The sequence below is a fragment of the Zootoca vivipara genome, chromosome 9, assembly GCF_965207765.1.
Source record: "Zootoca vivipara chromosome 9, rZooViv2.hap1.1, whole genome shotgun sequence".
NCBI lineage: Eukaryota > Metazoa > Chordata > Lepidosauria > Squamata > Lacertidae > Zootoca > Zootoca vivipara.
This window is the reverse complement of record NC_142592.1, coordinates 28,757,679-28,901,857: the sequence shown is the minus strand read 5'-3', so window position 1 is coordinate 28,901,857 and position 144,179 is coordinate 28,757,679. Positions and strand designations below refer to the sequence as shown.

The 144,179-nt window shown below is 42.3% G+C and overlaps 3 protein-coding genes across 4 annotated transcripts in view; all 3 read right to left on the bottom strand.

Annotated features, from left to right (window-relative positions):
* Nucleotides 1-44,266: 44,266 nt before the first annotated feature.
* On the bottom strand, nucleotides 44,267-109,539 carry TPH2 (tryptophan hydroxylase 2). The gene is made up of 11 exons (XM_088651945.1): nucleotides 109,292-109,539; nucleotides 100,750-100,902; nucleotides 98,408-98,591; nucleotides 98,203-98,303; nucleotides 93,938-94,005; nucleotides 87,072-87,268; nucleotides 82,459-82,594; nucleotides 76,432-76,558; nucleotides 48,313-48,408; nucleotides 44,863-44,996; nucleotides 44,267-44,757 (listed from the first exon to the last, which is right to left on the bottom strand). Exons 1-11 carry the CDS (start codon nucleotides 109,394-109,396, stop codon nucleotides 44,583-44,585), a joined length of 1,476 nt encoding a protein of 491 aa, XP_088508071.1. The 5' UTR covers nucleotides 109,397-109,539; the 3' UTR covers nucleotides 44,267-44,582.
* A 3,943-nt stretch (nucleotides 109,540-113,482) lies between these two features.
* Nucleotides 113,483-139,087, bottom strand: TBC1D15 (TBC1 domain family member 15). 2 transcript variants are annotated; one of them, XM_035127045.3, is made up of 17 exons: nucleotides 139,030-139,087; nucleotides 133,883-133,981; nucleotides 133,616-133,690; nucleotides 131,723-131,861; nucleotides 130,400-130,610; nucleotides 128,304-128,397; nucleotides 127,721-127,918; nucleotides 127,505-127,633; nucleotides 125,073-125,176; nucleotides 124,872-124,966; nucleotides 121,500-121,616; nucleotides 120,900-121,000; nucleotides 120,177-120,276; nucleotides 118,276-118,373; nucleotides 116,134-116,250; nucleotides 115,255-115,341; nucleotides 113,483-114,869 (listed from the first exon to the last, which is right to left on the bottom strand). In XM_035127045.3, the coding sequence occupies exons 1-17, from the start codon at nucleotides 139,051-139,053 to the stop codon at nucleotides 114,666-114,668; spliced, it is 1,992 nt and encodes a 663-aa protein (XP_034982936.2). In that variant the 5' UTR covers nucleotides 139,054-139,087; the 3' UTR covers nucleotides 113,483-114,665. The 2 variants fall into 2 exon arrangements, with proteins under 2 accessions (XP_034982936.2, XP_088508070.1); XM_088651944.1 differs by lacking the exon at nucleotides 139,030-139,087 and adding an exon at nucleotides 137,495-137,589.
* Nucleotides 139,088-143,667: 4,580 nt separating this feature from the next.
* RAB21 (RAB21, member RAS oncogene family) overlaps nucleotides 143,668-144,179 on the bottom strand; it is a 13,283-nt gene continuing 12,771 nt past the window's right edge. Inside the window, exon 7 of the mRNA XM_035128392.3 lies at nucleotides 143,668-144,179. This exon is cut by the window's right edge and continues 1,336 nt beyond it. The gene's annotated coding sequence lies outside the window, so the exon portion shown is untranslated.

The following is a 144,179-nucleotide window of genomic DNA, read 5'->3' as shown; positions in this document are numbered from 1 at the left end:
ATACTGTGGGGTGTGTGTGTGTGTAAAGGAAGCAGATTTCATTACTGAGGTGGCTGGGGTGCAGGTTTTGTCCCATATGCTAAAAATTGAAAACAAAAATAATGGCATGTTTCACAATCATGCTTCTGTCCAAAATATATTTTTGATAAATTAGCTATTGATTTTGTTATATAAACTTTCAAGTAAGCGAGCGCAGGATTGCAGTCTCCTCCCTGTTTCCAGTTTGCGATGGAGTTATAATTTGTGCATGAAAGATGTGCTTCTTTCAAAGTAACCACAGGGGTCCAACAACTGGGGTGAGCTAATGATCTAATGTCCTCCCACCCATCTGGTGCCCCCTTTGAAAAGGGATTTGATCTGGAACCAGCACATAGTTGCCAACGGGAACATCCCTTGAGATGCAAATAGCAGCTTCAGGGAGGTCTCAAGGCTGCTGAGGCTTGTCCCCAGCTGCTATTTGGATAATTAAAAACAAAACAGAACCCTGCGCACATTCATTGCATTCACAATAATTGTTGCATCCAGTTTGACTGAGCCAAGCAAGCCTGGCATCAGTATGAAGTATCCCCTAGCAGGGCCCATTGCTGTGCTAATGTCTACCATGGGTTCCCCAAAGTGGGTGGCCATGTGCAAGCTGACATCTTCATTTCCCACAATGCCTCGGGTGTAGCATTGCTCCTGGCATTGTGAGAAATTTAAACTGTAGCTCAGCCATAGTTGCCCAGCTCGGATCACCATGTTTGATCCCCCCACCAGGACCCAGTATTCTAACATACCCTCCAACATTTCTCTGATGAAAATAGGGACATCCAGTGCTATTTTTCTAGAAAAAGAAGTGCCAGAACTCACCATGAACACCTCCCTTGTTGTCTTATAATGGTGCCCACCTGAGAGGTGCTAGAACTGAGCTCTGGCTGGGGGGAAATGCCCTGGGGATGTCCTATTCCATTTCTCCAATGAAAATAGGGACATCCTAAGGAAAAGCAGGGCAATCCAGGATCAAATCTGTAAATCTGGGACTGTCCTTGGAAAATAAGGATACTTGGAGGATAACCATTTGACACTTTGCCAAGGACGCACTCAAACCAACAGCTGGACCTGGCACCAACAATTACTAATGAAATTACTACTCAAAGTAGTGGTCTTATGCCACCACTACCTCTATCTTGCACAGAAGCCAGGCATGCCTTGATCTTGCTCCTGCATCTTGCACCACAAAAATACAAGCCACAGAAAAGGCATTTACTTCTTTGCCACCCCCAGCTCCCAGAATATACAGAGCCCATTGAATGAAAAAGTTCGAGCGTAGAGTGGCTAAGGCAAACTTATCAAAGCGAAGACGCAGAGGTTTCAATTAATGGCACTTGGCATCGTATGAATTGCTCAATTTCACAAACACATATTAGAAATCGTCTTCAAAAGAACTACCCAAGATTTCATTTATATAGTTGTGTAATTATAGCCCTCAGACTTATCTCCCCAAACCTTCTTTATTTTCCCCTTCACAAAAGAAGGTTATATAGCTTTTATTTTCTGCCGTGCGGCTGAGTTCATATCTACGAAGCTTATTTTGACATAATAAGAACCAGGGCAGGCTCAGTAAACAGTATAAAGAACATCGTTTTCCACTTTGACTTTTTTCCTTTTCTTCATTTGGTCAGAGTGAAATTACAGGCTGATATAAATATATTGATTTAGACGGCAGCAGATTATATAACTTCTATCTTTCTCACCAGACACAATAGCCTCCTGCTGTCTCCTGCAAATGTAAATCTTAAAACATCCCTTTTTATTAAAAGAAAATAATCTTGCTTTCAAAGCAAGCAGACCACAAGAGCCTAAATTAATCTGTGCAAAAAGAATATGCTCCAAGTGTTTAGTTATTTTCCCCCTATGATTGTGGACAATTTGCAGCATACATTAAAGCATGTATATATTTATTACAGTGTTATAATTGAAGTTCCATGATGTGATATACCAGTATAAGAGACCTGAAAGGTTTTGGTTTTTTTTTATAAAATATGATATGTTCTGATGTGGAATATTACAGAAGGAACTGAACTGAGGTGTATAGATGCTTATGGGTCTCAGTTTCCATACACTACATAAAATTGCCAGAGTATATTTACAAGAGAGAATGAAAGTATGTCTCAAAGGGGTTTCTCAACCATATTTTCTCAACTAATGAACAATATTGCAGATTTGTTGTAGGCTGAGTCGTTCCATGTTTGATACATCTTGAAGAATCGTAAATACAAGCTACCCATTTTAAAAATGATAAATGTCCCCTTCCAAATTCCAATCATATCTGTTCTTAGTTACAGCAATTTCCACTTTAAAATAAAAAGAAGCAGTAGCGAGGTTTAGACACACATCATTTTTAAGACTCAGAAATAAAAGACTTGGAGAAAAGCCAGACACTTGAATTGTGGAGTTACCCATTCCCAGAATATCTTTTACAGTTATCACCTTTCACTTGTCACCAAGATCTATTAGGTCTCTCTGATACTTTTACCATTGAAAAACAATTTTATTATCAGTATTTATCCAGCATTTTAATGCTTCTATCATCTTTTTCCAAGGTATTACTTAATGTGTTCTTTTGCATAAATCCAAATCATTACTAACACAGCATTGAACTATTTCTTTCTAATATCTGTTTCTTCCACTGCTGCATCAAAGTTATGGAGGCACACAAAGTCTCCCTTTACTACAGCTAGCTCTATTCACACACCACAGGCCCAGACTGAGGGGGACAAGAGATGGAAGGAACCCTGGGCAGCAAGGAAGAGGGGTGGCAAACTGTATCTGACTCTGACAACAATGGCTGCTTACCCAGTCCTGGAGTGGGTGGTGGTTGTGGCATGCTGTGGTAGGCCCCAATCCAGGGGAGCAATGGTAGGCGGAGGGGACCAGCTGTTGAGGGATTCACCTGGCCAGCTGCTTTGGTTGGTGAGTTTTTGCGGCTGGCCAGATTTTGAATTTGGGCCAATCCCCTAGTAGGCATGACCATTACTATAGCTAGATCTTGGGCATGCAAACATAGAAGTGCATAACACGCCTGTTTCCAATTTTGTAATGGATTACATGTGTGGTTTCTCGCTGAATAAATACCTAGCTTCATAATGCGATAATGGTATGTCTACTGTGAGAGCATGGTTGGGTCTATGAGTGGAACATAGGACTAGAGCCAGTCCATTTCCCACTTTACTCTTCTTGCCTGCAATCCAACATCACATGCATTTTGAGTAACCATGTTATTGTAGACAGCATTCTTCAAAATGTGAGGGCTCTCTACAGCCTTTCATCTCTAAGATCCCATACACCTAAATTAAGAAACGTCAACTCCCAGGTGAGGGTGCTGTCGGTTCTCTTCTAGGGTGAACAAGGAGTTTCTTATGAGGATTTCAACTGCTGTCACTTAGTGAGCTTTAAACAAATGCCTTTTCATTTTGGAAGAAGATTCTTTTTCCTTGACTGACCTCTCCCAGCGTCTTTTAGGGGCCAAGATCTGCCAAATTTTAAATGTCTGCTCCAAGAATTTCAAACCAAGTTCCCTGAAGCCAGAAGAAGTATCCACAATACAAATTAATATTATTTAGGAGGCTTTCGAAAGATCGGGAGATGGAATGTTTTTGAACCAACTCAAGTCACCTCAAAAGGTGAACAGAAAGTAAAAGTAAGAAACAAAACAAAAAAACCTCATGAAAACAGCAAGTTGGGTTCTGACAGGATTTTTAAAAAAAGCTTTCTTCTTGTTCTTGCTTTCCGAAATCATTTCAGTGTATCTCATGAGAGTCACCATAAATCATTTTGACATACATTATATGCAATTCAGAGATCATCATCGGTTTTTTATGATTTAGAAAGCTGACACATGCAACATGAAGACCTGTGCACAATGTGATTTTTTGTTCACCAGTATCGCAGGGGGAAAAATGGATAAGGAAAAAACTTTCAAAAATGATTCCAGAAGGATAAAACACAAAATGTGATAAAACTATGCACAGAGACGTGGTTTGCCACTGGGTGTCATGAAGCGCCAAACATGTCTCATAAGAGATTAGCTACAATCACAATTAATCATTTTCTGAGGCGTAGGTTCTACGTCTGTGTTGGCTTGTGTCGCTGCGTGTTGTGGGGGAGATAGTAACAATTAGCTTAGGAAAGCAGGCCACTCTACCTGCTATATTCTGTCTACACCTTCAATTTTCATCAAGTGCTGTCAATGCGTTCACAGAATGTAATTAAAGTATGAAAATAGATGGCCAAGATGCCTAGTTTATAAACTTCATTGGTTATGCCTACTGACTCCCTTTTGGTGCTGATTTAAATGTTCTGTTATTAAATTGATTAACTAATTAGATGTTGCTGCAGCCATGTCAGATGGCATTTCACATCAATTTTCTACCAGTGACCAGGAACTTTCCCTTACTCTCTTGTACTTTAATTTTGATGGCACATGTTTTCCATTGGAATTAAGTGTGTGCCAACATTACCACAGGTTTTTAAAAAATGCCATGACAATAGAAACATTCAAAGTGTAACAACTGGGCATATCTAATCAAGTCAGGATTGGCAGGACAGTCACAAGTCCTGTAATGCCCTTTATTCCAGGCACCAAAGTTCAGGGGTTTAATTTTTAATTTTTAAAGTCGATCTACGCCATAACCCTCTGAAGTAGGCTAGTTGAGAGCTGGCACTTCAAACACCCAAAGTTAGGAAACCACACAGACCTAAGAGTGTGTTTTCTTATCTATCCGCTGTTTCCAGGAACTCTTCTCGTTGTGAGACTTTTGTGGTTCAGCTGAAAATTTGTCTGAACCCTGCATGAGAACCTAGAGGCTGAGAGGGGGGGTGTCAGAAAGAAAATGAATTGAGATAGATAAATGATAGATAGATAGATTAGTAATTTTGTATTAATGTAACATTTTGATATGTAACTGTATTTTTTAATATTTTGTTTAACTTGTCTGTTGTTTCAGGGGGTTTTTATACTATTTTATACTATTTTTAGTATATTAAGCAGTAGAGAAATTAAATAATCAATCAAAATAATTGATACATTTATGTATTTCTTTTCCACCCTGGAGCTCAAGATTGTGTATGTTTTCCTCTAGTGAGGTAAGCTAGGCTGAGTTAATACCATATATATATATGTAACATAAGCAGCAGTGCTTGCCAACAGAGAGCTGCAGGCAGCGAGCTGGTGTGGCAGAGAGAGAGGTGAGGGGACCCCCCCCCCCATTACATACAGTGCACCAAGCCCAGGAAACCCTTTTGGCATCCCTTCTCTGCACTGTTTTTGAGTGAGACATGATTCAGGATGAAGAAATCTCAGCCTTTAAAAGATTTATTTATATTCCTTAAATAGTATTTTCAGTAATCTGATCAGTGGGTTACACAATGCTCTGCTTGCTGCAGTGCTAAGCATGCATTTCTCAGAGGATCAGACCTTGAGAATGCAGGAAATCCTAGGATCAGAGCAAAGCCATTTGACTCAAGTAGTAATTTTAGTCAAAGAATAAATTAAGGTCATTTCCAAAAATAAAGAAAGCACACTACATCTAGGAGAGCAAGTGATGCAAAGAATCGGGCTAAATCTAAGAATCTAAGATGCCAGCTGCTGCTAAACTCACATGTATTGCTGGAAGGCAGGAAATGAGAACATGTGACAGAGGCTCACGTAGGGGAACAAAGGTGTGTTGAGGTATATCCCTTCCAGAACAAGTTCCTATAGGCTCCTGGTTTGTGCTCATAAAGGAGAACTATCAGTGAACCATCTCTCATTCTCCATTATGAAGTCATTCTTAAAACTCTCCCTACTTCACTAGCATATTTCTACCGCTGTTTGGAGAACTGACTCAAGCAACCTCCCTTAGCTCTTTTTCAAAACAGTTAGAATGTCCTTCTAGATCTTTTTGACCTTCCACACCAGTGTTGCATAGTGGTTAGAGTGTCAGGCTAGGACCTGGGAGACCAGGGTTCAAATCCCTACTCAACCATGGAGCTCACTGGGTGGCCATTGGCCAGTCATTGCCTCTCACCCAAACCCACTTCACCAGGTTGTTGTGAGAATTAAATGAGGTGGGGGGAGAATCATGTTGAGTGTTTTGACTAACGTTAGGGGGTACAAGTGCCATTGGCTGAAAAATACTGGCTTAAACCTTTTAATGTTATGGTCCTAGTGAAGTAGATACAGGTGGTGGGAGTCACAGGATCAAAAGAACTAGAAACGTTGTTACACTTCTGTTGTTCCACTCCCCTCATATGCAGTGTTAGAAACTGGGATACAAAAGCTAGGAGCCATATGGCTCCTGGGACCTGGGTTGTGGGTGCCAAAACAGAATCTCTAGTTGCCATTTTGTGGGAGTTGGCAACAGTATTTATTTATTATTTTGATAAACATGAACTAATATGCAATTCACCTAAGAGACACATGGTTAATAACACATTTTTATCATAAATTGTTGATACATGTTTAATTTGGTGTTTGCAATAAAAAATATTGGTATCATACTTCAGTTTTCAAAACACTCTACTCTTTATTGTTAAACTCTTTAACATATTATCTGCCTTTAACATATGCTTCGAGGCTTCAAAGCACATACATTTCAGTCATACCTGAGTGTCAGCCAGGCACAAAAATGGCACCCAGACGTTTTGAGGTGCTCACAAAATGAGCCTGGTGCCCTGCTAATTTTGAACCCTGCTTATATGTTTCCAATGCACCCTGGTCTCCTTGATTTGCATCAAGATCCTTGACTATGGAGAAGGAAGGCAAAAATCAAAACCTGATTAAATATGAATTCCAGATATAATGCGAACTTCAACTTCAACCTTAGAGATTGGAGAGATCACAATATGTGTCCTCACAATTCATTCCAGACTTTCTTCCTTGTTTATTGAATATTGGGGGGGGGGCTATTGTGGTTTTAACTTTCTCTTCTTTATATTTCCATTTCTGTATTTCTCCAGAGAATTGGAATTTTAGAATCTTTTCCCATTCATTTTAATGACACAAATCCTACTTCTGATCCACAACACTGTATGTATTTTCAAACATCAGGCGCGGGTGCTTGCTGCTGTCTTTGCTCTCTTCATCTTTTAAGCTTACTTCACGCTTCTTACATTCTATTAAACCTGGATGTATTTTCAGCCAAAAGAGATTCTGATTGAGTGAAAAACAGAAATTAATTGAATTCAAAGTGTTGCCATCTCATAGCTCAGATGAGAGATGGGCATCCATAGTCCTGCTGATGTGAACTAATAGCCTAGCTGCTGCAAAGCAAAACAAAGCAGTGGAACACAGAAGAGCAGATGTCTGCAAGAGAAATTATTCCCTGGTTTGTCATTACTGAACTGTCCGGTCTCATGATGTCATTAGAGATCACAGAAGGATTGTAAAAAGGATAAGTTGCAGTCAGCACATCTGCCTTGGCAGCTTAATTTCACAGGGAGAGCAGGTGGAAAGTGCCATTGCCATTGTCTAAGACAGGCAGATTCTTGAACAAGTGGTGCTCCACATTTGATGGGAGAGCTTTTCGACAAAGCCTGCAGCACAGCTGGAGAGACACAGACTTCACTTGGTTTAAACCTGAGATGGATCTGTTCAGTGGCTTTCACCCATCCAGCAGGGGTTTCCTGATAGCTCTTGCTCAACTTATACTGTACCCCAAAGAAGCATCAAGACCTTTCCTCAACAACACATGTTGGAAAGAAGTGTGTGGAAGTGTGTTCACTACTCCCCAGAACCTCCCCAGTGCGCACTGTACACTTCGTTCCTGAGTCCCTCATACCATGCGCTCAAAAGCCACAAATTATGCTCTGAGAAACATAAGATCATTTCCTCAAGGTTAGGCACATTGATGACATTTATGAAATATGTATCAATTCCATCTAAAACTGCCAAATGAGCACAATTCCTTCCAGCCTGGTAAACAGCCATTAGCCTAGTTGTCCGTGGTAGCTAAGCATAATTTGTGGCTAAGAATGGCCCCTGGTGATTAGGCAGAGCCACTTTGTAAACTGAAAGCAAATGCCATCTTTCTTCCTTCCTGGCTACCCATGTGCTGCACAGACAGGCGGACTACAAAAGTGTTTGTGGGCTAGAAATGTTTCCAGGATTGTTTGCATTCCAGGTTTTTCCTCCTGCATTGGAGGAGGCTGGACTAGATGGTGTTTTGGGTCCCTTCCAGTTCTACAATTCTATTATTCCATTTCATGCTGAGCTATGTGTATTTGAGCTTTAAAGGGCTCAGTCTGCTCTCAGAGTTTTGCAGGAGCAAGTAGCTCTTGCAGAGCTGTCCATGGTCCTGCAACTTCCGCCTTCTCTTCTTCTCTGTGAGATCCAGCATTGGACACTCTTTGATTCTAATACATGGGTAGGCAAACAAAGGCCCGGGGGCCAGATCCAGCCAGATCGCCTTCTAAATCTGGCCCGCGGACGGTCCAGGAATCAGCGTGTTTATACATGAGTAGAATGTGCGCTTTTATTTAAAATGCATCTCTGGGTTATTTGTGGGGCATAGGAATTCGTTCAATCCCCCCCCTATATATATATATATATATATATAGAGAGAGAGAGAGAGAGAGAGAGAGAGAGAGAGAGAGAGAGAGAGAGAGAGAGAGAGAGAGAGTCTGGCCCCCCACAAGGTCTGAGGGACAGTGGACCAGCCCCCTGCTGAAAAAGTTTGCTGACCCCCTACTCTAATACCTGTCTACTAGCTTTCCACCTCCAAATAAGCACAAGCACACACACACAAGCCGCTTTTAGCACCATGGGGCAAGGGCAACAGATACATGTAACTTTTTACTTGAAGACAAAGGAGTTGCATTGGCAATGGCGAATCAGAGAAGATAATTTTTACCTCCCTCCCTCCCTCCCTCCTAATCTCCTGTTGTAGACTACAACCTGGCAGCACTCTGTGGAGTGTCTTTTATAATGGAGTATAACTTCTGTTTAACTCTTTTCCCTCATATAAAAGCAGCTTGTTTTTATTTTTCATTAGTCTAACTATTCTACCCTACTTTAAATTAAATTATCGAGAAGGAAAGTTGTTCCATCTATGCTACCTACAGAATATAGGTATAACTGAATCTTACAATGAGGCTATTTTTGTTTTTAATTATACAACTTGTCCTAGTTCATTAGCCATAAACTATTGAGGTGCAACAAAAGTAAGTGATTCATTGCTGACACATGGCATTTCCTGAGCAGTCATTAATTACCTAACTAACACTTGGACATAAATTAGTGAGGGACATCAACAAATAGAACTTTAATCAGTTCTCTTCCTCACCCCATTCATAGAAACCTTCAAAGCTTTCAGCATCTGATCCCCCTTTCAGACTCAATCTTCATCTGAGTAATAAAAGACAAAAGAACCATACTTTCAGATGTTGTGTATCAGCATAGCTCCATTGATTTTTCTGAAATTAAGCTGATACGTATACTAGGAAAAGAACTAGCTCTATAGAAATAAAGAAAAGAGACAAGCTAGGTAAGATTTGAAGTAAGGTCAACCAGCCATTTCACAATGAAAATGGAAAGTCATCATGCCCATTATTTAGCATGGCCATCAGCATTTCTGAATTGGCCCAGAATGCATCTGGTTGGGCCTAAATTCATGCCCAGAATACACATAATCTAATTACAATTATGTGATTGGTAAATATTGAAGCTTACTCCATATTTTTGTGACCCAAACATCACATTATCTGCTGAATGAGGTCACCCAACAGAAAGAAGCAAATATATTTCTGGACTTGTTCTCAGGGGTGGTTTATTTTGCTTCAGATACGTGCTGGCCATATAAAGTGTTACCTTCTTTTAGGTCTTGCATTGACTCTATGTGCAGGACAATGGGGAAACAATATCTTTTTTAAAAAGTGTCTGAACCCAAATGGGGCTTCCTAGATGCTTCCCCTGGGGACTACACCATTCATGGTTCTCCCTGTGCAGTACAAAGGATGCCAATTGATAAAGCAGCACACAAATGCCCTGAGGTGGGGTATGGGAGCACAAACTCAGATCAAACCTTATCTTTCAGAGAAACCAGATATTTAAAATGAGATTTTTGCAAAGTTGCAATGCAGCCATTTTAATGAGATCAGAGAAAGGAGAAATTTGCAAATAATCAAGGGACACAAATCCTAATCATATTTGCTTGGAATTTATCTTATTGAGTTCAACAGGAATTACTACCCAGAAATGTGCATTGCATCAAAGACTGTAAATATCCTCAGACTGACTGGCAATCAATGATCAGCTAATTTGCATGCTTATGGATCAACCAGGCGGACAAGGGTATGAAGGCTAAACAGTCCAATCATTCTGTTGATAAGATGGTGTTTCTGCGTGCTTCATTGGAGTAAAAAGGACAGTCTTGTGTCCTTTTTTCTTTTCTTGATTTAGAGAGGCGTGACATTACCAAATTGGAGAACCCCTGCCTTAGTTGCTTTTTTTTAAAAAAAATGGCCTTTTATTTCTAGGTAATTAGTTCAAATCTTGCCCAAGACATTATCATCACCGCATGAAGTGATCATCTCCATTCAGCTCTTGTGCAGCCAGCTGTTTATCATTATCACAGTGGGCATCAATTGGCAGTTGGAACACAGAAAACAAAGATTTAATGGACATGATTGCATCAGTTCCTCAGGCAAAGAGATGCATCTCAGAAACAGAACTGGAACTCATTGGTGGTGTTTGCCCCATGGCATCTATTCAGCAGTGAACTTAAGCCCTTGCTTTCATTAAAGTCAAAGGACAGATTTAAATGTGCATTGAATTAAAGGTTCACATGAGCAATTCTGAATAGCAGCTGTTCTAGATTTCTATGGTTATTTCCTAGCATCATTTAAAAAAGCAAAATGGGGAGTATATTGAGCAGAAAACCAGTGGATGTATATTTTGAACAGCAATGTGGGTTGTTGTTTTTTAATTCAAGAAACCCACATTGCTGTTCAAAATATACATTTGTTTCTATAGTACATAATGCTTTCACTTTATGCTTGCTTTTACAGCTTTAAATGTGATGTACCATGCAGTTGGCAAGGGTTTAATTCTTCAACACGAAGATCAATTTTGTGCAAAGCCATCATTGAATTTTCTGAATTAAATGAAACAAGTGTTTTCCCATCCGGCTCAGTCCAGAAGGCATCGAAGGCATCGATAAGGAAAGAGATCATTAGTTATACTGCTAAAAAGCATAAGGACTATGATCGGTTCCCTAATTACTCACAAAAAAATAAACACCACTTGAGTTTGTTGACATTATAGCAACTCCATAATTAAAGCAGAATTGAGATCGCAGTGAAAGCCAGACCTAAACTCCTTTGGGTTGTTGAAATAAATGTGGCACATACTGGAATAGATAACAGTCTATGTATCAAAAACTAAACCAAAGCCCTTCAGTTGGCATCTGCCAGGGGTTCTCACACTAAGAATGGATGGACCAAGTCTATTTCCAGGCCATGCCAGTTTTATACATGTGTGTTCCACACCATGTCTGCATTAAGCTGCATTAAAGAAAAATCTATACATACTTTGTCATACATTTCTATGGTACATTTTTTGAGATGAGAACTGTATTGCACAATTCCTTGAATTGAAAACACACACACACCCCAAACCATATCTGGTTGGGAAAGACAAAGCAATGACAGCAGCAATACTGATGCTTAGAATTCATATAGATACATTATAGAAATGCATTATGTCAGCTAGGCTGGCTCAGTGTGTGCAGCACAGATGGGCAACTCAGAGCAAGTGAGCTACATGCGGCCAGCTGTAGTTTTCCACAGTTGCCCCTGCAGCTGAATTCACCCCATACTGCAGTGGCAACTACACTCTGTTCAGCCTCCCAAAAGGGCTGTGTGGTAGGATGCAGGGAGAGCAATTTACATGGGGAGGGAGGAGCAACTAGGATGGCTCTCATGTACCTTTCTCATCATCACAACTGCACTCCCTTCAGCTGTTTGACTGTTTGTCAGTGCAAACTGTTTGTCAGGGAGGAGGCACATGAGATTCCCAGCTGTTTGGTGCTTGTTGTTGTTGTTTAGTCGTTTAGTTGTGTCCAACTCTTCGTGACCCCATGGACCAGAGTACGCCAAGCACTCCTGTCTTCCACTGCTTCCCGCAGTTTGGTCAAACTCATGTTACTAGCTTCGAGAACACTGTCCAACCACCTCATCCTCTGTCATCCCCTTCTCCTTGTGCCCTCAATCTTTCCCAACATCAGGGTCTTTTCCAGGGAGTCTTCTCTTCTCATGAGGTGGCCAAAGTCTTGGAGCCTCAGCTGCAGGATCTGTCCTTCCAGTGAGCATTCAGGGCTGATCTCCTTCAGAATGAATAGGATTGATCTTCTTGCAGTCCATGGGACTCTCAAGAGTCTCCTCCAGCACCATAATTCAAAAGCATCAATTCTTCAGTGATCAACCTTCTTTATGGTCCAGCTCTCACTTCCATACACTACCAAGAAAACCATAGCTTTAACTATATAGACCTTTGTCAGTATAGCAGGTGGTGTCTCTGCTTTTTTAAGATGCTTTCTAGGTTTGCCATTGCTTTTCTCCCAAGAAGCAGGCGTCTTTTAATTTTGTGACTGCTGTCACCATCTGCAGTGATCATGGAACCCAATAAAGTAAAACCTCTCACTGCCTCCATTTCTTCCCCTTCTATTTGCCAGGAGTTGATGGGACCAGTGACCATGATCTTAGGTTTTTTTTATGTTGAGTTTCAGACCATATTTTGCACTCTCCTCTTTCACCCTCATTAAAAGGTTCTTTAATTCCTCCTCACTTTCTGCCATCAAGGTAGTGTCAACAATGATCAACCAGGGTGGGGGTAGGCATGTGAAGGATTCACTGTGATCTCATCAGAGAGAGCCAGTGTGGTGTAGTGGTTAAGAGTGGTGGACTTGTAATCTGGTGAACCGGGTTTGATTCCCAGCTCCTCCACATGCAGCTGCTGGGTGACCTTGGGCTAGTCACACTTCTCTGAAGTCTCTCAGCCTCACTCACCTCACAAAGTGTTTGTTGTGGGGGAGGAAGGAGATTGTTAGCCACTTTGAGACTCCTTAGGGTAGTGATAAAGCGGGATATTACTAGCTCCCCACAGTCCAACTGAGTGGCATTCAGAGCTGGGTTGTGCACCCACCAGCCAGCTCCTCAATTATTCCCAGTTGGACAGTGGGGAGAGGAGATGCATGATGGGATCTCAATGTGCTGAGAGAGGGGGATAAACTTTCCTATCCTTGCATGCTGAGATGGAGTGCAGTGGGAGAGAATGATCCAGAGGTGTCTATTTCTCTCTGTTGCTAAAAGAGGGGAAGGTGCAATGGGAGCCCACCATGGACCATCTCAGACAGCTTTTCGGTCAAGAAGATTGCTCAACCCCAGTGCTGAGGTAAAAATGTAAGTCCCACTTTATTGAATCCAGTACTAAAGTCCCACAAGCGTTTCCTTACCTGTTGGGGCGTGGGGGACCAGGAACGCTGAGCCTGTCAAGAATGTTGGAAAACACCTAGAGAAATTAAACAGGTACCTTGAAATGTCATAGCTACATTTCCTTGGACCTGTTAGTACTGAGGAGTCTGTGAATCCCCCCAAGGACAGAAAATTGATCAAGATTTTAAAACTTTAGGTGATTGTTTATGCAGCGCATTAAGGTACCCTGGGCAACTTTGGGAATTAGAAGGGGCAAACACTGAGCCCTTTCTGGAGTTACTTTAGTCTATTCAGTTTCTCATTGTTAATTTTATTTTGATTTTTTTATGTTAGAATTCAAAATACACATGGAAGTTAACTTGGGGGAGCTGGAGGACAGGAAGCTGGCCTCTAAACAAATTGGCAATTTGCAGGCTCTCCTGTTTACAAAGGTTGGTATTTAGATGCTTTCGGAACTTTCCTCAAGTGGCATTTGCCTTGGATTACGCAGTATTCCCATGGATAGTTATATTATTTTCTCCTCTTTTAAAAGCACAGGCACACACAAACACAATATTTTTTTCTGTAAGAGAGCCTGCACCAAGAACAGATTTTCGATAAGCAGACTGCATATTTATTCACTGTGTCCCAAGAAGCCCGTATCTGTTTTCCCCCAGCTTATGCTTGGTGGCTAGATCTTTTATTAGCAATCATGTGATTGCACATGTACCGTAATATACAACTCTGTTTGGTCCTGTGTTCTTTGTCTTTCTGAATATTGCATTATTTTGTTTTACTCACAAGGAAAGAAACACAACTTCCCTTGCTAAATTGCCAACTTTCAGCCTGTGTTGCCAAGATAATGCTCTCTGGTAACACTAGAGGAGAAGAGAGCCCATTCTTCCTAGGCTTATGTAAAGCCTACTAACTGATCGTAAATGGTCCTTCCTTAATAGTCACTAATATAATAGCCCAATAAAGATCCCCACGCTTTCCAGTGTACATTTTCAAAAGGCTCGCAAAGGATGTGAGGAAGGGCTTGTGTGACATGAATCATCCTATGAAGTCAAAGAAAATTGGGGTCAACTTCATCTCAGGCAATAGAACTCTGAAAATGCTTGTAAACAGGATTATTAACTCAGATCTAAAAACTAATGGTGCATACAGAATGCCCTGCTGGAATGGGTGTGGTGTGAATGTTCACTGATCCTGCTCGTTATAGAAGCAACTTTCTCTGTACCAGCACTTCCTTCCATAGGAACTGCTCCTTTTAGATTACTGGTATCTCAAACTGAAAATAGGTTGGTTGCAGTTTCACGAGTGTGAGTATTCTTCCACTTGCTGGGAGATTACTCCAAGGTACTGTTTGGCCCTCTGCTTCCTTCTCTACATTCCTGCCAAGCAGGACACCTCTGGATGTACCTCCACTTCCATTCTCTTATTCCATTCCTTTTCCCATCACTTCCTCTGCTTCACAAGTGCTAATCCCAAAGGTTCATTCTTGGTATTTTTTGCCAGAATCACCCTTTCATCAGAATAGGTTTTTGCTTTGATATTTAGATATGTGCCTTTGAATGCATAGAAGTAAATAATGAATGGAAGAATGGTATAAAGAGGTGTGGGGTATAGCTATCAATGATAAAGCAACAGGTGCCATTAAAGTAAGATGGGGAACATGCAGGAGAAATGATTTTCAGGAGATATGGAAGCTATTTGTAAAATTTCATATTGTTAAAACGGAAAGGGGTCAAACCATTGCAAGATGTGTTGAAGTTTTGGGAGGCTGGATAGTTGGGAGGGTCTCGGGGGTGGGGTCCACGTTTTTATTTTGTGTGTGTGTGTGTGTAAGTGTGTAATTAACTGCCTTAATGGTTTTGTTCTGAGTAAAATAATTTTGCGTTTAGAACCCCCCGCCAAAAAAAGTAAATAATTAATTTATTTGGCTCGTATGACTGCTGTGGTTTATTTCAGCTGAGGGATAAGGAATGTGGTTCAATCAGAGAATCCAAAAAACATGTCTCCCCAATCCTACCCTATCTACAACTATGATCCAGTATATTTCCTCCCGCCCCTTTTAAATAACAGATATAAAACAATCAAAACATTCCAAAGAAACATCAAGGGGGAGGAGGAAAACATCAAGGGGGGGGAATAATAAGTGGAAAGAATATATACCCACACACCCACACCCCAAACATATAGGATTGATTACAAAAGGAGACTTGTGAAGTTAACAACAGTATATTTTCTACTGTGGGGTGTGGGTGTGGGTATTTTTAAGCAGGGTGGGAATTAGATTAAGAGATGTAAAGAGGGGAAAACTCTGTGTGGCTGTTCCTATCCAACTCAGGGTTATACAAAGCTACTTTTAAGTCCAAATTAACTGAATCTTCTGTTTTGGCCCTAGGTGTGTGACCAGTTTACTTCTCGCTTCAGCCACAAACTCTCTAGGTAAGACTTTATTCTCCCAATCCCATCTGTAAAACGGAGATGATACCTGTTTTCAATTAATGTAGTAAGGAAAAGTGTGGCTATTCCTGTGATGCTCACCTCCACCGTCCATCTGAGTTTGTTAGTTCTGGGCAGGGTGTGTGTGAGCTGAAAGCAGAATGGAAGCTGGATACACAGATACATGTTTGCTCTGTGCTGGATCCTAAACTAATGTGACTAATGGAGAAGCAAAATCTTTTCAGGTGTTAGTGGAGCTCCTCCATCTTATGCTCAAGTTGTATTTTTGTGTAAATAATATATATCCTAAAGACATCACAGTCTACACTGAGCTTCATGATAAGGAAACTAAACCTGGTTGAGCATTTGGAACCCTGGAGTTTTTCACCATTGGCAGATTGGGGTGGCGTGTAGCAGTATTATAATTTCTGGTATACCATAAAATAGGATTGGGATGATAATGTGGCTAGACACTCCATGAATATACCCTATGAGTTTAGAACTACTTTTTCCATTTTCAAAATGGGATCATGATTGTGAATGACTAAGAGACACACAACATTGCCTGCCTCTGCATTTATTTTAAACAAAGGTAAAGGAAAAGGGACCCCTGACCATTAGGTCCAGTTGCAGACGACTCTGGGGTTGCAGTGCTCATCTCACATTATTAGCCAAGGGAGCCGGCATACAGCTTCCAGGTCATGTGGCCAGCATAACTAAGCTAATTCTGGTGAACCAGAGCAGTGCACGGAAATGCCGTTTGCCTTCCCACTGGAGCGGTACCTATTTATCTACTTGCACTTTGATGTGCTTTCGAACTGCTAGGTGGGCAGGAGCAAAAGGAGCTCACCCCATCGCAGGGATTTAAAAACAAACTGTAGTCCTAATCCAGTTCTTACCAATCAGGAACTATTTTCCCTAAAACCTACAGACCAAGACATCTCATCATTTGCAATTCCAAAACATATGCCACTGTTTTCACTAGAATCAGCAGTGCCAAGTCACTCTCTGCAGCCCATGCAGGTGGGTGTTCAAGTGGAGAAAAAAACTCAGTCCAATTATGCAATGTATCCCCACTGAGGAGAGAAAGGTAAAACACGTTGAAAATAGTTAGCAGGTGAACAGAGGTAGATGCAACAAAGAAGGAACCAGCTGTTTTCTGTCAACTGCTGCTTCATTTGGATCAGGAGCTGCTTCTCGCTGCCAAGTTTAAAGAGAACGCCTAGCATGTGGGGGAGGGAGAATGGGAAGTTGCTTCCAGGGAGGGAAGAAGAAGAGGCATTGTACAGGAGATCCTTAGGACTGGGTCTTGCAGAATTTCAGGCAGGAGGGCTGAAAAACGCCTGGTATCAAATGACTGCTTCCTGTAAGTGGGGGTGGGGTGGGGGTGGTCACTCACACACCACGAAGAAAGAGGGCAAAGGAGGACTTGGATTTGCACAATATTTGCATAACTAATTTATATGTAGAGGTGCACATTTAGAAATGATTACTGCAACTTGTAGTGGAATGCCATGTGTCTCAGCATAGTGAGGAAGCCTGGGAGTTGTGCACATGCTATCCAGCTAGTGATTGTCCGCCGACTGGACCGTGACAGATTGTTGATGGGCAACATCAGGACCCTTCCTCTAGACTTGGACTGGACAGCCCTTCAAACAGAAGGATGCATGTCCCCTGTAAAGTAGGACATATGGCTACCCTAGGTTACTACCCAGACCAGTCATTAGGCCAGGCTTCCTCAACCTCGGCCCTCCAGATGTTTTTGGCCTACAACTCCCATGATCCCTAGCTAGCAGGACCAATGGTCAGGGATGATGGGAACTGTAGTCTCAAAACATCTGAAGGGCCGAGGTTGAGGAAGCCTGCATTAGGCAATAAATGCAAGTGAGGTTATGCTCCCCAGAGGGGAAGAGGTAGGCTGGATTTTATGGCCTTTGTTTTGTTTTCTCTCTTCCATAAAGAGCAGTGCCTGGGTGGTTGAGCCTGCTGACTCCTGTTGAGTCACAATAGGATTGAGGTTTGCTCCATGTGGAGGAGGACATACAACAATCTGGGGGCCCTTTTCTTAGTGCAGTAAGAAAACCTTAGTTTGAAGGGTGGACTCCATGGTTGGATGAGGCACAGTTTGGGCCCAATTGCCTAAAATTTTATATCACTGAGTTTTCCCCCAGCGTTCATAGCCCCCACCTAAACATTACACATGGCTTGCACATCTTTCCTACAGTTGTTGCAGTTGGCCCATCCACTGCCCTCCATATGGGGCTTCTACTTCTAGTGGATTCCCCAGCCCCCCAAATACCAGCTTCAGAAGGATTTTTCAGCCAAGGAATGAAGAGCTAAATTCCTCTTTCAGTACCTGTTTCTGGGCCTATTACTTATCAATAAACACACCCAGCTAATGCAATTTGCATTTTTAAAAACCTGCATGTTACATGCAATGACACATTTAATTTCATCCATATATTGTCTCTGGAAGTTGCTCAGATAACTCATGTGGTGCATATGGAGATAAGAATTCTTTAAATTTTGCTTTTTTTAAAAAAAGACTGTAATACCAGTAGAAGCCTACAGACAACCCTGATGTTTGACTTCAGGCAGCATGGCCAACGTTCAGGGATGATGGGAACTGTAGTCCAAAATCATCTGAAGGGCACAACATTGCCATCATTTACTCTAAAATATTCCTGTTGAAATACTAAACTTGAGTTGACAGAGCAAGTGGTTTCAGCATAGAATATTCTGTTTTTGTTGAATTTCACTTTAAACCACAACGAGTAACTCATGTGGCAAAAAAAAAAATCCATGTTAGTGGACAGAAATGCTATACAGTAGTTCTAGCATTTTGTAGAAATCTTGAGATAATATATATATTTCACCACCATTAAACCACTATGGTATCATAACTATTTTTAATGTTATTACATGATATACAGTATAAATCTCCTGGGTTTTTCCTCCAGCAGAGAACCACAAAAGAGCTCTGAGAAATCAACAGCTAAAATAAAGCAACATATCTTTAAAAGCGTTCCCCTCTCCCTCCCGAGTGCCAGCCACAGAATTAGTCTTTAAATAATCATTAAAATGTAATTAAGGAGGCAAAATTTTCCTTTGCACTCTACAAGATTGCCTGGGATTTTACCCTGAAGAACAGTCTAGCTTTATTCTCCATCAGAAGGACCATCTGCTTAAACATAGCAGGCAGGGCAGTGGGGAGCCGCCATTTCCCTTAATGCTTTAAAACTGGATTTTGGCTTATCCTCACTGACATTAGCAGATCTTCTCAAATAAAAGGAAGCAGCAGACTCCGCAAGGCGTCAATGACATCTAAAGATTATAGGAACAGAAAAGGCAACAATGTATGGCTGGATATTCTAAATTGTCACATATTTAGACAATTCCTACACTGTGGCTATATGTATGTATGTATCTATATATCTACATATATACCTCTCTCTCTATATATATATATATATATTCCTTTTCAGAGCAGCAAGGAATCACTTAACTTCCACCAGTAGCAAATCAAAAATCACTTGCTTGTAGTTCTATCACCTGCCAGTGCTACATATCTGACAGGCAGCTGGGCAAGTAATTCTCTGTGTGTATCATTATTACAGCCCAGACCAGACTTGGTACCCTAGGTGACAGCCCAGAAATTGAAGTTCTTGTAAGCTGAAGGCACACCTTTTCTGGTGTTTTACTTGTGGCGTCTACAGAATCTGCATGGCTTAATGGAATTTGTTAACTACGATAGCCTGACTAGAAGTACGCAGGAAATGCCATCAACGTAGACAGGATTTCAATAGGTCTGTTATCCTGGGTCTGGGCTTTGGTGCTGTTTGCAAAAACATCCGGGACTGTGTGTAGAAAGGCCATTAAAATACAGTTTGATATAGGGATATTCAAACACGTCAGCCTACTGTTGAAGGCAAAAAGATGTGCATGCCTTGCCAATGTTTCATTTCTCCTTTGTAAAAGATCTGTGAAAATACAGAGCGTGTGATGGTTTAAGATATATGTACAATACACCGGGTTTGAAACAGCGCATTGCAGTGCTGGGAGGCCATATAAGTACCGGTAGCTATTTATATATATATATATATATATATATATATATATATATATATATATATATGGTAAAGGGACCCCTGACCATTAGGTCCAGTCATGACCGACTCTGGGGTTGCGCGCTCATCTCACATTATTGGCCGAGGGAGCCGGCGTATAGCTTCCAGGTCATGTGGCCAGCATGACAAAGCCGCTTCTGGCGAACCAGAGCAACACATGGAAATGCCGTTTACCTTCCCGCTGTAGCGGTTCCTATTTATCTACTTGCATTTTGATGTGCTTTCGAACTGCTAGGTTGGCAGGAGCTGGGACCAAGCAACGGGAGCTCACCCCGTCACAGGGATTCGAACCGCCGACCTTCTGATCAGCAAGCCCTAGGCTCAGTGGTTTAACCACAGCGCCACCTGGGTCCCTTATATGGTCGCTGTAATGATTGATACCAAATTAAAAATAAATAAACGATCAAAATCTTCATTCTCCATAAGGTCAGTTTTGTGCAAAACAGCAACAGTTCTAAAAATGTACCATAAATGTAACTTCAGGAGCAACCAGTGTCATTTCCTTTGCTTCCTGATGGAAACAAAATGACTAGGTTGTTCTCAGGCAAGAAGCAAATGGAACTGGGTGTGTGTGCTGATAGACAGTACCTAGAAAAATGTCACCATGACCAAACAGGTAAAAAAGAAAAACCCCAGACAACCACCCACACAATGCACTTCACAGCTGGGTAACATGCAATTTTATATTGGATTCCTGCCCTCCTTATTGGATTAGCCACAGATCAGGGCAATCCAAATGTTTTAAGGGGTGGCTGTCACTTGGCTGAGGGTGACATCATGGGGACAAAAATACCGGCACCTTGAAATGCAAGCCGCTTCAAAACCACATTAAACACATTAAGTTTGTCTTCTGTGAAATGGGTTGTTGTTTTTGTTGTGCCCATGACAATTCCTTAGATTTCCAAATGTGCTCCAATGCCCTTGCTTTAGGCACTCTAGTTGAAAACTCTTCTAATTCCCTGAGCCTTGAATTGGATACTTTTTTCATCAAAATACAGTGGTACCTCAGGTTAAGAACTTAATTTGTTCTGAAGGTCCGTTCTTAACCTGAAACTGTTCTTAACCTGAGGTACCACTTTAGCTAATGGGGCCTCCCACTGCTGCTGCACCGCCAGAGCACAATTTCTGTTCTCATCCTGAAGCAAAGTTCTTAACCCGAGGTACTATTTCTGGGTTAGCGGAGTCTGTAACCTGAAGCATCTGTAACCTGAAATGTCTGTAAGCTGAGGTACCACGGTACCTTCGAGTCGTAATAACTGCAACCCATTTCCCTTACATACCTTTTCCCAGACCATCTTATCCCTCTTTTCCTAATCTCTCCACCCCAGTTGTGATTCTCTTCCTTTTTTTCCTCCTTTTCAAAAGATGAACTCTGTGTAGGCATCACATCCCCCAAAGCAAGCCACCTGAAATATTATTTGGCCGTTCTCACAGAGAATTTTGCAGCGACCGGTGATCATACCTTCCAACAAGAGTCATTAAAATAATGACAGGCTTGCACGGTGCATTCTGATGAACGTGGCTCCACGTTTGCTGTGGAGTCTGCCAGAGACCCCTGCAGTCAGAAGAGCAAGCTCAGTTTCTCTTCTGCTAGACATGGAGTGCTTTTTGCAGCTATAATTAATAGTCCAGTGGGATGGCAGGTCATTTTCTCCTCCTTCCCTTGAAGGGGTGTGCAACACATATATATTTAAAAACTTCACCACTAGAGTTAGTAAAATATAAAGTCTGGAAGGGCAAGTCTTTCAACCGCAAATTGCTAAATCCCGGGAAAGCAGAAACATCAATGCGCTGTTGTTTTTAACAGAGAACAGGGCATAGAAATGTCTTAGCATCATATACTGTTGATCGCTTCTTTCATGAGCAAGCAATAACTAGACACAGGACAGAAGGAGCCAGGGAAAGCCACTTACGAGCTCTCTTGCCCTGAAATTGCAACTACTAACAGCTTCCCTTTTCAATATTTCCCTAAATCCTCACCACTCTTTAACAGCTGCTGTTTATTTGACCCAAATTATTTTCTGAGCCTTATTCTTTCCTTTGAATCTCTGCCACTTTCTCCTTAACTAGTTCATGCAGCCACAAAAGAAACTCTTAAATGTGCTCTCTGGTTTGTACAAGAATTACAGACTCTTCAGCAAAGTCCTTCTCTTAATTGCTTCTTTCTATGCAATAGAGAGCATAAATTTAACTCACCCACAGGCCTTGAGTGGGGATGCATGTGAAAAATCTCCTGGCGTGAAAGAGCTCCACTTGTTGTGCCAATTTCTCTACATGCAAAAAAAAAAAAATCTAACACCCCTTCTGGGGCCAGGAAGGTAGCTGTTGCTTACTCTGTTTTTTGCTTCCTCCTTTGCTGAATAGGGCAAGTGGAAAGCAAAGTTAATTAAGTCTTTATCAGCACATTCTCTAGCCTCTACTGCAACTGCTCTTGTGGACCTTTCTTCTTTCCTCATGAGAACTTTTGAATAATTGTTCAATGAACTTTCTGCAGTGGGCCTACAGTAGAGAGTTTGCCATTCCCCATCACTATTCTCCATCCTCTGTGCTCCTTTTAACTGTCTCTAGATGAAGGCAGTTTCACTGTTCTTCAGCTGAAGGGAATGTATATGATGGAGGATCAGTGGGCAAATTTACAGGTGCAGAGAAGAAGATGCATACATTTGGCTTTGGGTGTAGGAAGGATTTCAAGTGTGAAAGGATGTCTGTCTTTGTGGGTCCATGCAGTTTTTATATTTTGCCTCTGCAAGTTGTTTGGTGTGTTTTTTTAAAAAAAATACTTTACAAAGTTGTTATTGTACTTCACCAGCTCTTAACCTATTACAGTATTTGTAAGAATGAATTCCAAATATCAATGAATTTGTCCATGGCAAGTCTGCATTTCTATGCAAGCTGTTCATATGTTGAGAGTTTGTATAAATCTTCAATCCAATCGTAGAAGGGAGCTGCATTTTTATTTTTTCCAATTCCCCAGTATCAGTCTTTTTTGCTGTGGTAAGGGCACGGAGAATCCATTCATATTGTCCTTTTGTAAGGTTCCATGTGCTGGATATATAATTCAAAAGGATATTTTGTTTTGTAAATGTAAGGTTGTTCCATACAATTCTATTGATAGTTGATAGTTTCAGTTAACTTCTGCCAAAAATCTTTCAATATAGGACAATGAAAAAACATATTTTAGAGAAGCATTATCCCTATTGCATATCCAAGAGTTAGATACCTTAGATCAGTGTTTCCCAACCTTGTGCCTCCAGCTGTTTTCAGACTACAATTCCCATCATTCCTGACCACTGGTCTTGCTAGCTAGGGATGATGGGAGTTGTAGTCCCAAAACATCTGGAGGCACAAGGTTGGGAAACACTGCCTTAGATAGCTCTTTTTAAACAAACATAATGGGGTCCAGTATATTCTAGATATTATTTTTTGTTGTATGAGTCTAAAATTAAGTTCCAGAGACACCCTTGTTATAGACACCCTTGTTTCCCACTGTGTGGTCTTCAAGTTGTTTGTGTGGCAGGAGTGGGAATGCTGTGGCCCTCCAAATGCCGTTGGACTACAACTCCCATCATCCCCGTCCACAGGCTATGCTAGCTGGAGGTGATGTGACTAGGAGCTCTTTAAATATCTTAAGGCCTCAGGCTCCCTATGTGGATACCAACAGAAAAGAATGGGTTGTTCTGTGCACCTAGAAATATGGTTCAAAGATGTTCAGGTCCCTAGCTGGTAGTTTTGCATCATCCCCATATCCTTTTATCCAGCCTTGCTTGTGATAATTTGCTTATAAAATATTTAGAGCCTAGATAAATCTTAAGCCTTCTCACAAAGTACAGAACAAACCCACAAATCACCAAGGGCTTTTTTTAAAAAAAAGCACGGCTTTATCTCATTTCCTTTTTCTTTGCACCACATGACTCTTATTTGCTTTTCGTTAACATCTTTATTTTGTTCAATTAAAAGCCCTTCAGAGTTCATTACAGCTATTCAGCTGCCTGATGCAGAGTTTAAAAGTACAAGGAGTTATTTTTAAGTGACTTTTTTTTTCATTTGCAAAGAAAATTAAAATGCTATTTCTGTAACTCGCAACACAGGCTTTATCTCACTGGAATATCAAATGCATGGTGAAGGGTTATTGCCTTGATCTTGTAAGGATGAAACTGTGGGATGGTTTCAGCAGGGTAGTTTAGGATAGCGAGTCTTATGCCCTTCTTATTTTATTGTTCTTTAGAAGTTGCAGGCATATTCCTAGAGAAAGGGGGGATTAATCACAAAGATTTATGATGGTCTTTCACTTTTATTTCTTAGTCAGATATGCCCTCTGATACAGGGCCTGAAAAAATGAGAAAAAAAATTCTACCCAGTAAACAATATAAAATTGTAACAGAGGCCAAGTTCTCACTGAGGTGATATTCCGGTACCTGGGTTGTACAATTTCAGACTGCATAAACAATTTTCCACACACAGAAATGTGCAGATTTCCCTCTTCACTGGATTATTATGTGCACATTCTCCGTGAGGATTGGTGAATATGCAGAATGGCTGGTTGTTATGCACATTACCTACTGAACTCACATTCCTCTTAACATATATTTGCCTAAAACACCATAATCTTCAGTGAGCCTCATTTTAAGCAAACAGAATCAGAGGTCTGTACTGGTACCCCTTAAGCCTCTCACTGCTTGGAAAGTGAGATGTGCATAATAATACAGTAAATTAATTAATTGTGTGGTCCCTGAATGATTCCCCCCCCCTCTATTGGTCAATGGCCCTAGATGGAGAAAAGGTTCCCCACTCCTGAACTATGCCAAAGATACCAAAGGTTTACAACTATACCCATGAATTTATGTATAAAGAAAGTCAGGTATTTATGGACTATTTTAGAATCTCTTCTGTACTAGACATGGAGTCTTATTGCTGTGTCTTTTAGATCTTAAGAAATAATCCCTTTTTGGAGCATAAAAAAAAACATTGTTTGCAAGATTCATTAATTAAGAAAAACTAAACCAATCTAGGATATGATTAAAAGCCAGAAAGGTAATTTTCCCAATAAGCTCTAACTCTAGCAATTATTCAAAGGTAATTTTGTTTTACTTTAGTTTTATCCAGAGGCTGTGAGTACATCATTGTACACATTTCCCATTGTTTGTCTACACCAGTATGCAGAGAAGGGGTGTGTATGTCTTCATATGGCTGATATTTTCAAATCTGGTTGAACTAGTTTTTGGGAAACACATCAAAATGCAGTTTTTCTCAAAAGAGGAGGGTTCGAGGAAAGGAGACAGAAATTTGTACAACCAAGCTAGGAGCACACTGACGAAGGAGATTATAGTGGCAAAACGAACCTATGATTCGGACTCAATTCTCAAAGATTTCCCAGCTACTCTTCAGAAGAATTTACAGAACATTTCTGAATATAAGAGAACATCTTCTTCTACGGAATATAAGAGAACATATTCATCTGCTCCGGAGAGTCAAAAATTGGCAAACGATCTGAATCAGTTTTATAGCAAAGTCAAGCATTATCAACTAGAGCAATTCACTTGGCACCAGAGGCACCAACAACCACCTCAACCTGTTCTGAAGTCACTACAGGGACAAAAGGCAAAAGCTCCAGGCGCAGTTGAAGTGGCTCCTCTTTGCTTGAAATAGTGTTATGCACACTCTGATCCTCACCCAGATATGTAACAGATATTTTGTATAAAGTACGTTTACATTGTAAAATTAGCCAAAACAAATTCCAAGTATGTAAGTACTTGGCAAATACAATTACTATTCTAGTCTAGTCTATGTCTATGTCCTGTGTACACAGCTTCACAAAGCAGCAGCAGGATTGCACTGGATGAAGTGTAAATGGGAGTAAGTACAGATCCCAAGAGTCTTAGGGGACATGCCTTGTATGCTTGGTAAGGGCTGTCTTAAGCGTATCTGGCGCCCTGGGGTCGTGGTACAAAGATCCCTCCGGCGCCCACCCCACCCCGTTTCGCAGCACGGCAGGCGGGCGGGCGCAGCGCGGCGCCCCCTGGTGGCCCGGTGCCCTGGCACATTGCGCCACCCAGCCTTGCCTTAAAGCCGGCCCTGTGCATGGTGGAGAGCATCAAACATAACCACCCCCCTTCCATGCAGATTTTGGTACATCATGTGTTTCTTAAACCCCCCCCCCCCCGCTGTTTTCTTTGTTTTTCTCACAAATATGGATTATGTCAGTTAAGGAACTGTCTAGCAGAGGAATAACGTAATGAACTTATATGCATTACTGGAGCCTCTGAGAGATTGTTACATCAATCTGTGATATGAGGACCAGAAAACCAATAATTGATATAAGGAATGCATGCTGCTCTGGCACAACAGACAAATAGCACAAGGCATATAAATGGCCCCTCATGCTCAATAGCTGTGCCAGAATTGAGGATTATGCCAATAGTTGTTGTTGTGTGGGAGGATGTTCCCCCCACTATCCATCCCTAATATTAAATAGTTTTCTTTGTCTTCAGCCATCAGCCATTGTCATACTTGAAGAATAGGAATCGGGAGGGATGATGCTGAAATGCCATGGCTCACTTCATGCGTTGCCTGATTGACATGGTGCATTGAAAGCCACATAGCAAGGGCCACCCTTGGGGAGCAGAAGGGCCCATCTGGATCTACGGGGAGCTCATACTATTTGGGTGCCTATTGCACTATATTGGGTGAACTGAGAATTTGTTGATTGGCTGTTTCTACCTTTTGGCCTATGTAAATGGTTGACCACTCCCCTCAAATAGAAGTTTTATATGAACCTAACCCAGTGCTGCTGTTTTCACACACCCAGCCTTGCTATTTGAGACAGTTCTATCTGGAAAAGTTACAAGGTTCCATAGTTATTATAACTAAGACATCAGGAATAGCACGTGCTCTACCAGTGAGCTATATCCCCTTCTCAACTCTAAATCTATGTTTAAACCTGCCCTTCTGCTCATAACCCATAGACTGAACAGTTGTTATTCTTCATATCTTGATATCCTTCTAAATAGTTGAACATTTCAGAAGGAAGAGAAGGGTAACTGATTTAGTCTGAATTGCCTGGCAGTGAGCAAATGCCCTTTTGAACACATGGAACGGAACACATTCTTTCTGTTGTTTCTTACATATTAAGGGCCAGTGCAATAGAGTGGCTAGAATGTTGAACTGGGAGACCCAGGTTAAAAACTCCACCTAGCCATGAAGCTGGGTGTCTTTGGGCTATTGAGTCTAACACACACCACAGGGCTGCAGTGAGAATGAGATGGGAGAGGAGCAATGGACACTTCCTTGGGCCCCTTGGAGGAGGGTGGGTTATAAATGTAGTAAATGAACTTTTCTCCATCCATTTATGTGCAACAACACAATATAGCACAACACATTTCTGCAGAATAAGTTACCAGTGCTATTGCATCAGTCTATCCAGTTAAGCAGCCCAAATAGCCCTTGTTGGCTCACGCAGGGTTGATAGCAAAGCTCCTGGTCACAATCATGTTTCTGTGATACTACGCTGGTGTAGCTGTCATTGGATTCTGTTCCTGATGCTGGCAAGGTCTTGGACCTTGAATCCCCTTAAAATGTAAGTGATCCATTTTTGTAGGCTTGAGAGTACTAACTGTAGGGCACATGAATTAGGTGGTAGGGTGGGCGGAGGAAATTAGATGATGTAATGATTGCTACCACTACAGTACTATGAAACAAAGAAACTGCTCATTCAGCAAGAATGTGAAAAGTTTGGCTATATTGTGCAGAGATCCAGTAAGCATTTGTCTAAAGCTGTTATCTCTTTCTAATTGGTTGCCGTCCTTCTGTTCTATGATGAGTGAAATGATAGGATGTGTTGGATGTAAAGATGCCACACACACACACACACACACACACACACACACACACCCATTGTCCATCTGTCCCTATGAGTGTGGAGCAGGATTTGGAGCCTTGATTTGCAGCAAGGACACAACACAACGTATCGGAGGGAAAATGTCAAAAAGTGGTGGAACAGTTCCTGCTCATAGCTAGCTACCACAAGTCTGCTACACTTCAAGGCATATGGTAGTCAATACGGGTTAGTTAAATAATGTCAACTCTGCTTTCTGCTTGATAATCCCATGAGCAATTTTTACAGAACCTTGGGCTGCAATTACCACAAGGAGATTTGAAAATCAAGCTAGCCTTGTTCAATTAAATATCTCTAAGTTAAATCTCAATAGCCTTGCCATATTTAAGAGCCCCAATGTGAGTTTAATAACTAATGAAAGGCCTGCCACTATGACAGATAGGGAGTGGGCAAGGAGGCAAGGCCTGAATCCTCTAGGGAGCCCTTAGCAGCAGTGATGGAAGCAGGTGCCAGGGTTTGGCTTGGTTTTGCCCCTGAACTCTGTCCCCTTTACCTTCTTTCACAGAACTGAATGGGAGACTCCGATAAACTATTCTGGGTTCTATTTCTTGGTTGTGCTTGAGTGTGACAAACAGACAAAACACTGCTATGTGGATATTTAGTACATCATTTATACAGTGCTTCTCCTAAATGTCCAAAGCTCTTCCCAAACATTTCAATGGTTCTTATAATAACCCTATAAAACAGGCCACCTTTTAAATCCCCTTATTACATATGGGCCTGGAATGAAGTCTGAGGGCCAAACAACCGAGAGCTAAATGCTTGAGTGTGCTCCATGCTTCCATTTTCAGTTCTTAGCTCTTACTCTGACCTAGTAGGCAAACTAGCTCATCAGCAAAAACGTATTGATGTGCATCCCACATTTCCTTCAAAATAACCAAGGTAACATTTTAGCAACACAGCGCTCCATGAAGTATAATCAACCAAGGGTTTTGTGGCACCTTGAAGACTAACCAATTTTATTATGACAAAGTCTTGTGGAATAGAGTCCAACCCATCAGAAGCATCTGCCCTGTGGTAGGTTAGACTGAGACATACCAAGGGGTTCAAATCCAGAATTCTAGCCTTGGCCTCACATTGGTAGGTAATTAAGATAACTTACACCAAAGAAGGTTCTTGGTTCCAAATGTTTGATCATAATGGGACCGATGAGTCTAAGGACTTTAGTTCCCAGCAGACTGTGACTGGGGGGGGTGGGGGGAGAGAAGATTTGCCCTTCCCCAGGGCAAGGAAGGGAGAAAAGCGGCTGTGAAAAGCAGTGGCAACAGCCCCTATCCAGGCATTCTCTACTTATTGAGCCTTTGCTTGGAGAAGCGGGCTGTGGGACCACTTTGCTGGCTTGACACCGGTAATCTGCCTGATATCCCTGATTTCTGGATATCCGATCACTGGCACAGCTATCAGGGAGACGAGGCCAACAGCATGCAGGATGACCGGGTGAGGTCAGCTTTGTGATACCACTCAACCTTTCTCTGGTCATGGGCTCATACCTGCCAAGTTCCTGCCGGAAAAATAAGGGATCGGCAGACCGGAAGTAGCGCTGCCGCCATTTTGGAACTGGGTAGAGCAGCAGCAGAAGTCACTTCTGAGCATGCTCTGCCCAGTTCCGAAATGGCCGCCGCGCCGGGAGTCGCGCTGCGGCCATTTTGGAACTGGGCAGAGCAGCATCGAAAGTCGCTTCTGAGCATGCTCCACCCAGTTCCAAAATGGCCGCCATGCCAGAAATCGCTTCTGCGCATGTCCAGAGACTCCAGACATGCGCAGAAGGAGCCTCCCCCAGCCGGTAAGTAAACCGGGGGGAAACAAAAAAATCTGTTTTTCCAGCTGGGAACGGCTGGAAAAACGGGGGTTTCCCGGGGAATACGGGAGACTTGGCAGCTATGCATGGGCTTGGTGCCTGGAGATCACCAGAACAGGGCTTTCGAGAAAAGACTGCAAGTGTTGGTGAAATGCTCCGAGAGATGGAGTAGATCATATCTGCAGACTGAAACCAAAGATCGCTCTAGGATCCTTTCATAAACTGACTGTTCTGGGAAAGCCCTGAAACCAGTAATTCTCCCCTTAGTAGCTGCCAAAAATGTCCCCCGTTGCTACAACTGGGATTATGAGAAGCCTTCCCTTGGCTACGGTAAAAGAGTCCTTGCCGGCCTGATTGCAGCAGGTGAGGTGTATTTTAGGGAGGTCACAAATGGGGCGACCACCTAGATATACCAATTTGCACGGCGTGTATCTAGAGCGTATTCCTGCTTCAGCACATAATGCAAAGGCCTGAAAGCATTTACACATTGAAATCTGAAATGAGGATTAGCCTGGGTGGCTTCCAGTTGTCAGGAAAACTGGCAATACAGAGCAAGTCACAGAAGTGGCTTTCTAAGGCAGCCGCGCTAACATACACTGTATCAGTGCCCCCTTGGGCTCACCGTTCAGTTCCCCTAAAAGCTTTGCATTGTCAATTTGCTTCTGTAATAGGGCCCCACGTACACCCCTGGCAGCTGGCCAAGTGACCTCAAACAGAAAGCACTTTGTGATTCTCATTGACAAACTAGGCAGAGGAGGGAGGGAGGCATTTCAATGCTGAACAGAAATGGAAAAACAAGTCCCCATACATGCCTACACTTCCCCTCTGGATTGATATTGCTGGGGGTCAAGGCAGGTCCTTTGCCTTTGTTGCTGCGCCAGTATTGCTGTTCTGGCTTCAATATTATCTGATGAGGTTTTACTGCGGGCTGCCGCCTAAGTTATAATATATTGTAATTTTGAAAAATAAGTTTAAAAGTAAGTTAAAGCTGTTCAAACTTTAGTTACAGAGGTGCTTAACGGGGGGGGGGGATTGCCCTGTCTACACACACATAATTTTGCCTCTAACGGCAAGGATTTATGTCTGTTTTTCTTATTCCGTGTCCAATCCATCCCTGTTTATAAAACTCGACAGATAGGCAGGTAATTGTACTATTGCACTGTAAAACAAGGCGCTGAATGTGAAACAGGGCACCGAAATTGAAACCTTGTCAGTTGGAGTGCTAGTGAATCATCATATGAAACAAATTGTTCACTTTTCCCCTTCTTCAGTCCATTAGCTCCACAGCTAGAAAGAATTGCTCCCCCAACACTTAGCATCTCCCAATATTCGTTTAGCATTTCCCTTTCTGCAAACACAGGGACATTTACATTACAGACTTAATGCACTCCTTTTGGACCAGGTTTTCATTTTTAACGGGAAGTGTGTGGGGAGGGAGAGACTGAAGTTGCTTTGTGAAATGGAGCATTATGAGTACAACAGCCTTTTCATAATATTGTGAATGCCAATTTCCACCCTCCCAACCCCCCCCCCCCAGTCTCATGCTCTACCACCTCCCTTTTTTGGTAACTGAGGAGAGGCATGGCCTAGTATGATATTTCATATACTGGAATGGCTAGAAATGTCACCCATTCAGATTCTCCTGGGCTTTAAAGGAATGACATGTGAAAAATGAAAACACACTGACCTTAGCACATAAATGGATTAAAATGTCAGCCAATAGTTTAAAAGCCATCCAGCCTGCCAGCCATGATGAGACTGTTTGTTATACACTTTGTGTTTATGAGGGCTGTTGATTTTTTTAGTGCTTTCAATTGTAAGTCTGCTGAATAAACCCATTTTGTAATGCTATATTTAATTTTAAGTGAGTATTATAAAATTACTTGCTTGGCAAATATGCTGGATACGGAAGCAGGTTTTTCAAAGAGGCCTACCGGGCATGTCGTGAAAATGCAAGGGTGTATTTTTTTCTACCAGTTTATCAATTAACTGGCACATACAGTACTTATTTGTATACATCCTAACAACAGAGGATGAATGTCACTTTGCCATCATGCCCCACTTCTCTATAGGGACATAGGAAGCAACATATACCAAGTCAGCTGCTATGTGGACAGACAGTGACTCTCTAAGATTTCAGACAGGGGCTTTCCCAACCTCAGCTGAAGATGCCAGGAAGTGAAAATGGGATTTTCTGCATGCCAAGTGTGTGTCTGCCACAGAGTATAGTCTTTGAGCTAATTCACTCATGCATGTGCATTTCTTAATACTAGTTGCATGTACTTTTAAAATGAGTGAAAAGTGAAATGAACTTGGCCCATTTATTTCAATTAGACAAACTAATAGGAATTCCAATATATGATCTCCTATATATAATAATTAATTTGCCATTGTTCCCCATGAGATAAAAATGAAAAGAAAAAACAGATTGGAATGTCATATAAAGGTTGCACAGAGGAGAGTGAGGCAGATGAGGCTGGGAGACAGTGACTGGCCCAAGGTCACCCAGTGGGGCTGAGTGGGGATTGGAATTCCTTGTTATGTATTCAGTGACCTGTGTTTGCCTGAGCTTGAGTCCGGACTAAGGATTCTGAGCCCCTGTGTTCTGATTCGATACATGATATCCAAACACAGAACATTTCAGGATTTGGGCCTCTGCCATTGGCCCTTAAACTCTGAGTTATGATTTGCAGATTGGAAGTTTAGACAGCCAATCACGTTGGGAGTGGGAGTGGCTCAGGCTTTCAGAAATATATATAAGTAGTTGCTTTGCAGTTGCTTGTCCAGTTCTGTTAGTTCAATAAAGGTTCTTGCCTCATGGGAACCCACCTACACTTCACTCCTAGTGCTTAGTCCAAAACTCTAACCATGACACCACACTGGCTCTCGACAGAACATACTTCTGATTAGACATGGGTAGGGTGGTTCTATCATTGGATAGAACCACTGGTACTTGCAGGAGGCTAGGGAAGGATCTTGCGACCATGGTCGTCCCCAACATTTGCCCTTTACTGCTGCCAGCCTCCTCTGGAGCAAGAATATGGTAGCCAGCTGCAGGTCATCAACTACCCACCACGTCTGAACTGTATTCCATCCCTGGAATGCGGCAAGACCAGTACCAGAAACATTATTGTTGGTTAACTTTTGTTTTTGCTTCATATTTATGTACTTAAGCCGAGATTGTGTGGACTCTCTTTGCAAGATTGAATTCATTCCATGCTTACTCAATGGTTGATTTTTGTTGTTTTGAATTATTTACTGATACTTACAGATATGTTCTTTGGGGACCTAACAACTCTGGCCAGAGCCTGCAGGTAAGGCATGCTATGTGGCTCTTTGAATCCATTTTCCCCATTCCTGCTTCTTTAGAGGAAGAACTTTTTTTTTTTAATGTCCCAAGAGATCGGAATAAGTTTGGCAGGTAAGTTATGGCTCAGATTAAAATCCACCCCTCGAACCAAAACCAGAATGCAAAGAGCTTTTTCAAGCAAATTTTAATTTAATTGATCAGCCTTCAAAATAAAATGCATTGCGGAATATGTGCTGCCCTTGCAAGGCTGAGATTTCCATCCTAAGCACATGTCTGATTTTGAGAAGCTTGCGCTCTCATAGTTCCATAGATAATGATCAATCAGATATAATTATCAGAAGGGAATTCATCCAAATTGATTCTCAGGAGTGCTTTCTGCTGTGCCGGCATGTCCAATGTGTTCTTAGACTTAGACACATTTCCCAATAATTGGCCTCATTAGCTATTCATTGGAATCAGGGAACATATACAAAAAGCTTTCATTAGTCTGCAAATTCTAAGGATGGGTAATGCCACTGACTCAGCAGGGTTCCAGGTCTCTGCTAATTAGCAGGAGTTAGTAGAATAAAGTGACCACAAGAGTGCCTTCAGGGAAATGAGGGACAAGCATTTCCACACATGCAGGAGAAGCAAAAATGTCCCCAGGCAATGTAGGGAGAAAGGATGAACGCACACAAATAAATAAATCCCACTTTTATAAAATAAAAAGAGCTAATTAATCTGAACCATGCTATGTAATTTGTCCAGACAAAACTGTTCAATTATAACATGGATGCTAACTAAGAAACTGTGCATGGGGCAAAAATGTATAGGACAAGTTCAAATACCTGCTGGAAATGTAAAGGAAAAGAAGGTGCGGTACCTTTTATCATATGTGGTGGACTTGTAAGGTGGTAAAAGCGTTCTGGGAGATGATATATAATGAAATGGGGGGGGGAATGTTTAAAATAACTCTTGTTTAAAAACCAGAAGCTTTTTTTTTATTAGGAATTACAGGTACCGATATCCCAGATGACCAGAAAAGACTTTTTATGTATGGAACAACAGCCGCTCAGATGCTACTAGCACAGAGATGGAAAGAAGACGAAGTCCCTACCAGAGAAGAATGGCAAACCAAGCTGATAGACTATGCCGAAATGGCAAAGCTGACTGGAAAACTCAGGAACTGTATTCCACAGATATAAGTCATTTGGTGATCGATCAGCTTTCGGAGACCACACAATCCCCTCTTCTGGGCCCTAGAACAGGGACTGCTAGTCATCCATTTAGCCTTCTCTCTCGCTCATAATGAAGAAATTCTGCAAACAGATGCACTGTATGTTATCCCAAATTATTGTCTCAAGTCACTACAAAGTCAGCCAGCAAGCATCTCCCACTTCCCTCAAAAAAAGGGAGGAACTCTCATTTTTCTGTGCTGCGTCATATTAACAAGCACCATCTTGTTTCTTCTTTTATCTTTATCAAGTCTTTCAAGTCTAAGTAAAGCTGCGCAATTCAATACTTAATAATAAATAGAAGTCCATCTGTACTTTTAAAAAAAAGGTTTCTTAATTAGGCTTGGCGTAGAAAAGCAATTGTAGGTATTAAGAAAAAAAGAATGTACCAATCACCTCCGTAATCCAAACACCATGATGAGAATCTCTTTGAAGTCCGAGCTTAAACACCAGGTTTTTTCTCAAGTCTTCTTTGGTCCAGACCATGTCTGTTTATTGTCCAAATCTAATTATTTTATCAAACAGATATTTCCGGCTTTGAGAGTGGGTTTGAGAGTGCCAGCCATGTCATGCTCTGGGACCCAGTGTCCTGCCACTTGCACCTTGATGCAAGCTGACAATCTCGGACAATCTGCGGGTCTACGAGACATTCCTCCCCCACCCTGGGGTGTGTGGCAGGGTTAATTACCCCCATATCAACCCTGAATTATCAGCACGGCTGAGGTCCGATCATATGGGAGTCAGCCATTTCTCACCACCAGAAACAGGTAGCTCAAGCAGCTCAGTATTTTAGATCTTCCTTCTCCTGAAAAATGGACACTTGACTCCTCCATGTAACAAGTGACTTGCTGCCATGTTTTGGTCTGTAAGAAATCTGAGAGTCTTTTATTGGGGAATGTGGGATTTGAACAAAGAAATCTAATTGACCTGAGGCTAGAAGCTAGCTATCGGGCTTCAACTTCAGAGTTTTCTCTGGCACTGAAGGAAATAGATTTGTGCTCCTGAAATCAGCAGACATGATTGGAAATACCAAATCTTCCAGAAGATCCTTTCAAAGCCACCCTCTGAAAGGAAGAAGGGTTTTTTGTTTGCTTGCTTGCTTTGCTGGTAGCTTTTCTTTTGCTATTTCATTTCATAACAAAGTAGATAGAGACATAAAAATGGAGTGACATTGGCAAGTAATGGAAAGTTTACTCCTACTGACTTTACTTGGCTTTTGATCTGGCTCCAAATAAAGAGAGCATGAATTACAGGAGAACAGAAAGGATCCAGCACAGCCCTTTAGTTTTTTTGCGATGGCTCCTTTAGGTACTGTTGTTTGAAATTCCTGGGAAACGTTATTTGGATAAAATTGAGAATAACTCAGGATATGGAGCTAGAGGAGCCATCTCCACATGCCTTTTCTGGAAGGGTGTCCTTGGCAATGTGTAAGTAGCCATCCTAAATGGATCTTGTGGATTTCATTAAGGTCTCCCTAGCATTTCCCCCATAGTTCACTTCACAGGCACTCAGAAAGAGAGGAGCTAAGGAGCATTGCCTGCTAATGACTTTTTCCAACAAAAGAAACAAAAATGTGGCACACCATCTCTTTGTTTGCAAATGCAATTTGGTGTGCATCCCTTTGATAATACACCGGTGTTCATTTTAGACTTCGTACGGCTGTAAACGTTGCAATCCTTTACATTCATTAAGCCCAGGACCATTTGCTATGTGCACGCAAAGTGAGTGCCTGCCTATATCTCATACCCGTAAAGCATCCATTCTGAGTTACGCAGTAAATAAATGAGTCTGAGCCAGAAACCCAATTTCCAGAGTCCAGATCACTAAAGCTAAGTGAAACACCTTAGATAAATGTAACCTATTTCCAAAGGAATGTGAATGCAATTTGATAACTGTCGATAATTCCCTCATTATGCCAAATGAGTTTGTCAACCAAGAAGACTACTGCATGGTTGATGTTAATTTGTTAATAAAAAGTCTGAGGAGATATTGCTACTAAGATAAAACTATCTGAGTCATAAAGGCATAGCACACTTTTTTAAAAAGTGTGCTTGCCACCTTTAGAACACTTAGTTTTTCTCTAAGAGCACGTGAATAGGGCTTAACATTTTGAGACAGTATGCAGAGCCTAAACATAGGTGGAAGGGTACCACTTCACTAGAGTTCAGAGATCAGATCAGAGAATCCTGGCCCAGACTGCAATCTCATTTACTATAACGGGGGGCCAGAGGGAGACGAGACAATTGTAGCCTATGTTCCAGAAAGTTTGTGTTATCTATGGTCCTGTTGTTCCAGATATTATGAGATTTGTTGGAGTCAATGGAGAACAAGCAATATTCTGAAACAATGAGCTGATGGCTCAGGCATTTTCTAGAACAGAGTGTGCTTGAATAGTAAAACTAGGACTTGTACCATGAAATTCCGGAACCGGAGGGAAAAAGGGTCTCATTTCCATGTTTTCCTTCTCCCCCTCTTCCCCCTCTCTCTCTTCCTGTCCCATGTGCAGCAGGGGCTCTCCTATGCTGCCAGAGCCCCGTCTCCTCCTTCCTCACTGGACTCTTCCCCCTCCCCGCTGACGCTACTGCTGGTGGAAGAGCTACTCCTCAGGATGGGGGGGGGCTCTCTGTACCCTTTCCCCCTCACAGAACCCATGGCATGACTGCTTGGTTCGTAACATTTGCATGGATGAATCCGCAGGGTTAACCCTGCACTTGCCTGCCATGTTTCTGTGCAATACCACTCCACAAAGCAGGGTCGTTGTTTACCCCCTGCTGAACTCCCATTGGAAGTGATCACAGCAAAGAGATAAATTACCACAATTGCAGGGGGCGGGGAGATAGAAGACGTGGGAGGAGTTAAGCACCACTTCCGCCCCCATTTTTCTCCTGCATCATAGATTCATAGAATTGTACAATTGGAAGGGACCCTGAGGATCATCAATTTCTCTCTCCCATTTCTCTCTCTCCCTCTCCTGTTATATCATTAAACATAGATTTGGCACCATACATTTGCCAAGGCAACATCTAGTTTGGCCAAAATAAGATGGCAATCTTCCATCTGGACGCATCCTACACGTATCATCCCTAAGCATTTGAATATGGAAAAGAGTAAGCAATCATCTCACAGCATCCCATAACATTTCATCAATTGTCATTGTGTTCTAATTAAATCAAACCATTGCATTAAGTATGCTTTTTTTAGGAGCAGGAATCCTTTATGCTTCCTCAATGGTCCATTTTCAGTGACAACACTACATCCTCACAGAAGACAGCTTTGTTGACTTCATCTGTCCTAAACTGTCTGTGGGATTTCAATTGCTGGTCTCTAATCCATACTAAGATTTACTTCTTAACTATTTGCAATTAAGATGTGCTACTTCTTTAGAGAAAGGCAAAACGCTGTGGACACTTTCAGAATAGTTTAGAATGAATCCTGGCTATATAATTATTAGTTCTGGCTTTTCTTTGCATAATGCCAATGTCACAGTCCCGAGGTCTCAGAACTGAGGGCAGCAGCTCAAGGACAGGCTGCCCTCTCCTCAGTGACCAGTGTGTGTGTGGAGTAGATATTCCAGCCTTCCACGCCCCATCAGCTCCTTTATCATCCCAGAAGCAGCAGCTTCTGGATTCCTCCAGACAACCCGTTTCTTGTGCACCCATCCCAATTTGCTTGCACAAGGCATACACAGAGGTTATACTATGTCCTGTCTTCATTGAGATTTTTTTCTCTGATTTGCTTGTGAGAGGATTATATGACAATGAACATTTACCCTGAATTCATCCTAATCCGTTTGTGTGGTAGTCATACATCTTCCCATTAATTAATCATTCATTAATGCCACACTTCTCCGTGCATCTCCCCATTAGTTTCCTAACTGCAAAACCCTCCAGGGTGGTGTTGATTTTTGTAAGCGGATTCGTTGCACCATCACAACAGATCACTTGCATTTAACTTTAATGGTGCAGGCCTGTGCAATTGAATCCCTGCTGCAAAATACTGAGGGTGGAATTCAACACTGTGTTAAAAAATATAGTTGCATCAGTGCAATCATTTCTACTTGCTAGATGGAACAGTTTCCCCTCTCCTCTCTCTGCATGCTGTTCTTTCTGCATGCTGTCCCACCCAAGCATATTTGGGGCAGAGATGGGTGAGAGTGCCCTCATGGAGGCAACCCCTGCCTTCCTTTCAGGACTCCCTCCAAGGCTTAAAACCTTTCAGGGAGGAGTCTGAAGGCTTATAGCCTCTCATCTACCCTACTTCACCGGCGCCCATCTATGATGATTAGTGCTCAGGCTACTCATGAGCAAGCAGCCAGCCTGCCAGCTTCTTCCTCACAACTACTTTAAAAGAAGAGGAGAAAGCATCAAGGACAGCTTGACCCTAGTTGTTTTCAGAGTGGAGGTAGGTTGATTCACAATCATTATTCTTTTGTGTTTGATTACCTGATGAAGTCAAGTAAATCCTATTATTTCTTTCATAGAGGTTTTGAGAGCCACTGAAGTAAATCTCGATAACCTGCAATTTCCTGGTGAAGAGCTACAAGAGAGTTGTTAGGTGCTCTTTAAGTGTGGCGCAGAACAAAATTCACAAAACCTCTGGCTGAGGCTCACTTGCTCCTTTTCAGTGGCTGCTCTTGGTGTGAGGACTAAAACAGTCCTGCCCGTCACCCCAGTCTCCAAGCGATATGAGATTCCAGGGGTTCCAGGCCATGTTTCCTTTTGGAATGAGGCACAGCAGAGACAGTGGTGTCTTTATGATATATGGCTCACTTAAAGGTAAAGGGAACCCTGACCATTAGGTCCAGTCGTGACTGACTCTGGGGTTGCGGCGCTCATCTCGCGTTATTGGCCGAGGGAGCCGGCGTACAGCTTCCAGGTCATGTGGCCAGCATGACAAAGCTGCTTCTGGCGAACCAGAGCAGCGCACGGAAACGCCGTTTACCTTCCCGCTGTAGCGGTACCGATTTATCTACTTGCACTTTGACGTGCTTTCAAACTGCTAGGTCGGCAGGAGCTGGGACCGAGCAACGGGAGCTCACCCCTTCGCGGGGATTTGAACCGCCGACCTTCTGATTGGCAAGCCCTAGGCTCTGTGGTTTAACCCACAGCACCATCCATGCCCCTGGCTTGCCGATGGCTTACTTACACATATATAAAACCTGAGCCTACGATGGAGGGGTTCACAAACATCAACACTCCCAAAGCATCTTATTTTTCCCCATAGTCACAGCCTTGGATTCAAACAGACATCATTGTTCTGTCTCTCTGCCTTCTTCCAGCTTGTTGGTTTGCATCTGGCCTGCATCACTGCAACTCTCTCCTCCAAATTCTAGCTTTGTTTGTCCACCTCACACCAAGCCCCTTAATTCCCCATCACCTCACCGTAAGCTAGTTTGGCTATTCCAGCCTTACACTGAGTCAGGCAACTGTTCCATCTAGCTCAGTATTGCCTATGTCAGCCATGCTGCCCTCCAGATGCTTTTGAGTACAACTCCCACCATCCCTGAATGTCTCAAACCCCTGACCTACCTGGCAGCAAGTCAGTATATCAAGTCCACAAGTACAAAGTCTGAGGATCAATCCACGCAAGCAAAGTCCAAGGTCCAAAGGTCAGGAAACACAGTACAGGGTCAATGCAAGAAGGCCAGATATGAAGTCCAGCAGTCAGGATACAGCCCAGAGTTAAACCCAAAGCACAGTCCCATAGCATCCAAGCCAAGGTCCATCAACATGGGCAGTTGAGCAGACACAGCACCTCAGCTCGGCTTGCCTTTTGCACTTTGCATGCTGATTGCAGCACCTGTGCATGATGAGACATGTGACCCTCACCTGTCTTCAGCCTACTTCAGCTGAGGAATCACACATCTCCTCTCAGAGCTAGTAAGCTCCAGCTGGCCAGCTAGGGAGATGGGCTGTGGGCCCTTGCCTGCCTCAGCCTACTAGAGTGCCCCTCTCACTGCTCCTTCTGCCTCAGAGCCCACAGTGTTTGTGGAGACAGGGGCCCCTCTGGCTCTGGGTCCTGCTGCTCTGGTTCCTGTGCACTGACATCCATCTCCTCACCACCCTCCATCACCGAGTACTTCCTTCCCCATTCCTCTGCTTGCCTTAGTGTGTCCCAGTCCTGGCTACACCTGGCGCTGGGATCTTCCTCCTCCTCTCCCACCTCCCCATTGCCCTGCCAGTTCATGACACTGAATAACTGTAGCCCAGAACATTTGGAGGGAACATTTGGAGGCCTACACTTGATTGACCACAGGTCTCTGAGGTTTTGGACTAGAGTATTTCCAGCCCTGCCTGCAGATGCCAGGGATGGACTTTAAGATGTTTCATGAGTTTGTTGGTGCCTGTTTCCTATAATCCCTGAATCTAGCAAGTGTTAGAATTTAAACAAGGCTTGGGGTGTTAAACTGGTTGCCAGACCTCTCTAATCTATGGATCCAGCAAGTGTTAAAATCTAATTAAGCTAGTCTAGTTTGCTGTGAGCACCTGGGTGAATGGCCATTAAGAGATCAAAGGGATCAAGAGGAGATGGTAAATGGGTGAGGGGGCCCTTCCTCAACAGGTAAAGTTTAGAGTAGAGAGGTGAGAATTAGCAATAATGTGACCTAGAAGTAAAGCAGCAAGCTGGAAAGCCAGAGAGACAGAGCATAATGTTTGTTCTTTAGGGTCTTGTCAGTCCTCTCAAAAGTTAGTTGTGCTAAGATTACTCTTGATGTTTGCTTTAGTGCATGAGCACTTATTCTAATCCGAACAAGCAATTTCAAAAAACATATCAGCGATCCATCCCTGAAGTGCTACTGGAGCACTGTTCCTACTAACCTAGGCTGCCCATAGAATCATAGAGTTGGAAGAGACCACAAGGGCCATCCAGTCCAACCCCCTGCCAAGCAGGAAACACCATCAAAGCATTCTTGACATATGCCTGTCAAGCCTCTGCTTAAAGACCTCCAAAGAAGGAGACTCCACCACACTCCTTGGTAGCAAATTCCACTGCCGAACAGCTCTTACTGTCAGGAAGTTCTTTCTAATGTTTAGGTGGAATCTTCTTTCTTGTAGTTTGAATCCATTGCTCCGTGTCCGCTTCTCTGGAGCAGCAGAAAACAACCTTTCTCCCTCCTCTATATGACATCCTTTTATATATTTGAACATGGCTATCATATCACCTCTTAACCTTCTCTTCTCCAGGCTAAACATACCCAGCTCCCTAAGCCGTTCCTCATAAGGCATCGTTTCCAGGTCTTTGACCATTTTGGTTGCCCTCCTCTGAATACGTTCCAGCTTGTCAGTATCCTTCTTGAACTCTGGTGCCCAGAACTGGACACAGTACTCCAGGTGAGGTCTGACCAGAGCAGAATACAGTGGTACTATTACTTCCCTTGATCTAGATGCTATACTCCTATTGATGCAGCCCAGAATTGCATTGGCTTTTTTAGCTGCTGCATCACACTGCTGACTCATGCCACGTTTGTGGTCTACCAAGACTCCTAGATCCTTTTCACATGTACTGCTCTCAAGCCAGGTGTCTCCCATCCTGTATTTGCGCCTTTCATTTTTTTTGCCCAAGTGTAGTACTTTACATTTCTCCTTGTTAAAATTCATCTTGTTTGCTTTGGCCCAGTTGTCTAATCTGTTAAGGTCATTTTGAAGTGTGATCCTGTCCTCTGGGGTATTAGCCACCTCTCCCAATTTGGTGTCATCTGCAAACTTGATCAGGATGCCCTCAAGCCCATCATCCAAGTGGGCTTGGATGCCCAGACTGCTTTCATTTCAAATATTAGACCGCAATTGTTGTTACAAAAAGATGACTTCCATGCTCATCTGTTTACTTGTAAGGAATCAGAATTTCCTCAGCTTTAACAATCCTCTTTTGTGCATGTGAAAGTGGCCCACTAAATAAACACCACTTACACACATCTAGAAAAATCCATTGGACTATTTCTGGATAATGCAGCAAGGAGTATATGATGGCCCCGGAGAATTTTCAAGCAAGGGGAAATCATGTCAGGATTTCCACAGCTAATTTAGAATCTACAATTTTTCTAGAGCCAAGTGCATTTTTTGATTAATTTGTCACATTCAATTACAAATTAAGATTTCTTAATTTTTTTTAAAAAAAGATGTTTGTAATCATAGCTGCCCCCTGTGAAAGACAGACTCTTTCTTTATAGCTAATCATACACATGGACACACAGAGTTCTCATCAATTATATATCTTGATTTAGGCTATGATTTAAGATGAATTTTCAAACAAGCAACTAGGTATCTCCTATTTAGTTGAGAAAAATTGTGCCTGATTAAACATCCTACCAAGGCGTTGCTACTATCGATTGATGCATTGTAATAATTCTTTTCATATAACAATTAGTTAAGAATTACAGAGATAACCGACTAAGTGCATATTCACTCTGAAGCAAGCTTGCTGAGTTCAAAAGAATGCAGCCTTTCAATTTCTTATGTGCCATCTTTTAAGAAAAATATATGAAGAATGACGTTGTGCATCTTTTTACTATTTGGTGGGATCTATAAATTAGGGATTTCTGTATGATATCCAAGTGGAACAGGGCTACACACACAAAATGAAAAGGTGCTTCAGTGTTTGGAAATATCTGTCTGTTATGTACAGTACTGTATATTATATCTGAAAGGCCATTTAACAGAGACATATTATGTTCTTCACCACATTGCATAAACCACAGTTGAATCTAAAGGCGCAGGGACAGAAACAGTCGTCACCAGCCAAGCAAGAAATACGTCTCCACTGAACAAGGAAAACAAAAACATTGCAGTTTTTTGCTGCTGAAATTCTGGCGGGAACCCAGTGGTTGTGAAGAGGTGAGGGCAGAGGGGAATGTGCATTGCTAACGAAAAAGAGGAGATGTTTGTTCCATTTTCCTTTTTTTAAAAAAAACAACAACCACCACATCATAAAGAAAACAAAATCAATGCCAGGTCAGGTTTTTCAATACCATATTTATGCATGGTGTTAAGGGTGGCCTCGCATATCTCTGTACATCACTTCATTACTCAACACTCAATGACCCACTGCTGAAAGTGAGGGCTGCACTGTAAAGCATTGTGGTTGAGCTGTTCATTTGGGTCAGACATGCAAATCAACACTCAAAGCTGAGATAGCAAAGTGATGAATGAGCGAGCGTGTGTAAACCAGATCATAAGCACGTATGAACTTCTGGCTATATGGGGCTTTGCAAGCTTATATCAAGGAAATAGATCCCTAGACAGTCTCCTGGACCTTTTTGTGCTCCCAGAGACCCAAGTGCCTTTCAGCACCTTCATCTATGCAACCAGTTCCTTGATAACCTCAAAACTGGACCTGTTGTAATGTACTGTACATGTACCTTTAAGAACTATCCAGAAACACCATCCGGTTCAGAAGGTGGCAGAGCATTGGGTGCTGCAATGCATCTGCCAATATCCTCCACCATGCTTCACCTTGTCCAGGTTTTAGATCGCTTGGTGGCCCACAAGGAGCACATTAGGCCTGTGAGGAAAGAATCACACTAGCTCCCAGTTTGTTTCCGGACACAATTTAAAGTGTTGGGCTACACTTTTAGATATTTAAATAGGTTGACTCCCAGGTACTCTCTGCACGAACTTCCCCGTGTGTTAGGATAAACAGTTCTGGCCCTGCTTTAAGTACAGGGCCGGCCCACCCATGAGGCTTGGGGAGGTGACCATCTCAGGTGGCAGATCCACAAATACAGCAGATTCCAATGTCAATCTTTCTCTCCCCTGCCCCCTGTTCCTGATCTTCACTCATCCCTTCCTTGCTGGTGGGAAGCGGAGTACCATTTTGGGGTATGCTTGTGCCAGCATTGCCTGAGATCAAGGTGTCTGGTACAAGGGACAGCACCTTTTTTGTTGAGATGTCATGCTTATGGTACCATCCCCTCAACTGAAGTCATCAGATCTGTCTGCTAGGCTAGTGAGAACCATTTAGTATCAGAGAACATAAACCTTTTTTTAAATGCAGTTCTTATTGTAATTTTGTTTACAGCTGCTATTGCTTGATGAGGATGAGGATGATGGATGCTTTTTTGTCTTTGATATGTGCATTTTTATTGACATATTTGCTTTCTATTGAAGTGCATTCGTTTTATGTGCTTGTAAGCTGCCCTGGGAGCTTTTTTAAAGCTGCGTGGCAAGCTAAACATTTAAACAAATAAGCAAAGGATACATGTCCCACTTCCTTGCGGATCTGCGTGTTAGCACTGGTGCATCTGAAGCTACAGTCAGATAATATCACACACTAAGGAAGTGTAATGGTCAAGCAACAGAGAAGGAACAGACATCGCATCGCATAATGGTGTTAAGGTAGCTACACTCCAAAGCCCACAGCACTGGACAAGTCATATCCCCAAGTATCTGTTCATTTTGCTTAAAGCGTCACACACTGTGTTCAGGTCACTCCGAAGATCCTGGACAACGTTTTCAATACTTCTGGTGTCTTTCAGAATTTCAATGCTTTGGGTGTATGGGTTGAAATATACTGAAAAGGGACGGTTGATTGATTTCGCAAAGTCCCTGAAAGTTTAAAGAAAGAAAGAAAATTAACTCCTATTTCTGTGCCTTCAGATAAGAGAAAATTAGATTTGGGGTTGTTTTTAAGGGTCAAGTGAAAGAACTCGCCTCATTTTTTCTTTGGCTTCTTCAAAACTTTCAGAGACAAAGTAAGCTTCCTGGAAAGTCGTGATAAGGCATTCTTGCAAGCAGGTTGCCTTTGGATCAAATGCTTTCACATTGGCTTTATCAGACAGAGCGTGCTGCAAAACACACCACAGCATCTGTTAAATTATATTACAGAATGCTCAAGTGTTTCTGTACACCCAGCTCTTATAGCATAGTATGCTCTCAAACAGTTGCTAGTCTCGCCCATTTTATTTAGAGTGGTCTTTCATCATCAATAGGATGGATCCATTTTCATTCAAAAATCTATTAGTTGCTGTAAGAGCCTTTTCCCCCAAATGATGACATAATCGAAAACAACTAAGAGCTATCTCTGCCCTGTATGCATAAGTGGCTTAAGTCATCAACCTTGAAGAGACAGTTATCAATAAATATTCCAAGCAGAATTACTGGGGTAGCGCAAATTACCAGCTTCTCCAGGCAATAAATGTTTGCCCGTTTTACAAGTAAAATTTAATCTTACGATTTTATTCACACAACTTATGCCATTTGTGTGACAGTCAGTATTGTATCTTGAAAATGCATTTCGGTCTACAAGTGAAATAGATATATGATGAACAGTTGATAATTTTTAAAAAATTGTATGTTGATAGAAGACATTATTACCCTTTCGCGCAAATGCTGCTAGAGAAGGACTATACAAACAGATAGATGGATAGATATAGTTAAAAGAGGAAGCAAAGGAGAACATGCATGCATTTCCAAAAGAGCAATTGAACAGCATTCTTGTGATAAGAGAAATGAATTTGCTGTGTTTGGACACCATATTAAACTATAGTTTAGCGGAACATGAACAAGCCTAGCCTCTTTCAGGGTCCCCACAGTCTGATCCCAGATGCTCCTCTGTGTGGCTTCACCACAGTCAGCAGGGCCAGGACAGTGGCATTTAACTATGATGATTTTAAAGAGGCCAGATTTGGAAACTATGGTTTGAAATTGGTTTGAAAGGAGTGGCTCAAGAAGAAGCACATTAGGGTCCTGGGAGTGGCCTAGCCAGTCTCCAGACCTTAATCCCTTCAAAAATCTGTGGAGGGAGCTGAAGGTTTGAGTAGCTACACAACAGCCTTGAAAATATTACTGACTTGGAGAGGATCTGCAAAGAGCAGTGGGACAAAATACCTCCTCAGATGTGTGCGGACCTGGTGGCCACCTACAAGAAACGTCTGACCTCTGTAGTTGCCAACAAGGGTTTTGCCACCAAGTACTAAGTCATCTTTTGCAAAGGGATCAAATACTTACCGGTATTTCACTCATTATCATACCTGCCAAGTTCCTGCCGGAAAAATAAGGGATCGGCAGACCAGAAGTAGTGCTGCCGCCATTTTGGAACTGGGTAGAGCAGCACCGGAAGTCGCTTCTGAGCATGCTCTGCCCAGTTCCAAAATGGCCGTCGTGCCAGAAGTCGCGCTGCAGCCATTTTGGAACTGGGCAGAGCAGCATCAAAAGTCACTTCTGAGCATGCTCCGCCCAGTTCCAAAATGGCCGCTGCGCCAGAAATCGCTTCTGCGCATGTCCAGAGACTCCAGACATGCCCAGAAGGAGCCTCCCCCTGCCGGTAAGTAAACCGGGGGGAAACGGGAAAAAAATCCGTTTTTCCAGCTGGGAACGGCTGGAAAAACGGGGGTTTCCCGGGAATACGGGAGACTTGGCAGCTATGCTCATTATGGTGCACACCAATCTCTGACTTTTGTCTTCTGGGTTTCTGGGGGTTTTCCTGCTGTTATTCTGTCTCTCACAGCTACAATAAACCTACCATTAAAATGAAGGACTGGTCATTTCTTCATCAGAGGGCAAACGGGCAAATTTAGCAGGGGATCAAATACTTTTCCCCCTCACTGCATGTTGTTGTTGTTTAGTCGTTTAGTCGTGTCCGACTCTTCGTGATCCCGTGGACCAGAGCACGCCAGGCACTCCTGTCTTCCATTGCCTCCCGCAGTTTGGTCAGACTCATGTTGGTGGCTTCGAGAACACTGTCCAACCATCATGTCCTCTGTCGTCCCCTTCTCCTTGTGCCCTCCTCACTGTATATATGTTTTTAAGTTCTCAATATCAAAGGCAGACACACTTTAAATCAGCCTTTCCCACACTTGTTCCTCTCCAGACGTGTTGTTCAAAATATGTGGAGATGCAGATGGGATAGAAATTCAACTCAGTTCTCATTTAAAGGTGAATCTATTAAATTCACACTTTCTAAAACAGGCATCCCCAAACTTCGGCCCTCCAGATGTTTTGGACTATAATTCCCATCATCCCTGACCACTGGTTCTCTTAGCTAGGGATCATGGGAGTTGTAGGCCAAAACATCTGGAGGGCCGCAGTTTGGGAATGTCTGTTCTAAAACAATATGCAAACAACACAGCTATCCTTTTGCAATTCACACATACCCAGTTTTTGCAATGCTGTTCTCCAACCAATGATGTTTATAAAAATGCTTATATTAGCAGAAATTTTATGTATTTTATGTATTGAAATTTTATGTATTTTATGTATTGAAATTTTATGTATTAGTATGTATTAGTAAAAATAGCAGCAGCACTGGTAGGAGGAATAGAGACATTCCAGGATCAAATCCAAAGCTGGGACGGTTTTTGTAATTCCGAGACTGTCCCTGGAAAATCGGGACACTTGGAGGGTATTCCCAATTTCCCTCCCAGAGCTACAACTCTCAGAGTTACATGTGAAGAGAGATTGATTGTTAAACCACACTGCAAGTTGTTAGCATCACTACACTGTAGATTTCTTAATTGTGATGGGGTTTTTTTTAATTCTGCTTGAGAAAATAAACCTTTTGGAAAATATTGGAAGGTTGCCTATGGCAACAGGCATTTTCGGATGGCGTGTTTTCAGTTTGCCAGAAATGTTTTACAACATCAATAGAATTATTTTTAAATAAAATTTAGACTGATGTAATGCTATAGATTGGAGGGAGGGAGATTTTAAAGATCAAGAGCCCCCAAAATATATCCCAGGCCTCAAGGTTTGTGTCTTTTGCCAGTATCATTTCAGCGTGTTTTTGGCAAAAGCCCACATGTTGGCAGAACCCTGCTTCTGGTAGAGCTTGGAAGAAAGGTATTTCTGCCTCATTCCAACACTCTCCAATTACTTTGCTTGGTGCACTGCACTGCCCATCTGTTTTTTTGCCACTCTGTTTCTTTCAAACCCATGCACTTGTGGAAAAGGAATGCATGTTTTATTTGGAATCAGGCACCTTTTTGAAATGCGTTTTTCAAGCACTCCAAAACACATGTACTAACGGTTACCAGGGCCGTTTAGAAATAGGTAAATACAATCGGCATCAAATTATACAAGAAATATGTATCTTTATGCAGCAGAGAGCTGGTTACTAGCCATACATAATGCAGGCTTATGTATATTAATTGTTTACATTCCTACCTTGAGTTCTCCAATGGAAGATAGAAGCCCTGCTCCGTAAGCCCGGAGTTGCCCATCTTGCTTACAAAGGCCAAATTCAATAGTGAAAAAATAGCACTGTAAGAAAGAGAAACAGAAGCCCCTAAGTCCGGGTGTGCCCACAAGTTCAAAGAAAGCATGTCATCAGGGCTTTCGTTGCGTACACCACTGCTTCAGAATTTCATGTTTTTTAAATAAGTTCAATCAAGGACATACACAGTTCAGTACGTTAAATGTAATTTTCCCACAAAGGGGGAAATCAGGGACGCTCTGATTTATTTCCTCCGGCTCTGTCCTAAATCTGTTTAAGAAGTGTCGCCATTAGAATCAGCATGATTCATGGAAGGAAGGAAGCACCTATGGTTGAGGCAGTACACAGGCACCTTTGCAGCAGCCAGTAAGTATGAAGGGTTTGCTTGAATATGTTAAATTATTCCAAACCATCTTCGCCCACATACACACAAAATCAACAAAAAAGACACAGGTTATATATACATATACATACACTTATATGCAGTTTTGAAATGCAGGCATATCATGAAATGCTGCCAAGAAAGAATCTAAAATGCAGGCAGCTGTATTGATCCATATATACCGTGTTTCTCATATTATAAGACATGTCTTATATTTATTTTTTCCTCAAAAAAACACACTGTGGCTTATTTTCAAGGGATGTCTTATTTTTTTCCTCCTCCTCCTGCCGCGGCCGGCATTGCTGCTGCGCCTATCACTATGTCTTATTTTCGGGGTATGGCTTATATTCCTTGAATGCTTAAAAATCCTGCTATGGCTTATTTTATGGGTATGTCTTAAAATGTGAGAAACAGGGTATATATATATATATATATATATATATATATATATATATATATATATAATGCACACACACATCCAAAACAGCAGCAGTGCATGGTGTAATACCCAGTTATTGGAATGGAATCAACTGACAGTCATAGACTAGGAAGCTGCAAATGGTCGAGCAGTGGCTTGCTACAATGCTGAAGTTTAGCTGGGGAGTCTCGGGTTCACATCCCTGATCAGCCAAGTGGCATGGCTGCAATCCTATACATAGTTGCCTGGGAGTAAGTTCCACTGAACTCTGTTGTGCTACCTTCTTGCTGCATAGCCACCTTATGGAGCACAAGTCCAGTTGCAAACGACTCTGGGGTTGTGGCGCTCATCTCGCTTTACAGGCCGAGGGAGCTGGCGTTTGTCCGCTCCGCAGACAGTTTTCCTGAGTCATGTGGCCAGCATGACAAAGCCGCTTCTGGCGAACCAGAGCAGCACACGGAAACGGTGTTTACCTTCCCGCCGGAGCAGTACCTATTAATCTACTTGCACTTTTTGACGTGCTTTCAAACTGCTAGGTTGGCAGGAGCTGGGACCGAGCAACGGGAGCTCACCTTGTCGCGGGGATTTGAACCGCTGACCTTTTGATTGGCAAGCCCAAGGCTCAGTGGTTTAAACCACAGCGCCACCCATGTACCTATGGAGCACATTTAGCTTCATCAAAATATCTGCAACCTTTAGCTTTTAATTCACAATGCAAACAATTCTGCAAAGTTAAGCTTTTACTGCTAGCAGGAAATAGGAACCCCCTAAATGGAAAGGAGTATCGAGCCTCTGCTTGATTCTTTACCTCCTTCTCAGAGTTCTTCTATGGCGCGACACACAATAAACAATAGCAACACTTGAAGGCCTCGAGATCACCTCAGTCACTTGCCCAAGCCAGGAGGGGCCATCACTTAGCCTGGTGCATCCTGCTCTGAAAAGGCTTCCATTCCTCCCCACCCACCCTTTCCTACTCCATTAGTTGTTGGTGGCATTACTATAACCATCCAGGGATTTTTTTCCTAGAAAAATAGGTGCTGGAACTTGAGCTTTTTCGGGGGGAGCACCCAAAAAAACCACTGTGACGCCTGCCACCTCTGTCACGCTGCCCCAAGAGCCGTGCAGGGAAACGGCACAGCAACACTACAGAGGTGAAAGAATGCAGCAAAGAGGTGCCGGGACTCAGTTCTGGTTAGTTCTGGCTGAAAAAAAGCCCTGCAGCCATGGAAATAACCATGTATGTCAGTTGTTTACCTGTGTGAAAAATGAGATGCAAAAAGACCTTCTAAGACAGGCATCCCCAAACTTCGGCCCTCCAGATGTTTTGGACTACAATTCCCATCATCCCTGACCACTGGTCCTCTTAGCTAGGGATCATGGGAGTTGTAGGCCAAAACATCTGGAGGGCCGCAGTTTGGGGACACCTGTTCTAAGACCTTCTGTATGTAGGAGAGTTGTGAAAGAACCTGCAGGTTTGAATTTGTAATCTTAGTCAAGACGAAATGTGCAAGCATTCTTGAAAACCCGAAAGCCTGAATTAGCACCAGTTTATTTAACAAATGCTAGAATGGTCAAGCTGCACATAATCTGAAGGCTAGCCTGGATAGTATAGTATGATTACTACCAGGTGGTGTTTCTGCAGTAAGTTAGGAAGAAACACAAGGTTGCAAGGCTGTCTTGCTGTTGATTTTAACCAGCTTCTCCATGTGATCCACTGTTGGCAGGGATCCCAAAAGCCGTTTAAAGCACACATACGGGGCTTGCACTAGCCAAGTGGAATAATGGACTTTTCATGGAACAGTTGACTCCCATTGCTTATCAGAAAGTGCTTTTTAAAATGCTTCCATCAGTTTGCTATCGGGAGCTGCTGTTTGAGGAGAACAAATCTAAAAAGTCCCTCAGGCCCACATAGCCAGTTTCACATTCTCCATAGACCATGGCCTTTATGTCCTGTGGCTTTCAAGATATATGAATTACTCATATTACTCTGAATACAGTTGACTCACAATTTACACGCATTTAACTGGTGCAAATTCAGCTTGTATGTGCTTGGCCAAAAATAAGTTCAAAAATGAAAGGGAGTGGTTGTCACGGGGGACAATGGCAATCCCACCCACCATTGCACTCATTTTAGCATCTGGATGTGCAGGGAGAGAGTGTTTTGACTCTACGTGATTAAGTCATCTATAAACACAGGCAGACAAATAAATTAGCACAGGCTAATGAATAATGGCATATTTCTGGAGAGGGATACAGTACATGGTTGTATAGTCATGGTGTTAATTCCTGTTCTATTTGATATCACTGTTTCTGTTGCAGAGAGAATGCAATCTAAGCCAGGAATAGCCAGTGTTGAGCCCTCTGGATGTTGTACAATTACAATACACAACAGCAAAACAAATGGCCAAGAATAATGGGAACCGCAGTTCAAGAACATCTGGATTGCAAAATGTTGACTACTCCTGATCTAAGCCATCCCAGGTTTAATACCAGCAGCCAAGGTAACTGATGTAGGCGACAGGATTTTCTCCTTTCACTTTGACTAGCCCCCTCCCTCATTTTTTAGATTATAATGGATTTAGAAATAACATTGGCTTGGGTCCTAACTAGGTTTAGAATGCTCCCAGCAGTGGAAGCAATTTCCATCAATTTCCCCTTCCACCTCTTCTGCCCTCTGAAAAATCTTCTCTGGGGAGTTGGGGGACCCTCTGGAACAACACGAGAGGCAGTGCAGGTTCCAGGAGAAAAGAGAATTGGCAAATACCTCCCCCAGCTCTGTTAGCAGGATCCTAGTGATCTCAGTTCTCTTTGTGAACAGTAGAAGCCCTTCTCTTTGTAGATGCCTAGTTAAGATCCAAGCCATTGTGTGGAATAGTTTGTAATCTTCTTGTCACATCTATTCATTAGTAGAAATGGGGTACTATTTACCTGTCTGCCAAAGATGCTCTAGAATTTAATTCACTTATGCTTATGCGTAAGGTTGCCGATAACAGAGAACTAGTGGAATTAGTGTTTTAAAAGGGATGTATTCCATCACCAGATATACATGCCAAAATAACTCATTTTCATTTTATAAGGGATAACAGTATTTGAAAAGCCTGAGTTTTGAGAATATATATATATATAGATAAACTAAAGATAAAATGTCCAGATGGTAAAATGTAATTTGTATCTGCCAAGTTCTAATTTTTATCAATACCGTATATTTAGAACAACCCTTCATATGAATAATAAGAAATGTAATTTATTTCCTGTATGCAGCATCTATGGTAGATTCTGATTCACAAAGCTTTTGTTAGGATAGAGAATGAAGTATCTCGCCCAATGCTGCCATCTTCAGATCATTAGCCCTTAATACAATTATTTTAACCTTTGCAGAATATTCTGTTGATTTCACTGCTTTGGAGAACTATCCTGGCAATAAATCCACTCTAATTAAGAAAAGATAAACTAAAAACAGAGGATTCACATTTTAAATAAGAGTAGGCTCCCATCAGGCTTCAAGTTTCTTTTTTAAGTATTCTTAAATTAAAAGGGGGTAATTAAAAGCATTTTTCAAACCAATTCAATTATCTGAGATTCTCCTTTCTTTGGTTATATTTATATCTTCCTTCCACAGCTACCAAAACAATGTAGTAGAGAAATAAATAGTGATTCTCAATTTAGATGCCTTTCAACATACAAAGGTATTCTGAAATACTGGCTCCTTGTCCATCAAAAGTGCACAAACACATTAAACTTAATGGTTTCAGTAACTGAGATAACAGCAGATGCACCTATCCTATCCCATCAGAAAATGCTTTTACAAATGCTCATTCCTGTTCTTTTAACTGAAGTTAAGGGCCTTTGCCCAAATTCACCTAAACAGGAGCATAAGTGATGCTTCCTCGTGCATGAAGGCATCTTTACACCTTCAAATGTCTCTTGAATTTGGGCCAGTGCAAATTGTTCCATTAAGGTCAGTAGGAACCAGAGGAAGCCCTAGAAATGCACAATCGGCAGGGAGTTTATTCTGTCGAGCCATTAAATTGGGGCCTCCTGTGGAAATGATCAATGCAACATGCTGGGCCAGGAGAAGCTCACCTGATAAAAGGAAACCAAGTTTCCTACTCTTCTATGCATTTATTTAATAGAGGCTGGAAGGCATTTACTTGAAGCAGCATTTTGGGGCTACAGATCATTATTAAATATATATATACAGCCATACCTTGGATCCCAAATGCCTTGTTAGTCCAATGCCGCAAACCCGGAAATGAGTGTTCCGGTTTGTGAACATTCTTTGGAACCCGAACATCCGATGCGGCTTCCGATTGGCTGCAGGAACTTCCTGCAGACAATTGGAAACAGCACCTTGGTTTTCAAACATTTTGGAAGTCAAACGGACTTCCGGAACTGATTCCGTTTGACTTCCAAGGTACCACTGTAAATATGAAGATGATTATTTCAAAGATGGGTGCGTGCGACAGAAATCCACACACCTTCATAACAGCATAGGAACTTCCCATAAAATTTATTAATTTAGTATCTATGCTAAGCATATGTATTCTAGAAATAAGTCGACCCACTGATATCAATAGTGTAACTTTGGGTGGAAGAGGACAAGAGCTGGACACAATCTACAACCCTTTATGTCTAATACAAAGCTAACTGTGGCCACTCATCTAATACTTGTAATTTTAAAGCACTAAGAAACAGTAGCAATTCAATTGCTGGCATTGCCAGATCCCTAGCTCTAGCAGAATTGTGCTCCCTCCCATCCTAAACAGAAGAGGGAAGCTTACCTTGACCTTTCATGCATACTTGGCCGCCTCCCAGTGGCATTGCAAGGTGGGGTGGGGGTGCAGTGCGCCCCAGGTTTCATGACTGGGGGGGTGGCAAGAAGACACCCCGCGGGGTGCTTGCCCTGCTGCCCAGGCGCATCGGCGCGAGCAGCCATTGCACCGCCGCAGCCGCATGTGGAGGATCCTCCGTTCGTGGCTGCAGCTGCGAGCAGAGGATCCCACCACCGTCCGTACGGCGTTCGAGCAGCACCATCAGCAAACCGCTACGTGTCACACGCATGCACTGTACATAGCAGTTTGCCACCAGCGCCGCTGGAGCGCTGTACTGTACAGATGGTGGTGGGATCCCGCCGCCGGCACCGAGCAGCACCGGCAGCAAACCGCTATATACAATGAATGCATGGTGTCGCATGCATATGCTGTACGTAGCGATACCGCACATGCGCTGTACATAGCAGTAAGCTTCCCTCTTCTGTTTAGGATGGGAGGGAACACATATGTGTTCGGAAACCAAGGCTCAGCTTCCAATTGGCTGCAGGAAGCTAGGAAACTAGCAGCACACAGCACAAGAGAGGGTTAGAAACACTCTTCATGTACATTCATTGCTGAAGTAATGGGTTGGCACCAGTACAGCAGCCATGGTGCGTCAATAATTGCAATTCTCCACCTGGTCTCCACAGGAGGGTTTTTTTGGGGTGGGTTAAAGTTGTAGCTGAGGCTAGAAATAACTGGCACTACTGAGAGAAAAGAAGTTTCACTGTCTTGACCATATGTCATAAGATAAAGCATGTAAAATACATGTATAAGCAAACATAAATTTGTGGCAGAATAAAAAAAAATCAATAGTATGCAATAAAGCAAATAGAAACATATACGTTCAGATGTAGTTAAGATTTGTGGGGTTATCCAATTGGTGTCCCACCCTCTAATGGAAAGCTCTTCGATCCAGCAGAGCCTTCTGTTAGTGAAAGGAGGAGTGAGGGAAACTTTAGCAACTCCTTCCCCCATCACCTCCAGAGCAGGTGGGCATAGTGTAGGAAGGAGGCTCACTCATTAAAGGTCTTCTTGAACCCTGTTCCACTGACAGATCTCTCCAGTGGATCAAAGCAACTGGATACTGTGGGAACTGCAACAAGAAAGATCATTCAGTTTATAACTCACAAGTTAATTCTGTTATCATTGAGTGGAGGTGTTGCTTAGGCCAGTCCCAATGCAACTGCAGCTAAATAGCCAAACGGAGATGCTGTTTCCTGCAAGCAACATTCCTTTCAAACTTTGCTTATCTCTTCTATACAATTTATTCTACATCAGTTCCAAATTACAATAAATATAATGTTGATACCTATGGTATTAATAGTGCCAAGACATGGTCCAAAGATCTGTTGGCTGCAATAACTAATTAACTGTTTACAAAATATTATAATGCACACATCTTTGTGACTGGAATTTACCATCTTAACATAAAGGAAACCTTTCCCCAAATTAATATAGTAGCAAAACGGATATAAATTGTCCAGAATCTCATGACATTTTGCAGAGCCATGGATGAAATAGTTCATGAAATACACATTGTTTGAGCTTAAGTGGCCGTCTACATTGACAAACTAAGGCTGAAAATATGTAGGAGTGCTATAAAAAAAAACCTTTTGAGTAGTATGCTACTGCTACTTTTTGAAAATCAGCCACAGTAGTTTTCTAATGTTTACTTGCTTCCAATACATTTACCAGTGCCTTTAAACATTACTTACAAAAGATTATTCTCAAGTGTCTCATATTCCTAAATGTCTGTGGCAATGTCATACTTGAACAATAATGCACACTTCTTTTGGAGAGGACACACAAGACCTCCAGAGTTACTCTGCAATCTACTCTACTATTATCTACAATCTATTATCAGTCAGACATTACATTGTCATAAATATGACTGCCTCTCCCAAGAGTACAACCATGTATTTTCAACATAACATTAGATGCAGTCTTCAATTTTACCTAACATGGCTAGCAGGAATGCATGTGGCAGTGGTTTAATCATTGCTTTTCAGATTAGAATCTTAAATGCCTGCAGTATTTGCATATTGAAAGGCATGTGGATTGCAGAAAAAATCTGAAAGTGTTAAATTAATTATGAATATTTTGGTGGTTTGCATAATCATTAAGAGAAAATTTCCATAATATCATATTGTGGAGGAAACTAATCAATATGCCATAGGTTGTGAAATATTTAAATCTGAAAAATGTGTCCAGTCTCTCTCTCTCACTCCCTCTCTCTCTCTGCCTGTCTCTTACTCACTCACTCTGTATCTCATATACATCCAGGAGTATATAACAGAGTGAACTACAGTGGTACCTTGCTTTAAGAACAGTTTAGTTTATGAACAACTTGGATTAAGAACACTGCAAACCCGGAAGTAGGTGTTTTGGTTTGTGAACTTTGCCTTGGAAGCAGAACATGTTTCGCTTCCTGTTGAGTGTGTTCCATTTGTAAACTGAGTCCCCCGCTGCTATGGGAAAGCACACCTTGGTTTAAGAATGCTTTGGTTTAAGAATGGACTTCCGGAACGGATTAAGTTCACAAACCAAGGTACCACTGGAATCAGAACTTGACAAAATTCACTTTTAAATAAAATCACTTAAAACACAAACTTGGTTTCTAAATAAAACAAATGAAATAGAGCATGTTTTCATAACATTCTTTTGTTCAACCATTTCCTGCAAATTACTAGTGTAAAAGGTGTTTAGGCTTCTTTTGTGATTCCCCAAACACAACTCTTTTTGTAACAGCACTGCATTTCTCTCCATTCTCCCTCAGCTTTGCACTTAGGGCTTTTGCCAACACACACTTTGGAAGAGTTCATTTGCTAAAACACACACACACACACACAGAGAGAGAGAGAGAGAGAGAGAGAGAGAGAGAGAGAACACTGAGCAAGTGTGGCGTTGCTTTCTTGTATTTTATAATACAGGTGTTCTGTTGTCTACTGTGAGAACAGGATGCTGAACCAAATAGGCCACAGGCCTGCTCCAGCAGCTTCTTCTCAGACCCTTCAAGTGTCCCTATTTTCCAGGGACATCCCTTATTTAGAGAAGCATCCCAGTTTCTGATTTGCTCCTGGAATGTCCCACTTTTCCTTAGTATGTCCCTATTTTCATTGGAGAAATGTTGGAGGGTATGGAGTTATCCAATCCCCGGGCCATCTGAAGGCAATCCTATATAGGGAAGTTTTTTAATGTTTAATTGTGTTTTTATGTATGTTGGAAGCTGCCCAGAATGGCTGGGGTTACCCAGTAAGATGTGTGAGGTATAAATACAGTGGTACCTCGGGTTACGAACACGGTCCATTCCGGGTCACAGTTTGTAACCCGAAGCGCCATTTTGCGCATGCGCAAAGCGCTATTTCCGGAACGTACGTGCGGCGGAACGTACGTGCGGCGAAAAATACTTCCGTGTTTGCGGAGTTCGTAACCCGAATTGTTCGCAACCCGAGGTGGTCGTAACCCGAGGTACGACTGTAGTAAAATTATCATTATGGAATGAGACGTTCACATTTTCATTGGAGAAATGTCAGCTGGTATGTCTTCTTACATTCTTATATAAGCAAAGCCAGAATGATTACTTTTCACACTGACATTGAAGCATGCGGATTTTTCTATGTACATATCTTTTTCATCTATAATCTATTTTAGAGCCATGTGCAACTCTCAGCAGAACTTTCCAAACTCTCATTAGGCAAAAGTAATTAAAATTTGTGAAAGAAAATAATAAACAAAGAAAAAATAAAAGATAAACACTGGAAACTGTAACATGAGCGGAATAAAAATTGTCCAGAAGAAGAAGAAGAAGAGGAGGGGGGGAGTTTGGATTTGATATCCCACTTTATCACTACCCAAAGGAGTCTAAACCAGCTAACATTCTCCTTTCCCTTCCTCCCCCACAACAAACACTCTGTGAGGTGAGTGAGGCTGAGAGACTTCAGAGAAGTGTGACTAGCCCAACGTCACCCAGCAGCTGCATTTGGAGGAACGGAGACGCGAACCTGGTTCACCAGATTACAAGACTACCGCTCTTAACCACTACACCACACTGGCTCATAAAATTGTCACAAAAAATGTCATTAAAAGGACATAAAAATTCTGTTGACGCAACTAGGACATACAATCAACTCACAGGCCACATTCTCATGGAGTGTTTGGCAGTGACGTGGTGCATGTTCTCATGCTGCCTTGGGTGCTTGTGCACCGGGGAGGCAGGGCACGGGTTGTGGAGGGGAAAAGGAGTCTGCCATGTGCCAGCCCAGCCCTCAACCACCAATGCCACTAGAGCAACACCAATCTTGAGCCGCTTTGCAAGGCTGGACTGAGCCCAGCCTTGGAAGGCGGCTCAGTGAAGAAAGCATAAGAAAATGGCCATGCATCTTTTGAACCCAGCCTCACCCTCAAGCATGGCTGTTGGATCCCAGCCTCCATTAATTCAAAGTTTCCTGTGGAACCTCTGCTTTAAATGTGCTTCCAACTAACTTCAGAAAAGCAGTGTCACAGAAGAGCGAAGGGACTCTGGTATGAAATGAACCATATTTAAAAATGAATAACGGGGAAAGATACACACTGTCAATGGACTTTGTATTTGGTAGAAATGGAGTGAGTTGTTTTTGTTTTCTTTTTTGTATTGTAGCAGAAGTGGGAGAGGGTGATCTTTCAAACTTATTTTGATAAGTTTGATAAGACTTGGTAAAATAATAGGAAAAGGAAGAGACTTTAGAGTTTCCATTCTGCTTCTTCAGCAGAATTAGCTCCAGGTAGCTAAAACTTATATATCGGCATTAGCTATTGCTGCACACAAGTATCTGTAGTGCCTCAGCTAAAAAAATGCAGTCTAATGCCTAACATCATTTCTCAGGCAATCTTCCAGTGCAACTTCTGTTAGGAATGACCGGTGCCTGTTTGGGATAGCTTCTGCAATTTCTAAACAATCAATATATATATTATATAATTTGGAGGCTGATTCCCAAGTGTGTAGTATCACATGGCTTTGGGAGAAGGTACTCACCGTGTGAAGAAATCTTGCAATGAGTCTGCCCTAATGCTAGGAACCTGGAGAAGTTCAGCAGCATTTCTTTATGAACAACAGAACAGCATAGCAGTTAGGACTTGCTACATAGGTAAAGCTAAAGTTCCAATGAATTCCCACTCAGCTATGGAGGGAGCCGCAGCCAGAGAGGAGAGAGGAGTTTCTATTACATACTAGAGACATATCTCTTAAAGAAACAAACCACAAACTCTACTTGAAATTAAATAACAGGGTGCGTCTGAGCACATTATGAATTTGTTTCCAGTACCAGAACTGAACTGAGTGCACAGCTCCTTCACACAGAAGTCCACACTTCTCTAGCTTTCTTCCTTTCAGCAACTTAATTTAGGTGGTGAAAAGCCATTTTGTTGTTGTCATGCTTATACAATTCAGTGTCAGAAACCCTCATGGATGTACTGCAAATCTGCCAGAGATCTTCCAGTAAAGCCCGATCAATCCTCTGCCTGCCCCTTGGTACAACCTGCTTTTAACAAACAAACAAACCCTGTGTAATGTCAATAATGTTCCTTATTACAAGATCAAGATCACTCAGCCTATGAAAGGATGCAAAATTCCAATGCAGTGCATACAACTCTCCATTCAACATGGCCAGTCATTTCCCTCAACCTTAATGACTTTGAGCATGCCGTTTAAACCAGCCCAGTGACTTGGGTTTTTTTTTTTTTTACAAAAAGAGAAGGGTTGTAGCTCAGTGGTGGGGCATCTGTTTTGTATGCCAAAATCCCCAGGTTCAACCCCTGGCATCTCCAGGTAGAGCTGGGAATGTCCCTTGTCTGACTGAAACCCAGGAGTTAGCTGGACCTGCTCAGGGCCGTCGTAAGCGCCCCTGGCGCCGTAGAGCAACGGATCCCTCCGCCCCCCCCGCCCCGTTTCCCAGCACGGTGGGCGGGCGGGCGCAGTGCGGCTGCCACAGATGCTGCTGCGCGGCGGGCGGGCAGGCACAGCGCGGTTGCCGTGGGCGCAGCTGCGCGGCGGGCACAGCTTGCGGCGCCCTCCTGGCGGGCCGGCGCCGTGGTGCCCTGTGCCACCCAGCCTGGCCGTAGTGCCGGCCCTGGACCTGCTCTCTCAGTATAATGCCGTTCCCACCATTTTGAGGGACAAAGTTGCCACACCCCTCCTCCCCTGGAAGAAGAGGAGAGGTGGTATCTCCCTAGAGGAGAATGTGAGGACGATTTCGCCCAATGGGGAGAAGTGGTGACAGGCTATTTAAGCTTCCTCTGCCCCCACATTCTTTAAATCTGTATAAGGTCTGAAGCGCAAGTATCCTTTTCTCAGTATAATCTAGTAATAGCCACTTCTGAGGGCCAGCACATTACATCTAGTGACTGGTGTGTGGGTTTTTTGTTTGTTTGTTTGTTTGTTTGTTTTTCCAATGCTTTTCCTTTTTAAGGCAAAACAACTATAAGTAGTTTGGGGTTTAGCGGAAAACTTGTAGTGGAAGTGACAGCTGAGAAGGAAGGGGGGGTGTTTAAGCATTTCCGTGTCGGCTCAAAAGTGCCCCACTGCGGGTGCAGGAGAAAACATTTTTTAAAAAAACAACCTAGAGAGAATAGCAGGTGACAGGTGCTTTTGAGTAGATAATGCCTGGCAAGAGAATGAGAGTTACACACACATTTCCTCCTCACTCAAGCCACTCAACATTTGATGGGTGGTGGGAGGGGAATCCAGTCGCAAAACGATGTATCTGGCTTTCCTGGGCCAGACCACCCCAGTGCAGATATTTGAAAGCTTTAGTAAGTCCTGTTTTCATTCCCTAACCATGTGTTTCTTTATCTCCGCCAGGTTCAAAGATTTGGAATCTAATGTCATTAATTTATCCTGGCATTCTAAAGCAAGAACAATATGCTGTGAAAACAACTCCCCTTCCAATTGACATTAAAAAGTGTGTCACATTCATTTATATTCAAAGTTCTCTTGAGTAGCTTAAGTCGTTGCTTTTTCAAGCTGTTGCTCTAGTTTTGGCTGTCAAAAATAGTTCACACTTATCTCAAGGGAAGCAGAATCAGCCTTTTGACATTCTTTCCAGGGCTCCTAAAGAAGGGATCCTCTGAATGCCAAGCTACAAAATAAAAGCAGGGTAAACATGCACCATCCTTGTCCTCCCACACCCTTCACTGGGGGATTCTGCTTTCCATAAAATTATTGAAACATCACTTCCCTTTTGCAGGGCAGGGGTACGAATCATTCAGCTGACTTTGGAGGCATAGCTGCCAAGTACCCCGTTTTCCCCGGGATCTTTGAAAAAGAGGCCTTTTTAGACACCATGAAGATAAAAAATTCTGGGTTTTCCTACTGGTTTCCCCGAGTAAAAGCAGTCAAAATCTGTGCCAACTACCTAGTGGATATCACTGATCCCACCCCTCGGAGAGCTTTCACTATGGCACGGTTTCAAACACTGCCAACCGCATACCTGACCGGTAGATTCACAAAAATCCCAGCAGAACACCGTTTATGCCCTTGCTTCATGAAAATTAAAGAGGATCTTATACATTACCTCCTCTATTGCCCCATTTACTCGGGCTTTAGAGACGTGATGCTGCAAATTAAACCCAACTCTATAATCAATCCTGAAGATAAGAGTAAAATTTTTGTTAGTTGATGCTAACCACGAATTACCCACATGGTAGCGGTCTTTGTGATGAAGGCCATGAAAGCCAGGGAAAGATTTATGGATGATAAAGACCCCTTCATCATCTGTTTAACTCGTTGCTTGTTTTCCTTCTCTTTCTGTTTTGTGGGATGAAGGTTTTGTTGGGACAGTATGTAATGAATTTTAACATTTTTAATTATTGTTGTGTTGATATTTGTGTACAGGCATGGTCCTCACAATAAATGGATTTGTTGTTGACCGGTGCCTGTTTGCGATAGACCCGTATTTTCTTACCGTTTCCCACAGGTGTTCCGAATGGCAAAATACCCCGTATTCCCTTGGATTACGGAGCTCCTGCCGGTGGCCATGTTCTTCTGGTGCCGCGCCGGCACCGGAAGTCGCTTCTAGGCACTTCTGGACATGCGTAGAAGCGATTTCTGGTGCCGTGGACATTTTGGAAATGGGCACAGCGGCATCAGAAGTCACTTCTACGCATGTCCGGAAGTGCCTAGAAGCGACTTCCGGTGTCGAGGCGCTGCTGATCCCGGATTTTTCAATCCAGAACTTGGCACCTATGTTTGGAGGGCTTTGTTGTGCTCTCTCGGTTGTGAAAAATACAAGCTGCCCCATCATTTCTTTTCGAGAACAACAACAATACCCCACACAAAATAAACCGAAATGAATACATTAGGAGCCAGAATTGTGCCTCATTTTGTATTAAATATATAATCAGCTATGTCATTTTTTGTGTGTGGTTCTATTACCCACTCTAGCTGGCATCAATATGGAAATATAACATATAAGATGTCACCATGGGACACATTGTCATCAAGTGTTATATGTATCCCTGCCCTACTCAGCAACTACCATTGACAAGGACCAACGTGTGAGAATATTCGGGGGGGGGGTCACTGTTTTAGTCTCTTGCTACAAGGACAAAGCTAGATGCTGCATGCAACGTGAGCATTATTGAGATGCATCTCATGCAACGTGAGCATTATCGAGATGCAACACCATGTTAAGATTAAGCTTTTTAAATTTGTCAATAGGGCAATTAACTATATTTTGTTAATCCCTTCTGGACTAACACAGGTATCAATATGCCCCCATGCAACAGGCATGTGGGCAGGTTATAAAATGAAGGAAGGCGCATACAAGAAATAAAAAAGGTAAATTTTCATGGGCCTTCAGATTCTGCAATGAAATTCGTACCACCTAGAAGTTTAAGTGTCACAGTTAGGAAGCAGGTGTGCTCAGACATAACTAGAGCTTTGCATATAAAACCCAAAAGAAAAACAAGGCGTTAATGTGTGGAATCTTGCCTTCACAGCCATTGTGATAGTATACACAAAACATAATAGCCATGTTCATGTTGCTGCTTAGGAAGTTACGCCCAGGGGAACAATGTCAAGAGGATTTCAGAATCTGCTGAATGTACCACCTGACACCGGGTCATGAATAGTGAGTTCATTTGGGTGATCTCATGAGACCTAATTTAGCTGCTAACAAGGAAAAACCACCTTGTCAGTTGTTTGAACTGTATCTTATAGCCCTGGTTCTACAAATACCATAGCTGCCAAGTTTTCCCTTTTCTCGCGAGGAAGCCTATTCAGCATAAGGGAAAATCCCTTAAAAAAAGGGATAACTTGGCAGCTATGACAAATACATGCACATAAAAAAACATGATGCCACCAATAAAAACAATATAGCAATTGCTCATTTTAATTAAATTGGTGGGGTATAAATTTTAATGGTAAGTTCTAGGACACTGTCCAACAAAGTTGCAAGTATCAGGGTGTGTGTTTATAATGGTAACATTCCTCTGACCCTGTTTTAATTAATTGCAGGTTAATTGAAATGGTTTCACTTTGTTTAAACAATTACGTTTCTAATATACATTGTATCATGGTCGAGACATTATTCTTCAGGAATATTTTTTTTCCCATCGTTCAAAGAAAATTTCATGGACTAAGTAAGGTATCTGACAATTCAAGGAGGGAGGTGAGCTCTGAATGGACAAAGGATAAGTGCTGGCAACAGCTTTGTGGATAGACGCAGCAGAATGGATGGATAAATGGAAGATATTTTATCTGGATTGGAAGCACTGCAAGTGAATTGTACTGCATTGTAAATCATCTGGAAGTATGTTGTTCCTGTTATATGCATACTCCTGCTATATGTTTTACACAGCCTGGGGAGGGCTTTGCTCTGAAAGATGGTGAACCATATACCATACTTTTCCGTGTATAAGACAAGGTTTTTTTTTACTCTAAATTAATGTTAAAAACATTCCTCGTCTTATACAAGGATAGTGAATGGGGTGGATGGGTGATTGGCTGCAGCTGCAAGCAGGACAATTGTTCGCTGCTAGAAGGGCTGCTTTGGATTGGCTGCTGCTTCTCTAATTGGGTTGGTGATTGGCTTCTGCAGCAAACACTGCTGTTGGTTGGCTGTTGCTGCCATGATTGGTGGCTGCTGTTCTGGGATGAGTGTGATTGCCAGTGGACAGCTTTTCTCAGTTGGGTAAGAGATTTTGGGCTGGGGAAGGGTCTGTTTGCGATTGGCTATAAAAAGTGGGAGGCTTCTGTATCAAGATACAAGTTTCCTCATTTGAACCTGAACAATACATCAACAGAGTAACTCGTGGGTTGTAAGGAGAAGAGAGGGTGGATCTTTTTAAATGCACCTTCTAATTACGCTATTAAGAAAATTTGCCATACTGACACCTCTAATACAAAACATTTTTTTTCAAAGAGAATTTAAAATCTGCTGGGATGTTTTTCAGCAGCAAATGTATGTCTGAAATAATGAGCCATAAATACTGATTTGAGTGGTGACTCACCATTGAGTTACCTGTCAAAATCTGTAAACATATTATAAAGGAGCTGAACAAACGAAATAAAAAGCAAAAGCAAAGATATAGTTTTCATGACAAAGTTTGCACCTGGTCTATCATCAGTGGTCATCTCAATTATGAATAGCAGACAGTCAGAAATGTTTTTTGAGGTTAAGAGGAGATCATTAATTTGACCGGTATTTTCATTAGTGACAATGCAAAGTCCAACATTTGAGTATCAAGAAGTCCTGTTGAGGCAACGTTGAAAGTAGGATAAGGAGTGTTTGTGTGTACCACATTGGGCAAGTTAATGGAGTACTGTAAACTCTCAGAAACAAACAAGTAAATCTTGTGGACAAAAGGATCTATTCGGTATCTTGGTAGAATCAATCATGGGGAAACAGAGGGGCACATTTATTTAGAAAACAAATCATTCATTGGTCAGAAACTGCAATTGAGTTTCATACGTTACATTTAGTCATCATGACCCTGGGGGTCCCTTGCCGTGGCCACTCCCCCAACCACCAGCACTCACCACCGGGCCTGATCTACCATCTACTCCCATGCCAACTGATTGCTTTGCTCTTGTCTGACCAATTTTTATTTTAAAAAGAGAATCTTGCAGTTCGACCAAAATCAGCCCAAGCTAGGTACTGACACCCTGATCTGTTTTGCACTGCTTCCCTTCATCTTCTGCCTCCTCTTTGTCCTCTTCTGGCACTGGTTGGGATAGGGACAGGCTGAAGAGTCCTATACTTACGCATCAAAGTCAGAGCTCTATGAGCTCCTTCCTCCCTAGTTTTGAGGAAAACCTTCCAGTGATTCACATTTCAGCCAGCTAGGGATATGTGTAAATGCCCTCAATGTTGTCAATTGATTGCTTTCACTCATGGTGCTGGATGTTCACACATTTATCTCATATCATTGATTTCATAGATCTAATGATACACAAATAACCATTCTTGGGTCTGTGTGTTTCGGTTTGCCATGAAAGGCTTAAATCTGGTCAAACTGCAAATGTTTGGGCTCAGAAACAGACAATACACACTGCTTGTTCAATATATCCATGACCAACACCCTTCTAAGGTTCAGGAGAACAAGTCTTCAGTTGGTCAAAGCATGGTTGAATTTAGGAATGGCTGTCACATTTTTGGCGCTATATATAGATATTACCCCTTCTCTTCTAGCAGAAATATACAGTACCACAGATCTGTTTAACTAAGCCTGCTTAATTAGCAAAGTGTTAGGAAATAAATGCACATTAACCTGGAAAAGGTAAGACTGAGAGGTGATATGATAGTTATCTTCAAATGTGTGAAGGGCTGTTGCATGAATGGTGGCAAGCTTGTTTTCTGCTGCTCCAGAGGGTAGGACCTGAACCAATGGATTCAAATTACAGGAAAATAAATTCCAGCTAAACGTAAGGAAGAACTTTCTGATAGTAAGAGCTGTTTGACAGTGAGGGACTACATCGCCTTCATTGGGGGTTTTTAAACAGAGGTGGGGGACCATTTGTCAGGGATTCTTTATGTGTGATTCTTACATTGCAGGGGATTGGACCAGACGACTCTTGGGGTTCCTTCCAATGCTAGGATTCTCTAATTCTATGCCATGATTATCCATTAGTTTTCAGTAGTTGTATATCAGAGCCTTTAAAAAAATACAATCAGGTTTTCCCCTCCTAAGCCTAGAGTGACATTCTTTCTCAGCTGTTTTCCAACGGCAATGTATCTCTCTTTGAATGTTTGTAAGCAGATCGAATTTAAGGCCCCTGTTCTAGATCATTTCAGTGTTACAAATACCAAACATTATAGCTTTAATAAGGTATTCCTTGATTTAAGTAAATAAGGATGTTGTGGTGCTGAGTAAGATGATAAAGCAGCTTTCTTTCAGCTCTAAAAATATATACATGAAGTTCTGAGAATAGAACAATAAAGAAGGCAGGGTTGTGTTCTACATTCATTCATTTATATATGTATAGTTTACTATTATGCAGCTACTAAATGTAAATGAAGATAATATTTGCTCCCAAGGGAACTCAAGACAATGGCAAAATTCCTCTTTGGTTCTAGGCAGGGACAGCTGGGTTTATAAAAAATTCATTAAGCCGTTCTTACAAAGAGATCCTATCACACCTCCTTTAAAAATGTTGAAGATTATATTCCATTACCCATCCCTGGTGCCCTTTAATGCTAAGATGCCATCCCTTCTAAGCTGCATCATCAAATAATTAATTAAGCCATACCCTAGACAAATAGTTAGCTTTCTTTCTGGTTATTATGTCCAATTTTCATTCATTCGTTCAGCTACCCAGAGAAACAAAAGCACCCTACCCAGCATCAAGCAGAGAGAAAGAATCAGGTTGCACAAATTTGATTTGGTTGTTCACAGTGGAAAGTGATTAATACAATTTCCTATAATATACAGCAACACTGAATACTAAGAGGAGTCTATTTTCCACCGAGAAGAAAAATAACTTTGATTCATATGGCTGAAAAGAACCATAACTGCTTGAATCTTTCTTTGCAGACCTGAATGTTTGAAGCCATACTGCTACACAGGAATTAGGAAATTATTTCCTTGGTCTGACCTGTTGTTTCAATTTTATAAGTTTTCAAACATTCACATTATTACTCAGACGAGACCGCCCATGGACTAAAAGCAGCCACACGCTTGTATTAGCATTCTGTCTCTAAGAACACAGGGGCATAAAAAGTTACTTGCTGGATTAGTCCAAAGACAGCATCCTGCCTTTGCAGTAGCCAGCCAAATCCCTATGGGAAAGCTTCAAGCAGGATCCAAGCACAGCAGGGCTCTCTCTCTCTCTTCCCCCAAATCCTTTTTCAAACCACAACAAGCTGGTGGCCCTCACCATACCTTGGGGAGAGAATGGTATAGCTTACATATGTGCTATGTGGAAAAAAAGCACTTTGTTTTGTCTTTCGTGATCACTAGATGATCATGAGTTCTAGTATTATAAAGAAGGGAACATCTCTCTCGGGCTCATCCACACTTTTGCTTCTCCTGTGCCTAGAAAGCCCAGGTCCAATATGTTTTCCGCTTGTCCCTTGCTTCATAGGAATGGTGCCAGGCAGTTTTTCATGTGCCCCGCCACTTCCCCCAGGAAAACCTGTTCTTTGCTGCTGAATGGGAACAAATGTCAATATCTGCAGAAAAAACCTATTGACGCTTGTTCCCATTCAGTGGTCAACAGCAAGTTTTCCCAGAGGGAAGCAGCGGGACAAATGGAAGTGCAGACAAGCTCTCTAATCACTTTCTCCACACAATGCAAACCTCCCTCATATCCCCTCTAACTTGAGAAGCAACAGTCAGTGACTCTGTCAGTTTAAGAGGTCTATGGGCAAGGGGAGTCTGTTTCCTCACTGTGGGTATCCTTTCTTTGCTGTTCATCACCCTGGCTGCTTCACCACTACCACCTTCTCTCCCCACCCCATCACACTGGTCATCCTAGATGCTCCTTCCTCACTGCCTGGTCCCTCCACTCTTACCCCTCTCCTCTATACCCCCAAGCTGGTAAAGAAAAGCTAGAAGAGGTCCCTTTTAAATAGGTAGGTAGGTAGAGTCAGGTGGCTACCCTGCACCATAAAAATGTCTAGTGCTGAGGCTCCAGGTGTGCATACCATCGTAATTTCTACAGAGTCCTTCAGGGTCAGGTTCTTAGCACTGTGGGAAAATTAAGGTGGCAGACATGTCTGGGGCCTTGGCAGCAGGTATTGTGCTATGCAGGGCACCTGCCTGGCTTAATTTTAAAGAAAAAGGATAGTACAGTAACTAGTGTCTGCTTCAATATATCTGTTTCATGACAATCCCCCTCTGGGTCCATTATTGTGGTCTCCTCTGGCATTTTTTTTTAGGGGGGGTGGGAAGGTTCGGGTGACTGCGTCCTATGCTCTGATGTCTATCCCTAACAATCAAAATTCCAAAAAGTGCAGGTTTTCAAAATCCTGGAGAACAAACACATGCCAGCCTTCAAAGCAAGAGTGGGAAGCTTCCAGTTACACCTCTTTGCAAAGTCGTTGTTTCCTCTTCCTTTTTAAGTACGGTCATCAATTTCATACCTTTAAAACAGTTAAGAGATGCCGCATATTCATGTACAAATTGCCAGTCACACTTTGGTTCAAAGAATTTATCCTGGTTTCTTTTTGACTATTTAAGCTAATCTGTACTGGGGTTTTCTCCAACCTTCCAGAGCAGATTTGGGGACTTTGGGGAGAGGAAAGGAAGGAGAAGTTATGTTGCATAACCCCAAAGTCCTTGTGCTAGCAGAAGTACTTTGTTGGATACCGTCCATGGTGATTATAAACTCAGAATGGCTATGAACCAATACTTTTTGGTAGTTTAATGCAGAACAGTAGTTAATCTTTCATCTGGTCTTTTTTTTAAAAAAAGAGAGAGCTTGATTGTGTTAATGGGGGTGACTATTTCACTCACACGTATTTCCTTGCTAGTTTGATATCTACTCCATATGTAACAATAGAAAACAAGCAAATGAAAACAAGGCGAAATCTATAATATGTTCCTACGAGAGCTGAATGCTAGGGGTATGACCTTAGTTACTTAACTAATTACTTCAGTTGCTCCTGACGACTAAAGAACTCATCAAGCTCATTTTAAGAGCTTTTCTATTTTTCCCTCCCCTCCTTTCACAGCCGCACTCCGACAGATCACAGATTCACAGCATGAGCGATTGAACTTCAACCGAGGGCTGTGATTGCCGATTCGGCAATTTCTTAATGATGATGATGCTTCCCCCTGAAAATAGCAGACATAATGAGCATGCAAATGCTTTGTCAGGCTCACATTATTCTCTTATTAACTCAAATATCAAGATCTATTGCATTTTTGTGCCTGAAAGTTGACATGCAGGCTAATGCTCATTATAGGGGGCCCTCGGAAAACATCGCCATAAAACATCAAGAAAATGCGTGCTGAATACTGCTAAATTTCTGGGTCGCTTTGGTGTCTTCTTCCCCTGCGCATCTCTCCAGTTTTGCGATTGGTGGAAGCCACTTTCTATTAGTGCAAGTGTGGTTTTAGACTATAAATAATATCACCCAGAGCTTTTAACAACTAAATGATCAAACCGTTCCTTTTGCATAACTGTAATTCCCAAACCTTGGCTGTGAGAAGATGAGGGGGAGCTAGATTCCAGCAACATCTGGAGGACTACTTTTATTCAATAGCTAGGTATCAGTACTGGCAGACTTACATGGTTGGTGTCAATGTTATGAGAGGTATTTTAAGCATACAAAGTGCTATATAAATGCTAAGTAAGTACACAGTATTCTGATTCACTTGACCTGGCATCTGCAGTCACTTGTGATCTGAGAAATGTTGCAGTGCCTTAGATGTTGCTTTCTGCTCTCATCTACCTGGAACTCTGAAAAATATAAATTGAGGCATGCTCATCATAATGAATACATCACACCTACCCAGCCCCAAGTTCCAGGACTTCACACAGACTTTACAAATGATGTCTAGTTTCCATGTGCGTGGTGGACTCCTACCAATTCAAATGCCGCAGTCGTTACTGAGAGGATGGCATTTTGACATCAAGACTATGGCTACATAGCAGAGGAAATTGTGTTGCTACAGAATAGGGAGGTTTGCCAGTCTTGGCTGTTCAACAAATACCAATTATGCTACCCAAATTGCAACTGGCTTGCAAATTGTGGGTTCTTTAAAAAACAGATCCACTGTTGATATCTGTTCAACCTAACCTTGAATTATCGGTCTTTTGCTGGTGAAAGGAAGCAGATGCTCTTGTGCTTTAAAGATGAAAAGGGGCACACTATTGTCAGGCCAAAGATCACACCCTGATACATATTTCTCAATTGCATACTCTGGCTTACAGAGGCCAGAAACTTCCACTTCAAAACAGGGAATTGAAAACATTATAGATTTAGGGTTTACATCCACTTCTGAAAAGCCAAAACAGGCACTGTAATACAGAGCCATTACCACACACACACACCCAAACAAACAAACATATTAGTGTAAATGAGAACATTTACTGCCACCTGGGGTGAAAGACCAGGGGCAGGTAATTTGCCAGCAGGTAGACTGAGCCAGAAATGCCAGTGAGTAGGATCAGAATACTTCACACTCTATCTCCTAGTCCTCTTTTCCCTGCTGGGCAACCCTTTCTCAGCTGCTAAAATCTCCCCTCCCCTGCAATTCCCATGATTATTGACTCCATGCTGTTGAGTTTAATAGAAGGGGGGACATTTCCATCAGAATTGAGGGAAGGTGTGAAATGTTCCTCTCCCTGCAATCCCACTTGTGCTCTCAGCTGACTGGGGAATAGCAGAGAGCACTTCCTGTTTTAAGCACTCTGCAGCAAAAGGCATGTTTTGGGTGGTGGTGTTGTGATTGATTGATTGATTGATTGATATTTCATAAAACTTACATACTTCTAGATGGTAGGAAAACCTCAAAGAGGTTTACAAAAAAGAAGAAAAAGAAGATAAAACAACAAAATTATCACAAAATGATTTACAACTGTCACTTAAAACCGCAGTAAAATAGACTGAAACAAAATAAAACAAAGTTTCTAAACATGAGTAAGCTTGTCTAAACGAGAATGTCTTCAGCAAGTGCCAAAAGCAATACAGTCATTGTTATCAATAGGCTGGGAGTCCCAAAGTACAGGTGCTGCCACACTACACAACAGAGTCCTTACAGATGTGGCGTGGTTGTGATGTGGCATTTGTAAAAGTGCCAATTCCAACAATTGAACCAGTCAAGTGGGACCGATGAGGTGAGGTAAACTGGTCCCCAAATGGTTAACAGCTGCACAAAATTCAGCCAAGATATGCATATTCCCCAAGGCATGCTACCTCCAATGTTATTTACTATCCATATGAAATAAGAACATACCGGTGAAACTCGGAAAATTAGAATATTGTCAAAAAGTGCATTTATTTCAGTAATGCAACTTAAAAGGTGAAACCATTATATGAGATAGATAGATGCATGACATGCAAAGCAAGATGTGTCAAGCCTTTATTTGTTGTAATTGTAATTATTTGTCATTAGGCGGGTCAATTATAAATGGAATGTAATTAATGAAATGTAATAGCGATGTTTATTTTTGTTTATTTTTGTATTACTGCAACTATTTGTTTTATTACTGTGGAATCTCCAAAAAAAGCACGTGTAGAAATTAAAAGAAAAATAAATAATAACAAGTTGCATTACTGAAATAAATGCACTTATCGACGATATTCTAATTTTCCGAGTTTCACCTGTAATATCCATACATGTGCTTTAATATCCATATATTTATTGTCTATGTGAAATCGCAGGGAGCCGTCATGGGGCGTTTGGGGGCAAGGCGCCATCAGTATGCCGATGACACTATTTCTCAATGACATCTGAACTGGGAGAAGCCACGCAGTTCCCTAAGCCAGTGCTTAGATGCAGTGGCAGAATGGATGAGGGAAAACAAGTTGAGCTTGAATCCTGGCAAGATGGAGGCAATGAGGGTGTGTGCCTCCCATGCTGGATAATTTGGTCAGTTGCCTACCCTGGACAGGGCTGCACTCTCCCTGAAGGAGCAGTCTGGAAGTGCTTCTGGATCCAGCTCTGTCCCTGGAGGAGGCCCAAGTAGCTTCACTGGCTAGAACAGCCTTTTAGTAGCCAGGGTCGTCTTAAGCGTATCCGGCACCCTGCTGCAAAGATCCCTCCGGCACGCCCACCCCACCCCCCGTTTCCCAGCACGGCTGTCTGGCGGCGCCGTCTGGCGGCCCAGCGCCCTGGTGCATTGCGCCACCCAGCCTTGCCTTAGAGCCGGCCCTGTTAGTAGCTGCTACTGGCAAAAGCTATGGCCATTCCTGGGCCGAAAAAGCTTGGCCACAGTAGTCTATGCATTGCTTTGGTCAAGGTTGGATTGCTGCAATGGACTCTGAGTGGGGCTTCCTTTGTGCTTGACCCGGAAGCTGTTGTTAGTGCAGAATGCTGTGGTACGACTGCATGTGGTACGACTGTCTTGTTAGCAGAGACATGCACTGGTTACCAATTTGCTACCAGGCGAACATCAAGGTGTTGTTATTAGTATATTAAGCCCTTAAGAACTAGGGACCACGACTGATTTATGCCATATATGCCTAGTCAACCGTTTTGATCTGTGGGACTGGCGCTATTACAGGTGCCACAGTTAATACAGCAACCGAGAAATTCCATTGTTCCCACAAGGGGATAATGACAATAAAGATCTATTCTATTCTATTCTATTCTATTCTACTCTACTTGTTCTCCATTGGTAAGAAATTGATCTTTTAGTGTGGCAGTACCTGGACTTTGGAGCTCTCCACAGATGCCTTCCCTGTACTCTTTTCGGGGCCCGCTAAGAACATTTTTGTTCAGGCAAGCCTAGCTAGCCAGGTATGTGAAATGTTGACAAGTGTTTTAATCTGTTTGTTAGCTTATGGTTGGTTTTAATAATTCTTAAATAATTAAGTTGCTTTTCACTGATAATTCCATTCCTTTTGTAAACTGCTTTGAGGTTGGCTATATATAGATATAGATATATGACATTCAAAATCATTCATATTAATAAATATGAACTTTATAAGCAATTTTTAAACCCTCGATTTCTCCCAGCTTCAGGAGCAATTAATTTCTCCAGATTTCTGTACACAGTTCAGTGGCAAAAGAGCAAAAGTAGTTTGGTTTTCATTCCTCAGCAGTAGATTAAAATATCACAATAAATGTTACCGAGAAGGAGAAGAGAGGACTGTAGTTTTTAGCACTTTAAAGACAGAGGTTTCAAAGCTACTTTAAAGATGGGGCAGGAGGAGGGGACTTGAAAGAGTGTAATGAAACTAATTAGTTCCTGACAGCAATTCCTTAATTGGACAGATTTGCAGATAGTTTTGTAATAGAAAAAGCCACAGAAGGCTTGTACACCAAATACTAACATCTTCATTTCCAAAGTAATGGGCACTGATACATTTACCCAAATAGTGTAGACCAACCAAAAAAGGATAAAGATAGAACATACCAATCACTAAACAAGCATCTTGTGAACTGTGGCAGTACACAGCAGACACTCATTTCCCCCAAAATTATAAATACAGTCGTACCTTGGTTGTCAAACGCCTTGTGACTCAAACGTTTCTTTAGAACTGGAACGTCTGACGCTGCTTCCGCAGCTTCCGGTTGAGTGCCAGGAAGCTCCTGCAGCCAATCAGAAGCCGTGCCTTGGGTTTTGAACGTTTTCGGAAGTCGAAGGTACTTCTGGAACGGATTCCATTTGAGAACCAAGGTATGACTGTACTGGGTGTTATCTGACGCCTCATGACTCGGGGGGGATATCCAGGCACATACATAGATTCGTCATTGCAAGAAAACACTAGTTATTTCTCAGCTCACTGAAGAAAACACTATGAAACATCTGCATGAGTGGAGTTGTGCATGTTCATCCAAGCTGCTAATTTTTGTCATGGTGTAAACAGAAAGTTCACACATCCAAAAATCTAGTTGATCTGCTTGCACATTATCCACTTGTTTCCTGCATTGTTACACACTTTCGAAATATTTATGATTCCTCCTCCCATGGTTTTTAAATCCCTTTTCTAAAACTACCTGGGAAGTAGCACTGGAGATTTCTTTCAATATTTATAGTCTTTCCAAACACTCCATTTATAAATAACATTTTTCTAGCATCCAGTGCCATAAATTCAACACTTAAAGGCATGCTAGGGCTTTTGTCTTTATGTGAATCTCTGCAAAAAAAACAAGAACCCAGTTTTAAAGGAAGGAGCTGCTTCTTTCCTGATTCAGATGTTCCTTATATAGAGCTCTGATCAGACATGGAGCTCCACACATGCAAGGCCTTTCCTCATTCCTCATGCATGCAAAGATTGTGGCCCATTACATGGTTGCAGGCGACCTGGGGTGCAATATTGTTCCTCTCCTGCACAGCCACCTGATGTCATCATTGCACTGGATATCTGCACAGGAGGCTGGGGACTGCCTGTGAGATTCAAAGCCCTGTCAAACCAATTGCGTGCTGGTTGTGGTGGTGGGAATTGTGGGGTGGTTCTGGTTGACTGGTGGGCTGGCTGGCTTCAACCAGGTCTGCACAATCTCTTTTAAATCAGCAGTGTATGGCTTGGTCAGCGCAGTCAGCATAGGGTCTCCCCCCCCCACACACACACACTCCTCCCTATAACTTTGGCTTTACCTGGGGTGGGCAGGCAGGATGTGCTTAAGACCTTGCTATGGGGCTATTTGGGGCCAGAGAGAAATTCTCTGGAAGACAAAACTGGGCCTGTCTGGAGCTTTTGCTTACCTAGTAGCAACTGTTACAACTTGTTGGCAAAAAAAAGAGGCATTGGGTTGGATCCTTAGTCCAGAAAAAGGTTGTGTGTAGGAGACCCCTCATCACTCTAGTCAAAGTATCAGGGTACCCTGGCAAAGGGGTCCAGGAAAAGGTTTCTGTCTGAAGACCCAGATGAGGGTTAATGGGGCATAGAATTTCCCAAGTGGTATCCTGGAAGGATTGCCCAGAATTGACTCTCATTGTAGAGTGATCCTTAAATCCAGGATTGTCCCTGAAGGATTAATCAACCAGCAAATGGTTGGGTTGATTCAGGATTTTTTCGGGTTTTTTCCAAGCCTTCCCATCTCTATTCAGGACACATACCCAATGCCTATGCCAAAGCCTACTGACATCTGTTATAAACAAAGCAGTGGCTGTTTCGATCCCAATATGCTACCCTGTTCTCATTTTCACCCATCATATCCCTGTCCCCTGTGACCTCTGGCCATAGCTGCCAAGTTATCCCTTTTTTACAGGGATTTTCCCTTATGCTGAATAGGCTTCCTCGCGAGAAAAGTGAAAACTTGGCAGCTATGCCTCTGGCCACTGTGCCTGAGGCCTTCCTCATTCTGGACAGTGCCAAATGAAACTGCCCTGAGTTCATCTCCTGCCCATGAAATGCAATAAATGAAGAAGCCATGTTTCACAAGTAGCACTGAAGCTCGTTTTTCACCCATCTCCCCCATGTGGTATAGTGATAATAATAAAAATCCTTTACAATCACACTGAGACAAATAACACAGTGTAATGAGTCCAAACCTTATTCTCCCAAATCTTTATATTCTACAGGTGTAAACCATTTCTGTATTTCAGAGATGTTAGGCAAAGGAAGGAAGGAAGGAAGGAAGGAAGGAAGGAAGGAAGGAAGGAAGGAAGGAAGGAAGGAAGGAAGGAGGGAAGGAGGGAGGGAGGGAGGGAGGGGAAAGTGTTAAAATCAATGTCAGTGTTAGGGTTAAAAGCAAAATCAGCAGAAACTGGTTGAGGAACTTACACATAGAGACCAAGGCTTAAACAAATGCTTGGTTTAATGGAGAAAGGAAAAATTACAAAAAATTAAATTAGGCTTACACAAAATACCCACACAACCAAACCACCCACCAAGAGCACACTGGGAAAACGCCCAGCACAGAGGCAACACACAACACCCCTGATATACCCTGCATCATCAGCTTCACAGCAACACCTGTAGAGCTGCTCCACAGCTGCAGAGCCCCAGTCATTAAATCTTTCCTGACTCTTAAAGGTACAGTGAAACAATAATGACACTTTTACACAATCATTCAACAGTCAGGTCTTTCTGGGCCACTGAGGCTAGAATGCATACCTCAGCCAAAAACCAGTCAGAGGAGGAAAGGGACTAGTTAGGTGTTGCCAAAGACAGTGGGTGGCATGTTTTGTCATCACACTGAGAAACACTCCATTTTAGTAAACTTCACAGATTCTTAAGCAGGCTTCCTCAACCTTGGCCCTCCAGATGTTTTGAGACTACAATTCCCATCATCCCTGACCTGGTCCTGCTAGCTAGGGATCGTGGGAGTTGTATGCCAAAAACATCTGGAGGGCCCAGGTTGAGGAAGCCTGTTCTTAAGAATCAAGCAAAACTCACACTTTTAAAACTTCTTGACTCACAGTTGCAAGTTTTTGGACATCCTCATCAGAAGATCCCAGGGAGGCCAGTCCAATCTCTTGGGAAAACTGGGCAAATTTAGGGTCAGCGAGCAGAGGCACGTGCCCCAGAAGTTCATGGCATGTATCCCTGCAAGGTAATTAAAATGCAAAGTTAGTAGAAGTATAAAAGCATCACTGGACTCAGAGAACTGGTGCATGCAAACCTCTTAGCCAAACCTGAAGCAGCTCACTGGGCTTTAAAAAATGAATCTGGCTGTCATAAGTATTAAAAGGTTTATTTACAAAAAGTAAATCTTTGACTGGTAGCTGGAGAATACTGTGGTTTTTAAAAAAACTTTCCATGCAGACTCGCATTAAAGTATTTTTGGTCCAAATTTGACACTGCCAAGCAGCGCTAAAAAAAAAAAAAGAACAATGTGTTTTTATTTTTGTCTTTTGCATGTTGTTAGTTGCTTTGAGCAACTCCTTCAGGAGGGAAAAAGCAAGTTTGCATTTTTTGTACAAATAAAGAGAGCCCACTGCCTCTGTTTTCAGGCAAAACAATACTTGGAATATGTATTCCTATTTTTAAATGCTATGCTCTGTTCCCCATTATATTCCTGATACTTCCCATCAAAAGAGCACAGTATGTGCCTGAGTTATTCATGCCAGCCCATCCACTATTGTTCACTGAATCACAGACATGCACACAAGGAATATGCTATGCATGAGCAGGACAATAGGAAGCAAGTTTGTCTGTTTTTCGTATTCATATGTCTTGGACAATATGGAAACAGACATCATGGGGATTATGAATGGAGCTGAAGTCTTAAAGACTCAGCATTCATTTTTCAATTCAGAGCTGTCACCTTGCACTTCCTGTGAAAGGCTGGTCTACTGGGAATAGGACCACTTTGTTACCAGGTGAACAATAATCCAAATTCTCCTGCAGGTGACAAGTTCATGTGTCAAGTTTCACATTACAATGCCCCCTTTTCACCCAATGCCAAGAATATGTGAGAACACTCTTGAGCAGAACATGAGCACCTCAATTGATTTCGGAACTTGACTTCCTAACCTTTCTTTACAGGTGCAGCAGTCTCAATGGCAGAACAATTTATTTATTATTACATTTTTGTATGGAACGAACATCCAACTAAGTCATAAAGCAGATGGAATAGATAGAAGCCCACTGACTTCAATAGATCTCCTCTGAGTATGACCAACACTGGATTAGCAACCATGCTTTGCTGCAAGTTCAATGTCAGGCATTTCCAGGAAAGGGGTTTTCAACCAGTGGGGCTGAAAGAGACCTTTCTAAATGAGACCCTCTAAAAGCTGCATGACTTGGGCAGATCTTTCATTGGCAGAAATATTAATGAGAACCTATTGGGAAACAGCCCCAAAACAACCTAGCAAGTACTGTACCGAGCATGCTCAGTAGCCACAAAACACTGAGTGTTTGTTTGGGGCCGGTAAGTGTGGAATGGAGTGCCCTAAAGAAGGCGTGGCTGGCTGGCTGGCTGGCTGGAACACTGAGCAGGAGCAGTCACACTGGAACATTTTGTTACAGGTCCCAGTGCATTTTTTGGTAAATGTGAACTCTGGAGGTTGTGTCAGTTTGCATTTCTTAGTGCAGAAAGTATTGATCTGATGTTTAGAGATCTTTCCTATTCTACTTAATTTAAAATGGTTCTGGAAGCTTCTCTGTGCAAAAGAAACAAGCAGAAGGTTCATGGTGTTTGGGTTATTCCTTCAGAGAACCTGAGTACAGCTGGTTTTAAACCGGTTCTGTTATCTCTTTCCAGTGCATTTTTTTCTGGGGAGGGACGCAGGGGGATGCATACCCCAAAACATTTTGTGAATCTAAGTTTGGCCGCATTGAGGGGCAGTATTTCAATATGAGTAGGAAAATGAGAGTACCCCTAAACATTTTTTTAAGAAAAAAAAGCACCGTCCCTTTCAGTCAAGGACATGCTAACTATAATAGTGAGGTAAGAAGTTTCACTCACTCACCCTGTCTGTCTGTCTGTCTGTCTTTCCATCTGATGTGGCGTTCTGTTTTTAGTTTTAAGGTTTAGACTTATTGTAAGTTATTGTAAGTCTAAGTTAAGTCTGCTGCAACTGGATTTCTTATGGACAGTGCCAATCCTGAGTGTATTGGATTTGTGACTATTATGCTCATTTGCCTATAGTAGCAGTAAAGCTCTGCTGGATAGAATATAATTGCCTCTGATCTATATTTTGGGAATCCAGCAACATGTTTAAGTTTTTACTCTGCTAACTGTACACCAGAGTTCTGCTCTGAATCAATACTGAGTAGTTTCTAGGTTAGCAAAAAACAAATGTCAAGCTATCATTTGTTGAAAGCATGAAAATATCCTAGAGTAGTGGTTCCCAACAGGTGGTCCGGGGACCCCCAGGGGTCCGCGAGCTATGCCAGAGGGGTCCTCAAGATCCTATTAGAATAAAAAAAAAAATTAAATATATTTCGTATGATAACAGATTTTTTGTTTTGGCCACTTCCTGCATGAGCAGAGTCTAGCGCAAAACTAGAATTAGATAGAAGCAGTAGTTCTGCTGTATGCTGCAAGGACTACAAGAAACTTGGAGATAAGGCAATGAAAAAGATCCTTCCATTTGCAACCACATATCAGTGTGAGCAAGCATTTTCTTCCATGTGTTTCATGAAAAACAAATATAGGAATCGGCTCGACATGCGGTCGGATTTCAGAGTGAAAGTTTCAAGTTTGGAACCTAATATTTCAGAAATAATGGACTCAAAGGACAGATTTAACTCATCTCATTAAGAACTGAAAATTAAAACTAACTGTATACTGATGGAGTACTCTGTTGTAACTGTAAAAAACATCTAAATATAAAATATAAAAAGACTCTTAATTTGGCTCTCACTTTTTAATTTTAGGATTAGGAATTAATGGGGGTCCTTGTCGCAATAGCGGCTCGATGAGGAGTCCTTGAGAAAATTTTGTTGGGAACCCCTGTCCTAGAGCAAAGCAGTATGAGACTTTGAAATAATCCCTATCCTGATATACACATGAACAATCCTGGATGCAGGAGATGATGGCCATGGCATAGCTGCCAAGTTTTCCCTTTTCTCGCGAGGAAGCCTATTCAGCATAGGGGAATTTCCCTTTAAAAAAGGGAGAACTTGGCAGCTATGGGCCAGCTATGGGTTCAGTGCACTGATTACCTGTGAAGTCCTTGTCCATGGACACTTGGTAGTCTTTGGCATCATCTCCTGGCTCTGGGATTGCCCATGGGTCTATTAGGGTATGGGTTATTTCACAATATCATACTGTTTAGGGCAGGGTCCCCAAAGTAAGGCCCGGGGGCCAGATGCGGCCCAATTGCCTTCTAAATCCGGCCCACGGACGGTCCAGGAATCAGCATGTTTTTACATGAGTAGAATGTGTGCTTTTATTTAAAATGCATCTCTGGGTTATTTGTGGGGCATAGGAATTCATTCATTATTATTTTTTCAAAATATAGTCCGGCCCCACACAATGTCTGAGGGACAGTGGACTGGCCCCCTGCTGAAAAAGTTTGCTGACCTCTGGTTTAGGGCACTTACCGATGGCTGCTCTAAACCCATCATGGCTTTGGGGATCACACCCAAATGTGATATCACAGAAATAACACCAATGCCAGTCTTTACTGATGCAAGTCAAAAGACATTACAACAACAACAACAAAAAGAAATAAAACAATTCAGTGCCAAAAACAGCAGATATTTCAACAAAGAGCCATCAATATTAATAGAATTCCCCTTGGGCTTACTTTCTCTATTTAAAAAAAGATGGGGAAATGGAACAAAAGAATATTGAAATGCCAGCGAGAAGACAGTGAACATGTAGAGAATAAACAAAAAGCTGTGGGCATAAACTGAAACAACGATTGCAGAAGGACAGAGGAACCATCTCAATTTCCATCCCAGGTAGATTGTACATGATGATCAATACTCAGGGGGCCTGTTTTTCTAGTTTTCTTTTCCAACTGACACTCATTATTCTGTGACTACTGAGCATGCTCAATCCTCATTGAGCTGAGGGTTTGTTTGTTTGTTTGTTTGTTTGTCCCATTCAGGCTTTTAAAAAAGTTTTTTTCTGCTGCCTTGAGCATGCTGGTACTGCCGTCTTATTTCTCAGGGTCTCTTATCTCACTCCATACCCGCTGGCTCTCACTATCTGAGTTTGCTAATAGAAGGCACTACAACAGAACACCTTTGGTCACATCCACACTATATATTTGAAGCCTGTTTATACCACGCCCCAAAGAATCCTGGGAACTCTAGTTTGCCCCTCAACAAAATGCAGTTCCCAGGACTGGGTGGGGTGGGGTGGGGGTGTGAAGCTGTCTGAATGTTCATCACTGCCAGTCTTAAATCCCAGGATTTGGTTTCAGGAAAGACTTGGCAGAGATAAATTGATCCAAACATCCCTCGGAAGAGGTTGGGATTAGAAAATTGGCTGGGGTTCATGTAAGTCTTTTAGACAGGTTTCTGTTCCGAGAAGGTGCCCTCCAGCAGTGGGGTTAGAATTAACGCACACAAAGTGACGCTCTTGAGGTGCTTGCTGTTACACAGATAATAGCCAGGTGGCAACAAGGGATCATCTTGTTTAATAACTGATTGGCCTTCACACAGCAGTCCTGAGCATTTGCTACAGAAAAAGAGGAGGCTTGAGAGCTTGCAAAAAAACCCTTTTTGCTCTGTGAATGTCCTGCATCCCTGGAGCCGGCTGAGCCCACTGTTTGATGTAAAGGACAGGGGTCTGTCTGCCGGTTGAACCTTTTCCTTCCCCAGGACAATGGAGGTATTTTCTCTCTCCTCCTGTACGAAAGTCCTTGGAATGTCAGGTGAATTTCATGGAAGTTGCTTCCCTGTCATTACACACATCATTAACAGTGGCGGACGCAGAAGCAGCTGGGCCTTGCCCTGAAGAAAAGAGGCGGGTATTCTGCAAACGTACATGATTTTGGCAGGGTGTGCTGTAGCTGGCCCAGAAGCATGAAACAGTTTGTAGAGGCAGAACCACAGGCTTGAAATTAAATGGGACTTGTGGAACTGTGCAACATCTCTAACTGAAAAAGCCAAGTACTGTTTGTTGCATTTTTTTCATGCCGCCTTTTTCTTTCCTCCAAGGGGATCGGGGCTGTTTAAGTGGTTTGCCTCTCCTCCCCATTTTATCCTCATCCCAACCCTGTGACGCAGGTTAGGCTGAAAGACAGGAACTTGCCCAAAGTCACCCTGTGGTCTTCATGGCCGTGAAACTCAGTGGGTAACCTTGGGACAGTCACTTTCTCCCAGCTTAACCTACCTCGCAGGGCTGTTATGAGGAGAAAAAGTTGAGGGGAGGTAGAGAAGAGAACCATGCACATCACCGTGACCTGCTTGGAGGAAACATGGAAAAAGAAATGTAATAAATACTAAGTAATGACAAATCACGAATAATTCACGAAATTAAAAGACGCCTGCTTCTTGGGAGAAAAGCAATGACAAACCTAGACAGCATCTTAAAAAGCAGAGACATCACCTTGCCGACAAAGGTCCGTATAGTTAAAGCTATGGTTTTCCCAGTAGTGATGTATGGAAGTAAGAGCTGGACCATAAAGAAGGCTGATCGCTGAAGAATTGATGCTTTTGAATTATGGTGCTGGAGGAGACTCTTGAGAGTCACATGGACTGCAAGAAGATCAAACCTATCCATTCTTAAGGAAATCAGCCCTGAGTGCTCACTGGAAGGACAGATCCTGAAGCTGAGGCTCCAATACTTTGGCCACCTCATGAGAAGAGAAGAATCCTTGGAAAAGACCCTGATGTTGGGAAAGATGGAGGGCACTAGGAGAAGGGGACCACAGAGGACAAGATGGTTGGACAGTGTTCTTGAAGCTACGAACATGAGTTTGACCAAACTGCGGGAGGCAGTGCAAGACAGGAGTGCCTGGCGTGCTATGGTCCATGGGGTCACGAAGAGTCGGACACGACTAAACGACTAAACAACAGCAACAATGACAAATCATACTCACGGTTCTGGAGTGTAGAGAGGGTCAGAGCCATGGCGTATGTACTGAGTACAGTGGAAAACTCGATAGGCAAGGCCAGCTAAGAAATCACGAGGTGACAAATATCCAGCAACTGGTCTGACTGTGAACCCAGACCTTTCTGAAGTGGAAGAAAAACCAACATTATCTGAGTATATGTGTCAATCAACAGAAAACACAAACTATTCCATATTTTTTCCTACAGAATCAAACGTCGTTTGTACCAGCTAGACATTCCTTAAGAAAATTTAATGGATGAATTGATTCAGACCATTTAACTGAGGGGAAAACACCAAGGTTACGATGTGCCAATATCACTAATCATCTTCCTGTTTTATGTACAGCAGCAGATTAAAAGGGCGGGGGAATGCAGGGCCACTTTATACATTATACAGGTTTGAACAAAGCATTTTATCTTTAGTATCCTCATAAAATTGTCAGCATTAAAGGGGGGGCAAATACATGTTGCCAACAGTGTGTATCATGCAGGTATATGCAAAAATTATCTGAATGGCAAGCAATTTTGTGCTGGGTACATACTTGGTGCAAACACTGATTTACCTCTAGGTGTAATAGCCTCAGATTTTTCATGAAATCTGATGGTACATTATTCATTTGGAAATCATCGGCAAACGTTTCTGTAACAGCAAAGAACCCTGCGGCATTTTAAAGGCTGGCGATGTTATTATGGCATAAGCTTTTATGGACCCAAGGCATAAAGTGTTGTCCTGAGTGATGATGTGGGGTTGATTGTAAACACTGAGGTCGAAAGGAAAGGAAATGTCGAAAAGGTCAGATGGGGGAAATTACCTTATTATCTGTCTATCATTTCATTCTATTTATGAAGTGCTTCCTATAAAATTATCTCAAAACAATTTAACAATTAAAACAAATTTCATACAACTAACAACCCCAGATCCAATACAGATTGGGATAAAAAAAAAACTCCACTCAAAGGGTTTGTTGGGGGGGGGGGGAGGAATGTCTTCAGCTGACACCACTCCAAAACTTATGTTCACTTATGAACAAACCGGTTCTTTCTCAAGCTGTTTCTCATCTCATTAGTTACTGTTTAGAGTTAAATGAGCTAAGCTTAGTCCTCTTCAGAAAAAAAATTATGACTGTTGTCTTTGGCTGAGAGCACACCTTTGAACCTTGGAGTGCTTTTCTACCTTCAAGCAAAGGGGGGGAAAGGAACTGTGATTCAGCGCCTTTCCTCAGGGATCCAGAGAACAATGCAGGGCGCACCTTTGAAAGATGCAACCCAGCTCAAAGAGCAGTCAGCCAATTAATGTTAAGTGCTAGTAGCCATAAAGTCAGAATAAAGGACAGAATGGGAGCTGGGGCAGGTTAGCTTTTCAAGCCATACACAATATTTTATTTTTGATAGGAAAAAAATATTCCCCATGTTCTTAGGACTATATTTTGCTGTGACTTTTCTGCGGTCATAGTGGGAACTTGGGGGGGGGGGTCTTTCCCCTGCCCCCAATTTAAACATTTAATATTTGTAAGAAATATCAGCAGAAAGGGCAACTCCCTGAAACTCAAGAGAGATCTTCCAGGGCCTAGAACAATGAGTGGGCGCAAGCGACCAGGTCAAATTGAACCCAGAGATAAGGGGCAAATAAGTCTGGCATTTGCCTCATCTTCTTTGGCTAAAACTGTGTTGGCATCAGAGACTTCCCACAGCAATTCCTGCAGACTGCAGCACATGTGACCTCAGTGATGTTTGCCCTGGCTAAAACTAACGTGCCCACATTGCATCTCCAGAAGGATAAGGGAAGATGATGGCCTTGGTGGGATCATTCGACACAGGCTGTGTCTACACCCCCCCCCCCATTTACTCTGCACCTGGTGTGCTCCCACCAGTGGTCTGGGAAGCAGTGTACATGTGATATTAGCCAAAAGCCATGTCTATCCTTTGGTTTCCTATTAAATACTGTGTGTGGTAATGTGTGATTACCCAAGCTAACTTCAATGCAAATGAAGAGAAAGAACATCTGCAAATACATCCGCCTTTGACTCGTTTTAAAATGGCTTTTTACGTAGGGTTCTGGGTGCAGTCCATTTAATTAGCTGATCCCGCCACCTGTGTGCCTCATGCAGGATTGCATCAAGGTCACAATGGCTGTGCAGAAATCTACCGAGAAATCCCGCATGTACACTGTCCTTGGGGGTGAGGAAATATACCCCAAGGCCCTGATTGGATGAAGGAAAATCTACACTTCTGTACCCACAAAAACTGGTCTCTGACCTGCATCGAAGGCCTTCATTCAGATGAAGAATCATGCACTGCAACAACCTTGTGTCTGGATGAAGCTTGCTGATGGGTTCCATGATTTAGGCAAGCTAGCTTTGTTGTTTTGTTCTGTACTCACATTCCCAAAGGTTTGCTTTACACTATTAGCCTTTCTTCCTGCCAACCTAGCAGTTCGAAAGCACGTCAAAATGCAAGTAGATAAATAGGAACCGCTACAGCGGGAAGGTAAACGGCGTTTCCATGTGCTGCTCTGGTTTGCCAGAAGCGGCTTTGTCATGCTGGCCACATGACCTGGAAGCTATACGCCGGCTCCCTCGGCCAATAATGCGAGATGAGCGCGCAACCCCAGAGTCGGTCACGACTGGACCTAATGGTCAGGGGTCCCTTTACCTTTATTAGCCTTTCTTAACTGTCTTTTATTGGTAAAGGGTTCATATTCTGTGCTTGGGCTCATTCACACTTCCCTTTTTGCTTCATTTCTAAGCACAGGTCCGGGCTTTCCAGGTTGTGTCATTGTTAGTGTGTTCCCCACCACCACCACCAAAGTACTTTCCCTGGGAAAACCCACATTTTACTGTTGAAACAGCAATCAGGTTTTCTGAATTTTTCCAGGGAAAGCACCAGAATAACAACAACAAAAAGACACACATCTGAAAAACCCAGACCCGTGCCTAGAAGAGACCTAAGTTGTGTGCTGGGAGCTCAAAAGACAGTGAGTGGACTGTTTGGCTCTTGTTTTTGTGAATCCAAAGAACATCCAGAAACAACCTGAGCTTCCCTTAGTTCAGGATTGGGGGGGGGGGAGGACTGCAGACATTTTGGCAGTGCTACAGGGCAGGTTGGTTTTCCCTGGTTTGCAGTAATGAGAAAAGCAGCCCAGCATGAGCAAAATGCTTTACAATGACCTAGCAGTGTCTTAAGCCAGATAATGTATACACAGCCACAATCAATTGGTTATGCATTGGCTGGATGAGGGGGCAACCAAAATGGTGCCCTCCAGATGTTGTTGGACCACAACGCCCAACTACAACCAGAGGGCACCATATTGGCTACTTCCTGCTGAGAGTGTCAGACTAGTACTGCAGAAACCTTGGTTCAAATTCCAAATTATTCATGAAGTTTACCAGGTGACTTGGGATCAATTCTTCTCAGCCTAATTTTTTTTTGTAGAATACAAGGAAACAAGAGACTAGTTTGTCACTCTGACCAACTTGGAGAGAGAATAGGGTTAAATTGAAATAAATAAATAAATGAGACTCCAAAACAGAGGTCTCCAAAAGAGGGGGATGAGGAGGGGAGGGGAGGCCTTCTGTTATTACTGTACTCTGTAGTGCTACGGGACAAATGTCATCTCCATACTAGAGGAGTTGATGAAGAAACACATAATGCAGCTATAATGAGGCTGTCTCTCAGCCTGCTCCAGTCTTGACCCTGAACTGGAAGGCAGGGAAGTCTGGCAGAGTCGGTGTTTTGTTTTTGTTTTTTCAGTACTCAGTACCAGCAACCCCCCCCCCCCAAAAAAAAAAAATGTTAAAAGTGTGGCACATACTGTAACAACTTCCTGGTGAGGACCAGCACCTCTTCTCTCTTTTTTTCTTTATAAAAAAAGCACTGCAAAGGAGCAATGCCTTTGGGAGGATTAGAAGATGAGTCATGAGTAACGCAACTGGCAGATGATCAATATTACCATCTGAGAAGGAGGCTTGGAGCAGACCAACTGGTGAACCTTCCAGCCAAATTCAGTGTGCAACCTTCCAGCTCAGTTATGACTTCAGGAAAGGTGGCTGGGGACATCTGGCAATGGCCCATATTGGAGGAGAAGCTTGACCCCACCACTTCCAGCTGCTTTACAAACATTCAACTATACAAACCTTACTGCCCAGGACATATGGAGTCCCCATCTTGAAAATACAAAATGTAGTGAATAAGGAAGCATTGTTCATACTCCATATTTGTTCCAAGCACAGAGCTGACTGCTTTGCTTTGTATTCAGATGGGTTTAGGCATGTATAGTCAAAAAGACACATGTCACAATAGAGACATCCTCAGGGGACTGGGGGTCAGCCAGCACTTTTGTGCAAAACTCCCTCAACACAGCAAGAATTTTCTCAGCTGTAACAATTCCCCAAAGGAGAGACAGTGCAGATTCCTGATGGGGGTTTTTCCCCTCCCTGCATACAGATTTGTTCCATAACTGCTTATTCAACGTACAGAATTGTCCTGCGAAGAATAAAAGTATAAACAGCTTTCATTATTTGGCCAATTGTGTAACACTTGAAATGCGACACGACTCTTTTTACAGCACCCTGTTCTGCTACAAGCCAGATTTGACCCTTACCTTTAAGAAACATAGAAACATCCTCCAGCTGAGGGACATTATCCTCTCGGTAGCCACAATGCTTGGTCAACAAAGGGAAGTTCTTCAAATACTCTCGACAGGCGTGAGTAGGATACAGTTTGGTAAGTTCCCTGAACACCACTCCCCAAGTTTTTATTTCTTCAGGTGTATAGTCCACTCTGGGGATTGGCTGGCCACTAAGGAAAAAAAATACAAAAGAGAAAGGTTTTGAAAACAATTGCCTCTCGGTTATATGCTCCCGCCAACCCATCATAAGCCCCTTCCCCACCCCCACCCCTAACTGGTACCTCAAAAGAAGGAATAACTACTTTTCAGATACCCCACTGACAAGCTGCATCTCCAATGCCTGCTATCATCTCCAGCAAAAGCCTGATGTGGCTGTTGTCTCATCCCCCAGGCATCTCCTAGTGTTAGTCCCAAAACAGGTCTTAAAGTCATCCTCTCTTCAGCTAGAGCCAAAGAGGTCAGGCGCAGAACAAGAGTAAGGAACCACAGTGGCAGAGGGCAAATGCAGCCCTCCAAATCTCTTTATCTTGCTCTCAAAACTCTCCACAGGCCACACCACTCACTGCCCTGTGTCACAGATGCTTTTACCTGAGTGGAATGTGTCTTCCTTGAATCATGCTAATAATAAGTTTTGCTTGCTTGCTTGCTTGCTTGCTTGCTTGCTTGCTTGCTTGGGGGATAGAGAGGTGTGCGTGACTGGAATGCAGTCCGCTGCACGAAAGTCAATTGTTAAATCCATTGCTCCACCTACTTCTGCATCTTCCCTCACCTGCCCCTGGTATGTGGCCCCCGTAACACTGTTCAGGAGGCAATGTGGCCCTTGTGCTGAAAAGGTTCCCCAGCCCTGTTTAAGAAGAATCTTTTTCCTTCTACTCCTAGTTCTCCACACAGTCTTCATGTAACAGGTTCACCCTTCAAACACACTTCTTAGAAGCAGCTGGGTTTTCTGTACAAGCAAGATATCAGACAGAGAGAGAAGGTGGAGATAAGGGCCTTCCCGTGACATTTTGCTGCCCGAATGCCCTCAGGACCTGAGATGTGCCCTCCAGATCTGAGCTCAACTGTGCACAATCCAAAGGTGTTTTTTTTTTAAAAAAAAGTTACAATATAGAACATTTCCCCCCCAAGCTGGTGCTCTCTAGTTAATTTGAACTGGCATTAGTCCTACCTGGCATGGTCAATGGTCAAGGATGATGGGGTTGTAGTCCAAAACATATAGAGGGCAAGAGGTTGAAGAAGGCTGATACAGTGGTTTTCCTACATATTCATTCCCACCCACCCCCCCACCCTCTGTATATATATAGGGTCTGACACTTCTGTTTCTAGTGTATCTGAAGGAGTGTGCATGCACACGAAAGCTCATACCAAAATATAAACTTAGTTGGTCTTTAAGGCGCTACTGAAGGAATTTTTCTAATTTGCTTCGACTCAGATCGACACGGCTACCTACCTGCAACTACATATTCAGAGTACGCCATACACGTTAATTTCAGTATTCTCAATGATATGTACAGTTTGTAAGGCAGATCCGTATTATTACAGAGGGAGAAAGAGAAAGACCCAAATAGATGCAGGAAATAGTTTCTAAATAATATAACACATCTGGAGCAATGCATTTTAATAGAATGTCTCCTTAGGGGGGGGGCAATAGATTAACATCCTTCTTTTGCTTGCCCTGAAAGGCTATTCTAATGCTATCCTTGTGCCTGTAAATGGTTATTCTCTGTTTTAAACACAAGGGCAGGATTGGAGGAGATAAAAGAAGAATTCTAAAACTGACTTCTTGATACTTCCAGCTGAAGATGACCGCGCTGTGGATGGATGCTTCCATACAACCCAAATGGCGTAACATAGGAGAACCCTGTAGAAAAACTAAAAGGGCAATGAATATTACAAGGACATGAATACTACCGGGTAGCTGGCAAGATTTAGGGAGGGAGGGAGAAGTGTTATGATTTGGTTTAGTTAGCTACCTATATTTTGTTATGAATCTAAACAAACCAATAAAAACAATTTTATATTGTTTCCTCAAAGAATCCTGGGAACTGTTAAGGGTGGTGGGAACTGTAGCTGGGGGGGGGGGGAGAGTAAACTATACAGTTCTCCAGATTCTTTGGAGAAGCCGTAACTTAAAGTGGTATAAACGTGGTTTTAGATGCATCGTGTGATTGTGACCTTTGTCTCCTACCTAGAAAATGACATCATTCTCAGAAGGCTATTGTGAATGTGATAACAATCATAAAGCACTTTGAATACTGAAAGGCCCGTTGCTGCCTAGACAAACCCTCTACTCTCCCCTCCTTTCAAGACTTCTCTCGACTCCAGTAAAGCAGGATTTATTCAGTATGTTTCTTAGATGCAGGAACTGATACCAATCCTCAGTATAGAAACTGCTCTGATAATAAGTATCCCCTGAGGAGAAGGAATCATCTGGAATTAATGTGCTTTGAGGCTGCCTATTCAGCCTGGAAATTCTCATTAAGCACAATCGTCTTCCTTTCTTTTCTTCCCACCTTCACTTCTTTCTTTCTTTCTTTCACTAACAAACAATTACAACAAGGGTTTTGCTTAGCTGGGTAGGGGGCGGATGTTGTTAGCAAGCCGTGGTGGAACTGAATGGATAGTACACAGAAGGCTGAAATTGGGAGATGGGGGGTCACAGAGCCTAAACCTCTTGCTCAATGCTCTTGTAATCACAGCATCTTTGGAAGATGACTGCTCAGCAGCTGCTTCAATGCCTCCAGCAAAGCCACCTCCTGAGATTGTCTGGTCCATGGCTGATCAATCCTGACCATTCGGAAAGCTCTCCTCATGTTAGTTAGAATCTGCTCCCTGATCATCTCCCACCCATAGATTATAGTATCCTCTGGAAGAGCAACAGAGACCAAGCCTTCTTCAGTATGGAAGTACTTCAGAGGTTTGAAGGCATCAGGGCCGTCTTAAGCTCACACAGCGCCCTGGCGCTAGGTCCCTCCAGCGCCCGCCTCCAGCGCCTCTCCAAGGGCCCGGGAGTGCCAAGTGGACCATGGCAGCAGTGGGAGGCCACCTCCGAGGACTCCGCGCTGAGCCTCCTTCTTGTTTCCCCAGCACTGGGTTCCGCTCAGTCAAGCTTCGCCACCAGCGCGCACACCGCGGGACCAGCAAGAGCTGCTTGGGCGCTGTGCACGCGCTGGTGGCGAAGCTCGACTGAGCGGAACCCAGCGCTGGGGAAACGAGAAGGAGGCACAGCGCGGAGTCCTTGGAGAAGGAGCGCAGTCCTGGCCAGATCACTGGAACCCTGCACTCACTTGGAGCCCTTCCAGCGCCCGGCGCCGTGCTTCTCCGCGCCACTAGCCTCTATGGCTAGGACGGGCCTGGAAGGCATCTCTCATGCCTCTTCCCCCCACCTTTTTCTTCTCTTTTCTGGGCTAAACATACCTGGGCCTTTCCATCGTACCTTCTAAGAGTTGAGTACTTCCATGCTGCCTCTATTTCTGGGGGGGATTCAATAACATACCGTAAAATTCAGGTCACTCAATTAAAGCTGATTGCAAAGCCATAAGCAACATGCCCATTTCCCCCAAAGACTGGGCTTTTTGCAATAAAGAAACTGAGAGGAAAAATGCACTGGAAAGTGTGAGATAATGTGGTGATGCAGACATTGCCCAGCCTTCCCACCAACAAATCAGAGCATGGTCTGAAGCAACAAGAAGCTACCACCTTGCTGAACCTAACCAGGTCTTTTTATGGCCAGTCCCTGGATGAGAGCCCTCATGCATGCTACCTTGGGTCTCATGTTGAAAGAAAGATGGGGTACAAATTAAAGATGATAAATACATTCAACGCACAGGTTCTTGCTATCAGTATAAATTCATCCAAGAAACCATTAAGGACAGTCAAAGAAGACATACTGCACTCTAGAAATGACCAGTCACTGATGCTGATTGCATCTTATGGAGCAAGCAGAATTTCACGGCCAAGGCAACCTCAGAAATACAGTCTGGGTAAATAACAATAGCTGCCAACGATAGGCGTCCCCTACTCAGAAGCAGGGGGAGTCATGGTTCATTTGCATGCATTAATTAAGCTGAATTGCGTACACATTTAAGCATTTCCCCATTTTCTTGCACAGCAGGGTAGAAGGTGGGGGGAATGGTTTGGGCTGGTTTGAAACTAGTCAAGTACAGCTGAAGCTGAGCAGGGATACGCAAAAGGTACTTGCAAAAGGAACATTTAGGAGATCCATATCCATATAAAATGCTAATAAAACACCAGTGATCTATCCAGAGAGAAAAACTGCTGCCTTGGCTCACAAGACACAAATGTCCTCCCTCTCCTTACTCTGAATCGTTCGTGTGTGTGTGTGTGTGTGGTGTGTGCACACACGTGCTTTTTTATGGGCTTTTAAGCATGCTCTTTTCCTGCCAAGTTTTACTGTTTGCTGAGGGAGAAATAAATGTTTTCATCTTCCCCCCCCCCACTCCCTCCTTGTGTGCTTAGAGAACTCAAAGAAGTAGGCAGAAACCACAAACAAGGGAGGGAGGGGGAAATGAGAACTTTAAAAAAAGAAAGCATGAAACAGAAAAGTACATCAAATTAGCATGTGCCTTCTTGGGAATGTGAAGAGTTTGGCCCATTATGAGTAAATTGAGAATGTGATTGGAATTAGCTTGACTTGGAAGCTCGCGTGACAAGAAAATTGCAAAAAGCAGCAGGTATTTGTAGGTAGCGCTGAAAATTTACTAACTCCTGGGGACCGTAATGAATTCAAAATGTAGGCTTTTTGAAAAAGGAAAAAGAAAAATGCAAGTGTAGCATTTGGGGGTGGTATTATTCGTTACAGGGTAAGCCGCTCATCTAAAGGTGTGATCCTATGGTAAATTTGCTCTAGCTGGAGCTCTTTAGGATTTTGGTTAGATTCTAGAGCATATAGGAGCTTAAATGGAAACCAAGATATAATCCAAAATGTGGAACCAATGCTCTTTTTCTAGAAAAAGAAATGCTGGAACTCACCACAAACACCTCCCCTGTTCTTTTATAATGGCAATGGCACCCACTTGAGAGGTGCTGGAACTCAGTTCTGGTGAGTTCTGGCTGGGGAAAAAAATCCTTGTGTGGAAACACACACCCCACACACACACACACAAAATTCTGTGAACTGAGTTAGCCTGACTCAAAGAGAAAGTGGGGAGGGGAGAGGAGGAGAGAGAAGCAGGCTTGTTCTTGGGAAGGGAAGTACATGGTCTTTCATGTGGTGGTGGAAGCCAAAAACCAGGGGTCAGCAAACTTTTTCAGCAGGGGGCCAGTCCACTGTCCCTCAGACCTTGTGGGGGGGGGCGGACTATATATTTTTTGGGGGGGGAATATGAACGAATTCCTATGCCCCACAAATAACCCAGAGATGCATTTTAAATAAAGGCACACATTCTACTCAGGTAAAAACATGCTGATTCCCGGACCATCTGCAGGCTGGATTTAGAAGGCGATTGAGCCGCATCCGGCCCCTGGGCCTTAGCTTGCCTACCCATGCCATAAACCATTTAATGTGATTGGTGTGCTGAGCTAGCAGCTGAGGTGACAAAGTATGATAGTAGCTCTTCTGAGAGCCCCATAGTGAGGGTGGGGTAAATGGCGCCCTCCCACCTGTGTTTCGCCTTCCCAGCCCTCTGGATTTCTTTCTTTTAATTGTCCTTTTAATTTGTGACATGGCAGACAATGAGAGTGGCCATTTAAAGAATGACATCTTGCTTGAGAACAGGAGCCATTTAGGAATAGAAGCCTCTGAAAAATTCAGTGAATAAGGCCTGCTCACTCAGTACTTTACCACACTAAGGGTGGATTTTTCATGACAGCTACCCTGATGTTTGATGCATTTTTTACATTAGTTTAACCCAGGGGGGAGGGGACAAAGGCTGTCCTGTTCTAAAGTATGATTTCTAGGTGCATATGCTCTTTCTCTGAAAAGTTGCCTTGTGTACCCACCGTTCATCAAATATTAAAAGCTTCCCTAAACAGGGCTGCCTCACCATGTTCACACTAGGATCCTTAACATCTTTTTATCAAACAAACAAAATATATGCCAAATAAAAAAATTCCTTCAGTAGCACCTTAAAGACCAACTAAGTTTTTATTTTGGTGTGAGCTTTCGTGTGCATGCACACTTCTTCAGATACATTATAAGGTGCTTTAAGGTGCTACTGAAGGAAATTTTTTATTTTGCTTCGACTCAGACCAACACGGCTACCTACCTGTAACTAAAATATATGCCAGTCATTTAATGCCTGGTGTTAACTTTCTGTTAACTTGACCTTTACATAGCCCGTTATGTGAGTTGACACACACTCTGCATGAAGTGGGGCTGAGCCGGGAGGTCATTGTTCTTCCCCTTCCCCTGGTCCTCACACACCTCTCTCAACCAGGTAAGCAAGAAGCATTATGAGAGTTCAAGGACGCATGCCAGCTAGGCGAAAATTCTCAAGGAAGGTTCAAAGCAGGAGTGTGGCTTAGGAGGAGTAGAGCAGGTAGAGAGCGCCAGAGAGAGAGGTTCTCTATTTATTGATTTGTTCATATCAGAAATGAAGTGATGACCACAAGTGTCAAGGAGAAGGCTGTAGTTCAGTGGTAGAGCTCAGGCTTTGCATTCGAGTGGACAGTGGCTTGACTTGATAAAAGTCAACTTCCTACCTTCCACAGCTGAACTCCAAATAAGCCCACTTTAGATGCTCACCCTACCAATTCAGTTGTGTAAAAGGGCCACTCCTTGTGGCTGCTGCTTGATTATCACCCAAGCAGACTGTATCTCTCTTTTTTTTTTAGAATCAGTAGCAATTCCACAACAACAAACAAAGTTCGGTACTCACTATTTATAATTCATGGCAACGTCGACAAAATATTTCCTTCTCTGCCGATACACATTGTCCTTAAATCCCTAAAGCAGATAAAAGAAAATGAATGCATACCAAATAGAATTAACAACAGAAGAAGAAATCAATAATCAAAGCGGTTTCTAAAATAACGCTTATTATTATTGTAATTCATGCCATCTGTGGAGCAGTTAGCAAATGTAATGATATTGTTACACGCCACTCAGATCTCTAAGCGGCAAGAGATTCCAGGGGTTCACATTTCCTTTGGAAATGAGGCACAGTGGTGTCTTTATGATATATGGTTTATGTGCACATATATAAAACCTGCTTTGTTAATCACCTTTCTTTTGTTCTCCATCATGGCTCTTCACCCAGTTGATTTCCTGAGCATGGAAAAACTGGTTTAGCCTGTACTTTGACACTATTAAATTCAGTGTCTGGCAGCCCATCTTGATACTCCAAGATTAACTAACACTTAGTAAATACAGGAATTATTGGTGTCTTGCATCCACAAACTCATAACAAGATGTACAAGAGCAGCCCTTTACTACAACAAAACTTGACTAAGACTATGTACACATCACCAGCTTAAAATGCAGTTATATTGTTCTTTTTCTTATTTCAGATCAAAGCTGGTTTGGAGTGGGGAATACATCAAAATGCAGCACTATACTGTATTTCCTAGTCAACAACAGGATAGGTATGGATTATGTGTCTGCCTTTATTAGCACTTTGTAGTGTGTGTGTGTGTGTGTGAGAGAGAGAGAGAGAGAGAGAGAGTCTTATGAGTGTATCGTACATTGTCAGTGTGCAAGCAGCACACATACAATGTAACATTGCATATATCCATGTACTACAGTATTTAATTGCTTTTTTAAAAAAAGCAAGCTTTAGAGGTAGCTACCATGAAAACCTGTGGCTCTTTGCTAATCCCCTTTTAATGGGCTACCATGCACCTATGTAAAAATACAAAAAAGAAGAAGAAGAAGAAGAAGAAGAAGAAGAAGAAGAAGAAGAAGAAGAAGAAGAAGAAGAAGAAGAAGAAGAAGAAGAAGCAGCTATAGCTTCCCAATGCAAGTCAGTGGGATTTGCTTTTTCCGAATCACAATCTGGATCCAGGGCTCAGGTCAGTTCAAGATTGTCTCGGATCTACATTGGTGTATCAGGGCCCAAACTGGCTTGGTGGAACAGCAGGGATTTCCTGCTCAGGGCCAGCTCAAGGCAAGTTGAAGCTTGAGGTGAAGGACAATGTAGTCCCCACCCCTCCATGTACAAAATAGAAAAAGGTGAAAGGGGGTCCTTAGCTATAATCTGCTAAGACACCTCTTGTACCAAAGGTGCAGGACCCCATTTCCAGGCCCGTGCAGAGAGGAGGAGGAGGAGGAGGAGGAGGAGGAGGAGGAGGAGGAGGAGGAGGAGGAGAAGAAGAAGAAGAAGAAGAAGAAGAAGAAGAAGAAGAAGAAGAAGAAGAAGAAGAAGAAGAAGAAGAAGAAGAAGAAGAAAGCAGTCAGTACATGGTGGGGGCCTCTGGCTGGCTTAGCTCTCCGAGGCCTGAGCAAGTGTACCCGGCTGCCCTCCCTCTCTGCATGGGCCTTCCCAATCCTCATTTACACCTGAGCACTCTAGGGCAGAATCTGACTGTACAGTTGTACCTTGGTTCTCAAACAAAATGTGTTTCGGGAGTCTGTTCAACTCCCGGAACCATTTGGAAACCAACATGAGGCTTCCGATTGGCTGTAGGGAGCTCCAATCAGAAGCCACGGAAGCTGTGCTGGATTTTCGGCTTCTGAAAATCATTTGAAAATTAGAACACTCACTTCTGGGTTTCAATCGGGAGCCGATTTGTTTGGGACCCAAGGCGTTCAGCTTCCAAGGTACAACTGTACTAGTAGTTAAATATTACATCAACATTATCATCATTGACACAGTATCTCACTGTACTTGAAGGCAGGAAGCTAGCCTCGAAGGGCAGGGCGGGCCATACGGCCCACCTAACTCCAACCTTCCAGCACCTCGCCACCACACAAGAGTAACTGAACTGCTAGTGCAGGGGTGGAGAGCTCCCCAGGTGTTGTTGGACTCTAACTCCCACCATCCCTAACTATTGGCAGTGCTGGCTATGGCTGATGGGAGTCGTAGTGCAACAGCATCTGGAGGGCTACAAAAAACCAAAGTGGAAGGAGTTTGCACTAGGCTTGTAAAAAGCACGTCAATTTCCAGGTACCCCAAGCTTCCATTAGGCCTGGTGCTGATTTTGGTAATGATGCTCTAGATCATGAAGAGTTGGGATACCTTTGCCAGTCACAGAACAAAATCTATGGCATTTTCTTTCTTTCTTTAATTCAATACCCATTGAATTGCCAGAACGGCTTCAGTTTTCTCAAGTTCCCTTCCTGAAGAGAGAGAGAAAAGGCAAGGCAAATGTTTTCAAGAGGTTAATTTCCCCCAGCTTTGGAGTCGTGGCTTTTGGCAGTACGTGGGCCTTGCAGAGTGTGTGAAATATGAGCTGAAACAGTACTGCCGTATTAAAAACAGGGATGAAACACAAGGAACCTGCATGGAGGCTGCATTCCTGCTGAGCCTAAAGGATGCTATGATTTCTACCTCATAATTATCTCCCATAGTGGGAGCAGCTTTTCAATTGCCTTCTTCTTTCCCCTCCCACACCGCTAGGAATGCTCATTTAATATCTATATTCTTTTAAGTGAAATAGCAGTGGGCATGACTTCAAGCACTCGAGTGTTTTTGGAGAGCAACACTTACATGCACCATTTTAAAAAAGGAAAAAAGTAATCTAAAAGGTAAAAGGGGGGGGAGAAAGCAATGGGATTGTTTGTTTGTCCCTTTTATTTATTTATTTTGTGATACCTTGTGCAGCTCTGTCATGCTGAAAATACAGCATAATAGCAGGCAGAAGAGATCTATCCCAAGTCTTCTAAAGCATCTCTTTTAAACAGAAGTTGTAGACCATGAAAACGACCTGAGTGGATTTCCACCTTAATCTGAAATGCATTAGCTGAATATTTTTGGGGTCAGTCTGTCATATCAAAGCGCGTCAGGTGGCAGGACAAATCAGAGTGGTGAATCAGTCCTCAGGAAGCAGAAAAGGGCAATGGCTTGTTTCCTGCTAGATCTAAGGAACTTGAGTTAGAGGATGGTAGATTTCAGCTGAACATCAGAAGAAACTTTGAAAGAAAATGAACAGGGAAAGAATGGTAGAGCAAATGCCCAGGGTTAATTTCTGGCATCTCCAGGTAGGGTTGGGAATGACTCCAGTCTAAAACCCTCTCTAGAGAGCCACTGCTAGTTAGCAGAGACCATAGATGAGGAACATGTAGTTCTCCAGATGTTGCTGGGATGCAGCTCCCATTATCCCTGGCTATTGGCCATGCTGATGGGAGGCTGATTGGAGTTGCAGTCCAACAGCATCTGGAAGGTCATAGATTCTCCGTCCCTGCAGTAAAAGATCATTCCCTATGTTCCTCCCAAAAGCAGATCAACAACAGTACCATTTTTCAAGGATGCTGGTGAACTTCTTATTGCTGGAGAACTCTGAGCAGAAGCTTTACAAGCTCTGGATTTCCAGTATCAAGCAGAAAATTGAATTAGATAGCCTACAACAAATTCTACGACATTGGCCCATGCAACAAAGTGTCATTGCAAAGGTGCAGGTTCAAGGAAACTCCTGAAATATCTTCCGTATCATACGTTGTCACAAAAGATCCCTGGATTACTAAAGAAACCCACCTCCCTCTTGCATTCAGTGAAGGTTATTGGAATTAGCATCATGGTTATGAAATGAGCTAAAGGGATCAAGCATACTTAGTAATAAAGAAATGCATCCAGTTCTAGGAAAATGCCACTGCCTATTATGTTGTACATTTCACAGTTTGGCTTTGCCAACAAGACATTGTATCTCAACCTAAGCAATTTATCATTTCTACAACAGGAGTAAGTAAAAAACAGCAACATGGGCTGCATAATGCACTGTATAACAACTCTCTAATATTTTGTTCCATTGTTATTTTGTATTTTCTTCCCATTATAGTTATGAAACTGCCTTGGGTGCCATTTGGTGGAAAGAAAGGATATAAATTAAGCTACTTAATAAGTTATTTCGAAAAATAATATTTAATAATAATTTGTTAATTATAGCAATAGTTCTAATTACTTGAAGAAGAAGAAAGTTCAGTTCTTTATCATCAAATTGTCACAAATGTTTACTTGACCAACCTTGGCTGCATTTACTGAACACTTACAGGGTGATCTGCATCCAGTTCAGAGCCGTACATTAGAACTCTTTGGGAACATTTGTCTAATTCAGCAATCTTCCTGGGGAACCAAGGAACACAGTCAAGCTCTGGAGGAAATACAGAGTGATTGGAGGCATCAGATTCTCACTGCTTCTTCACAAAGCTTTGCTAATTTCAAGATAAATTTTGAAAGAGAAAACAATAGCCTTGCCTTCCTCATCAGTCCAGATGTTTTCCGGTGGATTCAGAGTTACAATGTTCGTTTCATACTTTAACAACTGAATGAGCTCATTGAATTCTTTCTTGCTACAGTCACAGTCCACAAAAATTTCTACCTCTGAACTCCTTCTCTTGGATTTTCTTGATTCAATATGAACCATACTCACATGCTTCTCCTGTAGACAGAACAAAAGATTGGTTCATTGACTCACTGAATTCATTTAGAAGAGAAGTGGTTGAATGGGTGTTCTGAACAGAAGGTAGTTTAATGTGCGTATAAAGGCATTTGAGTTAAGAAAATCCTTCATCTGTATTAAATTACTTATTTGTTATTTTTAGTTCAATAAGTGTGCTGTAAAATTATGCCTGTATTAATTGCTCCATTTTATTAGATATCTGAAAACTATAACTATTGTAGGATAATTAAAGGTGATTTACCATGGCCATTTCTTATAAAACAAGTGTTCACTGTAAAAAAAAAATATACTATTCAATGCCCAATTTATAGACAAGTTAAATTAATGGGCAAGAAATGAAATAGTGTGAAGATACGAGAAAAGTATTTATTTCAATCTACTTTAGTCTAACTGAACACTGTTACCCCACTTTGCTATCAGCAATAATCAAGGCGACATGCCAAATAGCATTCATAAACATATTACAAAGAAACAACCACATCAAGAGCACGGGAACAATATTCTGTTCTGCAACAAAGTACGTAGTTGCTTTTTCATATATTCACATCAAGTGCCATGTGAAAAAGTAGCTAATGATTGTCAAGAACTGGCAGGACAATGGGGAGGAGGAAGAGGATCCCGGCATGGCGTGTAGCCAGGACTAGGACACACCACTGCAAGCAGCGGATGGCAAAGGAAGTACTCACAGGCTGATGGAGGATGGTGAAGGAATGCAGTTCAATGCACAGGAACCAGAGGCAGAGGACTCCCTACCCCACAAACCAAGGTGGGTTCTGAGGCATAGGGAGCAGCAAGAGCCCAGCTCCCTAGCTGGCCAGGTGGGGCTCACTAGCTCTGGGAGAAGGTGTGTGATTCCTCAGCTGGAGTAGGCTTGGAACAGGTGATGGTCACATGTCTCATCAAGCCCAGATTCTGCAATCAGCATGCAAAGTGCAAAAGAGCAGCAGAGCTGAGGTACTGTGTCTGCTCAGCTGCCTGTGTTGAAGGATCTTGGTTTGGGACTGTGTTTGGGTTTGACTCTGGACTATATCCTGACTGCTGGACTTCAGACTTGGCTTCTTGAATTGACCCTGGGCTGTGTTTCCTGACCTTTAGACTTTGCTTGTGTGGCTTGAGCCCCAGACTTTGTTGCCAGATAGGCTGGAGGGTTCAGGGCAATGACGGAGCTAGGTGTATTGACACCAGGAGGGTATTGACACCTGAGATAATCTACAGAGCCAGCCCACCCTTGTACCTGCTGACCAAATATCAGAGGGAAAGAGCAAGGCCTCAAATGTCAACCTCACAATCCAGTAGATTCATGCGGAAGGAGGCAGTTCTTAAAGTATTCTGTTCTCAGGCTATAGAGCTTTCAGACCATCAACAAATTGATAGCCAGTGAAGGGAGGGGTGTGATCCAATCGATAGGCCCTACATAAAATTCCAGCAGCTGCATTTTGTACCAACTGGAGACAGCCTGGAAACTCCAGAGGTATCTTCGCATATAGTAGTCTAATTGGGATATAACTATGGCATGAAAGGGCTGAAACCAGGTCTGTGTTTCTCTACAAAAGGCTGCAGCCGGTGCACCAGGTGAAGTCAGCAAATGGCGTATCTAGCTACTGGCCCCAGGATAGCACTGGGTCCAGGAGCACCCTGAAGCTGAGACCATGATCTTTCAGTTTCTTCCTCTTGTCTGGCTCAAGCTTCAAATTGACAGCTATCAATACACAAAGTGCCTTGGGATTTAAATAAACCAGGGCCAGCCCAATATATTTTGGCTATTAGGCAAGCCACAAAATAGCAGGGGGCACCAGGGAAGAAGCGGTGAGTGAAGACCTATATCAGGAACGGGGGGACGGGACACACCAACAGCGCATTGTATTCACCAATAGGTAAATAGAGGTGGCATGAAGGGGCTTGCCATGGGCAGCAAATTCAGCCTCCAAGGAGTGTGCCACAGCCATCGATGCCACCACAGCGGCAGCACAAACAATCCATTCCTCGGAGGCTGGGTCTGCTACCACTTTGGATCCTGCCACCTGAGGCGATCACCTCACCTTGCCTCATGGGAAGGCCGGCCCTGAAGTAAACACATAATAGATCCACACAATAGATTTTTCCAACCACCTGTTTTAAAAAAGATGGGGGTTTTTACCTGGAAAAGTCTGAGAGCTTTCACCAAGCCACCAACTTCATTTTTCAAAGAAAACACCACAGCGGTCTTTCCTCCTTCTGATGTTGATTCATTCTTGCTTGCACCTTTATTGTCCTTTTTTTCATCGTTTTTACCAGAACTGGTTCTGTTTAGCTGAAAGAAAATATATTGCAAAATAGAAGGGCTTCTGTGCACTCCTCAGAAAATGTTAAGCTTTCCTTTCAATCAGACTATTCTTGCTTGATTTTAGTATTTGGATATCTCCTACAAGAGAGGTTCTTTTCCCTTTTGAAAGGTGTACTCAGGAGAAGAATTGCAGGTTACAAGCAGACATGAATGATTACTCTTTCAAAAAAGATCAATGAAATAGCATCATGAAGCATGTTATCCTACTGCTACAACTTTGGTTATTATAATCCTATATAATAATACTAGTATCTTGAAGCCTGTTAAAATAACGGGTGCTAGAGCGCGTGTCTCGGCAGAAGCCGGGCCGTGGCGCCGGCTCCTCGGCCCGGCCTGGCCCAGCCTAAGGGGAGGAGGCTCGCCGGCCCCAGGATCCACCCACCGTCACCTCCTTTCCGCCCCTTGGTTGCCTGCCACCATGGGCGCTGCTGGGAGAAGAAGAGGTGTCGGGGCTCAGGCAGCCAAGGGGTGGAAAGGAGGTGGCCGGTGAGCCTACTCCCCGTAGGGGAGGCAGCTGAGGAGGGCAGCCCAGGCCGAGGCAGCAGGCGTCGAGCTGAGGGGGCTGCCGGGGAGGTCAGTGGAGGCGCGCCTGTGAGGAGCCGCGAGGGGCGGCCGGAGCTGCCGGGAGGTGGGAGTACTGCCATTGTCCCGGCCAGAGGTGTCGTGCTCCTCCTGCTGCTGCTGCTGGATGAGGAGGAGGAGGAAGGAGGCCGGAGCTCGAGGTGGCCGCTCCGGCTGTGAGGGAATTGAAGGGGAGCGGCAGGCCAGGGGGGCGGTCCTCTTCCCTGCCTCGCCGCCTCAGCCTGGCTCATCTCCCTGCCGGGCCGAGCGGGCACCAAGCTCCCCTCTCCAAAGTGTCTCTGCGTCCAATCCCTGTGTCTGTGGGGCACATGCGCAGTAGCGTGGACACAGGGACACAGGGACTGGACGCAGAGACACTTGCATATTATTATATAGGATATGCAAGTGTCTCTGTGGCCAGTCCAATGAACTCTCTCCTTGTCTATTCGCTCCCATTTGAGCTTTGGCTATGTTCTAGCCTGCTCTCAGCTACTGTCTTATCAGCTCGCCTGTCAAGGTCAGAGAGAGCCAAATTCTGCTGCTGCTAGCTCTCCCTTGTCTGACTAACATCAAAGCCTCCCTGTTCCTGGCTGCTTTCTGCATTTTGGCTGAAAACCTTCGCTTGGAGCTGGCTCATTCCTGACACCCAGATAGTGGGGACAGAACATAATCACCAGTTAGTAGCCATTGACAACCTTATCCTCACAAGTGGGGAGAGTGCTATTGTGCTCAGGCCCTGTTTCCAGGTTTCTCATGGACATTTGGTTGGCCACTGTGAGGACAAGATGCTGGACTAGTTGGGCCATTTGCCTAATCCTGCAGACTCCTACTTCTGTCAAGTGCTTCTCTTTGCCAACCGTTTAATAATCTTTGTGTGGATTTTGAAGCATCCCTTTTTCTGTGTAGGACCTAACCCAGCAAAGGAACCTGAGCCTATTCACAGATTTCCCTTGTTTGATTGGGACATGTTTCCATAAAAGCAAAACTTGGAAGATATATAAAGAACAGTTTTGCTTGAAAATGAGACTCCACATAGAAACATATAGCTGGTTTTTTTTTTTGGGGGGGGGGAATCACTTCCTCACTGATGTCAAAATAATGCAGAATTGTTGACAAGTGCTCAGCACTGAGTACTCTTCCTGAGGGACCTGCTTTGATTAAAACACAATTAACTCTAAACGTTTAATGAAGTGATTGTTTAATCATAAGGATGACTTGCTAAATGTGTTTTCAGAGTTAGCAGCCTATAGCTGGAAACTAGAAGGCACTCTTCAGGTTAAATATGGAAGCAATGGCGGGGCAGCTCAGGACCTTGTATAATTAGTCAGAGACACACAATAAAGACTGAAATGGTGAAATTCATGGTGATACAATTATTCAAAGCCTGCCTAACATAGCTTCATGGCATGCCTACATGGCTGAAATATTCAGCGCTATCAAAGATTTGTTGGAAGGAAATTTTATAAATGAGGGGAACACTACTTAGCAGATCAAGTGAATTCAGCCTCACCTTTGATGGAATTGCCACTCAGCACAAGAGCTTGCTGCTCTTTTTAATGCATAACATAGCTGCTAGTCACTATACTACGAACTAAAGGTAAAAAGGGGGGAGGACCCCTGGACGGTTACGTCCAGTCAAAGGAGACTATGGGGTTGCGGCGCTCATCTCGCTTTCAGGCTTGGGGAGCCGGCGTTTGTCCACAGACAGCTTTCCGGGTCATGTGGCCAGCATGACTAAACCGTTTCTGGCACAAAGGAACACCGTGACAGAAGCCAGAGCACACGGAAATGCTGTTAACCTTCCTGTCGCAGCGGTACCTATTTATCTACTTGCACTGCTTTCAAACTGCTAGGTTGGCAGAAGTTGGGACAGAGCAACAGAAACTCACGCTGTCATGGGGATTCAAACCACCAACCTTCTGATCAGCAAGCCCAAGAGGCTCAGTGGTTTAGACCACAGCGCCACCCGCATTCCTACAAACTAAAAGCACAGCCACTGCAAGATTGCAAGATTCATTCAAGGAGTGAAGAGGCACATATGGGAGAAGATGTTCCCTCACACATAGCCCAGGTCTAAACTATATGAGATTTTTAAAGCTTTCAAATACTAAGCTTTAATCTAGGTGCTCTTACAACAATAGGGACCCATGTGGCGCTGTGGGCTAAACCACTGAGCCTAGGGCTTGCTGATCAGAAGGTCGGCGATTCGAATCCCTGCAACGGGGTGAGCTCCCGTTGCTCGGTCCCAGCTCTAGCCAACCTAGCAGTTCGAAAGCACATCAAAATGCAAGTAGATAAATAGGAACCGCTATAGCGGGAAGGTAAATGGCATTTCCATGTGCTGCTCTGGTTTGCCAGAAGCGGCTTTGTCATGCTGGCCACATGACCTGGAAGCTATACGCTGGCTTCCTCAGCCAATAATGCGAGATGATAGCGCAACCCCAGAGTCGGTCACGACTGGACCTAATGGTCAGGGGTCCCTTTACCTTTACCTTAGAACAATAGTGTAACTGTCAGGGGACCACCAGGGGTCAGCGGAGAGCCTGGTGGATCAGAGCAAGGGCTCTCGGACACTGCCAGAGCCCCAGCACCTAGCACATGGCAGCTTCCTCCGGAAGGTGGGACTGAGGCTCAGGAGGAGATGCAAACCCTTAGGGATGTTGTGGAGATGGGAGCTCCAGAGGGAGAGTTGCAGAGGGCAGACCCAAGCACTCGAGAGGAGGCAGCTCCAGGAGCCACAGTGCCGGTCCCTCAACTGAGCAGCTCTAGTAGAGAGGGTGCTCCACCAGCACCCTCACCCCAACAGAGGGGGGGGGAGAGGAGGGACCAAGGAGGAGGTTCAGAGTGCCCCAGCGGTTATGCTGGCGGAAATCACAAAGGGAGGCACTTCTGGGTTCTGAATCGGATTAGTACAGTCATGCTTTTTGATGCTCTGTCTTGTACATATGTATATAATAAAACCCTGTAAAAACCAAACACAGGGTTTGGAGCCGCTTACCCATGAGGAAGCTACCTACACCATTACACCATTACAGTAACATGCTCCACTACTCTGGTTACTGCATTCTGGACAAACTGTAGTTTCCGGTCTGCTTTTAAGGACAATCCCGCCTATTACATTACACTACCAGTTAAGAGGTTATGAGGGCCTGTCTAACTGTGGTTTTTGCATGAGGCATCACTTCTGACATATCAGGTAAAGTTGATACAAAGCACTGATCATGGCTTCCAAAGAGCGGATGCAGATACAGGATGCAAACCTGTTATTGTGTGGGCAGTATGACTTCACCTAGAACAGTCACACACCCCATGATCAACTCCATGTTTTTGATACATCCCTTTCTGATCTCCTTCTGCCCTGTCCTATGGCAAATTTCATCCAATTCTGTCCAATATGGAAAAGTTAAAGGACATAATAATTATTATTATTAATAATAATAATAATAATAATCAAATTTTAAAGATGACCAACACAAATACCCTTGGATCTATTTGTCTATCTCAGCAGGCTTTAGTCCCTCTAGAAGGGCCACATGGCTGCAGATTTCAGCTTATTCTGCCAAAATGGGAAAAATTACAACTTTTAAAATATATTTTCCCATAATAAGTGAAATGGGAATAAAGCTTCATTTTCCTGAAACAGATACAGCTTTTGACCCTGAGACAAATCGGGTAGTCTCCAAAGTGCTTTGGACTGAGGCATTTTCCAAAGCACCAAATCTGTGTTCCAGCTGAATATTGTGCTTAGCACACACCCCTACTTTGTGCCTATTTATTTTCCACTGTGTATTTATTATCTTCCTGGCGCTCAAGTGTTGGAAACGTATAATCGAATGCCTTGATGTGGGTGACCTGTAGGAGGTTCAGTAGCGCGGTCATACTTCATTTATGTATCCCTCTGATGCCTTCAGTTTTATATTTTTCTATTTGTATTGTATTTGTATTGAGAAATGTTTTTTTCTTTCTGACTATCGGTCGAATAAAGTATTTTGTTGCTGTTGTTATATGTTGAATTAGCACTCTTTAGTGCAAGATGATAGGGATACTCCACATCATTTAACTTGAGGGCACTCAGTAGGTTGCTTCTATTAAAGTCAATGAATGCACATTAATGTATGAGACAACTAATATGTGAAGTAGATAAAAAGCCATTACACACTGAAAGCCACTCTTTACAATTGCTAATTGTTAGAAAATTGCAAGTATAATCAAAGAATGAAAGCAAACAAGATAAAACACTTAATCAACAGGTTCTCAGGGCCACATCAAGCATGATAAATTTCCTAAGGAAGTTGTGATTTATTGTAAGATACTGTGTGGGGAGCATCCTAAAATGGGTGGGGTATAAATAATAATAATAATAATAATAATAATAATAATAATAATAATAATATATTATTATTATTATTATTATTATTATTATTAAAAAGCAGAGACATCACCTTGCCGACAAAGGTCCGTATAGTTAAAGCTATGGTTTTCCCAGTAGTGATGTATGGAAGTGAGAGCTGGACCATCAAGAAGGCTGATCGCCGAAGAATTGATGCTTTTGAATTATGGTGCTGGAGGAGACTCTTGAGAGTCCCATGGACTGCAAGACGATCAAACCTATCCATTCTTAAGGAAATCAGCCCTGAGTGCTCACTGGAAGGACAGATCCTGAAGCTGAGGCTCCAATACTTTGGCCACCTCATGAGAAGAGAAGACTTCCTGGAAAAGACCCTGATGTTGGGAAAGATTGAGGGCACAAGGAGAAGAGGACGACAGAGGATGAGATGGTTGGACAGTGTTCTCGAAGCTACGAACATGAGTTTGACCAAACTGCGGAAAGCAATGCAAGACAGGAGTGCCTGGCATGCTATGGTCCATGGGGTCACGAAGAGTCGGACACGACTAAACGACTAAACAACAACAACAACTGTGTGGGGAAATGCTTTTACATATGACAGTGTAACAATGCTAGAGTTCCCAAACCCTCAGACTGAAACAATTCCCTAGAATCTGAGAACATGGATCTAAGCAGAAACGGCCATATCAGAGGAACTCTGGGGACGGAAATTTTCTGTCTATCTATAGTTAGATATTCTACATGCTGTGAAGTTGGTCAATGCCCACTCTCTTGGAACCCCACCACAGGAAACACCTTGGGAATTAGGGAACTTGCCACAACTTGGATGCTTTAGCTACTACACAAACAATGACTACGTGTGGTGTGACATATAGAAAATGCAAGAGGTGTGATGAAGGTCATGTTTGGGGCAATCAGGATGCCTAAACCTACCAGGACACCTTGCTCAAAGCCACATGTGAAAGCTGCTGCTAGGAGAAATTGCTGTTGACATTTGTACATATTGGACTGTAAATGAAGTTTAGCCTATAAGAACCAGCCAGGACTGAAATCAGGCGAGAGAATCAGGGAGGCATAAAAGCAGAGAGGGAACCCCTCATTAAAGGGGGGGGGAGTATGAGCACTGGGTATTTATTTCCCTGCTCTCCACCACTGGCAAAACCAAACAGCAGAAACAATGTTGGGAGTCTTTGAAGATCAAATCTAGCTTCATTTTCTGGTGCTGTGGTAAAAAGACTTATCCCCTGTCTAACCCAGAGGGGTGGCACATGATCTACATAAAATATAGATTATAATTTGCTCTCTAGGTGATTTTATTATCTGTTTTCTACTACATATGTTATGCTAATGTGCTAAAATAGAACAATCTGTTCATAAACTCTTGACCGGGCATTGCATAATTTCATCTCCATTCAAGTGGAATTCTAAAAGAACCTGTGGCTACTGTAATTGGCTTGAGGAGAACAATACTGGTACGAGATTTTCCAATTTTGCTACATTTGCACATAATGTAGGCATGTTGAGATGCTGTGTCAAATTGTGCCTCCTCAGGAGGACCAGCAGCATATGCAGCTAAACCAGAATGATTTTCATTATTCCATGCACACAAGTGTTCTGTGTGGAAGATAGAAATTCATCACATTTGAAGAATCCCTGACAGAATGAAACAATGGAATTTGACCTAGGTCTCTCTCTTTAAGTGTATCCAGTGATATTGCCACCAAACAAAACTGACAAAGGGATAAATGATTCCTGCTTTGGCAGAAAACACAGCTAAGCATTTACTTAGGGAGTTTCCAGACATTGGCTACCACTGCTGCAGAAGCTACAAATATGTAAGGTCAAACTAGATTATATGTTTGCAGGACCATTTACAAAAGATGTACATCCACCAACAAATCACCGACACAATCAAAAAGTTATGCCTTTCCAAGATCAGAATAACAAAATGTGAGTATCTCAAAACAAACAAAAACAAAAAACCCGCCTGATAACAGAAAGGACTGACTTTCTTATATTCAATTGCTTTCTAATAACATGTACCGTATGTATGTGCAGCATTCACTTAGATCAGGCATAGGCAACCTTTGGCTCCCAGATGTTTTGGAACTACGACTTCCATGATCCCTAGCTAACAGGGCCAGTGGTCAGGGATCATGGGAGTTGTAGTTCCAAAACATCTGGGAGCCAAAGGTTGCCTATGCCTGACTTAGATCAAGCATAGGCAACCTTGGCTCTCCAGATGTTTTAGAACTACAACTCCCATGATCCCTAGCTAACAGACCCAGTGGTCAGGGATCATGGGAGTTGTAGTTCCAAAACATCTGGAGAGCCAAAGTTGCCTATGCTTGACTTAGATTAAGACATTTAACACCTTGTTCTCCATTTTGTGTATTTTAGCTACATTTATTGGCATTCTTATTGTTGCAGGGGACTGCTTTGCTGTCACCATCAAATATTCGCCAGTCTTTTTTTTTAAAAAAAATAGAACTCCCAAAGAAAGATTCATTGCAGACAAAGATTGATTACCCTTTGAATGCACAGCTATGTCAGATACACTGGGTTGTTCCTAATGGTCCTGCTCAGCTAGAGGAGCCCCAACCCTGCCAAGCAGATTAAGGCTGTGCAGAGACTGCCATGAAGAGGGGAAATAGCTGAAAATAGTTTTCCTTCTCATTCCTTTGTCAGAAGCCTTACTGTCAGCTAAGGGACATTTATTATTTTCATCAAATCTTTTTATTAAATAAGGGAATTAAAAATATGTCCACATAGCTCTAAATCATTCAGAAATTTACTTTGGTTTTAAATGGCATCACCAGTGATGGCCAACAGTTATCCATGACATATCAATGCATCTGAACCAGGACAGCTCTCTCTCACACACCCCTTTGAATTTCTGTAGGTATTACTGGTTTCAGAAATAAATCTAACACTTTAGTTCCATCAGCTCTACTTGGAGGAAACTCTCATTAATTCAAATGTGATTTCTTCTAAGCACATGTGCTTAGGATCATAGCCTTAGGCTGTCATAAGAGGGGGGAAAAATAGACTTCACAAGTAAAACTTTTAAATAAAAAATATCACCAAGCAGATATTACAAATCCCAAGGTGAGGCAAGTGAGCTTTCAGTACAAAAGCGGATTAAATTCTGTATCTAGGCACAGAACTGAAGTCACTCAAAGGATGTGTGAGAGAGACATCTCCTCCCTGCAAAGGCTTGTTTCCCATAAAATCCTTTCTTGATTACTTGTGCATAAATAGGTTGAGCTAGCTATGGGATTGGTGGACAGGGGGGAGAAAAACTGACAACCAACCGAGGCATAGCAGACAAGCAAATCTGTCTAAAGAAGAATCCTGCATGTGTTCCAAGAAGTTACTGGGAAATCCTGAAGCTGTCTTAAACATCAGATTTATTCCTTCTAGACTGACGCAGCCCAAGATACTTACAGTTACGTTGCCATGTAGTGGGTGTTCCAGGGGCACAGCGGAATCCAGAGACAGGCCCCTTCTTGCCCAGTATTTACTGGAGAACATCATCATTGCTGGCTGCATAGTGGCCTGTGCAATTTTCTCTCTCCACAGCAGGGGGAAACTAGCTTCAGGTTTGTTTGCCTGCCGAGAGCTGTCCCCTGTTGCTGGTGCTGAACAAGGAGCAATCCCAGATTTCCCCCCTGGTGAAGGTTTTTATATGCCTAGGCAAGAACTGATGGAAGGCTGATTAGGAGAGCCTCACTAGAGCTGGCACCTTTAAAGCCCCACAGCGGCAGGGAAATATTCTTTTCCACACACTGACCGTGCTCTCTTCCAAATGCAGGATATTAACTAGCAATCCCAGGCTGTTGGCTGCTTCTTCCAGATGCTCCTTTTGTCACAAGTTGATAAGCTTTGAACATAGCTGCATTTATATATCACTGCAGAGTTGGCAATGTGTTTCTTTACCGGAGGACGACAGTGCAATAAACCTGGATAAAACGTTGGCGCTGGAGTTTGATATTTAAAGCAAGCTGGGGCGCCTATATCTGAAACTGCCACAAACAAGCAGCATATCACCCAGATCACTCCATCCCAGAGTAAAGATTGCTGATATTTTACAAAAGGAATGAAGGGGGAAATCAATTTGCATTACTATGTTTGTCTGCCGCTTTTCACAGTGGCACTCTTGATATTCCTCTCCTCCAAATGCTCGTAGGAACCAATTGGTCTGGTCAATTCAATTAATCTGTGAAGATTAATGCTGAAGTTGTACCCTTAGGCTGCTTCTCCACCACCTCTCCAGCTTGATTTGCCATGATTTTGCTACAAATGATAGTTTCAGTATGTCAATGAGAAAATGGACATTTGGCCATCAGTCATTGTTAGACCAATGGCAGACTTTTACTACTTTAGGATAAAGCTACCTGAAATGTAAATTGTTATCAGTTGTAATGTTAGGGACACGAGTGGTGCTGTGAGTTAAACCACAGAGCCTAGGGCTTCCCGATCAGAAGGTCAGTGGTTCGAATCCCCGCGACGGGATGAGCTCCTGTTGCTTGGTCTCTGCTCCTGCCAACCTAGCAGTTCAAAAGCACGTCAAAGTAGCGTGTAGAAAAATAGGTACCGCTACAGCAGAAAGGTAAACGGCGTTTCCGTGTGCTGCTCTGGTTCGCCAGAAGCGGCTTTGTCATGCTGGCCACATGACCTGGAAGCTGTATGCCGGCTCCCTCGGCCAATAATGTGAGATGAGCGCCGCAACCCCAGAGTCGGTCACGACTGGACCTAATGGTCAGGGGTCCCTTTACCTTTACCTTTAATACAGACTGAAAGGGGTGGGGGTGAGGAAAGGCTACTTTTACCCACTCCCCACCCCTCCGACAGCTCCCTAAAAGGCTGCTCTGGAGGCCTTGGAGACTCCAGAAAAACGCAAGAGGTGTGGAAGGTTACAGGAAGGAGGAATTGTAAAAACTGCCTCTCACATTATTGGAAGCAGATGTCTCACCCTTTATGACTGTTAAGTTTATCTTATTGAATGTGATTTTTTTTAATGAGGAAAACAATCCTGCACATTGTTTTAAAAGGATAGACTATAAAATTCAATAAATAATAACAATAAAATAAAATAGTATGATGCCTTTAGAAGCTCCCAGGCCTGCTATTGCACTTAAGAGTGTCTAGCACATTTCTGTGAAAGTAACTTACACCAGTTCTACTGAAACTTTTAAGAAAATCACAACTAAGATCTAAAGATAAATATACATACATGCATACACATGGAAGCCACACCATGTAATGCTCTCCCCATTTCCAGCAGCAGCACATGTAGATATTCATTAAATTGTGTGAAGTTCTCTGTATCATAAAATGGTATTCATTTTAAAAAATACTCAAAAGCATATTCTATACTCTGTAAAATAAAAAAATTCCTTCAGTAGCACCTTAAAGACCAACTAAGTTTTTATTTTGGTATGAGCTTTCGTGTGCATGCACACTTCTTCAGATACAGTGAAATGGAAGTTTCCAGGCACTTATGTAGGGAAGGGGTGGGGAGGGGTGGGGATGGGGAGGGGGGATCACTCAGAAGGGTGGTGGAAATGGGTGATTTGACTGACTGATAGCTGTTGATGACCGGAAACGACTGCAAATGGTTTTGCATGAAAAAGCAAGGGTGGAGATGGCTGAAGATCGCTTATCATGTATAATGAGATAAGAACCCGATATCTCTGTTCAAACCAGGTCCCTCCATGGTTTTGAGCTTGGTGATAAGTTGCAATTCAGCAACTTCTCTTTCCAGTCTATTTCTGAAATTCTTTTGTAGTAAGACAGCTACTTTGAGATCTTGTATAGAATGTCCTGGGAGATTGAAGTGTTCTCCTACTGGTTTTTCTGTCTTCTGGTTCCTGATGTCAGATTTATGTCCATTTATCCTTTGGCGTAGGGTTTGGCCTGTGTACAACATAATGCACTCTGTGTACTCTGTGTACAACATAATGCAAATGCCAAAGCTCTATGAGGGAACAAGGGCAAGTGGTTCAAAAATTATTTCCTGTAAGCAGGAAATGAAAGCCTACAGCTGCTGGGCCTTGAATTGTTGGCATTTGCAGAATGGGCTCTTTAGTTATTAACTGATAAAAGATAAGCACGCCGGTGATATTAAAGCCAAGGACTGAAGAGATTTCACCTTCTGATTTATGTGCTCATAACTGAAAGTTGCGTCAGTTCTTTCATGTTAATGCAGCAACTCACCTTTCTCTTCTAAAGTGACCAAGTCCATATACAGTATACAACATTTGCTTTTAACTCATTTTGGATTTTGGTTCCCACCCCCAGAAATAGACTTCTGAGAAAAACAATCCTTCAAAAACACTAGGAAGCAATTTCTGGCAGTTCCCCACAGAAACATGAACACCCCTAAATCTGTTCCCCACACCCTCTGAACCTATGGCATGCAGTAGATGAGAGGAAAGAATTGCAAAAAAAAGAATAAAAAAATAACACCCCTCCCCCACATGCTGATGACTTCACCTCTTAGAAAGAACTGTCACCCCTTAACATAATAAGTTCCTTCCGCCCCTCCTGCAGCTATAGCTATTATTATTAATTTATACCCCGCCCATCTGGCTGGGTTTCCCCAGCCACTCTGGGCGGCTTCCAACAGAAAAATAAAATACAATAATGGATTAAACATTAAAAGCCTCCCTAAACAGGGCTGCCTTCAGATGTCTTCTAAAAATCTGGTAGTTGTTTTCCTCCTTGACATCTGATGGGAGAGCGTTCCACAGGGCGGGAGTGCCACTACCGAGAAGGCCCTCTGCCTGGTTCCCTGCAACTTGGCTTCTCGCAACGAGGGAACCGCCAGAAGGCCCTCGGTACTGGACCTCAGTGTCCTGGCGGAACAATGGGGTGGAGACGCTCCTTCAGGTATAGTGGAGTGAGGCCATTTAGGGCTTTAAAGGTCAGCACCAACACTTTGAATTGTGCTTGGAAACGTACTGGGAGGCGATATAGGTCTTTCAAGACCGGTGTTACGTGGTCTCGGCGGTCGCTTCCAGTCACCAGTCTAGCTGCTGCATTCTGGATTAGTTGTAGTTTCCGGGTCACCTTCAAAGGTAGCCCCACATAGAGCGCATTACAGTAGTCCAAGCGGGAGATAACTAGAGCATGCACCACTCTGGAGAGACAGTCTGCAGGCAGGTAGGCTGCCCTGGATACAGCTACCCTGATTAGCCCAATTTACAGGTCACACCAAGCCAAAGCATGACTTGGCAAACACAGGGGAATTCCTAGAGTTCAGTCATGGTTTGGCTTGTATGTTGTCTGCACCAGGGCTGTGATCTCCCCGGGAACCCTCAAGTTAATACTTAAATTTAGGCGGCTGCCTTGTAAAGATGACTTTCAGCAGGAACCCACATTGCCAAACATGATGCAATTCTATTGAAATCACTGAAATGGAAGTGCTTGGTTGCGTACACAGTTCCACTGATTTCAAGGGGACAAGACGATTCAACTCCCTCATTTTTGCAACCTGTCAACTGCAAAGTGTTCTACCAGAGGAAAGTTAGATAGCTCTTCACTGTATACTTTACATCTGTGTGCAAATCACTGAAATCAAGGAAGGCTTTTCCCCCACACAAGATTCTCTTGTTTTAAATTAAAAACATTAAGTAATTTTTGCATTTTATTTCATACTATGTACAATGGTTCTCAGGAACAAATACAACTGAATCTATGTCAGATCCCACATTACTATAAAAATGGAAAGAATGGTATATAAGCGTAGAGTTTTCTCATATGCAAGTCATTTATTAAGGACAAGGGGCACAATCCGCCATAAGAATCTTCTGTTCTATCTGTGCCCTCCATGGGAGCTTATGCAGAACTACATGAGGGAAACACACCCAACATAATTTGCATTTATTTTTAACTGCTTTTATTTAATCAAGTAGTCTAGCGTAAAGGCAGTTGAAGCTGATTTTTTTAAATCAGTTACTATACTATTCAGCAAAGAAACATTATTCGTTAAGTAAGCAAGAAAGCCATTGTAAAAGTAATTCAGAACCTGAATATAGCCTTAAGAAAAGAATATTTTTCAAAAATAGGAAGGTTTACAGTTATGTATTAAAATTTGGTCAAAATTGCCTGAATGAAAAGCCAAGTTTACTTAGTCAAAAATAGATTTATCCTTTAATACTCACAAGTTTGAATATGTAACTAATTTATACATACATATGTATAAGCGTAGAGGTGTTAAAATGTAAAAATGTACTGTTCAGCCAACCCCCTGGATTACAAAATTCAAGATCAGGGAACTGCACAAATTTAAATCCTCATTGCAAATCTACATTCAACAACCACAAATACTTAACAAATGTTTTTGTAAACATTTGAGAAAGGACATAATCCTTTCATTTACAAAGCACTGTTTATGAAGTTATGTTCTTTTCACATAGGAAATAGTATAGACTTTTGAATCTTATGATATCCAAGAACCATCCATGCTCAAGACTTCTCAAAGTAAAAGTGATAAAGATGCATTTATTTCCATGCCATTCACATTCATCTGATTTCCATTTTACCAAAAAGGGAAAAAATGCACTTGGCTACAAAAGTATTAGGGAATGTTATCTGAGGGAGGGGGGAAGGCTACTTTGGTAGAAGAAACTACAAAAATAATTAGGTCACATTGTAAAGCTTTGATGCAAGAGTATTACAGTACATGATCTGTTTTCCAAATCTTTAAAGCTTAATCAAAACAAAAACTTAAATATCCACCTCAAGTGCTTGAAAGAAACAAAACAGGTATAATAAAGTGTCTCTTCAAAAATGCAGACAAATAATTGTGCAAGATTCAATCTGCCAGCACAGTGGGGGTCACTTGCTCAATACTTTCACTTGTTCCATTGGCAGCAGCAACAGGCTTGGAGATGTTTGAATAGGCTGGTGCAGAGTGACTTATTCCACCAGCAGTTTCATCTTCCCCAGTGTCTGAATCTGGTGTTGTTGCAGCACTGTTCTCTAATCCCAAGATCTCACAGACTGCTTGAGGCAATTCCTATGAAAAGAAAATATGTGTTCTTTTAAGTTAACATGCTAAGTACACAAGAAGCATATCTTTAAATGCATGTAAGTTTGAGCTAAAATATGCCTTTTCTTAATTCTAGAAGGAAAAGATGTTCAATAAGCAGTTCTAGGATGACTAGAAAATCCTTATCTTTTAAAATTGGTATAGGTAGATTTCACTTTATCTCTGGGCACAGTATTATTTTGAGTGTTGCAGCAGTTTATGACATCATTATTTACTTCTTAAATTTGCATACCACCCTTCATTCAAAGGCATCATAAGCTACACACACCGTAAAGGGTTTGTTTCAATAATTATCAACCTGGTTAAATCTCATTTGTTTATGCAAAGCTCATGAAATATGCTTGACTTTTACCTTGCAATTTATCATCTGCATAGAAACGGCTTCTGCTTTACAAAGTACGTCTTCAACATCCATTTTCATAGACAGTTCGTTGATATGCTAAAACGGAAGAAAAAGAATGACGAAGTGCAACCAAGGATGTGGGGAGGGTGTCACGCTAAATGCACAGCTTTCTGAGCCACGGAACTTTGGCTCCTAGTGTTAGCATAACCTTAAGTAAAGAAATGCTAACTTGATTAATACACGTGCATAATTAGCATCTGGTTAAGATTGCAATATGTAAATTATGTCTGCTACTTGGATTTATGGTTCCTCAGCACTGCACCTCCCCAGGCTCAGGGGCAGCCACCCAACAAAACCACCATCTCTATGCAGCAATGCTGAGAAGAGTAGAAAAAAGTCTGGAAGGGACTGCCATCTTCCTGCACAATCCCCAGTAGTCTAGGATAGTTTTGCCTTGAATTGTGGGTTGTTGTGTGTTTCTGTGTGTGGCCTCTCCTTACACCATAACCTGAAGACAAGTCACTAGGTCCAACTGGAGCTTCCTATTTCTACTGGAATCCTCTTACCTAGGGTAGCTCACCAAATAAGCACTTAAATCAGCCTCAGTATAAACAGTAAGTCCTCTTAGCTCTGAAAATCAAACAACCAGTCTATATGCTGTATGAAAACTCTGCTTCATATTACTTTCTCTCAACTTGATGAGTTAAAAAATTACTAAGATCTACTAACGAAGCCACATTAAGCATCTTTCAATACAGTAGAAATGTGGCTGAGAATTAACATTTGTTCCATCTCACAGAGGATTGCATAATGAAATGCTAATAGTATTCAAATACAGGAACAAAGGATAGAACATAATTTGGATCTAGAGTAACATGCAAGAGATACCTTCAGTATTTCGTTGAAGCCATAATGCTTCTCCATAATTTGCTTCTTTTCGGATTCAAGGATAGCGCAACAGATGAGAAGGTGGAAGTTCTGACAAGGCAAGTCTGTCCACATTACCTAGCAGAATATTGAAGTTGCTGATGAATCAAAAACTCGAACATGATGCCACAAGTGTAAGGTACTAAAATAATAGTACAGTTTTAGCAGCCTTCCAAAACACTTACTTTTCTGGCAACTTAAAACTACATCAGAAGGAAAAACTAGTTTTCTAACATATATTTCAGTAGAGGTTGCCAGCTAATTAAACTATTATCTAGACAGAAAAACATAATAGCTTGCTTAATAACTATCTATAATTAATTTCATGCTACATTCTGAAGATCTTGACAAGGGCAAATGGTAGAGCTATGTCCTGATAGCATCTGTCACCCTCAATGAATGTCAGATATTTTGGGTGGATCCTTAGGATCTTTATGCCTCAATGAAATCAGGATCAGAAAACCAGTAGTATTCAAAGTGCAGTGGAATAAATGGGTTGATGGACTTAACAGAATTATTTTGGAACAATAAGTTTTCAGGACTCTTAAAACTGGAATATGGATATACACTCTATACTTCAGAAAAAAAGAAATGCAAACTCTGACTACAGTGACTGGGTTGTATTTGCCAGGAAACTGTCTGATCCCACGAGTTGATATTCTGGGCAAGTCACCTTCTTAGTGGTAGCAAAAGTGACAGAACCATGCAGTAGCAGATCAGGGGGTATTGGAGCAATTAAGTGAGTCCTAAGATTGTTATTCAGAGCTATAAGCCAGGTGTGGCTAGTCTTCTTTGGGCTAAGGGCTGCACTGATCCATAACCAACCCACAAGAGTGGCAGCAATAAATATATTTTAAAAATTCTTTAATGGACAAATTTGGTGAACAGCCAAAAACCTTTCAGCATAACAGTATCATAGCAGGGACCTATAATTTTAAACATTACTTGTAATTTAAGTTTTTTTTTAATGGAAACATTTGAGGGAGGAGGCTGTGGGAGACCTACAGAAAGCCTTTTGGCATCATTGTGTGGGACGCATTGGAGTACACCATAACACATTATTATATTTTAAAGGTAACAAATGGGGGGGGGGATTCTTGAGATGCCATGGGGAGCACACATATGGCCCATGGATTAGCCACCCTGTTGTAAGCCGAGACATTTCCTTTCACCCTGGTATGCTTTGTGCATTTTTTACAAGTTTACATGGTGCTGATAGGGACCCAGGTGGCGCTGTGGTTAAACCACTGAGCCTAGGGCTTGCTGATCAGAAGGTCGGCGGTTCGAATCCCTGTGATGGGGTGAGCTCCCGTTGCTTGGTCCCAGCTCCTGCCAACCTAGCAGTTCGAAAGCATGTCAAAATGCAAGTAGATAAATAGGAACCGCTACAGCGGGAAGGTAAACGGCATTTCCATGTGCTGCTCTGGTTTGCCAGAAGCGGCTTTGTCATGCTGGCCACATGACCTGGAAGCTATACGCCGGCTCCCTCGGCCAATCATGCGAGATGAGCGCGCAACCCCAGAGTCGGTCACGACTGGACCTAATGGTCAGGGGTCCCTTTACCTTTACCTTTATGGTGCTGATAGTAATGAGAACTTGGGAACTATTATTCAATAGCACCTTATAAGACAGTGTGCATGCAAGAGAAAATCCTGAATAGGAATAAAAACATAACAGTTGTGAGGAATAAGGTGCTAACTTCAAACTGCTTTCCTTCTCTGAAAGTCCTCAAGCAGAAATAGGGCAACCATCTGTCAGATGCCTCTTTAATTTTTAAATTAAACTTTAATTTAAATTAAACTTTGGAGTTTCTGCACCAAGCAGGGGATTAGGCTAGTTCATCCAGTACTTAATGCTCCTCCAGTACTTAAGAGCAAACAAGAGAGTATAAGTCTCCCCTCTTGGCCAACTATGAACTTCCTCACCCACACAGCCAGGTGGCAGAATCAAGGCCCAATGGCCACAGTCTTACCACCTCTAGATGCCACTATTTATACATTGCTTTAACATGATGCAGTTTAGCTAAATTGTATGTATTTTCCTCCAGAATCATATTTTAAGCATTTTAGGTGGTAGGTACTAAAATAAAAAGAAATTTCTTACCTCCCATAAGCGAAGAATATCTTGAAAACTAAATTCTCTTTTAAATCTTATTAGAAGCCACCGGAAGCAAAAATAAAGGTATCCTGAATCTTGAGACTCTAAAATAGTTTTTTAAAAAAGAACATGAACAAATAAATCTTTGACAGAAATGCTGGTTGTGAATCACTTAAAGTATGTTTAATATATTAATACATCTAACAGCTTTGCTGGCTACAATTGCTTACAAAAAGTTAGTTTGTTCTAGAGTTTATTGGGGTGGGAAACTGAGGAAAATATGGACCATAATTTTATTTGTTTGTTTCATTTATATCCCACCTTCTCCAAAGAGCTCAAAGTGGTACACATGGTTCCTCCCTCCTCACTGAATCCCTACAACAACCCTGTGAAGTAGGTTAGGTTGAGAGATTGTGGTCCTAGTCAAGTCTCTCTTTGAACATCAATTGTTGTTGTTGTTTAGTCGTTTAGTCATGTCCGACTCTTCGTGACCCCATGGACCAGAGTACGCCAGGCACTCGTGTCTTCCGCTGCCTCCCGCAGTTTGGTCAGACTCATGTTGGTGGCTTCGAGAACACTGCCCAATCAATTGTTAGTGGGAGTCTAATCATTGCTACCTAAAGGGCTCTGAAAGTAAACTGAGGACAGGCAAGACTGAAACAGTATCTAAATAGCACAGAACTCTCTTTACAACAATTGAGAAAGTAATTGGTGTAGGAAAAGTATTTTAAGCAACTGGCTGTGTTTGAATGTCCCAAGTCAGACTTTCTGGCTTACTGTGTTTACCAGGAATAGGAAGCTCTGGTTTCCTGGAAATGCACACTGCCTGTTTGCTCCCATACTTCTTCTGGCTTAAGTGTGATGAACAAACCAGGAAGTCAATACATCTGAACCATGATCATGAGCCACTCTGAAGGAATTGTTTGTTGTTGGCTTGCTGATCATGGATCCCTGATTCGGATATAATGTGAAACCAACACTTCCTGGTTTGTTTTTTCTGGTTATGCCAGAGGCGTGAAGCGGCAGCAACTGGGCAGCATGCACATGCTGCTCATTCTCAGTAAACCACAACAAGCCAGAAACTCTGACTTAACAGGGCATGCCAACACGGCCACTGTCTAGATTCTAGATAAGAACAGTGGTAAGTTTTCTCCTGGTGAAAGGTGGGGGGGGACCCTTTGGCGCTGCAGGAGCTCTTTGGGAACTCCAGTTCAGCTCTGAAGTTTTTGAGGAGATGTGGAGCCCACACTTTCCCCCCACCTCCACGACAGCCTGATTTCCCTCGGAAGGAGCGCAACCAGCTACAGCTTTCCCTTCATGTGGCAAAACCAGAAGCCAGTAGGACAACTAAAATAAGAATTCAGTATGATAAAGAGACAAGAAGTGAGTGGGCGTACTTGGGGGAATATTTACAGAAATATGACTTAAAAATACAGTGGTACCTCTACTTACGAATTTAATGCGTTCCGAACGCACATTTGTAAGTAAAAAAAAATTGTAAGTCGAATCCCATAGGAATGCATTGGGAGAAAAAATTCGTAAGTAGAAGCAACTCTATCTAAAAATTCGTAAGTAGAAAAAATCCTATCTAAACCGCATCCAAGATGGCGGACGGAGCTCCATTCGTAAGTAGAAACATTCGTAAGTAGAGGTACCACTGTATAAATTCCAGGTAACTTTGTGACCGACAGCTGACAAGATTAAAGACATGAGAGCATGGAAAATAAGGTAGAAAAAAATAATGTATATGCAGTCAATCAAGATGTAAAAAGAACTGTCATGGAATGCTGGGTGGGAAGTCAAAAAGAACTATTGTGTAAGAATGGAAAAAGGTGTAAATTAATAATAATAATAATAATAATAATAATAATAATCAGTGATAAGTTATTCTGAGCTGTCATACATACCCAAGTAACTGCAAAATCCACTATCTAGCAAGCGAAGTAAAGTACTCAGATGAATTAGCTGTGTCTTCATACCCTGCATTTGCTCTTCAAAATTCTGGTGCTTAATGGGAAACAAATTGAAGCAGCATCTAGAATATTTTTATTCTACATGAGGGCCAAGATGAGCATTAAATCAAAACAAATATATAATAACAAAACTAAACATTAAAGTGATTTTGGTCCTGTTGGGATGCTAACAGCATTCCATGCAGCTCACTTTCAAGATCAGATATGGGTTTGATAATTTTAATTCATTGAATTAAGCAAATTAGAATAATGTGGAGTCCAATGAGACTGGACAGCTTCATCTGCCCCACCTGCAATAAAATAAGTCTCTCTCATACTGGTCTCAAGAGCCACAGCAGGCACTGTAATTCTTCAACAGTTTGACTTTACCCCCAAAGGCACACTCTTCCATTGTTTCTCGAGACAGATAGATGCCAATCATTATTATTTATCTACCCTTCACCCTAAGGTCCCAGGGCAGGTTACAACATTGAAACACAGCATTATTTTTATAATTATGGAACATACATTTCTTGCTTATATATCTGTTGCTACGCTGCAAGTGAAATGCTACATAAATTGCTAACAAAAGTTTAATGATAAACAGAAGTTAAAGAAATAAGTTTCAATCAAACGGTAACTGAAGTTAACAACAGGAATGAAGATGAAAAGACTTACCATTTGATCCATGTACAAGGCAAAGCACCAAAAGGCATCAACTTCATTCTCCATCACATATAAAATCGGAGAAAGCAGGTCACTCATTCCCTGAACATAGCCTTTTATTAGAGAGAGAGAGAACTGGTGATATGTGGCAAACCCAAAAGATTGAATAGTAACTATTTAGTTTCTCCCATCCTCTTCCTAAACTACTGTATTTTTCCGTGTATAAGACTAGGTTTTTCAACCCCCCAAAAAGGTTTAAAATTGGGGCTTGTCATATACATGGGTAGTGCTGGGGGTGTTTTCTTAATTTGGAGTCCCCCCAAAATAGGGGGCATCTTATACATGGAAAAATACGGTATTTGTTCAAATAAGCGTTCACCCCCAGCAATGGAAACTTTGATACATTTATTTGATCTCCAAAATCAGGAGTTCATAAGTACCAAAACTTAACAGGTTTGCTGCAGGTCCCACTTGTGCAACCAATGGTAAAACGCATAATTAATTCAGGCATCTAAGACAGAATGTACATCAAGTCTTCTCTGAAGGGTAATTACAATAAGTTACACTAGATCAGACACAGTAGTACACATACATAAGTAGAATCCTACTTACCCAAATCAAAGTCATACATACAATAGGTCATCAAAATGTCATGAAGCAATATCAACCCAGGATTATCTTGACCTTCATAAAACTTGTTTGTTCGGTCTGTTCTGTTTACATCTTTTTCTGGAAAACAGCACACAGATTTAATACATTTTCAAAACAGCTTCTGCTAAGCCTATATCTAAAAAATGCAGGATGCTCTTCAAATTTCCAATTTCTCAAACACTGTGCTGAGCTTTGAAGTGCCTAGTAAAGACAACTAAATTCAGAGGATGTCATTTAAAATGCATTAAAGCAGCTTTTAAGAGTATTTAAGACAAATTCTTCCTGTCTCAAATAAGATGATTTCTTATAAGCAGATTTCCAAACACTTAGAAAACAGTACACTTTTTATAGAAACCTCCCGATTAAAATGTAAAACATTTTCATTGAATTAACACACGGCAGAGTCTATTTGAGATATGTTAAATGTAAAATGTCACTCAAATGTACTAGATATGTGGTGTTACATTAAATTTAATGGTGAGGAGTTGATATGTAATCAAGCCTTCAAAGTTTAATTGCTTGGTTTAGCATGAGAATGTTTTATTAGGACACTCCATTTCCCCATGTTTCTTCAATTGTTACTGAAGTTAGTTTATCTCAGGGGTCGGCAAAGTTTTTGTGGCTTAGGCCGGTTCACGGTCCTGCAGACGCCACAGTAGTGTGCTGGAGTGTGCGCACGCATGCACACATGCGCAAACGCTATTTCCAGTGTTCCTTCCGGCGCGGAGGAAGCATATGCAGCTTCCCATTGGCTGCAGGAGCTTCCTGCAGCCAATGGGAAGCTGGCCAGCATCACAGAAGGAGGTCCCCGCTCCGTTCCATGCTGGTTTAGCACGGTGCACGGGAGCCAGCTGAGCAGGCGGTGGGGGTCTATGGGTGGTTAAACGACCCCCATGGGCCACTTGTTTATCTGCTCAGTCTCTGAGCATATACTGTAGAGTTTTATACTACTGTAACATTCCACACACTATCAGAATCTGATTAAAATGCATTGACTAAGCTTGTTGTGTGAATCAAACTTAGCTATGCTTTACCAAACCGCAGAAGCATGTGAGGATACAGAGAGGATCTTGAAACCATTTTGCTCCTCTCTTGCCCTTTGTACTGCTGCACTGTGCTGAGCTAAACCAAGACTTTAGTTTGTGGTAAGTGAATGTGCTAAACCATGAGTCCTGCCTTGGACTACATGCTAAGCCTTACCCTGGTTTAGCTCAGCACTGGAGCAAAAAGGACTGGACAGGAGCAAAGTACCCTACTGTGCAAACTATAAGATCATTATAGTAAAGCCAAGGGAGAATAAAGCTTCTTGTCTACATTCAGACCCTTGGGCTCTCACTTGTGGGGTGCCTCAGGGTTCCATCCACTCCCCCATGCTTTTTAACATCTACATGAAGCAGCTGGAAGAGATAATCAGGGGGTTTGGGCTGGGTGTTCATCAATATGTGGATGATACCCAGCTGTACCTCTCTTTTAAATCAGAACCAGTGAAGGCGGTGAGGGTCCTGTGTGAGTGTCTGGAGGCGGTTGGAGGATGGATGGCAGAAGTACTGTTCTTGGGGGACAGAAGGCAGGCAGGTGTGGAGGACTTCCTGATCCTGAATGGGGTAACTGTGCCCTTGAAGGACCAGGTATGCAGCCTGGGAGTCATTTTGGACTCACAGCTGTCCATGAAGGCACAGGTTAATTCTGTGTCCAGGGCAGCTGTCTACCAGCTCCATCTGGTACGCAGGCTGAGACCTTACCTGCCTGCAGACTATCTTGCCAGAGTGGTGCATGCTCTAGTTATCTCTCACTTGGACTACTGTAATGCGCTCTATGTGGGGCTACTTTTGAAGGTGACCCGGAAACTGTAATTAATCCAGAATGCAGCAGCTAGACTGGTGACTGGGAGCGACCGCCAAGACCATATAACACTGGTCCTGAAAGATCTTCATTGGCTCCCAGTACATTTCCGAGCACAATTCAAAGTGTTGGTGCTGACCTCTAAAGCCCTAAACGGCCTTGGTCCTGTATACCTGAAGGAGCGTCTCCACCCCCAGCATCCATCCCAGACACTGAGGTCCAGCTCCGAGGGCCTTCTGGTGGTTCCCTCGCTGCGAGAGGTGAGGTTACAGGGAACCAGGCAGAGGGCCTTCTCAGTAGTGGCACCTACCCTGTGGAACACCCTCCCAGCAGATGTCAAAGCAATAAGCAACTATTTTACTTTTAAAAGACAACTGAAGGCAGCCCTGTTTAGGGAAGTTTTTAATGTTTGATGCTGTATTGTTTTTAATATTCAGTTGGAAGCCGCCCAGAGTGGCTGGGGAAACCCAGCCAGATGGGTGGGGTATAATAAATTATTATTATTATTATTATTATTATTATTATTATTATACTCTGACACTTCTTGTGTTGTATTAAAAGGCAAAAAATAAAAAGCCTTCAAATGCCAAAAGCAAGAACATTAACTATTTCTCCCCTCAAAAGCGTATCTCCAAGTCAAATTTCAGTATTCTGAATGTGTGTCTGCTTTCAGTAGCAAAATACATGCTTGTCAGTAGGAGAAAAGTGGCTAAAGGATAGAAATTTGGAGAAGCAGCAAGAAGGAAAAAGGTTAGATGTGCCTCCCTTTTTGCTGCTTTTAAACTAAAAATCTTACCATGCTTCTTACACTGGTGTGACTGCATGCCTGCTGTGATGCACATTAAACATACAACTTAGCTTTCTGGTCTCAAACTTTCCCTCTTGCCTTTAAGAGTTATTGCTAATGTTATGAATCATTTAAAATGTTTGCCATTGCTGGTTAGAGCAGAGAATAATGAAGTTTAATGTTAGTTTTAGTTTATAACAGGCTACCAAAACATATGGTCAGCAACCTGTAGAAACTTATTTAAAGTGAAATAAAGTTCAGCACACACTCAGCTTTCCTTTATTTCAGTCAGCAGCAAAATAAAATTGCATCAACTACAAGGATCAGAAAAGAAATGGCTGCACAGCATGCATGCTGACTTCAAGAGGAAATTAAAAACATTCCTGTTTATCCAGGCATTTGGTGACTGAAATACACTGTTTCATGGCAGCCCTGAGATCACTCGTTGAAAGAATGGTGAGTTTGTTTGTTTGGCTCATTTTTATTCATTATCAATCTCTTTATTATGTCTTCTGCTCACAGTGGAGGGCATGGAAGAGAAAGAAGGCATGAATCCTAACACACTGAACCTAACAGGTCATAATTTTGTTACAGAAACAATCTAACAAACATGGCGGATAATTGAGGTCACCTCAAATTTTAAAAAAAGGAGTACAAGTTTATCACTAATGTATCTCTAAGCCTTCTATGTTTCTTAAAATTACCTATAAGACTTCTGTAGTCCCTCAATCTATAGTTTCTTTTTTCTTGTTCTTCACTGACAGATTTCCACTGAAGCTTCATCCTGAAATACTCATCTCTGAAGAAAAAAAATGATAGTAGTAATGATATTCGTAAGCAGTTGTCTTGCAAGTATGCAAAGTTTACTCCACATTATGACATTGTTTTTAGGGAGCCGTACTTACATTTTCCTTTTCTGTACAATTGTTCTTTCTTCCCTAGTACTGTGCCAAGGGTAATAACCCAAAAGAAACTTCCAGACTTCCTTTCTCAAAGCATGACAAAGGCCCTAAGCAGAACATAATAAAATAGCAAAGGCAACATCAGGCGCTTTATAAGAACAACTTTTTAAAAATCCTGTAGTTGTGCAGGAGGTAACATTACCTAATTTTATTGCTACTGTTTCCTATGCTTGATTACCTCTGGTCATTTGTGGGGAGGAGTTCTTTCCCGTGCTGTGAGATCACCTAGTTTCTTCAACTTCTTTTTAGGATGCTCATTAAGACCTAACCTTTTACGTTTGTTTCCCCACCTTAATATTTTTCTGCATTTATCAAACAATCAAAGTTTATTGCATTAGCCATATAGCCATAGCACATATAAAAGATCAAACAGGCAACTGTTGCACAACAACATAGAATACAACAAATACAACTATAACATTAAATATAAAATCCAGCTAAGTGCGACTGGTAAGGTAAAAGATAAAGCAAGGCGTATCAACTGTGAGTATAACAGGGATTTACATAGGACTAGGGCTCGGCAAGTTAGCCAAAAAGGTGGCCCTGAGTTTCAGGGCCTGTAAAATGTAGATGGCCACATCATGTGAAACCAAGGGGTTGGCGTTCACCAATAGGTACTTCATGTGGTCGATGTCCCGTGTGATGGTCGTCGGGATTAAAGAGAGAAGCCTGGATCTAACCGAGGCATATAAAGCACAGTAAAAGAAAAAGTGTATATAGTCCTCAATCTTTCTCTCATTGCATGGGCAGAGTCGAAGGTTCAATGGTGTGTTGGAAAAAACTCCATGTAAGAATGCTGTGGCGATGACATGGAATCGAGCTAGTGTGAAGGTCCTTCTTAACGTGGGGTTTGTCAATTCGCTCAGATAGTGGGCCAGAGATCTAACTGCCTTCACGTGGGGAAGCCACGTGGAGAGTTTGGCCGCTTTAGATTGTGCTAGATCGAAAGCTTCATCCCTAGCTAGGATCCAACTGAGGATTTTATCGTTTTCCCATGAGGTCAGGGCAGCAAAGTCTGGAAGGGAGTAGCGGTCACAGATGAATTCCATGGCCTTAGACCAGGTGCTGCTGCCGGTAAGGGCTGTAAAGGCTTGTTTAACTAGTCGTGAGTTTTGAATTTCTGCAAGGGATTTGTAGTAGATAATTATCCTGGTATGGATAATCCCAATTCTAGTCTCAACTGGGCGGCCATGGACCCATTAGGGAGGCCCAAGATCTTTCTTGCCAGGAGATTTTGCAGGCATTTGTTTATAAATGAAGCATTGAAAAAAAAATGAAGTTATCAACCTGGAGGTTAATTAAATTACATGTTTTTCTGCATCATCCCCCTTTCTAAGCTCTCTGCCGCCTTCCCTCTCATGTCACATCTTATAGACATGTAGATTCATATGTCTTTGGACAGAAACTTACATTTTCTAAATTGATCTGAAAGCTTTAAGTGTAAATACTGAAACCATTTGTCTTTTAAAGCTATTACTCCGATCTATAACACACTGTTCAGGTTAAATGGAAGTCACTGTGGGAAAGCAAATCTTACGACATTACAAATAATTTCCAACAAGTTCTAAAGGTAGTCCTAATTGGCTTTACCTAGAGCCATCCAGAAAAGATTTCGGCAAGTGGCACTATGCACAAGGATGCAATGTCAAGGTGTTGCTGGACTCCAACTCCCATCAGCCCCAGGCAGCATGGTCAAGAAAGAGGAGAGCTGTACTCCTACAGCACCCGGAGGGTCATGAGTTCCCCATCTCAGCCTTAGGGCAAACTCCTTCAAGACACCCATGTTCTATCAATGGCCATGGAATAAAAAGCTAATGCCGTAGTGAACTTCATTTAAACCTTAAACTAAGGCTAGCACATCCTCATTTCTGTCCGAAAATATTTGCATTCTTTATTTGCTAAATTCTTATTTATGCATTGTTCACTCCAATGTATTTTCACATAACTCTGCCTTATTCAGTATCGGCCACTCAAGGACCAGTCCTGCAATTGGCAGTATCGACACACATGAAAAGGAGTGAGCTTCTCCAAACATGGCATTAGAAATCCACAGTGTGAAATCACTGGTTTCGCAACAGAACTTAAAGGGTTTATATATCAGGCGTGCTGTGTGGTTGGACTAAAACTCCTATCATCCATGGTTATGGGCCATGCTGGCTGGGGTGGATGAGGGTTGGGATCCAACAACTTCCGGAGGAACACAGGTTAGCTACCCCTGATTTGATGGTAAGTCACTTCGGAGTATTGCTGTTTGCATGATTCAGAATTTCAGTTAACCTTTTCTGGATGGATAACCAAATACATGTACCTGCTAGCTACAGTCCTAGCAATAAGGAATCAAATGCAGTTTTTAAAGAGATATTCTAAGATATTACCCCTCTGAATATCATGTGTTTCATGGAGTCAGCATTTAAGATTCTCCCTTCAGAATCCATATTCTTAGTCCATTCTTCAACCGACACTGGCTGTCTTCTGTTCACTTCGGGTCGCTTTCCTAAATCAATCTAAAATATGCACCAGAAAAGCTGTTAAATTATTACCAACGCACTAATTTTTATCTTAAAACCACACTCACTATCAAGAACACTTACTCGTGTAATGACTTCAAATCCTGGTTCTTCCTGTTGATTTATTTTTAAGCCTGGTATAGCATCGCTAAAGAAGTCTGCCATTTCTGATGGAGGCCGCTGCTGAGTTGCTGGGTCACTTCCTCGTAAACTATCAATTATATAGTTGGTCACTTTCGAAAATCTTCCCATTGTTGCTGTGTAAGGATCAGTCTTCAATTTCTGAGAACAGCACAGGGGTAAACAAATTCTGAAATGGCTCACACAAATTTGTTAAAAAAAGAAAAAAAATCTGATAAGACGACATTTATTCTTAAGCGCAAGCTGTCCAAAAGGCTACAGGAAGCTGAAAAAAATGCATCTCCAAAAGAACGCATTACAGCCTCCTTCATCAGTTCAGTGTTCCCACTGGGAAGAAGGGCAGGATACTAATATTTAAAAAAGAAATCAAATACAAACTTCATTTTGTACAGAAAACATAGCAAAGAAAAATAAGGATCTGCCAGCATGAAAATTCCCAGGGTTTAAATTTGGTTTCCTTCAAGAATTGGGCATTTTAAAATCTGGAATTTTAAACTGAATTAAACAAATAGGAAATCACACAAACCTCTAATAAACCATATGTTGGTTCATCAAGGAGATTTTCAAAGGACTGTGAAATACTCTGGCAGTTCACAAGAATTCTCTTGTCCTGTGGAGATCTGTGAACAAAAACATACCATTTCCCCTTCTAGAATCAGAGTCTTTGTTTTGGGAAATTCAACAATATAGCCTTCACATTTGAGAAAAGTGAATTCATTCTGCAATATTTTAAGAGGATTATATGTGTGCATGTGCACACATAAATATACAGAAAGAAGACATCACTATTAAAAAAAAAGTTGAAATTATATGATTGCCACCTCAAGCTTATTCAGGAAATTAGCTGGTTGGATTCACTATTACTAGCTTTTGAAACAAAACACCATTACATTTATTCATTGTTACCTGGAACAGCTACCACCTATTCTGTTATTAAAGCCTTAGATAAGACTTTTAATAAATGCTATCGCTTTCCAGTGCTGGCATGGAAGGATGCAGCATTTGTGCCAGAGGATATGAAATTCAACAACAGATTGCATCTTAAAGTCAGAAGAGGCGATATAATCAGTCTTGATGACACGGCTGTTAATAAACCAGAACTGAGGCTTGCTAATACAGCCCAGAAAGCAAAGGTTGTGATGTGTCATACTTAGCTAACCCATCAGAATAAGAAAACCTCTTAAAGATACTTCCTTTTTAATTAAACTCATCCTGAGTAATATTCACAATAAATTAGCATCACTTCATTTGCTCTGAGCAGTTATTTACGATATTGTACCAAGGAAATAAGGATTTTCAGGTAACATTAAACTGAACTCGGAGTCTTTCAAAAGAAACTTTGAAATCCTATTTACTCTCTTGTATACTTCAGTTCTCTAATTAGGCATTACTTCCTTGAAACTAATAAAAGCTTCTGACAGATTTGAGTGCCAACTAGAAAATGCCTGCTCATTTAGAGTATATTTTTAAGAGAAGTTAAAAGATGTCCAGTCATGGTCTGGGACTAAATACAAGATGTGGGCAACAATCTCAGTCAGTCAGATATTTATTGTTAGTAGTCAATGGCCTAGGTTTGTATTTGTTCAGTGCATCACAGAAATTCCCTCTTCCTCTCAGACCTCTGACTAGCTGGTACTGTGATCTTAGTTTATATACTACTGGAGAGCTTATTGTAGGTGAACTGTTTGTTACCAGTCTCCAAAAGAAATTATTTATTTCCTATTACCTGGATCACTCATTTTGATCCAGCAGAGCCAACAGATAAAAATCACTGAAAAGATTAGTCCTGAAAGCAGGAAGGGTCAGATCTAGGAGATGCAAAGGGTAAGAGAGGGAAGACTTTAAGGACCTGGTCAATTGCAAAAAGTTCTCCCAAATTCAAGGCTAGCGCAGCTACAGGGCTACAATGACTTCTCTATCGGATATTTTTACAATAAGGATGTTTTGTTTACAGAAGCCTGGCCACCAGCATCTGAAGAAGTGTCTCTGAACTAAGCTGCCATTCTTGGAAAACTAAGAAGTGCTGCATTCGGATTTCCTTGCAGCTTTTCTGCTAGCTACAGCCACTGGGCAGAGGGAGAAAGAATGCTGAGGTGTTCTATGTTGCATCCCACCTTCTCCCTACTGTAGACAGCCAGAAGGGGAAGGAGAATTCAGTATTTCAGGAGATTCTGTACCTGCCACTCCTTTCTCCCATCTGTAGTGTTACCTGCTTGCTATAGCTTGGCCTCTCATCTTAAAATCATCTATGTATGAGTTTCTGTGCAAAATGTCAACTAAAAATGCACCTTTTTACCCTAGCTTTTGACACTTGAGGTGTATATTTTTAATATTGTAACCTGCCCAGGGACCTTAAGGTGAAGGGCAGGTAATATATAAATAAATGCATCCTGTAGTAACATTACAGGTTCTTCACAGAGTTGTACTTGAAAATGACAATCTAGTATTTCTTTTTTAAATCACAACTTGAGCCTATTGATGTGTTTAAAAACTATGACTAGAAGCATTATTTATTCACTGGCTGGCTTAAAAAATAAAAAGTTGATCAACTCATTATGATGGCTATGCAAACAGTAAAGCTAGAATAATTGACCAAATAGACTCCTCACAATGAATACTTACTCACAGAGCACCACATATTTTCTAAGGGTATGAATCAATAAGGCAGTGTTTCCATGATGGAAGTGAAGAGCTGGGAGGACAACATCATCCTTTAAGCAGAATACCAAATAGGACCATCCCATTCCTTCTTTGTTTTGCTTAATGGACTTTAGATCTGCTAAACTGAACAGGAAGGACCACTTGTTCTCTCCATTTGTGTGAACAGTAGCATCTAATGGGGAAAAGAATACGTTACTTTCTTGATCTAAAGCCAATATGCAGTGCATAGCATTGGAATATATTTAAACTACTTCCAAGAATAAGTGCACTTAACATCATGGCAGCACTCATTGCATCCAATCCTTCAGTGTGGCTAGCTCCACCACTATTAGTGGTGACATGCCTTCACAAAGCACCAGGCTTATTCTCTGGTTAAAAGAATTTGAAGTGGGAAGGCTGAGAAAATCCCAGCCCAAGATCTTGGGGAATCATGTCCATTACTGTCTATCTGAATGGAGGGAGGAGGAGGAGGGAGTTGGAGTTTGGATTTGATATCCCGCTTTATGGACAGGGATGGAGCAATGGTCTGACAGTAAAACACAGTTGATATATTGCTATGCAACTTGACTAGGATCTGCAAATTCTGATTTATTCATTCAACTCTTCTCACCGAACCAATAGCATATACAGTACGCTATCAAAGACATACGGTAAGAACTGTCATTAGAAAAGCAACACCACTTATTTAGTTCGTATTATAACATTAACACCCAAAAGACAAAAAAGAAGAAGTATGCTACATGCACAGCTGGCTCTGGAGCTGACTGAGGATTCCCAGGTAAGTTCCGCACTCTATTGTGTGGGCAGGGCGATCCTCCCCTTATCTGGCCAAATCTCCTGGCAACGCCTCCCCAGCCGGGATAGCATAACTGGCAGAGGTAGGCAGAGACCTCCAAGTGTCCGGCTGGGGGGCGGGGGCAAAGTCAGGCTGTACTGCTGGGTGCCGCATAGGTCCAGGGGGGCTGCGCGCAACCACACAAAAGGCACCCCCATTTGATGTGGGGAGCGGCCATTACCTGCTACAGATGGAATATTTTTAGAGTGCATGCTTTTACACAAATTTACCCCGCTTCAGAGCATTAAAGCCCAGCTTTCCACCACAGACAGGTGATCAGCACTATCAGATGAGAGGAGCTCCACAAGCACAGCCATAGGTTTGCAGCTTTCAGCTGAGCAAGGAAAGGGGGCCAACCCAGCGGTCTCTTCCACATGTAGAAACCTCAGTGTCTGGGATCATCCATTGGAATAGCTTATATATTTTTATACACAGTATTCTTCATTTACCTCCATTTGACTGTGGTTTCTTTTTAAAAGAGACTGTGTTGACCATATCCCATTCTGCCTCGTAACTGTTCGGATGTTCTGTCCCTCGCGAAGTCTTCTCTTTAGGAGTCTGTGCCCACTCAACAACAGAACTGGAATCCTAAATAAGATATCCAAAAAATCAAAAACAGTTTCACTTGTAGCTAGTGATTAATAAAAAAAGACACCCCCCAATATTCCTGTTGTTTTTTATTTTAAAAAAATCCCCTAAAGATCAGTATAGGTGCCTGTGCTTTTAAATTTGTTCATAAATGTTCTAGTATTAAGGGTGAGTAGTGCAGTAGCCAAGCTTGGCAATGATAGCAACTTGTTCAGGGTGGTTAAAAAGGAATTATGAAGAGCTCCAAAAGGATCTCTCCAAACTGGGTGAATGGTGAAAAAAAATGGCAAATGCAATTCAATGTAAGCATGTATGAAGTAATACACATTGGGGCAGATAATCTATGTTTCACATATATGCCCATGGGGTCTTAACTGACAGCAACTAACCAGGAATGAGACCTTGTGGTCATGGTGGGTAGCTCAATGATGAGCCATAGTCCAGCAGCTGTGAGAAAGGGAAATTACATGCTAGGGATCATTAGGTAAAACTGTCAATATTGTTATAGACATGTATGGTATAACCACACCTGGAATACTATGTACAGTTTTTATCTACTCACTTCAAAGGATTATAGAGTTGGGAAAAGATTCCAAAAAGGGCAACCAAAGTGATTGAGAGAATGGAGCAACTACACTTCTGGGAAAGATTTGGATTTTTAGTTTAGAGAAGTTAGAAGGGAGAAGTCATAGTATAATATAATTTAAAAACTTAAAAACAGCATACTCCTTGCCTTGACCGTTCTATTAAATTAAATTTAAAAACAAGAACCACCATCATATTTATCCTTCCTTATTAGGGGAGGAAGATTGGGACAAAATAACTGTATTTCTGGCGGAGTCAAGGAACATGAGTTTGTAATTTAAAGCAACAGATTTGGATTGGTTATCTTTCACTGATCACTATCTAGAGAACATACAACATATTACTCCAACAGTTTTATACTAGAAAATGTATAAAAGTACTGTACAGCACATAACCTACCTTCCATTCTTACTGATGGTCCCCATTAAGGCCATTTGAGCCAAATAAATGTCTCATCCCCTTTTCTCAGTTATGTATATTTTCCATTTGCAATACAGTGGTACCTCAGTTTATGAACACAATTGGTTCCGGAAGTCTGTTCATAAACTGAAGCGTTCATAAACTGAAGCGAACTTTCCCATTGAAAGTAATGGAAAGTGAATTAATCCGTTCCGGACGGTCCGCGGAGTAAGCGTTCATAAACTGAAGCAAACTTTCCCATTGAAAGTAATGGAAAGTGGATTAATCCGTTCCAGACGAGTCCGCGGAGTACTTAAACTGAAGCGTTCATAAACTGAAGCATGGGTGTAATTGGTTCCGGAAGTCTGTTCATAAACTGAAGCGTTCATAAACTGAAGCAAACTTTCCCATTGAAAGTAATGGAAAATGAATTAATCCGTTCCAGATGGGTCCGCAGCGTTCATAAACCGAAAATTCATAAACCGAGGTGTTCATAAACTGAGGTTCCACTGTAGATGGATCTCAACCAATACACTCAGTTTTATGTACCAATATTAATAATAGCATTTTAAAAAACATTCATCACATAAACCGATCAAAGATCTATGGATCCTGCACCCCACACTCTGATAGTACAATTAGGCCTTTATGTTACTTTACCATGTAACAGCTATGGTTTCTGAGAATAAAAGGAAGATTTTGTTTTACTATTTTTTAAAATCAATTTTCCAAACCTTTCAAAAAAAGATTGCTGCAAGTAATCAACATACCTTTCTAGCATATAGTATATTAGACGAATCTAATGAATCATCCAGTGATCGCCAATCTACTATCACCTCAGTATCCTACAACACAAATTATGCAATTATTCAAGTGACTCAATGCCATTAAGGTTTTACTTTTTTCCATTTACAAAAATAGCCTCCATTTACTTTGCACACTATGTATTTTGGTCAGTAAGACAATTATCTTTGCAGGATAGAAAGGCAGAAGGTAAAGTCACAAGAAATATAACACACAAAATATTGATTTAATACCTTATCTATGACTCTCAGTATCCCAGATAACAAACAATCCTGATCATCACTGTTTCCACTGGAGGAGTGAATGAAAACTCCTTCCTGTTCATACACAACCTAAAAAAAAAGTTAAGCAAAGTTGTTTCTTAAAAGTGTTTTCTGACCATTTGATATCCTGAACTAGTTCTGGGGGCAGGTCCAACCCAACCTGGGGACTTCCATTAGGGCAGAGGTGGGGAACCTGTGGTCCTCTATATGTTGTTGGACTCCTACTACAGCTACAACCAGTACTGATGATAGTCAGGGGTGATGGAAGTTTTGGTCCAACAACATCTAAAGTGCCACAGGTTCCCCACTTCTGAATTAGGGTGACAAGACCTGTTCTTCTCAATATGTGACACAATCATGCAAGAAACTGGGTAGGATTTCTGTTACAAGAGGCTATGGTCATGCCTCCTCATAAGCTGATCCAGACAGAAAATTAAACAGAATTACATGTTTGCAATGAATACTCCATTAGAACTCAGAAACAGAGAAATAAATATCAAAATATTAATGCATCAATAACTACAACAGCTTCAATTACCTTCATTCACAAAGGGAGAAACCAGTATTGGATAAATGGCAGGCAAAGTGTGGGTGAACTAACCTATGGTAAATGGTCCCTTTTCAGACAAACTATAGATTTAGTGTTATATGTAGAAGCAGCAACAAACCTCGGACTCAAACTCCTCTTTCAAATGCCTCTCTTCCTCTAGCTCAGTCAATCATGACATCAGAAGCATCCACTTCTATCATCATTTTTCATTATGTTCAAACTGCAGGGAACTCTGATTAGGTATAAGCTATGATTTGTTCAAACAACCCAGGATCAAACCACATTTTTTTGTCCTGGCTTGTCAAAACCTGGGGCTATGAGAAAATATGCAACTCTCAAACTAACTTCATGCAGACTGCAAAGATGGGGGGGCGGAGAAACTATACAATCTTCCAAATTCCTCTCACTTTTGGCTCTGGCTCCACCCAGTTTTGGCTATAGTCCTCCTGGTCAACTGGTCTTCATACAAAAATGTTCTACAAGCTCTGAATACAATTAAAATAATAAGCATATGCTTCTGATCTCCTCATGACCACACTGGAGGAGACAGCGTAGGGAAGTGCTTGAGTCGAAGGGTCACTATTGCTTGTGCATACAACACTGAACCATTGCTTATATCTGAACCAGGAAACCAACAACTAAAGATGATGTGGTGGTGGGGGATAATGAAGGAAAGCAGGTGAGTGACTACTGAGTGTGTGAGTGACTAAGACAGAAAAGAAATAATTTTGCAGAAGCAAACTGAACAGAAGCCTGTAACAAAAATTAATGTAACTCCTCCTAAATAAACAAATGCAAAAAAAACAAGAATACAATGTAATGTATATTTATTTATATTTTTAAATTTGTATCCCACTCTTTTTCTTTCTAAGGAGCTACATCTATCCTATGTAGAAAAGCATCCTATGTAGAAAAGCATCCCAAAGAGTGGCTTTTGCCACTGCAAAAAGCCCCAACTTTCTGCCTACTTCAAACACACACACAATTTTCAGCCTAGGGAGAAATCTGCATAACTCAGAAATTTCCTTATTGCCTGCATGTGACTTGACAGTTGGTCCTATAAAGTTATTAACATACCGTACATACTGTTAACTTTGAATGTACAGGAAGGCTCAAATGCATGCTCACCTATTAAGGTCACGTTGACCAATCACTATCTCTGAGCCCAACTCATTCAAGGCAAGAATAAAATACATTGGGGAGTGAAAGACCACATATGACACTCCAAGCTCCTTTCAGAAAAAGGATTAAAAAATGTAACAAATAAAAAATAACAGAGCAAATTAAAAACACAAATTCTACAAATTTTGAAGCAGGCAGCCTCGGCTTTCACTGTTACCACAACTGTACTGTATTACCGTATGTATTTGTCACAACTGTTTTCAAAAGTATCTTTATTCTCCTTCAAAAGCATTACACTGATACTTTGTGTAACAAAACAGAACAAAATGAATCACTGCAACAATCCAGAAGGCAGTTTCAATGTAACAGTGATAGAAGGAAAATACAGCTTCTGCTGCCCTCTCAAAATAGACAAATTATTAATTTAGCGTTCTTATTAAATTCACTTGCACCTCTGCTCAGGTAGGTACACTGTCAAAGCACTTGTAGGATGGGTGATATGAACAAATATATCAGCTAATTAAACTATTGATGCAGTAAACAGGAATTAAGGTTTGCTTAAACTTGCCATTATTAGGATAGTGGGACCAACAAAGAAAATGTAGCAGACTACTTTTTAATTTCATTCTCTAGCACAAGGCACCAATCAGCTAATATACAAAAGATTTCAGGCAGAGATTGCAAGATAATTGAGAGTGGAAGCATGCATGCCTTAAGGAATTTAGAAGGAAAAAAGGTGTATGTACAAAGAGCTAGGAAAGGTAATATGAAATTAAAGTCCAATACAAAATTGGCCTTGAGGCAGCAAACTAAATTATACATATCCCTGTGCCTTCCCCATGTTTTTCAGTCTTGCTGCCCTGAGGAAAATGAACTTTTCTGTTATAATTTCCACCTCCTGGATAAAGGTTTTTCACTAGGAAACATGTACAATCCTTTCTATCCTCTGTGTGTTTTAAAGAGTTAGGTCACTCATGGCTGGTTCATTAAGGCAACAGGGGCACTGCCCCACCAAACTCAGTCTGTTCTTAGCCAGCCCTACCTGCCTACCTTGTTACTTGCAACTGGTCCAGCTTATTCATTGGCATTGGTTATCAGCTTCATTCTCCTTAGCCTCAGTGTTGCCCTTAGAGCAGTGGTTCCCAATTAGGGGCCCAGGGACCCCTGGGGGTCCGCGGCACCATCCCCTGCCAGGGACTCACCTATCTTGTTAATTGCACAGTGAAAGCCACAATGGTGATCCATGGATCACCTAGCCTCAGCTAGCAACCAATGCCTGCTTACTGGCAGGGGAAAACTTGTGAAAGAGTTGCTGGATGGCAAGTGAGCTGGGATTGGGTAAAAACCTCTGACAGTTTCTTCAGGCTCTTGCAATTAGAGGGGGGGAGAGAGAGAGCGCAAATGGCTTGCTCCACAGGACGGGTTCACATGCTTATCATTTAAAAAATGTAAGGGATCCCCTCCTCTTGCTCTCTACTTTTCAATGGAAAAGAACTTCTAACTGCAAATTTTATGGTCTTTTTTTTTAACCTAAAATTATTTGCTTATTAGGGGCCACCCCACATTTTATTCAAAAAAAATGCTTTGGACAGGTAACTTTTACCAAAATTTTCAAAAGTAGCAGGTCCGTGGCTTCGCTTTTGAAAAATAGGGAGTCCTCAGTAAATAGCTAATTGGGAACTACTGCTTTGGAGAATTCAGCAGGAAAGACAGGGCAAAACTAGAATTTGCTCTGCCAGCCATTGGCTCTGGCTCCACCTACTGTCAATCTCCCTGCTTTCCACCCCACCAATGCCATGGGCACCAACCACCCCTGGGTTAAGTACAGAAATACACAGCTTTATCAATCTACAGCTACAAAAATCCTAACTTCACATCAACAGAGAGGGTCTGAATTTCGAGTGACTGACCAAGAAAGAGATCCAGGGTTAGTGGTGGATAGATCAACGAAAATGACAACTCATTGTGCAGCAGGTGTTTTTTTTTTAATGGTGAAGTTCATGCTACAGATAAGAAAGGAAGTGAAAATAAGACAGCCATATCTCAATACCTTATATAGACCTATAGCACAGCCACATTTAGAATACTGTACAGTATCCTTTTTTTGAGACCACAACTGCACACAATAATAATTGAAAAAGTGCAGAACATGGCAATCAAAATATTTAGGAGCCTGAAGCAGTTTCCCATCAAAAAGGCTAAAGAATTTGGGGCTTTTTAAGTTTTGGGAGAAATGTGAATGATGGGGAACATTATAAAAGTTTATAAAATAATGCAGGGTATGGAGGAAGTGGGTATATATTTATCTCACTTTTATAATACCAGAACTTACAAGTCATACAATGAAGTGAATTAGAGTAGATTTATGATAAATAAAAGAAAGTACCTCTCCATAAAACATGTAATTAACATATGGAAGCCACTATGCTGAAGTCTCAATGCTGTCTTGGAAATGCAACACCAAATGTGTCTAAGTAACTTCTCCAAATTACACTGTTAAAGCATTCACTGTGAAAAGTACAACACTGTAGCAAAAGATTACCTTCTATAAAAATGCCCCTGCTCCTTCAGTGTTTCATATCCTGATATTAAAATCACCACCAGGTCAGCAACCTGCCATATTTCTCAGCTGCACTCTTTTCTGCCCTGCCTCTTAAGAGCATTTCACTTTACAAGACAGCCAGTTAACCTCATGAATCATCTTATCAGAAAATAATAATGACATTCTGACAGTAAATGTCAACCACAGTAAATTTTAACAATGCAACAGCTGGTTCATGATAACAGTAGTTCAAGAGCCTATAATGTCACAAGACAGATTTAGTTTGGCTTCCTAATAGGCTTTTTTTAAATAAAAAACATTTTTAAAAACCCTCTTTTGGACATAGAGTACAAGAAGTGAGAAAGCAGCAAAAAAGGGGGGTTGGGTTTGGACAGGTTCCCTCTCCAGGAATGCTGGTGTAAAGCGGCTATCTTGTAAAACAGGATTAATAATTGAGAAGTGTAAAAGGAGGAATGGCAGTGAAGGCTGTGTAAATTATTCAGCCTTAAGAAATGTTTTCTTCCGAGGAAACCCGCGTTGCCTGGAGGGCTTCACGCTGCCTTAGCGCAGTAGCACAACTCTCTGGCCTTACCAGTTCCACGTGTAAGAATCTTACCTCTCTCAGCCAATCAGCTTAAGAAACAGCCCGCCTTCCGCCAAAGACATTCCCCCCCCCCCGCTTCCTAACGGCCCACCACCAGCCAAGCCAAAGGCCTTTTTCCTCACCGCCAGGCAGGAGCACCGAATCATTCCCATCTTCTCTCCCCACCGCCCCCGTCAACTATGCAGTATCTGAGGGTCAGCGAAGGGAGACGCAGCCTCTCCCATCCCGGGAAACCCTCAGGGAACCCTCCCAGCCGCCTCTGCCTCCCCACAGCGGGTCAAAAGCTCCCTTCATCTTACCTTTCCGCTCCCAGGAGCCGCCATGTTGGCTACGAGTGTTTATGATGACGTTGCTCTCTTCACGTGCTCCCTAGCAGCTCCACAACAACTCCCCGCCCGGCCCCGCCTCGGAGAGACGCATGCGCACCGCGGCGGAAAGGGAAGGCGGGGGAAGCGGCGGGGTGGCGGTGGAAAGGAAAGGAGAAGAGGGTTCTGCGCAGTAGGTACCGGCGGAAACCCACGGAAGTTGTCGAAAGGGCGAGAACCCTCGGTGAATCCGGGCGGCGTAGGGAGGCTTCGATTGGATGACGTCGAGTGTGGGCGTTCCCTCTTAAGGCGGATCTAAAGTGTGGCTCCTATTAAGGCGGAGATCTTATCACGCGCGGTTTGGGAAGTAATTCCGTGCTTTCTATGAGACTCAGCTCCACACACATTCTCCAGTAACAGTGAGGTGATCTCTGCCTATTACTGGGTTTTTTTTCTGATTACTCGGGTTGCCTCTTTGTTTCCAGACTCAGATTAAAAGTAATGATTTTCCTCTTTAAATTGATGGCCTGCGTCCATGCTGCCTTCAAAGGCCACCTGCATCATTCATATGAACCTGAAGATAAGCTTCGGAGGTTTTGCTTCCTGGCCTCCACATCGCCACTGGACTACGGTTGGCAGGTGCCAGGGACAGGTGTCTATGTAACAAAGATGGAAAGGGAGAGAGAAAAGAGGGCAGTTCACTCAAGAAAACCTACAAACTCTACGCAGCTAGGGCGCCCAGAACAACAAATATATTCAGCTCACTTTCTGTCTACCTTGCGCTAAATATTAGCAGCATGGTCATAAGCTGTTAACTAGTGCTCTGCCTTAGGCACCTTGTGGCGACTGTACCAGGCAAGAGCCTGAGCCAGTATGACAACGCAAACCATGTTGCATAAAGGTAAAGGGACCCCTGACCATCATAGAATCATAGAGTTGGAAGAGACCACAAGGGCCATCCAGTCCAACCCCCTGCCAAGCAGGAAACACCATCAAAGCATTCTTGACAGATGGCTGTCAAGCCTCTGCTTAAAAACCTCCAAAGAAGGGGAATCCACCACACTCCTTGGTAGCAAATTCCACTGCCGAACAGCTCTTACTGTCAGGAAGTTCTTCCTAATGTTTAAGTGGAATCTTCTTTCTTGTAGTTTGAATCCATTGCTCCGTGTCCGCTTCTCTGGAGCAGCAGAAAACAACCTTTCTCCCTCCTCTATATGACATCCTTCTATATATTTGAACATGGCTATCATATCACCCCTTAACCTTCTCTTCTCCAGGCTAAACACACCCAGCTCCCTAAGCCGTTCCTCATAAGGCATCGTTTCCGGGCCTTTGACCATTTTGTTTGCCCTCTTCTGGACACGTTCCAGCTTGTCAGTATCCTTCTTGAACTGTGGTGCCCAGAACTGGACACAGTACTCCAGGTGAGGTCTGACCAGAGCAGAATACAGTGGTACTATTACTTCCCTTGATCTAGATCAGTGCCGTCTTAAGTGCCCCTGTCGCCATGGTGCGCCGGATCTCTCCGGCGCCCTTCCGCCCCGTTTCCCAACGCGGTGGGCGGGTGGGCGCGGCGCTGCTGCGCAGTGGACGGGCAGGCAGACACAGCGCGATCTCTCCGGTGCCCTCCCGCCCCGTTTCCCAGCGCGGTGGGCAGGTGGGCGCCGCGCGCAGCGGACTGGCCGGCCAGCAGGCAGGCGCAGCTCGCGGTGCCCTCCTGGCGGGCCGGCGCCATGGTGCCCTGTGCCACCGGGGGTCTACGATGAGCCAGCCCTGATCTAGATGCTATGCTCCTATTGATGCAGCCCAGAATTGCATTGGCTTTTTGAGCTGCTGCATCACACTGTTGACACGTGTCAAGTTTGTGGTCTACCAAGACTCCTAGATCCTTTTCACATGTACTGCTCTCAAGCCAGGTGTCTCCCATCCCATTAGGTCCAGTTGTGTCCGACTCTGAGGTTGCGGCACTCATCTTGCTCTATTGGCCAAGGGAGCCAGCGTACAGCTTCCAGGTCATGTGGCCAGCATGACTAACCACTTCTGGCGAACCAGAACAGCACACGGAAACGGTGTTTACCTTCCCGTTGTAGCGGTACCTGTTTATCTACTTGCACTTTGACGTGCTTTCAAACTGCTAGGGAGGCAGGATATGAATGCATATTAACATCACTTAAGATCAGCATCCCAAGATCCAGGTCTGCATACACAGCACCTATTGTGTGTGTGCATTGTAAGTGAAGTGAAGTTGCACATGAGTGGGAAAATCCATACCACCTTGGAAAATGTACATCTAAACAACCCCTTTATTAATCACAAGTGCTAGAATTGCAGGGATCTTGCAGAATCTTGCATGGGGTATTAGTGAATTTGACACTGCTAACCTGTGTTATTTTTCAACTTCTAGAAAATAATTACAGCTCTTAGTTGATAATAACTTGAAGTAATTATTCTGTCATTTATAGCAGCCATTCGGGTAACCCCCCCCCCCAAATATAGTATGGATGTCCAGAGTTCAATCAGCCAAGCACTCTGGCTGATAAGGTCAATGGCTGTGGGCATGGCATTTTTCTCTATTTCCCAAAGGGGAGAATATGGTTTCAACTTTCATGGGTCCATTATTAGCATGTCTGATGGACTTACAGTTCGTGCACTTTCACACTAGAGTGTGCAGTAAGGAAGAGACTCAAATTAATTTCAGAACAGACAATTGACAAAACCAAGTAGGAACATAACCACTTCTATTAGCACCTGCCCTAATTTACAAGGCAGTGCTTAATCATTCGTTTCAGAATTCTGTATCAGTGTATTGAGGTGGGAAAAACAGGTGACTCATTTCACTTCAGCCCCGCTACTAGGACTCTAATATACTATCCTCTACTCAATTACCCCTCTGTATGTCTTTACTTCACACAAGCATGGATGACAGACCTCTTTATGCCTTCTATTTTCCCTTCTAACTGTAATATGTTAAGAATCTGCCACCACAACCCCCTGACTGCTATGCACAAATACAAGAGAAAACAAAAAATACAAAATGAAAAGTTAACATGGAGTAAACATTTGAACTGGCAGTAACTAAATTAATCTGAACTTGGCAGGGTTCCCTTTGCACAGCCCCCATTTGGTATATACTAACATTAAAAAAACCCACAAAAGTTCTAGGAAAAATAATTATTAATCCAAAGGACAACCAACCTGGACCCTTCATTTGTCATCTGAGGCCCTTTTTTGCGCAGAGGTTGGTGACACAAGTATAGTGGGACCTCGACTTACGAATTTAATCCGTTCCGAATGCACACTCGTAGGTCGAAAACTTTGTAAGTCGAGTTTCCCATAGGAAAAGCGGTTTCCCATAGGAATGCATTGGAAATGGAAAATTCGTAAGTCGAGGAAACCGCATCTAAAAACTCGTAAGTCGAAACCGCATCTAGCCGTGAACGGGTTTTCCATTCGGATGTCGGGAAAATCGTAAGCGTGCGGTCACTTTTTCCGCTCGCAAGTCGAAAATGTCAGCTGTCGAGGAGCTCGTAAGTCGAGGTCCCACTGTATGTGCCTTCTCGATGGTGGCTCCTCATTTATGGAATGCTTTCCCCAAGGAGGCACTCTTGGCACCATCATTATGTTTTTGACACCAGGCAAAAAAGCTTTTTTATCACCTTTGCTAACATTAATCGCTCATTCCTTCTCAGTAGTCGTGCCTGCCCTGTAGAACGCTCTCCCTGCAGATGTCAAGGAAATAAACAACTGACTTATAGAAAACATCTGAAGGCAGCCCTGTATCAGGAAGTTTTTAATGTTTGATGTTTTACTGTGGTTTTATAATTTGTTGGAAGCCACCCAGAGTGGCTGGGGCAACTCAGTCAGATGGGAAGTATAATAAATATATTATTATTATTATTGTTATTGTTGTTGTTATTGAAATAAAGTGTTACTGCACATTCCTACTTGGAAGCCCTGCTGCTTAATAAGTACGTAAAATGAAAAAAAAAAATCTAATCAATCTAACCATTAAATGAACCCACAACTTAGTCTTACCCAGTGTTCATCTGTGTTAAGTTTGGAAGTTCTTGCACTTGTCAAAACATAGAAGGGAATGGTGGTTTCTAAACTCATGCAACACTCCTGCTGAAGAGTGTGATGAGCTTTGACAAATGCTTCTGAATGAAATTCGCACCACCAACCAGCTGAAGGAGAGCAAGAATGCAGTAACTAGGATCAAGGTGCCTTTATGTTAGGTGGCTCAGAATCATACCTATCAGAAATCAGATTTCTGAAGATGGGTTCTGCTTCTGTTAAGGATCTAACTACCTTCAGGATCACAAAGACTTCAAACCCCAGTCCAAATTAAGTGACTGGTGAAGCAGGAAGGTGCTGCTTGAATCATCTGGAATTATTCTTCCACCATAGGTTTTTCAAACCGATACACTACTTTGTCCTACTTTGCAGTTTGATTTGAGATAGTTACAAGGGCCAAAGACTAATTTGTAGAGTCATTAACTTTAATGCAAATAAAGAACTGGCAGAAAGAAGCCTTACCTTCTCAATCAACTTCAGAGCCCTCTCTGTTTGAACCCATGTCCATTTTGTTACTACCATGCTACACAGTATCCACTAGAGAAAAGTAGTTGTAAGTAAAAGGTACTAAATATGAATATTTAATGAAGATAAGAGTAGCTTACAGCAGCACATGGTTTAAGTCACAGTAACCAAACTAAACAGTCGCACTTTAACAGATCGTCTAACTTACAATTAAGGTCAAGGGTACAGAGTACAATTTACATATTAAATAGATTATAGCCATATAGCTAGTTTCTTCTCATAAGCCTCACCTGATTTTCATACAACTTGTGAAAGATAGTAAATCCATGCAATGTTTTAGAAGACTATTACCCTTAAAGCTGATGTGCCAGGTTTTGGAGAGTGAAGTTAATAAGGTTGGTATCAAGTTCTCAGTGCACCTTTATTTTTAGGTTTGAACGTGAATATCAGTCACTGCACTACTGAAAATTCAAAGCACCACGTGACATTGGTAGGAGGATCACACAAGCCAGTTTTCTAAGGCTAAACCATGTACTCCATTTCCACACCGACATATTACCCATTTACCAAATAACACCTTCGGTGACATTTTCCTTAGCACCCTA

What these genes read in the sequence shown, in the direction of transcription:
- TPH2 (XM_088651945.1), bottom strand. Translation starts at nt 109,396, where the DNA reads ATGCAGCCAGCAATGATGATGTTCTCCAGTAAATACTGGGCAAGAAGG. An exon ending in CATCTGGACTGATGAGGAAG is followed by an intron (nt 98,304 to 98,407) that starts GCAAGGCTATTG and finishes TATTTCCTCCAG; the next exon opens with AGCTTGACTGTGTTCCTTGG. An exon ending in GAAGCCAAAGAAAAAATGAG is followed by an intron (nt 44,758 to 44,862) that starts GCGAGTTCTTTC and finishes TTAAACTTTCAG; the next exon opens with GGACTTTGCGAAATCAATCA.
- TBC1D15 (XM_035127045.3), bottom strand. Translation starts at nt 139,053, where the DNA reads ATGGCGGCTCCTGGGAGCGGAAAG. An exon ending in ATATTCTTCGCTTATGGGAG is followed by an intron (nt 116,251 to 118,275) that starts GTAAGAAATTTC and finishes ATATTCTGCTAG; the next exon opens with GTAATGTGGACAGACTTGCC. An exon ending in TGCAGATGATAAATTGCAAG is followed by an intron (nt 114,870 to 115,254) that starts GTAAAAGTCAAG and finishes TTCTTTTCATAG; the next exon opens with GAATTGCCTCAAGCAGTCTG.